The following is a 126,234-nucleotide window of genomic DNA, read 5'->3' as shown; positions in this document are numbered from 1 at the left end:
GGTGTCGAATGGACGTGACAGCCTCGAAGGCTATGAGCGTAGGTCGGCCCAAAATGGCGTTGTAGGCAGCGAAGCAGTCAATAACCACGAACTCAAGTAGTTTGGAGACTGTCCGAGGTCCTTCACCTAGGGTGATCACCAGCTCGATCGTCCTTATCGCTGCTGATCCTTCTCCCAAAAAACCATACAACATCATGGAGGTTGCCTTAAGCTCGGCGACAGTCAAGCCCATCTTCTCTAAGGTGGATCAGAATAGCAGGTTCACCGAACTTCCGTTGTCTATCAGTACCCTCCTCATTCTCCGGTTGGCGAGCTGGACTGCTACAACCAAGGGGTCATTGTGAGGGAACTGGACATGGCCTGCATCTTCCTCCGTAAAAATGATTGGTTGCCTCTCCAATCGTTGCTGCTTTGACTGACGTTGTTCCGGGACGAACTTCACTCCGTTATGAGCCTTTAGTTTGTTCACGTATCTCTTTTGGGCGCCTCTGCTCGTGCCAGCCATGTGCGGACCTCCAGAGATGGTGGATATCTCTCCTCCGACCACGGGTGGAGGGACATCCTGATCTACCCGAGACCCAGGCTGACTGGCTGGGGCTTCTGGAGCAGGTCAACTCGTCGTAACCCTGTTCCGTGAGTATTAAGCCAAGGGGCCGGCTCAGATGAGAGTCTCGATCTCATGTTTTAAATGCCTACAATCGTCGGTATTGTGGCCCACGTCGTTATGAAAACGGAAAAACTTGGAAGTATCTCTTTTTCCCTTGTGGTGCTTCAATGGCTCCGGCCTCTTCCAGGGGACTCGAGTAGAGTTGGCCAGGAAGATACTCTCCCTGGACTGGGTGAGCTCGGTATACGTCGTGAAAATGAGCTTAAACTTGTCTACGGACTTATTCTTCTTTTGGCCGTGCTGACTGTTTTCTCCATTTCCCTTTCTTTTGCCTCCACCGGGCTGGTTGTTCTGTATGACATTTTGGGTCGCTGCCACGACCTCCGTCCCTACTCCAGCGGGCTGATCGGGAACCTGGCTGGTTCCCGTAGCTGAGGCTTCGGCTTCCTCCAAGTTTATCCATTCTTGGGCCCTATTAAGGAATTCGTTAACCGAGCTGACTCTCTTCCTTTGTATATCCTTCCAGAGGTCTCCTCCGACAAGGATTCCGATTCTCATGGCCATGAGCTTGGAGCTATCATCCGCGTCTCTAGCCCGAGCAGCAACGTTCGCGAATCTGCTCAGATGGGCCTTCAGAGTTTCACCGGGCTGCTGTCTCACGTTTGCCAGGGAGTCGGCTTGGACACGGGCGACCTGGGAGGCTCGGAATGCCCTTTTGAAGTCAGCTGAGAAGGTCTTCCAGGAACTGATTGATTGTTTTTTACTTTGCTTGAGCCACTGCCTGGCTGGTCCGGTCAGCATGGAAGGGAAGATTAAGCATCGCAGCTCGGGGCCAATGTTATGGGCCATCATCAGGGTGTTGAACATCCCTAAATGGTCTGATGGGTCTCCGTCCCCATTGAATTTTGACAAGTGAGGCATACGGAAACCAGATGGGTATGCTGTCGTTGCTATATTGGGTGTGAAGAGTTCCATCTCGTCCCATGAATCATATTCATCTTTTTCTTTTTCTGACAGGAGCTTCCTCATCAGCTCCTCCATCTGAGTTAGGCGCTCGAGGGTTTGGTTCTGATGTCCTTGGTTATTCCGGAGTTGTTTAACAGCTCCGGATCCATTGTACATATTTGGTGGGTTATTGCCCCTCCTATCTTGAGATAGGTTATTTGGGACATTCCCTCTGTTACGTACTTCGGACAGAGCCCCCCCTGAGTGAGCCTGGCCATCTCCTCCTGCTCGGCCCCCTCTATGAGAGTTGAGGCGATCTCGCAGGTCGCCTCCCTGGGTGGTCTGGTGACTTTGTGCCGAACTTAAACGCTGACGCAGATCTCCCCCAGAGAGATCACTCCAGCGACTGCCGGTCCAGTGGCTCCTGCTTGATAGGCTTGGAGTCCGCCTTTGGTGGTGAGGATCTGAGCTTTCCCCTGGCGCCCTGCTATGCCGGGAAGGTCCAACTGATTGCGGGTTTCTCCTACTACTCCCATAGGCTGGGATGTCTCGGACGGGCCGAGGAGGAGATGGATATCTGATTGGAGAAGGAGGATGCCTGACTGGGGAGGCGATCCTAGTTCCGTCTGGACGGATCAAGTTTGGTGGGGGCCTTTCGGCCCTGCCAACCTGCTGGTCCCGCGCCGGGCGATCTGGACGAGGCGCAGGACGGTCGTCGGGGACGGGCTGACGTCGCGAGCCCTCCCCGGATCTCCTTCGGGAATTTCCTCGAGCTCCCCTAGGCGTTCTCGAGGATGGTTGGGAGCTAGGAGTCGACATCCTGACCAAAGGACTGTATTGCTGTTGTCCGACCCTAGGCATTTCCTCGAAGTTTGCCTCTCGACGGTGTGATGAAGGGGTGGAGTTGGCTGCTGGAAGTCTATCCGAACGGCTATGCCTGGACCGGTTACCCCGGCAAGACTTAGGAGCCTCGCCTTGCCTCTCTCCGGCGTTAACGCCGGTTGTGAGAGGGGGTAGTCGGGCCAGCATATCCTGGATTTGCTGACTAGCTGTTGCTAACTGACTCCTCAACTGAGCGTTCTCCATCTCCACCGCAGTATAATAACATGGGTTCGGATTAGGTGGCCGGGGCGCCGAACTACCAGTATCATCTTGGCCCGCCGGCTGTTTTCCTGGCCGCTGCTGGACTTCAGGAACTTGTTCACCAGGGATGGCAGTATGATGAGCCTCCTGCCCATCATGTTGATCTGTCTCGTTACCATGCCTGGACCGCGCAGTCACCATAGTTGGATGTTTGCGACAGCACTAATCGAACTTGCTCTCAATGAAAGCACCAAACTGTTGACGCAGTTCTTCGCCAACAGGTAATTAAAAGAAGAAGAGAAAGAGATTAGTGCTAATAATGAACCGAAATAGATATTTGATCTTAGCAAATGGAAAGGTGACTCAAGACACGGTTTTTAAGTGGTTCAAAGGTTAAAATCCTTCTACTCCACTAGTCAGTATTATTGCTCTATACTGGGTATTTAATTACAGGGCCTTTTTTACAATTGAGAGTCCAACCTCTATTGTAACGCCCTGGATAGCCAAGACCGTTACACCGTGTGTTTATAAAGTGCCAGACTTGCTAAACAAGTCATGTGAATAAAATCGTGTTGATAAAACTTATAAAGGAACTAGGGTTAAAAGCGTTTTGGTCTCAAAAGCCACATTCTCATTAAAAAATATCATCCGTTACATGGGATCCCAAAAATATTAAGTTCAAAGACCGTTTACAAAAGACTCAAGGTTTATTTACAACGATCGGCCATACTAAGGCAAAACCAGCAGTTAAGTGATCCCTGTTCTGGACCACTCCTCGACCGTGGCGGTCGTACCGCTGGCTATGTACATTCCACCTCGGAGCTCTCCACCTCAGACTTGGTCCAGCTTGCCCTTACCTTTACCTGCACCACGTAGCACCCGTGAGCCAAGGCCTAGCAAGAAAACACAACAACAGTAGAGCATGAACAATTAACAGACAAGTCAATAACTCACATTGCATCACATAAACTCAGATATATCATCAGCCAATATAATCAAGTATTCCACATACTAGGCATTTCAGTTCATAACATTCACAATTCACAAACGATAACCAGGGCTAGTGCCCTCAGGCTGCTCCCTCTGTTATCCTGATGTTCTTGGCTCCCAGTGGCCAATTCGCGCCCTGTGCGCTTAAATCATGTACGGTACTCTTAGACCGCTTTTACATGTCCCATGGCGTAGTACCAACAATGACACGATATAACTTTCGGGAGCACTTAGTCCCATCACAATCTTACAACCGGGTGCAGTTTTCTTACCTTCCAATTTACTAGTTTCCGATGCCACGAAGCCGCGAGCACGGTCCTTTACCCCGAGCCTGTCCAAAGACCTAGTCACAACACAAATGAAACACCCTTGTCACTAATCAATCCAAAACTACTTCCCGAAACCAATCCCACACTCACGGAATCCCCCAAATCCCTAAAATAATGCACCGAAGACATTCCCCGAACCCCCGGAGCAAAGGCTCTAAATTGAGAAATCCCATGTCCTGAAATTGGCCTAGCGCCGCGGCGCAGCCCAGTTTGAGCCGCGGCGCCCAGCAAGTCAGAGAACCTACTCTGCCCAGAAACAGCCTCGCGCCGCGGCGCTTCTTTGCGAGCCCAGAAATCTGGGTTTTTCCCCTGCGTTTTTCCCGAACCCAAATCACTCCAAACCATCCCAACCTTATACCTAAGCCCCAAAACCAACTCAAAACCCCAAATAGGCCATACCCCAACCTATAACCATCATAATCTAACTCAATTACACAATTATTCTCTGAATTCACACTTAAGTTTCAGACTCTAACACTTAAATGAAAACTTAAGAAAAGTACAAACCAGACCTCTAAATCCCTAAACCATAACTGCTACGAGATTGCAAACATGTTTAATACCCTTACCTCAATCAGAAATTCGACTTGAGCTTCCTCCAATCCAAGATTTAAGCTAAATTCCACCTTAACTGTAGAGTCCCAGAATTTACTTAGCTAGTTAGATAGTAGTAGTAGTAGTAGTAATAGCTAGTATTAGTTGTAGTATGTTTATAACTGTGGATTTTGGTTCAGACCGGGATTTAATTGGACACTCATAGTAACACTTATAGATTTTCTAAGTTTAACCTATAGTTTAAGAATATTAATTTTAACCTAAGGTTTGATTAATATGACTGATATCGATGGTGAATGGAGTCAAGGGGCCGAGCGTTATTTGATTCGAGGATGTAGTCTCATTTTAATTTTTATGGTTTTATATGTATTTTCCGCATTTTCTTATGTAATTCTTTTCATTTAAATCATGTTTTTTGTTTTTAAAGACAATGGGATCCCATATCCTTCTTAGTATTCTATTTTGTAAGTAACTCTTATTTTCACAAGTTACTCAATAAAATTATGGTATTTCCGCAAAATTGTAAGTTTTATGTATAGTTTCGTTAATGGTCCAAATAGTCTAGATTAATGGGTCATTACAGTTGGTATCAGAGAAACGGTTCCTTCGCATGAAGTTCTCCTCGATACACACACTCAAAGCTCCGAATCTAACCGCCAATGTAAGTGTTTATGTTTTAGTTGTTTTGATTATGTGTTTAGTTAACGTTTTAGCCCTTATGTTTTCAGTTAATAATAATTGTAAATTAGTTTATTTTTCGTTATTTATTTTATTTATTATCTTTTCATGTATGATTGTTTTAGTGAAAACCTTTTTCCAAATAAATACAATTGTTATTTTTGAATGACATGTATGAGTTTGATTTTTTCCGCAATCATAATAAGTAATAAATAAAATGAATAATGACTAAGTTCGGTGAGGGTGGATACAAATCAATGAACCAAGTTTCCTTATTGAGAGTTAGGGGGCCATAGTAGTGGGAACGATTTTACTGATCCCAGCCCTCCCTCAATATGGTTAACTTTGGAACAAAGATGAGTTTCGAGCCTGAGAATTTAGTCATATAGGATGATTAGAAACAGACTTAGTAAATTATAAAGATGGCTTATTTTTCTAAGTTTAGAAACAAACCCTAATCATAAAGAAGGCTTACATAATTTTTTCATAAGAAATCATAATTAATAGGTCTGAGATATGTTTGCTTAGATTAAGTTTTGCCTTAGAGACTATTAGGATAAGTTCTAACATGTTCTCGACTGTTAGAACTTTGTTGAAGATGTCGCTCAGAAGATTTGCTCGCACCAACGGAAACGCCTCCAACGCTGCTCCGGTCAACAATGAAGCCCCTCCAGTTCGTAGAAGGGGAGTGCGTGCTACTGCCAGCCGCAACGCGCCGCCGCCACCAGCTAATAACACTTCAGAGATCGCCAGACTGTGACAACAAGTGGAGGAATTACCGCAGCAACAACGACATCAGACTCAGACTCAGCCTCCACCTCAGCCGCAACCACTGCCTCAGTAGATGGCTCAAGTACCCCATCAAGTAGGTCCTTATGGGGCATGGCCAATGGAAAACTATGTGCCATACCCAGCTCAGCACATGGAGCCAATCTACGAGCGGTTTCGTAAGCAACACGCTCCAAACTTTGAAGGGACAACAGACCCCTTTGAAGCAAAAGAATGGCTCAGAAATGTAGAGCTGATCCTAGCGCATATGAATCTCGGCAACAAGGACCGCATATCCTATGTTTCGTCTATGCTTAAGAAGGATGCTAGAATATGGTGGGACATAGTTCAGTAGACTAACGATGTCACCACCATGATATGGACAACATTTGTGGAGCTGTTCCACAAGAAGTATTACAACTCGACAGTCATCATCGCTACAAGGGTCAAGGAGTTCGCTAGTTTGAAGTAGGGCAACTTAACGGTAGTAGAATATGCTCGGCAGTTCGACAGATTAGCCAAAATTTGCACCAAAGTTGGTTCCAACTGACTTTACGAGGGTGATCAAGTTCGTTAGAGGACTTAGACCAAAGATTGAATTAGGGGTTAAGCTAGCAAACCCAGGAAATACTACCTATGCCAATGTTCTAGAAACGATAATAGAAGTAGAAAGGATTCAGATGAATGTTCATAAGGAGAAGAGGGATTAAATGATGGTTCCAGACCAAAGTCTTTGCCTTGACCCAGGGAGGAGCCCATGCTAGTAACAAGCAGTTACAGGTCAGATTCCTATCCTCGATAGTATATGTTCTAATATCGCTTGATTCGGGAGCCACTCATTCCTATATCTCGTTAGGAATGATAGAAAAACTAGACAAACCTTGTGAAAGATTTAGGACTAGGTTTGCAACCAAGTTGCCTTCGGGCAAAGTAGTTCTATCATCACGAATTGTACGAGGTGTACCAATCAAGATTGAGGACAAGGAACTAGAAGGGGACCTGATAGAACTGGTGATCAAAGACTTCGACGTCATACTAGGCATGGATTGGCTAGCACGGCATGGCGCAACGATTGACTGCAGACGCAAGAAGGTAATGTTCGAGACTCCTGACGGCGAGAGACGATGCTTCATGGGACAAGCTTCAGGATTGCGCACCCCATTAGTGTCATCTCTCAAAGCTCAGAGAATGATGGAGAAAGGATGCCAAGCGTTCTTAGCCAGCATCGTGAATGTGGAGAAGGAGACATCACTTAAGGTTAGAGATGTTCGGGTTATACAAGAATTTCCAGAAGTTTTTCCCGATGACTTGCCAGGATTGCCACCAAATCGAGAAATAGACTTCACGATAGAATTAGTACCGAGCACCGAGCCTATCTCTAAAGCACCATACCGAATGGCACCTACGGAACTCAAGGAGTTAAAGACACAGCTACAAGAACTCTTAGACTTGGGTTTTATTAGGCCAAGCCATTCACCATGGGGAGCTCCGGTACTATTCGTGAAGAAGGACAGAAGTATGCAAATGTGCATAGACTACCGTGAGTTGAATAAAGTAACAATTAAGAACAAATACCCGCTACCTCGGATTGATGATTTGTTTGATCAACTCCGAGGCGCGACTGTATTCTCTAAGATCGATTTACGGTCCGGGTATCATCAGCTCAAGGTAAAGGGAGAAGATATTCCTAAGACAGCCTTTAGGACTCGTTATGGACACTACGAGTTCTTGGTTATGTCTTTTGGTCTTACTAACGCACCAGCCGCGTTTATGGATTTAATGAATAGGGTCTTCAAAGACTACTTGGATAAATTTGTCGTTGTGTTCATCGACGACATTTTAATTTACTCCAAGGATGAAGCGGAGCACGAGGAACACTTGAGGATGATTTTGACGCGATTGAAGGAGCACCAACTCTACGTGAAGTTCAAGAAATGCGAGTTTTGGCTCTCACAAGTGGCGTTCCTCGGGCACATCATATCGAAAGACGGAATTGCAGTAGATCCATCGAACGTATAGGCCGTGAAGGATTGGCCTAGACCAAAGAACGCGTCAGAAGTAAGAAGCTTCTTAGGGCTAGCAGGCTAGCAGGTTACTATAGAAAGTTTGTAGAGGGCTTTTCTAAGATAGCCACTCCACTCACCAACCTGACCCGGAAGCAACAAAAGTTTAACTGGAACGATAAGTGTGAAGAAAGCTTTCAGTTGCTTAAGGATAAGCTTTGCTCAACACCAGTACTTAGTGTCCCAACACCCAACGACAAGTTTGTTGTCTACTGTGATGCATCAAAGCTAGGATTGGGAAGCGTGCTGATGCAAAATGACAAAGTGATAGCCTATGCCTCACGTCAGTTAAAGGAGTATGAGCAACGCTATCCAACTCACGATATGGAGTTGGCAGCGGTGGTCTTTACGTTAAAAATCTGGCGCCATTATCTTTACGGAGAACAAGGCGAGATTTACACGGACCACAAAAGTTTAAAATACTTCTTTACGCAGAAGGAGCTCAACATGAGACAGCGCAGGTGGTTAGAGTTAGTAAAGGATTACGACTGGGAAATCCTATACCACCCAGGAAAGGAAAACGTAGTTGCCGATGCGCTTAGTAGGAAAAGTTATGGAAATTTAGCAGCTTTAGCCGGAATAGAAAAGCCGCTACAGCAGGAGCTGATCAGTGCCGGAATAGAAGTAGTTGTAGGCAAGCTGGCTAACTTGTCTATCCAGTCGAATCTGCTAGAAGATATACGGATTGGTCAGAAACATGATGACACATTAGCAACACCTATGGACGCAGTCAGAGAAGGCAAGACTGCAGATTTCTTAATATTTAGTCAAGGTTTATTGAGATATAAGGATCAGGTATGCGTGCCAAATGATTAGAAGATTAAGAGGACGATTCTGGAAGAAGCGCACAGCACCCCGTACTCAGTTCACCCAGGGTCTACCAAGATGTCTCATGACATCAAGGCAATCTATTGGTGGCTAGGGATGAAGAAGGACATAGCAGAATTTGTGTCCAAGTGTCTTATATGCCAGCAAGTGAAAGCAGAGCATCAGCGGCCTGCGGGCTTATTGCAACCACTTAGCGTACCAGAATAGAAGTGGGACAATATAGCTATGGACTTCGTGACAGGTTTACCACGAACAAGTAAGCAGCATGATTCGGCTTGGATAGTAATAGATAGATTAACCAAGTCAGTTCATTTCCTGTCTGTTAAGACTTCGTACACAGCAGATCTTTACGGAGACGTTTAAGTCCAAGAAATAGTACGACTGCATATAATCTCTAAGACAATAGTATTCGATAGAGGATCGATGTTTATATCGAGATCTGGGAGTGAGTATTTGCCGCTGATAGAATTCTCCTACAACAATAGCTACCAGTCAACGATCGGGATGGCACTTTATGAGCTGCTTTATGGAAGAAGGTGTCGATCGCCGTTGCATTATGACGAGGTAGGAGAAAGGCAACTACTTGGAACTGAAGCTGTTAGAGGAGCTCAGGATGTAGTAGCACTGATTAGAAAGCATATGCTCGCTGCTCAAAGCCGTTAGAAAAGTTATGCGGATGCCAAGCGGCGTGATGTGGAATTTAAAGTCGGAGATCAAGTCTTCTTAAGGATATCTCCTATGAAAGGTGTGAAGCGGTTTGGGAAGTAAGGCAAACTTAGTCCCCGATTTTTAGATCCTTTTGAGATATTGGACAAAGTGGGAGCAGTTGCATATAGATTAGCCCTACCGCCAGCTCTAGCAGATAGTCACAATGTGTTCCACATCTCGATGCTGCGTAGATATGTGTCAGACCCATCTCACGTCCTCAAATACGATATGATAGCACTCCAGAAAGACTTGAGTTACGAGGAACGACCGGTTAGCATCCTGGATAGAGGGATGAAGCAGTTATGGTCCAAGAGTATTCCAATAGTCAAAGTCCTATGGAGTAATAGTTCTGACCAAGAGGCAACGTGGGAGTTGGTGGATGACATGTTAGCCCGGTATCCGGAATTGTTTGATAAGTAAATTTCGGGGACGAAATTCTTTGTAGTAGGGGAGAATTGTAGAGTCCCAGAATTTACTTAGCTAGTTAGATAGTAGTAGTAGTAGTAGTAATAGCTAGTATTAGTTGTAGTATGTTTATAACTGTGGATTTTGGTTCAGACCGGGATTTAATTGGACACTCATAGTAACACTTGTAGATTTTCTAAGTTTAACCTATAGTTTAAGAATATTAATTTTAACCTAAGGTTTGATTAATATGACTGATATCGATGGTGAATGGAGTCAAGGGGCCGAGCGTTATTTGATTCGAGGATGTAGTCTCATTTTAATTTTTATGGTTTTATATGTATTTTCCGCATTTTCTTATGTAATTCTTTTCATTTAAATCATGTTTTTTGTTTTTAAAGACAATGGGATCCCATATCCTTCTTAGTATTCTATTTTGTAAGTAACTCTTATTTTCACAAGTTACTCAATAAAATTATGGTATTTCCGCAAAATTGTAAGTTTTATGTATAGTTTCGTTAATGGTCCAAATAGTCTAGATTAATGGGTCATTACATTAACAAACCAGCTGAATTCCATGCAAGACAAGCCATGGCTATCTTTTAATTCTTTCAAAAACCAAATTCAGAACTTAACAAAACAGGGACCAAGTCCTTACCTCAGTATAAACCTTGATATATGCTTGGTTCCACACCCTTAAGCCCTTTACTAGCCTCAAAGATCACAGTTCAACTCCTCCTCCACTTTGCTTTCTAGGTTCTTGATTCTCCCTTTCCTTCTTGATCTTTCTAGCCTTCCAAGTCTCAACTTCAATTATACTTAGCATAAAAGAATCGTGTATATCCTTTTCCCTCAGCCAAAGACATCTATACCACTGCCAAAAGACCATTTTAGCCCTCCTCAAATATCCCTTTCTAACTAAACCTCAAGGGCACACTTGTCCTTTTACTAACCTTACAATTCTACCACTTTCCAGCAAAACCTGTTACTCTCTATGGTTACCAACAGTTACACAAGTTACCAAATCACCAGTTACCATTATCTAGCTTTCTAGGACCGTCTCGGCACGTGCATCACATTGATACCACCACACCCACGCAGTAGAAATCACATAGCACAATTATCACGTAACATAATACACATAGTCATATAACATGCTTTAAATCATAACCATGCATCTAAATCATTAAAATCACACATAATCTCCATTACGCCCTCCAGGCGCACTAATCAAGGGCCTTAAGCCTTATTAGTGAATTTGGGTCGTTACATCTATTTACTCCCAGGGTCTCCATATTTATAGGAGAAGGCACCTGGGAGTTGGTAAGAAGGTCATCCCGTGACCCTCTTACCTATCGTATCAACTCTGTGACATTCATGATTAATTCCTAAACCTGACACATAAGTGTGGTCAAATCAGTAGGTAAGGAGATAATGGGCCGCACGGCCCAACCCAGTCGTGGGTGTCTGAATACGCACGTTCCTGCTGCGTGTCCGAGAAGTCAGGGGGATATCAGACACGTGATGTCTGATATATGCACGTTTACCTTGCGTGTGTAGACTTTACAAAAGGGTCATAGCCTCCCTATCTAGCTCGTACCACGAGCTGCATACTTGACTCGACCTTCGGCCTTCAGAGTCCTTCCCCCAGCCTTGGGCAATCTTGGCGAGCCCTTGGGGTCTTCCCGAGCTAAGGAGGTACGACCCCGAGACAGAAGCTCCGGTGTTGGGGTTGTTCATGAGGTAATCATGGTTAGGTCGCAGCTTGGCTTGCTAATCAGCCCGTAGGAAATCCAAGGCGTACAATAGTTTACCTCAAACTTTTATATTATATCATACACCAACTTCTCTATTTTTTCTCTACATCACTTAAATATTATATTTTTAAAAAAATATTTTATTCATTTGAAGAAATAAAATAATTAAATATAATAGAATCACACTCATATATATACAAAAGTTTATAAAAAAAATAAAATATTTATAGCTTGATATAAAGAAATACATATAGAGAAATACTATTTATTTACGTAAAAAAATGTAAGTTTACATCAGCCATTGGAAGACTATTTAACCATTTTGTTGACCCTGATTTTGGGCAACTGACACGGAGTCAAAATACGCTTGACGTGGATGAATGCGTTGAAAAGAACGTGATGAACACGATATTTTATAGTGGTTCGGCCCCAGGATCTAGTAATAACCTACGTCCACTTAGAATGTGAGATCCAAAGAAATGATCAAAGAACTAGGGTTCAATGAGTTTCACCAACCTCTGAAGAACAATACAATATGATTGATATGATAACACTAATCTCAAGCGATTTAGAAGTCAGAAAAAGAAAAAGCAGGCCCCTCTTTCCTGAGCCCTCTTCTTCTATTTATAAGCTCAGGGAAGATTTACATTGATTTGTTACAGATATTATTTCCTAAATAATCGAATACTCAGGAAATCATGGGAGAGAATTTCGGATTCCATCATAACTGCCTAAGATTTCCTCCGTGTGTTACTGCATACGACCAGACTGGTCGTATGAAAAGACCGATCGCATAATGCCGAATGTCTTCCTGGTCGATAGTCGAACACAGGTTTTGCCAGGTGTCAGCCACGTGCAATTAATTCCTGCCATGTCATTCACTTCTGATTTTTGGGATAACATTTGCCCCCCAAGTTTGTTTAGTGTGACTAGTAATAAAGAAACTTAAGGGAACAACCGTTCGTCTTCCCACGTCTGTCAGAGTCCCCGTGCATTTTCGAAAACCGTGTCATAATTATGTCTAATCAAGCCTTGTCGGTTTCCAAAAAGGCAATCTGACGGCTTGTCCACTTCCCCATGTTTCGAAAGTGGGAAGTGATGATTACCGCCTTTTAGCTGTCCCTTTGATCTCTTATAAATAGGCCTTTCTTCTCTTTCAAGAAATTTTTACCCACCAACTTTGCTAAAATCTTCAAGAACTCACACCAGTGTTTAGAGCTTCAAAAACCAGTCCGACGTCGTGCTGCAGGTCTTCCGACTCAAGTTCTCATCTTTCTCCGAATCCTCATTTTGCCCAGGTAAGAACTTTGTTCCTTAAGCTTTTTATTATGCCATGCATGCCGTTTTGGTGCTCTGTAATTTCTGTGTTCTTGAATAGGGCTTTAAGGGTTTCTTGGTATAAGCCATCTATTGCTAGGTAAAAATGCGTTTTTATGCTTTGCATAGATCAGGACTATAGTTTGATAATGAGGATCTCTGGTTTAGGACGTTAGGTTGACAAAAGATTCAACCTTTAAGCTAGGTGAAAAGACCAAAAAAAAATTTCCCGCCTTTCAGGAGTTGAAAAAGTTCTTCTTAGAAAACATTTTTCTTTCCTTTTTGTTTCTATCCGCTTTTAAACTACCCACGTTGAAGTTAGTGTAGGACGAGGATGCTGCTGGTTATTTAGGCACGAGCAACGTTATCCCAGCTTTTCCCACTACTTCGCGGATTGTGTCTTATCTCCTCCATTGTCTATTTGCAGTTCATATGCAAGACCCTTGGGGGGGAGAAAGACCTATCGAAGACGAACTCTTGGCCCAACTGCTCGAGGGCGAAGAAAATCGATCCACGCTGATTCCAGAAATTCCATTTTCACGCTCTAACCCAAATCCTCCACCAGCTCCTACCCAGAAAATGGCCAGAACAAAAACTAAGGCCAGAAAAAGACGCAACCCTTCTCCAAGTCAGCCTCCTGTTGATGCCCCCTCGACCAGTGGTCGAGGAGAATTCCCTCCTAAGACCGAAGTTTAGGCACGTGCCTGTCCTCACCATGCCGACCAGCTGGCCGTCGAGTGGCATGTGGTACCCCCAAGTACGGTGACAATTCGCATGATCAGCAACTATTTAAATAAGTACAATTTGACGGGGATAACACTAGTCAGACATTCCATCGACCAGCGAGCCAACCTGTCAGGGGGGGCTTATAGCGCCTGGTTGAGATACCACATCGAGGCGGGTGCTACCCTGCCTCTTCATACATTTTTCCAAGGGGTGGTAAACTACTTTGGGGTAGCCCCTTTTCAAATTACCCCGAACGGGTATAGGATAATGGTCGCGCTCTATATCCTTTATAAACTCAAGAAATGGCCAGCCCCTTCTCCTCACGAGGTCAATTATCTGTTTGATCTTAAGTCCAACCCCAACCAAGATGGTATGGGGTTTTTCCACTTTTGCCACCAGGAGACCGGACGCACCTTTCTGTCCGACACCACTCACATCTCCAACGTGGGGAAGTATCATCATGAGTACTTCCTTACGCCTGACATTGCCGCGGATAATCTGGCCTTCACTCGAGGAGGTAAGGAAAATAACGATCCTTAAAACAGTAGTTCCTGCGCTTTAAATCTTTCTTGTCGTAATACTCTACTGTTCCATTGTGTTCCAGGTCCATGGTTGCGCTCGACCCAAACTCCAGGAATGGAGTCGAGGGCCGCACTCTTAGCCAGTACGCCAAATGTTGCTAAGAGCATAAAAAACTTGATCAATGAGGCTAACCTTAGGTTGGCTGGCCTTAAGGGTTCCCAACCTGCGACCAGTGAACCCGCGGCAGGTGGTGTTCACGCTGATGAGGGGGCTGAGCGGGGACCCGAGCAGCAAACTCAAGCGCCTCCTAGAAGGAGGCCAACTGGGGTTACAATCAGGAAACCTGCTGTTCCCCATCGAGCAGCAGAACCTTTGGTCCCCAAGGGCAAGGGGAAACAAAAGGCTGTTGAGCCTACCGAACAGTCTGACGACTCGTCGAAAGTAAACGGTATATCATTCTCGTTTTTTAATAATCTACCAATTCCTTTCCATCTATTTGATGGGGACGGCAACTTTAGGAACGCCCCTTCTTTAAACTCAGATTTCTTCCAGGAATTAGGTAGTTTAGTAGATAATGTTACGACCAGTAGGTGTAGCTTGGGTATTTTACTTGTAATCCTTTCACTTTGATCTCTGCTCCTCGTGATCCTTTAATCTAACTGTTCGAATTGTTTTCTTTTGTGCAGGTATGGACTTTGATGACTTCTTTGAGCACTACCAAACCGCTGTTGCTGCCTCTGTCCCGAAGGACAGAAAAAGGGCTCGAGGAGAAAGCAGTAAGACCCCCTCAAAGAAGGATCGAACGGAGGACACTCCCGGCGCCGGCCCTTCTAAGGAGAACACGACACCTCCGCCTCCCACCGAACAGTCGTCGCCTGCGCCTGCGAATCCACAGCCCTCTTCTAGGGCCGCTGGTAGAGAGACTCTGGACAACTCGTCCGAAGGCTCCCTGTCCAGCCTCGTGGTTAGGTCGGCCAGGGAAAGAATCTACAAGCTCTCCAAGCACAGGCGCAGCCAGGCCGCCATCAATGAAACCGCCTCAAAGCCGGCCGACCAGATCATCAGCCGAGGGTTGAACGAAATAGTCAGCGTAAGTTCATTTCTGTTGTTTCATCCTTTATTTCGACTTCTATTCCTTACTTTTTCGGTTTTTGTTCAGGGACTGCTGTCTCTAACTGCTAGTTGGCGCTGCACTGGGGCACTGGTGCAAAACTTTGACTCCAGGCTTGCTCAGTCCAAGCAAGCACTTGAGGATGAGAAGAAAAAGCTGCTCGAAGAGAACATGGAGTTGGCTAAGCTGAACGAGCAACTATGCGAGGACCAAGCCGCTCTTACCCAGGAGCTTCAGGAGAGTCAAGAGGCCCAGAATAAATCCATCGACGAGCGGCACAAATGGAAGGAGAACTGCATACTCAACACGCAAGAGTGTAAACAGCTCACACTCGATTTGACCGCCAGCAGGGATGAGGTAAAGAAGCTTGCGGAATGGGTGCGCGAGCTCGAGGAGGACAGAGTTAAAACTCTGAAGAAGTACAAGGAAGCCACCTTCCTCTGCTTCTATGACTTCTGGAAGCACAATCGGGAGGCAGACATTAGCTATCTCTCCGAGCGGTTGCAAAGGACGTTGATGGCGCAGTGTGCTGCTCGGCTGGAGGCAGAAGAGAAAGCCAAGGCCCAAACTCCTGCTGCTGATGATGTGGCTGGCTAGAATGCTCCTAATCCAGAAGACCCTCCTGCCCCCCAGCAAAATTAATATTTATATTTTTTTTTTCAGTTTTTATGGCCCACGGGTCTTTTTGTAAAGACAATCTTTTTTCTTTTATTGTTGCGAGGGCAGCTCTTTTGCTTATGCTTGAACAATTACATCCGAGCAGTACTGCTCGCGGTGTAAAGGTTTTTTTTCCTTTTAATTTCATACTTACATCCGAGCACTAATGCTCGCGGTGTAAACGTTTGCCTCTGATATTATACTCTTTTATTATAATACCTGTTCGCATGACCGAACTTAGCATAGTACTTTGGTTTGCTTTTTTCAAAATATTTTTGAAAAATGCTCTAAGTACCGAAGCATGCTTTCACTTATTTTGTTCATGTGTTTACGTACCTCATGGTGGTACGCTTTGCTATCGATGTACCTTATATGCCCCCCAAGTGATCGAGGAGCTTTAGGTCCTTGGTCACTTGCCCTGACCACGACCTATGCGAACATTACTGCTCGTTGCAAAATTTAACACTTGTAATACAGCAAAACAACACACGTAATGAACAAATACTTGTAAAAATAAATTTACAAAAGTTGGCAAGAATGACTGGCTGCGCACAGTCCCTTATAATCTCGTATTAAAAATGGACTAAACATGTCTTTACGAGTATCTTAAAAAAGATCTTACATTTATAAGCGATTAGCCATACAATGTGGCTAACCCTTTTTGCAAAACTTGTAAAAAGTAGAATTTAATACAAGCCAGTCCTTTAAAAAGGACTGTTTACTGATAATACTTGCGCAGGTGTTCTCCATTCCAGTAGCGTGGAACGAGATCTCCGTTTAGGCGTGCAAGTTTATAGGTGCCCGGGTGAAGGACTTCTTCAATCTGGTAAGGTCCTTCCCAATTGGGTCCGAGCACTCTAGCAGTGGGGTCGCGGATATTCAAGAAAACTCGTCGTAGCACCAAGTCACCGACGTTGAATTTTCTTTCTTTTACTTTCAAGTTAAAGTACCGGGCGACCTTTTGCTGGTACGCAACGACTCGGAGTTGGGCTTTTTCTCGGATTTCGTCAATTGAGTCTAGGGACTCCATCATCAGTTGGCTGTTCTGGTCCTGGTCGTATGTTATGCGTCGATGTGAGGGGGGATCTAACTCGACAGGTAACATAGCCTCATATCCGTAAGCTAAGGAAAATGGGGTATGACCTGTCGCTGTTCGGTGAGACGTTCTATACGACCAGAGGACTTCAGGCAGCTGCTCTGGCCATGATCCTTTAGCGTCTTCAAGGTGTCCTTAAGAGTTTTATTCACAGCCTCGACCTTCCCGTTTGCTTGGGGATGCGCAACTGAAGAAAAGCTTTTAATAACTCCGTGCCTTTCACAGAAGTCGATGAATAAGTCACTGTCAAATCGGGTTCCGTTGTCTGAAATGATCTTTCGGGGCAAACCATACCGGCAAACAATGTTCTTGATGACGAAATCAAGAACTTTTTTTGTCGTTATGGTAGCGAGTGGTTCAGCTTCGGCCCATTTGGTGAAGTAGTCAACTGTCACAACTGCGTATTTCACTCCACCCTTTCCCGTTGGCAGGGATCCAATCAAATCTATCCCCCATACTGCAAAAGGCCACGAACTTTGCATCTGTTTCAACTCGTTTGGAGCTGCTCGTGGAATTTTGGAGAACCTTTGACATTTATCGCATCTTCGCACAAACTCCATTGAATCTTCATTCATAGTTGGCTAGAAGTAGCCTTGCCTTAGAATCTTTTTTGCCAAACTCTGCCCCCCAGCGTGATCTCCACAGAAGCCTTCATGCACCTCTTTCATTAGTTCCTTAGTTTTTTCTGGTGTAACGCACCTGAGTAGTGGCATGGAATATCCTCTTCAGTACATAACACCATCGACCAGTATGTACCTAGCGGCTTGCCTTTGCAGAGTTCTGGCCTTGTTTCTATCTGTTGGTAGTATACCGTTTGTCAGATACTCCAAGTAAGGCGCCATCCATGTATCCTCCATTCAGATTTCCATACTGGCTTCTATTGCTTGTATGCTTGGCTCGCTTAATCTTTCTACTGGCACAATGTTCAAAGTGTCAGCATCTTTTGCGCTTGCGAGTTTGGCTAAGGCATCTGCATTCGAATTCTGATCCTACGGTATTTTCTGGAGGGTATACTTCATGAATTGGGCTAGCAGATCTTTAGTTTTATTCAAGTAGGCCACCATTTTTAGTCCTCGTGCTTGATATTCCCCTAGAACTTGATTCACTACCAGCTGTGAGTCACTGTAAATATCAAGCGTCTTTATGCTCATGTCTTTTGCCATTCTCAACCCAGCGAGGAGTGCTTCGTATTCGGCTTCATTATTTGACGAGATGAAGTTGAACCTAATGACACAGTGAAATCAATGCCCTTCCGGCGTTATCAATATCACTCCTGCTCCTGCGTGGGATTCGTTGGACGACCCGTCCGTGAATAACTTCCACGGAGGAGCTTTCTCTTGAGGCCCAGGCACATTAGGCTATTTGCACTGTTCGCTGTCTGGGAGTTCGGTGAACTCTGCAATAAGATCAGCCAAGACTTGTCCTTTTACTGCTGCTCGCAGTGAATATGTGATATTGAACTGCCCTAGTTCAACCGCCCATTTTAATAATCGCCCAGCCGCCTCTAGTTTTTGGAGGACTTGCCAAAGGGGCTGGTCGGTTAATACTGTGATAGGATGGGCTTGGAAGTAAGGGCGCAGTTTCCTTGAGGCCAGGATTAAGTAGTATGCCAACCTTTCGAAGGGTGGATATCTTAGTTCTGCCCCGATCACCCTTTTGCTCACATAATAAACAGCTTTTTGTACGCCTTCTTCCTCTCGTACTAGTACTGCACTAGCAGCAACTTCAGTGATCGCCAGGTAAATGAACAAAGTTTCTCCTTCGATTGGCTTTGATAAAATGGGAGGCTGTGCCATGTGGGCTTTCAAGGCCTGGAAAGCTTGCTCGCAGTCTCCTGTCCATTCGAACTTCTTATTGCCCCTAAGTAGATTGAAAAAAGGGACGCACTTGTCTGTTGACTTCGAAATAAATCTACTTAGGGCTGCGATTCTCCCGGTTAAACTTTGTACATCTTTGATTTTTTCTGGCGATTTCATGTCGATCAGGGCTTTTATCTTGTCGGGGTTGGCCTCGATTCCTCTTGAATTTACAATGAAGCCCAAAAACTTCCCTGATCCAACTCCGAAGGAACATTTGAGAGGATTTAATTTCATCTAGTACTTGTTCAGTACATCAAAACATTCTTGTAAATCCTTCACATACCCTTCTGCCTTCTTAGACTTTACCAGCATGTCGTCCACGTATACCTCCATGTTTATCCCGATCAGCTCTTTAAACATGTGGTTGACTAGCCGCTGGTAAGTCGCACCTGCGTTTTTCAGTCCGAAGGGCATTACTTTATAACAGTATAAGCCCGTATCGGTCCGAAAGCTGGTGTGATCCTCGTCAGGGGGATGCATGCTAATTTGGTTGTAGCCTGAATATGCATCCATGAAAGAGAGGATCTTGTGTCCTGCAGTAGCATTGACCAACTGGTCGATTCTGGGGAGTGGGAAGCAGTCCTTTGGGCACGCCTTATTGAGGTTTGTAAAATCTACACAGGTTCGCCATTTGCCGTTAGGCTTGGGAACCAGCACTGGATTGGAGACCCACGATGGATAATACGCTACCCTGATGAACCCATTCTCCTTTAATCTTTCGACTTCTTCCTTTAAGGCTCTTGATCGATCTTTATCGAGCAGCCTTCTTTTTTGCTGCACGGGTGGAAAAGTCTTGTCTATATTCAGGACATGAGTGATAACTGCAGGGTCTATCCCAGCCATGTCTTTGTGCGACCAGGCAAAGACTTCCTGGTTCTTTCGCAAAAATTCCACTAGTGCATGCTTCGTGGTTGGTTCTAGGTTTTTCTCGACCTTCACGACTCTGGTCGGGTGTTTTTCGTCGAGTTGGACCTCTTCCAGGTCCTCGACGGGTCCAACGTTCTCTTCAAAATCCCCAAAGCGAGGATCTAGATCTCTATCCTCACTTTGGGCAACACCTTATTTGGTGACTTCATCACCGGATTGGGCTTGTGTATCAATTTCCATCTGCAACCTATCTGAGGTAGTGCTCTTTGACGTTCCCTTTTTCGCCTTCGTGACTGAGGCGTTATAGCACTCTCTGGCCTCCCTCTGGTTTCCCAACACGCGTCCTACCCCTGCGTCTGTCGGGAATTTCATGGCCAAGTGCCACATAGAGGTGACGGCCCGTAGATCGACCAGTATAGGTCTTCCAATGACGGCACTGTACGCCGAAGGACAATCAACTACTATAAAAGTAGCGAGTAACGTCTTGGTAGCAGGCGCTGTACCTGTCGTCACTGGCAGTCTGATTGATCCTGCGGGGGCGAGTCCCTCACCAGAGAAGCCGTATATTGTCTGGTTGCAGGGCTCCAGGTCCTTAACGGACAACTTCATGCGTTCCAGCGAAGACTTATACAGGATATTCACCGAACTTCCCGTATCGACCAGCACTCTCTTCACCATCATGTTGGCCATTTGGATATCCACGACCAGCGGATCGGAATGTGGGAACCGGACATGTTGGGCATCGCTATCAGAGAAGGTTATCTCACCCTCTTCTGATCGAGCCTTCTTTGGAGCGCGGTGATAAGGTCATTTTTGTATTAATATTTGTTAAGTTTTTCTATGCTTGGATGGTGTTATGATAGCATTTTTAATAGTTTTAACTAAGTTTCGTGATTCTACAACATATTTTCTACGTTGCGTTTTATGATGATAAATCTGACATTTTGATGGCAAGTGTAGTTAAAATAAAGTTTTAGGAGTATTCAAAGCTTTCGGGATTGAAATGTGGAAGTGGTGGCAACGTGGAAGCTTTGTAAGATCAAGAATTGAAGAATTTTGAGGTAGGTCGTGGCTCATAAAACTCAGGCCGCGGCACTTTAAATGGAAATTGCAATGTCAGAATTTTTTCTTCCAGACAGGCCGCTGCGCGAAAATTTCAGGGCGCTGCCTGAGGGACAGATTTAGGCACATATTTCGTTCTAGGCCGCGGCTCGCGACGTCGTTTTCAGATTTTTTATTTCTTTTTAATTAGAATTTAATTGAGACTATAAATAATTATTAGGGTTAATTTTAGATTAAGTTTTGATTACGGTTTAGAGAGAAAAGGAGACTCTGAAGGGGCTGGAAAGTAGACTACAACGCGACAACAATCTTGTTCATCCATCTAGTTTCTTTTCTTTCCTTAACCTCTATAATTTTAATTATAATTATGTTTGTGATTATGATTATAATTATGGAGTAGATTCTTTTTAGGTTAAGGGTTAATTCAAAACCCAAGACATAAATTCTTGATTATTGATAATGAATATTGTTCTTCAATTTCTCTCAATATTAGATTGTGTCTATTTTTCCAATTGAATGTTATGAATTTTGTGATTTCTTGTTAGGTGGCCAACTAATTAAGGTTTTACATTGTTCAATTGTCATCTTAGAATTACTACTCACCTAATAGTTTAGGATTCTAAGTGTGTGTGATAAATTGCAATTGATAGTTAAGTCAAAAGAATTGTTGATTGTGATGAAAAATAGAACCTAGGTTAAATGAATTATGCTTCATTAATTTATTTCCTAGATTAACTTGTTTCCATAGAACTTAATGCTTTATCTAAGTTAAATAGATTGTATGCTTCATAGATTTATTGCTTAGATAAAAGAGTTAATTATTGAGCACTTCGCCTTGATTACTTATAATAGGGAGACTGGGATAATTGATTGCTTCAGCGTTATCTGCGGGGTTAATAGTTTAATTGAGAAATTGGAATAATATTTATTATTAGTGATTAGGAATGATTGTTGAGGGTGGAGATTAACCTTTAACTGTTTCTTAATATCGTAATCCCAATCTTTATTTTGCTTTCTAGTTTATGTTATTTTAATTTTGAGTTAAAAATCAAAATCCCCTTTTAAGTTTTAGTGTTAATTATTGAATAATAAAGTGAACGATAGTCCTCGTGGGTTAGACCTGTGCTTGCTATTATACTGAAATAATTGGAAGTATTGAAAGAAAAATCATTGTTAAATTTGTGTGGTATACGACAGCCATCACGCAGTCCTCCACAGTCATCATCTCGATGTCCTGGTCGTGGCGCAGAGTTCGAGCGTATCGTTCTCTGGCCTTTCCGCTATTTCCCGCGAGGTGCGGGCCTCCACAAATGGTTAACAGTGTGCCAGTCACGGGGGCAGGCTGCAAAGGTGGCGAGCGTTGGCGTGTGGACGCTTGCTCGTTGCCACCTGGAGCTTCTCATTGGGAATTTCCCGAGGCTCGTACGTATCTTCTCAATTGTCCTTGTCTAATAAGGAACTCGATTTCATCCTTCAACTGGTTGCATTCGTTTGTGTCATGTCCGTAGTCGTTATGATAACGACAGAACTTGGTAGTGTCTCTTTTCGAAATATCCTTTTGAATGGGGGCAGGCTTCTTATAAGGCACACTGGAACTCGTGGCCTGATAAACCTCTCCCTGAGACTCAACAAGGGCACTGTAGTTCGTGAACTGAGGTTCATGACGGTTACCCTTGGCTCGTTTATTGTCGGAGGTGGAAGGCTCATTGTGTGGCCATTTTCCACCATTCTTGCCATTGCCGTGACCATTCTCGTTGCCTTTGCCGTTAGGTTTAGACCCATTGGCGGCTTTGGCGGGCTCGGCTGTTTTCTTATCCTTGCCTGAAGGCTTTCCATTGTCGGCTATGGCATCTTCGAGCTTGATGTAACGATCAGCCCGGTCCAAGAATTCCTGGGTAGTTATAACCCCATCCTTCCGGAGGCTTTTCCAGAGAGGGGTGCGATGCCTAACCCCCGCAGTTATGGCCATCATTTTGCCTTCGTCCCCCACTATTTTTGCTCCAGCTGTTGCTCGCATAAAGCACATGACCAGCTGTTGCACCGCCTGGTTGAGGGCATCTATCTGGGCTTGCACAGTGATAGGAATCGCTGTGGCCTCTATTGCTGGGGGGATGTTCTCGCCATGCCGCTCACGACGATCGTTGAGCACATCTCTCAAGTCCTCGTCTCTTCCTCGCTGCTCGCTAGCTCCGAGCCGGTTGAAGACGTTATTTTGCCTGGATTGCCCCCCAGCGTCCCGTCTGCCGGGTTGGTCATCCTAAGGTGGCTGATTCCTGTTTCCACCTCTTTCGTCATTCCTCCGACCGGCATTTCCTCTGCCGGAATCGGCCTCATCATAACCATTGCCATCTCTGAATCGCGATTGGCTATGACGGGATCGACTGTTTCCTCGATTTCCTTCCCGGGCTGAAACGTCCCGAGCGTTAGAGGGTGGCCTGCGTTGGTCGTTAGGTACCCGTGCATTATCATGCCGTGGGGGACCTCGGACCGCAGTGCCCAACTCTAAGTTCCTCCTGTTACCAGGAGGATGCTGTCCTCTGTTTGGAAGGTTCGGCTCGTCGCCCCTATGGCGTTTAGGACTACGAGGCTAATGCTCGGTCCTATTTTGCCTCTGATGCGGGGGATTGCTGCGACCAGCTTGGGATGGAGCCTGTGCCTCAAGGTCCAGTGGGACATCGTCATGAGGCACCTGAGGCTGCTCGGGACTTTGCGGGCTCGAGGGTTGGATAGGCGGGCTAGGATTGGGACCCCTGTGCGGTGGCCCATTCGCAGGTTGATCAGGGTGCGAGGCAGGTGCAGCCTGATTCCTAGCCAATTGCAAGGCTGCCTCGAGGGCTGCCATGGCTTCGCTCTGGTGACGGTTCATCTCCGGCTGCCTCTCACTTAACTCCGCGCGCTGCCGTTCAATCTCTTGTTGCTGCCGCGCCATGATTTCTGTAACGACCTAATTTGCTAATAAGGCTTGAAGCCTTAATTAGTGTGCCTGGAGGGCAATAATTGTTATACTGCATTAATTTATGTGAATTTAATGAATATGTGGTTAGTATGCATGTTTAGGTGAAATAAATATGCTTGCGGGCCCCGTTTGAATGTTAGGGGTAAATTGGTGATTTTGGCCCGTTGGGGGCATAAATGTGATAATTATATTTTGTGGTTTGTACCACGTGGGTGTGGTGGTATTAATGTGATGCACGTGCCGAGACGGTCCTAGCGAGCTAGATAACTCAATGGTCACAACGGGATTTTATACCCGGCTCGGAAGGAGCCTAGGGGTACTTTAGGAATTTCGTAAGTTGAATTGAGAACTAGTGGTTATAGTTATTGGTGATTGAGTAACCTGGGTAACCATTTGTAACTGCTTTGAGTAACAAGTTTAGATGGAAAATGGTAGAATTGAAATAGAAGTGAAAGGACTAGAGTGCCCTTGGAGGTTTAGTTAGGAAAGGATTATTAGGAGGGGTAATATGGTCATTTGGCAAGGGGTTTAGACAAAGTTTAGCTGGGATAAAGGGGTACACGGTTTAGCACTTGGTCATATTATGGGTTTTGTTAAAATTGAGAGAAGAAAAACTAGGGGAAGAAGAAGAAGAAGAAGAGGAGTAGAAGGAGTTGAAATTTTGAGACTTAGGAGAAGAAGCAAGGGAGCTTAGGGTTGGATTCTTCATTCAAGGTAAGTATTCTATGTAAATTTAAGGCTTGTTTCTGTTTTGGTTTGAGAAATTGAGGCATGAGTTAAGTTTTCAAGTCTTGTGTTGAGTTTGCTGAAATTAGAAATCAAAGGGTGGATTTTTGGGTGTGATTGTGTTTTGATCTTGATACTAGTGTTTATGGGTTGTTAGATGGTTCATTTGAAGTTTTAAATTGATCTTGGGGTTTAGGTATTTGTTTGGGATGATTTGGAGAGGTTGTAGCTCGGGAAAAACGCAAGAGAAAACCCAGAAATATGGGTTCGCGAAGGAGCATCGCGGCCCTATTCTTGGGCGCCGCGACGCGAGGTTGCTTCAGGAAATGGCCTAGCCGCTGGGCGCCGCGGCCCTTGAGGGGAGTGCCACGGCCCTAGGCCATTTTGACAGCCAAAAATTTGGGTTTTTAGGGCTTTTGCCCGGGGACACGGGGGATGGTTCCAATGTATTGTTTTAAGGAATTAGAGGTCCCGAGAGTACGGGATTGGTCCCGGGAAGTGGTTTTGGGTTTGGTTAGTATTAAAAGTGTTTTATGTGTGTTGTGACTAGGATTTCGGAGAGGCTCGTACTAGAGGACCGTGCTTGTGACCTTGGTGCATCGGAAAGCTCGGGATGCAGGTAAGAAAACTTTAGCACCCGAGAACAGGGCATGGGCCCATGGTGTTATTGCAGGGCATGGCCCTAGATTGTATTACGTGCTAATGTATAACTTTAAATGAATTATTATATGATTGAATGATTATTTCGAGATGTACTATATGTGTGATTATAATGAAATGAACGGCAAATGAGCCGAGAGCGGCAAAGGTGTCAAGAACGGAAAATGAGCCGAGAGCGGCAAAGGTGTCAAGAACGGAAAATGAGCCGAGAACGGCAAAGGTGCCAAGAACGGCAAATGAGCTGAGAACTGCAAGGGAGCCGCGAACGGCAGCGGGGCCGGGAGTAACACCTAGCACATGGAGTGTTTGTTTAGTCTAATGGACTACTTGGATTATCTGATAGATTGATTATATAATATGCATATGATATGTGTTGTTTGAGTTTTCTTGCTGGGCTTCGGCTCACGGGTGCTCTGTGTTGCAGGTAAGGGCAAAGATATATAGTCAACCAGCCATGAGTATGGAGAGCATGAAGCAACGCGTACATGTTTGGCCTGCCCGACTGCTTTGGTTGGGGGCATTTTCTAAATGGCTGTATGAACCTGTAATTTGATAGTCAATCAACTGTAAACTTATTTTAAGTTGTAAAACATTTTGCAAACCTTATTTTGGGATCCCAAATATTAGATACTTGAAGTTTTCAATGAAGTAAAGCATTTTCAAAAGATTACAGCCTTAACTTTTGCTTAGTCACACTTTTGTTTTAAAAACCTCGGTTAGCGAGTTAATTGCACAAAGTGTTTTTTTTAAAACTCACTTGGTAACGGCTCTAAGGAAGTAGGGTGTTACAACTTGGTATCAGAGCGAGCCAAGGTTTATTGGTTCTGGAGATCGACCGAACATGTACGCTCGCTGTCAGTGTCAAGCTCGACTCAGGGTTGGTTGGTATGAATGATTGATATGCTTGAACATATGTTTGAATGCCCTGTATGCCTGCTTATTTATATGGAGTATGATGAATGAGTTGACATATGCATGAGATACTGTTAGGGCTTGGCCCTTGACTATTGCATGTTGAGATTAAAGCGTGCTGAATAACATTATTATTGCATGTGGATGAATATTGGGATAATGGTTTGCATATTGAATGTATGTGGTTAATTGTCTAAATTGAATCCATATGTAATATCTGTTTATTGGCTTGTAAGAAGCATGATGAAATGTGAGTATACTTAGTTGTGATAAAAATTTGGTAGCTAAATGTATGGCATTGTGGATTTGGCCTAATATGTATGTGTGCATGATAACTGTGGTTATTTGGATCTAGTTGTGGATTGGTTCAGAGTGTGAACCACAGGGCTGTGGAATTTGGTCAGTCGTGACAGGTGAACACAAATTGGTTGTTCCTAGTTTGGTTAAGTGAACTTGACATTGTGTTGAAGGGGGGATTCTAGATAATAGTTGGAGTTAGAGATCTCCATTTATCCCTGAAAAGCAGCAGCAGTTGGTCACTAGTGTGTGAGTAAGCTGTGGAGTTTAATAGTTAAGATGGAACAGAAGAGCAGCGGACTTCTCTGGGAAAATAGCTGCTTTGTGTGCTTTAACAGTAAGGTTACCAGTGTCGGTTTATTGCGAGGGTATGGACAGATAAGGGTATTATATGAAAGGCTTAAAGGGTGTTATCCTCTGGTTTTGAGGAAAGTTCGGGTTGACAAAGAATTTTCAGTGGATGGGCAAAGTTAATTCCACCCTTAGTTATAAGAGGATGAGAGGCTATGACTAATGGGTTGTGTTAGGTATTGTGCTTGAGGAATGCCTGGAAATGGCACTCGGGTCGAGGCATTGGCATGATGGGCCGGAAAGAACTCAGATGATGAATTGATAGAAGAGGTTATAAAGACATGATCTGAACTGTGGAGAACGGGGGTCTTATAAGCTTGGTTTGGAATGATAAAGTAGCAACAGTGTAAATTTATGGGCTTTGTGAATTGGGTAATTCATTTCGAGAAATTGATATGGACGGATGCAGTTGGAAATGACGATGACACATTTAAGGATTTAAACTCTGGAATAGTCCAAAGTATTTGGGCTGCTCCAATGTATGTACTCATCATCTGTATGGGGACAGAGGAGAGGGCCATGTGGTTCGAAGAATGATGAATGATGTAAAGAGCATGAATGCTGCAGAGAAAGGGATGTGAAAGATAGTGCTTCTATTGATAGAATTCAGCAAGGACAGTGTAGCACCCACATTATTTTGATATATATAGCCAATAATCACATGATTGCATTGCATTACATATCATACAATATGTATAATTTGAGCATATGCATATTCTTATAAGTGTTCTCATGTATAAGTATAAAAGTTGTGTATGTGATGTCTATATGTATGCTCAATATTATTAACCTTGTGGCATTTGAGTTGTCTTTTATGGGTGTTTGATGTGCTCAAGATATAAGAAAGTATGAAAAATATGGACAAGGCATGGAATTAAGTGATGAAAGTGAGATATAGAAGGCAAAATAGGTTAAGTAGTGAAAAATAGTACAATGTCGATTACTAGTATTTCGGTGTAAAATTGAGTATTTATGGATTTACCAAATGTAATCGAGGTATGATTTAGGTCTCATTGATGATGTAAAAATGGTTTTAGAACCATTAGATCAATTCTTGATGGGAGGTATACATAATCAGTGGTATTGATACAAAGTCAAAACGAGCTTAGCATAAGTGCGCTACGCTCGATCGGGTAAGCATAACTATTGGGTATGAAGTCATATGGACCTAAGGTTTGGTGTGAGTGTTTTACACATAAGGATAATAGGCCTAGCAGATGATTAAGTCGAAATTATTGAAGTGATAAGGTTTTCATAAGTCAAAAGGTGAAATGATGAGATGAAAGGTGTCAACTTTTGACAATAAGGCTAAATCATTGAAAATAAGGAATTTTCATCAACCTTATCACTTTGCACGACCATTATTCTGAAAAACAGAGAGAAAAGAAAACCAAAAACCATTTCTTGGCTGGTTTGAAGAAATTCTAAGGAGATCCAAGTGAAATCAAAGCCAAAGAAGTAGATTAAGCTTAGTTCTAGCCTTTTTATGGTAAGTTCTTGTACTTGGAAGTTAAACTATGTTTTTGAATTTTTCTGAAAGCTTATATATGGTGTTTTATCCTTTTTAAGATATTTCTTGGGGTTTCCAAGTGGTTGGAGGTTTAGAAAAGCTTGAAGAGATTGTTTTCGCCGAAAAGTTGCTCGGTAAGTGAAATTTTGTGTTTTATGAGGTTTTTGGGGTTCTTGGAGTACAAGATGATTTTTGGTTATTTGATTGAGTTTATAAGAGAGTATATATGTTTATAAATGTTTTAATAGATGTGGAGACTCATTTAATTTGGATGATGATCTAGGAGATAAGAATTTTATCAAAATCGGTATATGATAACTTTATGATGAATCATGTTGGTATTTGGGATATATGGTTATGGCAGGTTAATTGATGTTGATTATTGGTGGATTTTGATATTTGAGGATAGCTAAAATTAAGGGGAAACTCTGTCAAAATTTCCCCAAATGTCTAAGATAAATCTAATGCTCGATCTAGGTGGTTTAAGGCGTTTTAGGCATGTTTTGGGTATGAAAGTTGATATGATGTTTTATGGGTATTTTTAAATGATAGTTCAATGTCTTACTGCCTTCATTGTGATGAGAAATCCATGCCATTGTCAGGATAAGCATATCAATACCTAAGACATCACTTGTTACACGGTGAAATATATTGTGGACAAAAGGTAAGTAAAGTACTCAACTGCAACACAAGAATTATGTGTTATGTGAAAGTATGCATTATATGAATATTTTGTGAGTAAGTGGTATTAACATATAGTGACACTTCATCATAAATTTGTATGCATGGCATAATAGTGATATGGTAAATTATTATATGATATAAGACCATGCATGATATTATGATGATTAATTATATGATGCCTTTGCAAGTTTTGTGCAACATAAAAGAAAGTTGTAATAAGAAGTTTAAGTTCAGTGCCACTGTTTTGAAAAGGCAAATGAAAGTGTTAATAAGTGTAAACGGAGGCCTATAGTAGGCTTATAGTGGCTGCCCAATAATTTGGGCTAGGTTTAGTGAACCAATTATATTGTTTGCCATATTTCCGTTTTTATTTCTCCTCCATATGAGTTATTGTTATATGTATTGACACCACAGTGTGTGGCCGCCTTAACTCTTGAGCCTGACGGGGCAACGATGGAATAATGTTTTTAATGTGCCCTACTGTGGTGAAGGCTAGCCGGAGGAGAACCCATGGGATTTTGTATTATATGTGTAACAAGCCCTGCAGGCATTGACCAATTCAAACAGTGTGCACAATATTAAGGGGCCCAAAATTTAAAAAGAAGTTGTATATGTCCATTGATATTGGGTAATCATTAGCATTGCATGCATTACTTTGCTTACTGAGCTTTAGGCTCACAGTTGTCTTGTGTTGCAGGTAGAGAAAGAAATATGTGAATGATATGAGGAGAACTGAAGCATGGTCCTGACCCTGATTTGTACATATGAACACATCGACCTTTTTGTGGGTTATTTCAGTTATCAGTGGGATGTTTGTAATAAAGTGTGAAGTTATGTTTTGAAAATAAATTGGGTTATTTAATACTTATGTATAATATGTTTGAGACACACTTTATGTTTAATGTAAATAATGTGAAATAAGTTTTCAAGTTTTAAAAAAAAAAAAAAAATGTCCAGACTTCTGCAGAAATAAATTATGATATAGTTTTAAAACGTAACACCTCAAATATGGTTTTTAACTAAAATAAGTGAGGGTGTTACAGACAGATTCTCAATTTTTGAGGTAGAAGGACCCCAGACAATGCTAGGGCACCTAATTTGTGATTGGAAAGAAGCCTGATTGAAAAGGTAGTTATCCAGATGGTGACAGGAACCAGGGAGGTTATTTGGTATGCACATGAGGGAGAGGGTGCCACCTGAGAGGATGTTGGGTGAGGGCACGGCTTCTATATGAAATGATTCGATATGTTAGGATGGATTTCCCATGGTGAGGGAACGGAAAAATAGAATGCCTCGCTACATTCGAAGTTCGAGGCTGATTCCTCGAGGATGAGTATTTAACTGAATGGTTTATGCGTTGGTCATGTAACGAACTGGAAGAACTCGGTGTTGAGAATGTTCCGAGAGGGAGTTAGACATAGAGAGTTTGCCTCAAGGGTGCTATACGAGAGGCTGAAGATAGTAATATTTATTGAGGAGGAATTTGAAACTTCTGGTAGATGAATTGGGATACAAGTAATCAATAAGTTCATAGTGATAACAACAGAGTTCGTCTTAAGGAAGCCTCAACATGAGTCATAGTGAGAGAGTTAATCAGTTAAGAGATAACCATGGATTATAGAGGATATCATCTGGAGTATGTTAATGAGACTGAATGGAAACTGAGTTGACCAATGGGAAAATTATATGGGTATATAAGGAAAGATTGGGGGTACTTCAAGGTCGAACTACAGATAGGATTGGTATCAAGAATGTTGAGAAAGATGGTATTGGTTGACAGAAAGAATTACTGAAGTAATCGAAGAAATTTGACCATTGGAGTAGCCAGAGCATTATACTGCGGGGATTGTTAGCATCGTCGGTTAAGAATAAAAAGTTTGATGTTGGGTACAAGATGGGACAATGTCTCCAGGAGTTGATCTATGACCTGGTTATTAACAGCTGGAAATTAAGGAAAGAGACATTTCAGGAATTTTTATTTTGTACTGAGTAAGGTGTGAGGAGTTGGTAACAAAGATTCTAGATTGGTTCAAGCTACAGGAGCACAGGTAAGTTCTTTAAGTGGAGAATACAAGAATGGTATAGGCAGGTCCCCTTCAAGTTCACGAGCAGTATGTGTGGATTTCTCCTAGATGAAAATGGAGAGCAAATGATTATTATGCTGAAGACGTTAGTACCCAGGAGGCAGGGTCACAGGTAAGGTTCTACGAAGTGTCAGTTTGGGTTTCGTTAGGAGTACTCAGAGTAGAGCTATAAGAAGAAAGGATAGGTATAAGAAGATTTGATCTGAAGCCACAAAGCTAATGAAGAATGTCTGAAGAATAGAAAGCATAACAGGACTGGTAAGCGCGTCATATATCACATAAGTACCTCCACGGACAACTACATCAGAGACGGGAGGAACAGTAAAACTTGAAGTAAGACAGAATGAATGGTGTTAAATCGGAGTTCAGGAGATAAGGTAGGAGTTGATTGGTACCTGGTGATGCAGATATATCGGTGTGTTATAGTTAAGTATAGAGGGATAGCCTATAGGACCTAATCCATGATGAGGATATGGAACTGTGGGGGTGCATCACAGGTTGGGCACGCCCAGGCTCAAATTGATGCGAGGATGGATCGAACCTTGCGGAAGTGAAAGAATGGAACATGGTTGATATACTTGGAATGTTAAGTTGACAGTTATGCACGGCATAAGGTACTTGAGTGTTGGTTATTAGGAAAAAAGATAACGTTGAGACCCAGATTTAGTGAAAAGTAATAGATGGGTGATTGGTGTTTGAAATCCTCGATTGTACGAGGGGAAATTTAATTGGAGGCGAAACTCCTAACTGGGAGGCGTGTGGCAGTCAAGGAATGACGCCATAAATTGTAATGGAGTGGACAAGGCAATGACTGAGATTGGCATAGCGTTAGTATGTAATGATAAACTGGTGAGTATCACTGATCTATGGAATCCAAAATGTTGGCTTTGGTTGAAACAGGGAAGAACCTGTCAAGGTGGTACAAGTTAGGATACCAGGATCGAATGAAGGATCCAATTAGAATTTGGCATATGAATGAGAATTCTGAATGGATATCATTCCACCTCCTAGGGTACGTTGTACCGGGAGGGTTGAGCGGGTGACATAATTTAGTGTTTTCTTTGGACACTGAGGGGTTAAGTGATGTGGTGGTCTATCGTAGGAATAGACCACACCTTGTGGCGTTGTAGCGCTACCCTACCTCCAGAAGAAGGTTTTGGGTATTTTTATTAGGGTTTTTTCTTGGGGGCTCGGGGGTCGATTCCACCACCCCGTTTGGTGGAATTCGGCTTCCTGAGGGCTCAGGATTGGTCCCGAGGTTAGGTTACAGAATTGAATGTTAATGAGGGTTCCATGTTACGTTTGTGACTAGGTGTACGCTAGGGCTCAGATGGGATCATGCTCGAGGATCATTTCTTTTAACCGAATTGCTCTGAATCAAAGGTAAGAATCTGCACTCGGTTATGTGATTGTGTTGGGACTAAGGGTTCCCTATATTTGTATGTGATGTCATGAGATGGTATTATGCCATGGGGAGATGTGATAAATGGCCTAAGAGTGCCGGAATCAATATTTGCGCACAGGGCGCGGCTCGGCCACTGGTAACTGAGGTTAAGTACATAATCACTGAGCTCGGCCTAAGCGAGCCGGAGTCAGTGGGATAATCAGAGGGTGCGGCCTAAGGGCGTCAACCCTGGATTTTGGTGTGATATGTTTATTATTGTTTAGACTGATGATTATGACGAGTTTGTTATCTGAATAACTGATTATTGGCTTGTAGGTTGGTATTGTTGTTTATGTGAGCAATATAAGGTTGTATATCTGATTGATGATTTGTGAATTATCTGTCTGTTGGTTGTTTCTTATGTTATGCATTATAGTTTTCTTACTGGACCTTGGCTCGCAGGTGCTACATGGTGCAGGTAAAGGCAAGGGCAAGGTGGACTAGTTTTGAGTTGGAGAGCTCTGGGGCTAAATGTACATAGTCAGCTGATCGGCCGCCACGGCCGAGGATTGGTGCAGGGATAAGAGAACCTAAAATGTCTATTTGCCCTTAGAGTGGCTAGTAGTTGTATATTTCCTGGAATTTTGTAAATTGTCCTTAAACTCTATTTATTTTGGGATCCCATGTATGAAATGTTTATTTAAATGAAATGTATCTTTTATGATCAAAATCTTTTAACTCTAGTTCAATTATAGCTTTAGTAACACGTTTCTAACTAAATGACTTGATTAGCAAGTCTTGCACCTTTATAAACACATAGTGTAACGGTCTTGGCTATCTAGGGCGTTACACTCTCACTGCCTCAATCTTACTTGGGTCAACCAGAATCCCTCCTTACTGACAATATGGCCCAGAAACGAGACTTGCGGTAACCAAAACTCACACTTGCTGAACTTAGCATATAACCTATGCTCTCTCAACCGATGCAATACCAGGCGTAAATGTTGCTCATGCTCTGTCTCTTACTGAGAGTACACCAATATGTCGTCAATGAACACAATCACAAATTTATCCAAATAATCCTTGAAGACCTTATTCATCATATCCATAAAGGTTGTTGGGCGTTGGTTAATCCAAAGGACATAACCAGGAATTCATAGTGTCCACATTTAACACCCCATGTCACTATGGTTGCTTCCTGGAATGACGACTTGCCCTGCAAACCAAAACGAGTCTTTCCAACGTGCTTTTTCCGGAAGTGTGGCCAACGGGGATGTCGGACCCCAAAAACAGGGGTGATTGTGACAGTCAGAATCCTGTGATCCATAGGGTGATTGTGACAGTCAGAATCCTGTGATCCATAGGGGGAAAGACCAGGTAAAGTTGTGCAATCCCACATCGCCTAAGGAAGGTCTAGTGTGATGATTCTGAGATTGTGTAGGTATGGGACTACATAGTTAAAGATGACTTAAATGGACTGATGGGTACTACCTATGCCAACAAGACGCATCTTCTTTTTGGTAGCCCATCACTTGAGAACTCCAAAGTTAAACGTGCTTAACCTGGAGTAGTCTCATGATGGGTGACCTCCTGGGAAGTTTTCCTAGGAAGCATGCGAGTGAGGAAAAAGCACACTAGAAAAACTCATTTTTGTTTTTTAGGGCCAGTCGTCATTCCAGGAAGCAGTCATAGTGACGTGGGGCGTTACCCTAAGGGGGGTCGATCGTATGTGCCATTACTATGTGAGAAGTAATAAGGCTTAGGGTCTTCAAGGATTATCTGGACAAGTTTGTGATCGTATTCATTGACGACATAGTGGTGTACTCCCAGTCAGAGACAGAGCACGAGCAGCATCTACGCCTGGTATTACAGTGGTTGAGAGAGCATAGGTTATATGCTAAGTTCAGAAAGTGTGAGTTTTGGCTACCTTAAGTAACATTTCTGGGTCATATTGTCAGTAAGGAGGGGATTCTAGTGGACCCAAGTAAGATTGAGGTGGTGAGAGATTGGCCCAGGGCGAGCAGTGTACCAAAGGTTAGGAGCATTTTGGGATTGGCAGGGTACTATCGGTGGTTCATCAAGGGATTCTCTAGAATAGCCACACCATTGACCGAACTGAGACATAAGAAGACTAAGTATGTATGGACAGACAGGTGTGAGAACATTTTCAAGGAGTTGAAGCAGCAACTGATCACCGCTCCAGTATTGAGTCTACCGTCAAACAATGAGAAGTTTGTAGTCTATTGTGATCCTTCTAGACCAGGTTTGGGGTGTGTACTGATGCAAGCCAGAAAGGTAATAGCCTATGCGCCGAGACAGTTGAAGGAGTATGAGCAGAGTATGTATGGTGGTGGTATTTGCACTAAAGGTTTGGAGACATTATTTATATGGCGAGAAGTGCAAATAATACACTGACCATAAGAGTTTGAAGTACTTGTTTACTTAGAAGGATCAAAATATGCACCAGAGGCATTGGCTGGAATTGGTAAAGGATTACGATTGTGATATTATATACCATCATGGGAAGGCTAATGTGGTGGCTGATGCGTTGAGTCGGAAGGGCCCAGGACAATTGTTCAGTTCGAGGTAGATATCAAATAAGTTAGCTGAAGAGATGACTACAGCAGGTATTGAGCTAGTAGTTGGATAGCTAGCCAATATCACTCTTCAGTCCACGCTCCTTGAAAGGATCAAGGAGGCACAGGGGGAGGATCCCCAGTTGAGAGAGCACAAAGAGGGCATCTTAGCCAGAGTGGCTAAAGACTTTTCTATTTCGAAAATGGGATTACTGAAGTACAAAGGTCAGATTTGCGTTCCGATGGATTCCGGTATCCGGCGAGAGATCTTAGATGAGTCTCATACCACTCCCTATTCTTTACATTCGGGTATGACGAAGATGTACCAAGATTTGAGAACTTTGTATTGGTGGTCGGGAATGAAGAGGGATGCGGTGGATTATGTGGCCAAGTGTTTGACTTGTCAATAAGTAAAGACTGAATATCAGAGGCCAACAGGGTTGTTGCAGCCTCTAGGGATTTCAGAGTGGAAATGGGAGGATATCACCATGGACTTCGTGGTTGGATTATCAAAGATTGTGGGACAACATGATTCGGTGTGGGTGATTGTGGGCAGGTATACCAAGTCAGACCACTTTTTGCCTATTAAGACAACTTATACTGTGGAGCAGTATGCTGAATTGTATGTGAAGGAAATTGTTCGACTTCATGGGGCTTCGAGGTCGATAGTATCCGACAGGGACCCCACCTTCACCTCCAAGTTTTGGGAGGAGCCTGTAGAAGGCTATGGGCACACAGTTGCGGTTTAGTACCACTTATCATCCTTAGACTGATGGACAGTCTAAGAGGACGATTCAGATATTGGATGATATGTTACGAGCCTGTGTGCTGGATTTTGAGGGATCTTGGAGTAAGTATCCCCCTCTGATTGAGTTTTCATATAATAATAGTTATCAGGCGACTTTCAGAGTGGCTTCGTATAAGATGTTATATGGGAGGAAGTGCAGATCACCCATCCATTGGGATGAGACGGGTGAGAGGAGGTATCTTGGTCCTGAGGTTGTTCAAAGGACCAATGAGGCAATTGACAAGATTAGAGCTCTAATGCCTCCCAGAGTTGGCAGAAGAGTTACTCAGACTTGAGACGTAGGAGCGTAGAGTTTCAGTTTGGGGACCATGTGTTTCTCAGAGTTTCTCCTTTGAGATGGGTGAAACGGTTTGGAGTAAGAGGCAAGTTGAGTCCTAGGTTCGTTGGCCCCTTTGAGATTTTGGAATGGGTTGGAGAGGTAGCTTACAGATTGGCAATGCCTCCAGCTCTATCAGGGGTTCACAATGTATTTCACGTATCCATGCTCCAGAAGTACGTATCAGATGCTACGCATGTGCTGAGTTATGAGAAGTTAGAGCTGGATCAGGATTTATCATACGAAGAGAAGTCGATTCTGATTCTAGACCGAAAGGATAAAGTCTTGCGGAGCAAGACCATCGCCTTAGTGAAAGTGTTGTGGAGGAACAACAAAGTGGAAGAGGCGACTTGGGAACTTGAGACAGATATGCGGGATCGATATCTCGAGTTATTCAGGTAATTTCAAGGATGAAATTTCTGTAAGGAGGGGATAGTTGTAGCGTCCCAAATTTTCTAATAAGGCTTAGAGCCTTGATTAGTGTGACGGGAGGGCAATAATTGATTTAATTATGTTAATATGTGAATTTAATTACTATGTGATTATAAATGCATGTTTAGGTGAATTAAATATGATGTGGGCCCCATCTAGTTAATAGGGGCGTATTTGTAATTTTAGCCCGTTGAGGGCATAACTGTGATATTTGTGTTTATTGTGATTGATACCACGAGTGAGTGGTGATATATTGGTGATGTGCGATTCGAGACGGCCCTAGGGAGTAGTTAGCTAAATAGTCACAACAGGGTCGAATACTTGGCTCAGGAGGAACCTAGGGGTATTTTGGGAACACAGTTGGTGTTCAGGATTTACTGGGTAACGGGTAGTAATTTAACAATTATTTAGACATGTCGGGATTGACACAGGAATTTATAGGAATACTCGAGGACTTAGCGAGATGTGGCATGTGACGAAGTTTCCCTTGGTGGCACTTGAGAATTTAGATAGGCTTAAGGGGGGTATTTTGGACTTTTGGCTAGGGGTGGGTTTAAACACTTAGGCAGCTGATGACTTGAGAAAATACTAGAATTAAGTGAAAGACAAAACAACAACTCTCAGCTCTCTCTCTCTCATTCGACTCTCACTCTCTCTCTATGGTGCTTGAGAATTTTGGTGAAACCTTGAGGATGATTTTAGGCTGAAGAACTGGAGGATTGTACTTGCTAAAGCTTAAGGGTTAGCTCAAGGTGAAGTTATCTGTAAGGTAAGGGTTGAATTTAAGTTGATTTTTGCTGAATTCTGTTGGGAATTTGATATTGCATGTGAGCTGAATTGCTGGTTTAATTTTGGCTAATTGGAAAGGTTATGAAGTGGTTTTTGGGATGATTAGGATGTTTAGGCTATAAGGATAAGGATTCTAGGCTTAATTCTAAGTTTGGTTGATGATTGGGTATGAATTTAGGGTTTAGGCTCGAGGAAAAATGCAGAAAAGAGGTTGGATTTTTGGGTTTGGGGGCTCGGGCTGCAGCCCTGTTCTTCAGGCACCGCGGCCCGTGTGTTCGAAGAGGCTAGAAAGCCCCTGTTTTACCTAGGCGCGTCGCGGCCCTGGAGGGCATGCCGCGACCCATGTCCTCCAATGAGGAGGGCCTTTCCTCTGACCAAGTAGCAGGCCACGACCCTAAAGGGCATGCCGAGACCCTAAATGGGGAAAAAAGGGGGGGAAATTAATGTTTTAAGGCTCGGGAAGAATTCTACTACCTGGTTTAGTGGAATTCAAGGTCCCGGAGGCTAGATTAATATTCTGAAGTTATTTATTGGATTAGAACTTGATGGATGGTTATTATGAATGCGTTGTGACTAGGTTTTCAACGAGGCTCGGGTTAGAGGATTGTGCTCGGGATCGCGGTATTCAGATTGCTTGGGACACAAGTAAGAAAATTGTTGAACCCATAGAGCAAGGCATGGCCCTATTGCTTGTATTGTCGAGCGCGACCCTAATGTTTATGTTTAGTATGTGTTTAAATATCTGTGAATATTATGTATATTTATGAATGAACGGTGAGGCCGAGAACGGCGAAGGCCGAGAACGGCGAGGGCCGAGAACGACGAAGGCCGAGAACAGCGAGGGCCGAGAACGGCGAAGGGCGAGAATGGTGAAGGCCGAGAACGGGGAAGGCCGAGAATGGCAAGAAGCCGAGTACGACAAGGGGTCGGGATCGGCTTTAAGCACACTTAGTGTAGGCCACTAGGGTGAGACCCTTTGAATGTTATGTTATATGTTATATGTTGAGTTTTCTTGTTGGGCTTCGGCTCACGAGTGCTCTATGGTGCAGGTAAGGGCAAAGGAAAGGTCGACCAACCATGAGTACGGAGAGCGTGGAGCGACGGGTACATGTTCAGCCTACCTAGCTACCACGGCCAGGGTTATTTTGGGGAAAATGTACTGTAATGATTGTTTTGTCGCTTAGGTCGACCTTAATTGAATTTTTGAGTTGTAATGTATTTTCTAATCAATATTTTGGGATCCCAACTTTATAACTTTCTAAGATTTCAACGAATGACCAAATTTTTAAACTACATGTCTTTAAACGAGTTTTATTTTAGCTTAGTCACACTTTTAACCTGTAGAGTCCAAGAACTTTACTTAGCTAATTGTTTAGTAGTATTATAGTATGTTTAGTGTTATCATTGTTACTTTGGATTTTTGGTTCAGACCAGGAGTTATTTGGACACTCATAGTAGTACTTATAGATTTTCTAAGTTTAACCTATAGTTTAAGAATATTAATTATAACCTAAGCTTTGATTAATGTGACTGATATTAAGGATTATATTATTATATTATAAGGTTTAGACATCAACCAATAGGATTTTAAGCACATGTTTTGAATGGTAATTAAGGATTAAGTATTTTTTTAGGATTAAATTAAATAAGGGTAAAAGTTTGAATGTATAGGGTCAGTCAGCAGCTTTGAGCACGTTGAGGGCTTAGTCAAGGCTGTTTACTCCATTCAAACTTAGCTAAAAATGTGTAAATTCGTGTTTAAATATTCAGCGTATGCCGATATATCGCAGCTATAGGGGGCGATATGTCGCAGCACGTAGATACGGAAAACACGAATCGATGCACGGTCGCCTCGGGAACAAAGGTCCAGGCGATATATCGCCTATAGGGGGCGATATATCGCCTCCACCAGCATGAATTCAAATACATTTGAATTCTTTTCCCTTCAGCCATTCAAACTCCTTCAACAGTCCAGCATCTTCTGAACGAGTCTTCAGCCTCTGCTGAACGATTATTCAAATGATTTTCACCTAAAAAGCCATTATTTTTATTCAAGTAAAATCAAGATATTTTCATTCCCAAACTCTATAAATAGGACCTAGTACCCAGCCATTATTCACCATTTGCTCTAAGTTCAGAGGCTGCTAGTGTTAAGTGAGTGTGAGAGTGTAAACACTTGGTTTGGGGAAAAACTATAAGCTTAAACATCATAAGCTTATCAAACACTTTGGGAAGTAAGTGAGTGCTATAGTATTTCGGTGGATGTTAGATTGATCTTGCAATCTTTGAGGTAAACCCAAAACTCTAGTTATTTTCTGTATTTTATGTTATTTCCTTTCTCAAAACCTTCTACTCAGTCCCCTAACCTTATTCTTATTTTGGTTAGGGAATCCAAGCTTTTAAGCATATAAGTTGGTAAGTATGTTTTCTATGGTTTAGTCTTTCCATCTCTTTCATTTCATCTCCTTTCTTTAGACTTACTCTTTTTTTTATGGTTTTAGGAGTGTTCCAACAATCCCAGCTCAGTCCATAATCTCGGTAACTTTGGTAAGGAAAATAGGCTAGAATCTACATGTTTATGATTATGCTATTTTATGTGTTATGTTTTCATATGTTATATGTTATTGATGTGTATGTTGTAGGCTTGGGCATATGCCTATTTGACTAACAAGACCCCAAAAGGATTGTGGGCATAAGCCTATTTAGCTGGTAGGACCCCACTAATCTCATGGGCATAAGCTTGTTTAGTCTATGGGACCCCAAGTAATAATGGCCATTATAATAAGTGAATTATGTGTTATGATATGTCTTTATGTTTTCTTATGAAATTATGTATATGACTATGTGTTAGGTTTTCCTTGCTGGGCATTAGGCTCACTCCTTTCTGTTTATGTGCAGGAAAATAAGTTTAGAGGCGGTAAGATTCGTGACGCTTGGAGGATGTGTATCGATGATGAATGGAGTCAAGGGGCCGAGCGTTATTCGATTCGAGGATATAGTCTCCTTTTATGTTTTTATGGTTTTTATGTGTATTTTCCGCATTATTATGTAATGTCTTTTATTTTAAATCATGTTTTGTTTTAAAAACAATGGGATCCCAAAATCCTTCTTAGTATTCTGTTTATTTGTAAATAACTCTTATTTTCAAGTTACTCAATAAATTATGGTATTTTCGTAAAAATGTAAGTTTTATGTATAGTTTCGATAATGGTCCAGTTAGTCTAGATTAGTGGGTCATTACATAACCTAAGACCTCGATTAGCGAGCTAATGGCACATTTTTAACTCACATAGTAGCGACTTTAAGGAAATAGGGCGTTACAACTTGGTATTAGAGCATGCCAAGGTTTATGGTTCCTAGAGATCGACCAAACATGTATGCTCGCTACCAGTGGCAATCTCGACTCAGGGTTGGTTGGTAATTAATGAATTATATGCTTAATTGCTTGTGTTAAGTGCCATGTTTGCCTGAATATATAGATAGAGGATGATGAATGTGTTATTATATATGCATGATGTTAGGGCATGGCCCCTTGATTGTTTTATGTTGTGTGTGACTGAAGGAAAAAACTCATTGCAGGATCTTTATTTATTTTCATGCAATTTACATATTATCAACACAAATATGCAAATTCCTAGAACATGCTCCTATGAAATTGATACAAATACAAAGTAAAGTAAAAACTTACATTACGCAGCGGAACTGGAACAACTCCTTCCTTCAATCTCTCTAACCCTTGATTCCTTTCTGTAGCAGAGTATTATGAAGAGATTGAACTAGATCAGCAACACAGTCTTCCTCACCAATCCTTTGATCAATCTAGAACTAGTGTGGGCTGGTTCTCAACACATGAGATAGAGATCTAGAAAAGAAGAAGAGAAAGTGGCTAAGAAAGGATTAGAGTGTCTAGGTTTTCACTTACCCAAATCAACTGAGACTGACTTGCTTCTAAAAACCCTAGATATCATATTCCTTATATAGGCAACTTAATGGGATTTATTTAAATTTAAATTAATTAAAAATAATAAACAAAACTAAAAGCCTTGGACTGCCATAAATGAACTTGGGCCCAATCTCTTTATTTTGAATTTAAATCCCAACTGGGCCTAAATTCAAAACCTTTTATTTATTTATTTTTTAATTAATTAATTAAATCCTTATTCAAATTAACTAATTATAATTTGAAACTTGATTTAATATTATTTATTTATATTGATACCAATTTATCAATATTAATAAATTTACCCAAATATTCTCTTTTATTCTCTAAATCTCATATCTCTGTAAATTTTCCAAAATTGACCTAGTCAACTTTAAAAATCCTAATTGATAATTAAATCAATTAATTGAGACATTCTAGATGATTTACTCAAAGGTGATGCGGGGACCATGGATCCATGAAATCAAGCTCCAACAAGTTACCGTGAATTTATTTACGAATAATTTCACTACCTTATTAATTCCTCGTGACTCCACTATAGACTCGGAATTGAACTCTTGAATTCATAGAACGTATTTTCAAAACCATAAATACGTTATCCATTGTTATAACCATTACAATCAGTCAATCCTCTATCGATGACTTACTAACGAGCTGGGTGCAAATTACCGTTTTACCCCTCATCAGTATTTTATCCTTAACTCCCACTAAGTTCCTTATAAATGATATTTCCGTTAACTTAATCACAGAAATGAGATCTCAATCATTTAACCTTTTGAACAAAACAATTAAGGAAATCATCTTTTCACTTCTCATACAGAAGTTATAGATTTCGTATCTATGAATAATACTCCCACTCAATTACACTAATAAATCTCCAAGATGTAAGTATAGGCTAGACCGTAGGGTAAGCTGGTAACGAACAAGTCAAAAGATTTAAATAATATAATTAGCAGAATATTATCACTCAGAATTAAGATCGGCTTAATATATGGTCAACGTTGTGACATTGATTAGATTTGATAACAACGATACTTATTTATCAATCAATAATCAATATCGGTCCTAGTCCGATGTAACTAAATACATCCGATCTTATCTACTTGGTCGATGCCTTGGACAAGACATCACACCCTGAATGTGTAAGTAGATCATATCGTAGATTGCCTAATCAGTGAAAATCCAATGCACTGATCTAATCTTAGGACTCGTTCTTTTGAACATATAATTACAACTATAATCCACTGTGACCTAGTCACTATAATTGTAACTATCCATATGTTCGGGATTTTATAAATGTTTGTATTATTTCAATAATCATGTAATAAAACAAGCAAGCAACATGGTTGTCAAACTAAATGATTTCTACTACTTTTATTGATAATATGAAATCATGCTACATGTCCGACATGGTTTTATAAGGGCATAAAACCCAACAGTGACTTGTGGACTTGCTGGTTATGATTGGTTGATGAAATTGGGAGGTGATTTTGGATGTTGTTATCATGTCTGATGTGCAGCATCATTGATTGCAGGCATATTGCAGTAATGCCTTAGCGATCAATCAGACTCCGCTGCAATAGGGTCGAGGATGACAACCAGGGTCAGGACCCTCCATCTGCCCCACCAAATTGGCAATAGTTATTTGCTGAGATGGAAGTTAGACTTCATCGAACAAAAGAAGAGCTTCAACAGTTGAGGCAGCATACCTTTTCTCAGGGCATTGGGTTATAGGTTCCACAGGCTATGGCACCAGTGCCAGCCCATCTTGCTATGGAAAATAGGTGGGAACCTTTGTATGAGAGGTTCAGGAAGCAACATCCTCCCACCTTCGAGGTGGCCCAGACCCACTACGGGCAGAGCAGTAGATGAACATGATTTCTTCCATCCTGGATTTCATGAGGGTGAAAGGGAATGAGATAGTAGCCTGCGCCAGCTACATGTTGAGAGAGGATGCCCACATCTGGTGGGATGTTGTGTCTCAGAGAAGGAATATTGCAGTCATGACCTGGGAAGAGTTCAGAAATATATTCAATGAGAAGTATTATAGTGTCGCAGTCTGAGCTGCAAAGGTTGATGAGTTTACAAACCTGACTCAGAACTGGATGACGGTTACTGAGTATGCTTTGAAGTTTGATCGGTTAGCGAAGTTCGCGCCAGATTCGGTGCCTACTAACATGACACGAAGAGATCGATTTGTGTGGGGATTGAATGTTATGATTGCCTGTGACACCAAGATAACTTTGGATCTGGGAACTACCACCTATACTCAGGTAGTGGAGAAGGCCCTTACAGCTGAGGGGGCTGAGGATCAGATATGGAGAGAGGGCACTACTAGGTGCGATGTTCGGAGGACGGTGCCTCCTTTTACTGGATCTAGCCGAGGTAGTGGCCCTAGTGAGCAGAAGAGAAAGGCCCCAAACTCTTTTGTTCCTCCTGGCTCGAATAGGAGGGCACGGGGTGCTTTCAATGCCCGTTAAGGTGGGGGAGACAACTGAAGAAGTTTCCCAGTGTGTCCTCAGTGCAGACGATGACATCAGGGAGAGTGCCGGATCAGGGCCTGCTTTTCTTGTGGAAGCATCAGTCATTTGAGGAAGGACTGCCCACAAGCTAAGAAGGAAGAGCCGAAATAGAGCGACAGTCTCACTCCTGCCAGAGTATTTACCTTGACCCAGACTGAGGCTGAGGCTAGCCCCTCAGTCGTGATAGGTCAGATTTCTAGTGCTGGTTCTTATTTTACTGCATTGATTGACTCAGGGGCTAATCTTTCATTTACTAGAGTGATAGATCAGCTGTGTAGGCCTAGTGATTTGTATGCTAGGGGATTTCAGACTTTTCTATCGACTAAGGAACTGGTAGTCTCTAGGAGATTGGTTAGAGCATTGCTAGTAGAGATAGACAACAGGGAGTTGTCCATGGATCTGATTGAGCTAACAATGGATGACTTTGATATGATCCTAGGGATGGAATGGTTATCGAAGTATGGGGCGATGATTGCCTGCAAGCGCAGGATGGTGACCTTTGAATCGGAAGGGGAGGTACCATTTATATTCGTGGGGACAGTGAGTGGACCGCGAGTACTTATGATTTCGGCACTGAAGGCTAGAGACCTAATGCAAGAGGGTTGCATAGGATTCCTAGCAAACATTGTCGATACTTCTAGAGTTGTTTCGGTTGGACCAGATGAAACCAGACTAGTATGTGAGTTTCTTGATTTGTTCCCCACAGACTTGCCTGGGTTTCCACAACACCGAGAGATCGAGTTCGTCATTAAATTGGCGCCAGGGGCAAAGCCAATATCTCAGACATCTTATAGAATGGCTCCGATAGAGTTGAAGAAATTGAAGATTCAGTTGCAGGAGTTACTGGATTTGAAATTCATCAGACCGGGGTGCTCCAGTGTTGTTCGTCAAGAAGAAGAATGGATCCTTAAGGATGTGTATTGACTACAAAGAGTTGAACAAGTTGACCATTAAGAACAAGTACCCACTACCTAGGATCGACGACTTGTTTGATCAGCTACAAGGGAAGACGGTGTTCCCTAAGATTGACCTTTGGTCAGGCTACCACCAGTAAAAAATTAAAGAGGAGGACATACCAAAGACCGCTTTTCGCACGAGGTATGGACACTATGAATTCCTTGTTATGTCCTTTGGATTAACCAACGCCCGAGCAGCCTTTATGGACTTGATTAATAGGGTCTTCAAGGATTATCTAGACAAGTTTGTGATCGTATTCATTGACGACATACTGGTGTACTCCCAGTCAGAGACAGAGCACGAGCAGCATCTATGCCTGGTATTACAGCGGTTGAGAGAGCATAGGTTATATGCTAAGTTCAGAAAGTGTGAGTTTTGACTACCCCAAGTGTAACGCCCTGGGTAGCCAAGACCATTACACTGAGTGTTTTATAAAGGTGCAAGGCTCACAAACTAAGTCATTTAGTTAAAAACGTGTCACTGAAACCATAATTGAACCAGGGTTAAACGATTTTGGTCATAAAAGATACATTTCATTTAAGTAAACATTTCGTACATGAGATCCCGAAAGAAATAGAGTTTAAAGGATAGTTTACAAAATTTACAACTACAAGCCACTCTAAGGCAAAATAGACATTTAAGGTTCTCCTGTCCCTGTCCATCACTCGGCTATGGCAGCCGAGCAATTGACTATGTACATTCCGCCTCTAAAGCTCTCCAAATTAGGGTTGGTTCAGCTTAAAGTTTGTTACTTTGATTCCGGTCATCTTCTCCAGCGATGGCGAAAAAACCTATGCTTCCCACATATCAAAATGACCACCTTGAAGAGTAGGTCGCGATAGTACCACTCTTGAGCCCAAAAGACTAGTAATGTGGTTGAATTTTTTTTAAAGTCGTAGAAAAGAGAGAGAAAGATGAGAGAATTAGTAAAAAAAAAAGGACAAACAACCCTATAGCCCCCTTCATTTGCCAAGTGTTGTCATTTACCCCCTATGTTTTGTATTTATATCCACTTGCCCCATTATTTACAAAATGAGTTATCATTTGCCCCATTTAATGTTAGACAACGGTAAAAAAAAAGATGATTTTCACATTTTTTTTAATAATTAAAAAAATAACTACAAATATATGTATGTTAATTTTTAATTGCATCAACCTTAAAGAAAGCTACCAATACATTTTTATATTTTTTTTCCATTTTTTCTTAGCTATAAATATGAGCATATATTTTATAAATTAATTAATATATATATGCTCATATATATATAATTAAAAAGATAATTAATGTATTTCCATGGTAGCAGCATCAAAAAGAGGCATACTAGTATACTTCTTCGGTGTTTTTGGTCCATGAACAATTTTTGGCGCAATTATTTTTATGACCATGTACATTGTAGTTATTTAAAGTATCCTACAAATTTTTGATATTTTTTGAATAATTTACAATGCGGAAAATAAAGTTCAAACATGCTATTTTCTACGCACATAAAAAAATTAGTCACACGTGCAACACTTTTTTTGAACCTTGTTTTCAGTACTATAAACTATTTAAAATTTTCTAAAAATTTCAAAGATGCTATAAATAATTATAATATACATGGTCATAAAATTATTTTACCAAAAACTATTCACAGGTCGAAAACGCGCTAGGGTGCATTAGTGCATCTATTTTTAATGCTCATGCAACATAATTTTTCTATATATATATATTAGTTGTCCATTTTTCCTTTTTCTTTTGCCCATTTTTTTTCTTTTCTTTATCCTATTTTTGTTTAGCAATATATATATATATATAAAAGTATATATACATAATTTAAGGGTGATATAATTAAAGAGTAATATATATATAGTTTCTTTCAAAAAAAAAAAAAAAGTTATTTTTTAATTATTAAAAAAAATCAAAGTGGGAAAATTGTATTTTTTGGTGGTAGACTAAAATGAAAATGGAGCAAATGATAATCATTTTATAAAATAATGAGGCATAGTACAAAACCTAATGAGAGAAGACAACTCTTAGCAAATGATGGGTTCTAAAGGTGATTTGTCCTTCAAAAAATGATCTCTAAAATTTCTTTATCTATTTTGGTAGTGGACTAAAATGAAAATTCAGCAAATAATAACCTGTTTTGTGAATAATGAGGCAAGTGGACACATTACAAAATATAAGGGTAAATGTTAACTCTTATCAAATGATGGGGCTAAATATTATTTGTCCTTAAAAAAATGATCTCTAAAATTTATTTGATTAGATCGTGGTAAAAAATATCCTTTATTACACAATGGTAAAAAAAAAAACTAAAAAATATAAAAAAAATGACATATTTGTAAATATAATGGTGATATTTGGTAGTACTTAAAAATTAAAAATATAAGTGTTGTTTGGTAATACTTAAAAAAATAATTTTTATTTAATTAACTAAAAATTTAACGATTAAACATAAAACAATGTTTGATAACTCTAATTTTATTTATTATTTTTCAAATTTTTAATTAAAATTTATTAAAATTTTAAAATAAAATTATTGGCTTTCAAAATTTTTTTAAACTGTTTTTACCTTTTTGTTCTTTTCATTTTCAAATCAACACCTCATTTTATATTATTAAATAAAAAAATAAAAATAAAAGTTATCAAACACATTTATTAATTTTTATTTTTTTTTGTAAAAATTTTAAAAACAAAAATTTTACCGACACAACTAATATTATAAGGTAATTTTGTAAATATAAATTTTCCAATAATATATCACTCCAATAATCCAGTCCCAGTCCTGGGTTTAAGTTAAAAATCCCTGTACGACGAAGAATAAATATTTCTATGTCGTTCTGGGTTTGAGGAAGAACATTTTCTCCTTCCCCCAGCTTTTACTGATATTCAGTTTTCAATTCTCGACGCTCTCACCTCCACTACAGCCAGTCGTCTCTCTCAGCCCTTTCGCACATCTATTTCGGCTATCCCCTTCAGCCGTAACTCTTTCTCTTCGTCTGTCTCATTCTCAGCCTCGGCAGTCATCTCAGTCTTGCCTCCTTTTCAGCCGTTAAAGCTCCTTTCGCGGGTGTGTTTCTTTTTATATGCTTATATATATATATATATATATATGTACGTATGTATGCTAGCAATTCGCAATTTTTTGACGGTCTTAGATTTTGGGTTGTGGTTTGCCTTTTATAATGTGGGTTGTCTCGGTATTGTTCTTGGTGCATTGGTTATTCTTATCAATCCAAGTATTTTGGATTCTTACCAGAGAACCCATTTGGCCTTAATTTGATTAACTAAGAATATTATGTGAAACCGAGACGAGAGTGTGAGAATTTTAGCCGTTGTATTTCAAACTTTTTGTTAGCCTTTTTGCTGTTGCCATGTTGTAAATCTTTTGGTCGAATGCACTCTTGCTGTTGCCATGTTTTAAATTTAATATTGTTTTCATCTAATCCTATGCGTCATGTTTTGCTATGCGTCATGTTTTGGTGGAATGCACTCATGAATCTAGTTTGTAGAGTTGTACTTTTTTATTCTTGACTACGTGACAGTTTTTTTTCTTTCTTTTTGCTAGAACTATATGACAGTTTGTTTACAAAGTGAATTCTACTTGTTTGATTGATGGGTACGCTATTCTAAGATGAATAATTTTTTTTTATATATATATATATATATAAACAAAACACCAACGTGTATGGATAAAATAAGTACTAAGATGTTCTATTTTTAACCCTAAAATCCATAAAGAAAGAAAGATTACTTCGGGGAATGCTACAAGGTGGCTTGGATGATTGTTGTGACTTGTGAGCTTTTGATTTTGTTTTTGTATATGAACTAATTAATAATATTTAGTTTCTTACTATCTATAAATTTACAATTATAGGTATAGAGTGACTAAATTATTATGAGATTTTGTAATAGAGATCACATGCATGTGCTCTTGTGTTAGTTATTTTGTTGGCTCTCTTTAAAGTCGTTTGTCTTATAAGTCAGTAAATATATGCGAAACGTTACTGATTGTTGCTTATGGATCATTTCTAATAATTAGTGATGAAACAATTAAAATAATTGGGTTTCTTCTACGCACAGTTAGTATCTTTATAAACATTTGACATCTATGTCACATATTCCTTTAAAGAGGAAGAACACTGTAAAATTTCCAAGTACATGTTATATTTAACATAACGATATTATGTTCCTAGTGCAGATTGAAAATTAGGAATGATTGAAATCAGTGAAATGCCCCTGATATTGATCGTTTTGCCACACAGTTCATTCTTATAGAGGTAAATTAATCTGTCTCACTCTCATGTGTTTTATTATTATTATTAAGGTAAAACATGCCATTTCTGTTGGAGGTATATTTAAGTGGTCTTTCAAACGAAATGAGTGATACTTATTTTGGTTGATTTCAGTGCAGCAAAGTTCCTTCCAACATAGGAAGATGGGGGAGAGATCTAAGAGCTTAGCATTGGTGGGGGCGGGTGTTCTTCTTGGCTCAGCTTCTACCTTGTTTTTTCTCAGACTTATTTCAAGGCAACTCCCATTCACTTCACTTCCTTTCTCATTCAATTTCTCAGTACCGATTCTCATTCTCTATTTACTTTTTTGTACCACCATCAAAAATCCAATTATTCTTGGAGATATTTCAAGGCAACTCCCATTCTTGGACATATTATCATTGTTTCCCATTCTACATTTACTTTTCTCTACCACCTTCAATATTGGATTGTGTGCCTCTTGATTTTGTCAAATTTTTTTTTTGTTATTTTTCAAATATTTTATGTTTATGTATACTTTCCTACATTTCTGCACGAGTCATAGCATGGCTTAGTTATGCCTTTATTTCCTGGCAGAATAAGAAATTTCAGTTCAGATTTCAGAAATCAGATTATCTTTTATAGCTTCCTGTTAAAACAGAGTGGAAGTTTTAGTGTTATGTATTTTTTTTGGTCGCTGCAATAATTGGTTAGTTAGAAGCTCCCAATGACCAAACTGTTTTGCTTTTATATTGTTACAGAAAGTTGGCAATTCAAACCAGCGAAAATGCAATTGAATTGAATTGTAAGTCAATCATCTCATATGACTTGGTTATATGACTAGCTGAAACAACCATGGTTGTTTTCTGTTAGTTATTTCAACTACAGATACATTATATTTTTTTATCTTGTATTTTGCTTCATAAAATATAGCTGTATTATTGATTCTTTTTTGCTTTTAAGGTAATTGGGTTCCTTTAGCAAATACTAAATGCCATGCAGTTGGTGAGGCTCCTAGTTATGGAATGGCTGGTGCAGAGTCTGCAGACATTCTAAGTGATGACATCGTGTCTGAACATTTGACCAGGTTTCTTTACAAGAAATTTCTTTATGAAGGTTTTCAATGGGGAAGCAATAAAAGTCATCTTTTAAATGTCATGTAATGTTACTCTTGTATACTTAGGAATATTCAGTTTCTTGGTCTTGAGTCTCAACACAAAGTTACTGGATCATATGTTGTGGTCATTGGCCTTGGAGGAGTGGGAAGTCATGCTGCATCTATGCTTTTGCGATCTGGAGTTGGCAGGCTCCTCCTTGTAGATTTTGACCAGGTACCTTTGGCATATAAATACTTGTTTGGTTTCTTTTCTCAACCAAATGTGGGGCTTAATGTGTGCAGTGTCAAAATGCAGAGTAAAATATATTTATACTAGTAACTTATACTAGTACACACATCACATGATTTTTCTTTCTTTCTTTTGTTTTTTTTTTTAAAACCAACAACATAATATATTTGTTCTAACTATTTAGTATGTATATAGGAAGAACGTTTGTTTTCTCATTGTTGTTTGTTATTGATATTTTAGTGATTTGATAAATTAAGATAGTCTTTGAAAGAATTCCTCACGCCATCAAATCAAATCATAGAAAATTACAAGAACTACCAAACATTCGAGAGGCACGGTACTTTGCCCAAGAGCAAAGCTCTATCAATTATAACCTTATTCTCTCTATAACCTTTGGCTTATAGTATATGAGCTAGACAATATATATAGTATTCCCCCTAAGTGCACCTGATATACTTATTAAAATCTTATTTGACAGATATTAGACTATTAATAGAAGACTAATTAATAACTAATTCTTTTTATTCCTTTTGGAAAAAGTAGACCTCAGATGGGGTCTTTCATTCCTATCGATACCCCCGCCCAAACTTTTACCTTTGTCCTCAAGAAATTGCTGTAGTAGTTGCTAGTAGGTTATAATCCTCCCAAGTAGCTTCAAATTCTGGAAGATCTTTCCATTTTATCAATACTTCCAACTTAGTGGCGGTCCTTGCATGATTCTGGTGTACATCCAACAATCTCTCAGGTGTAACTTGCATCTCCAAGTCTGCAGAAATGTGTGGGGAATTGTAGGGGCCAAAAGGTGCTGACCTAGGGTCCTTCTTAACTGAGACATATGGAACATTGGGTGTATGGAAGTAGTTGGAGGAAGGTCGAGCTTGTATGCCACTTTTCCCACTCGTTTGAGACTTAGTACTTGGAAAGGGACGAAATTCCTTGGCTGCCAACTTGGCATTTGTTCGTGTAGCCAAAGACTTTTTCTCTACAGGGTTGCAGCTTTAAAAACACTAAGTCAACCTCTTGAAATTCATCTTATCAACTTGGATCTTCATCGTGAAGGATGTTCATCGTGAAGTCATCTAGCATTTCATCTCGTCTCTAACGTGGCCTCTACTGCTAATACCACTGCTGTCCCATGTTCATAATGAATCAATTTTGGCGGATGTCTACCATATAGTGCTTTAAATGGGGTAATTTGTGTTGCTGAATGATAAATGGTGTTGCAGGAGTATTTCGCCCATGGTAGCCATGTTGCCTAAAGCTTCGACCTCTCACTAGTGAAGCATCGGAGATAGGTTTCTAAGCCTATGTTAAGAACCTCTGCTTGTCCATCTTTTTGGGGGTGGTATATGGTGCTATACTTGGGTGTAGTGCCTTGTAACTTAAGTAACTCCTTCCAAAAATTGCTGAGAATATCTCGGCTAGAAATTATTGACTTAGGTATGCCACATAGGTGCACTATTTCTTGCACGAATTTCTCAGCCACTTGGATGGCTATGTAAGGGTGTTGTAACCCCCCACAAAATGTGCATTTTTGGTTAATCAATCAATGACAACCATGAAGCTGTCACATTCTTTGGATTTTGGTAGACTATTAATGCAATCCATTGAAATATCTTCCCAAATTGCCGCTGGTATAGGAATGGGTTGAAGAAGTCTGATTGGGGTTTGAGCTTAATACTTGTTTCCTTGGCATGTGTCACATTGCCTAATAAATTCCCGCACCTCTTTCTCATACCTGCCCAATTAATCTTTGTAGCTAATCATTGATATGTTTTAGCCTCTCCGACATATTCCCAAATTGGTGATTCGTGAAAGGCAGCTAGGATTTTGAAGCCTTGTAATTACTCTTTTTTGGCATGACCAGTCGCTGTATATAGAAGAGCTTCCCTTTGGTTTAAAATGAAATCCCTCATGTTGCCTTCCATTTGTCAAAATATCATTTTTCAAATGCTGAATAAAGTCATATACTGCTGTAATTTGTCCCAAGAATGGCATTGTAGCACTGATAGATTCTTCATGCGAGATAAAGCATCGACAACCTTGTTGCTAGTACTAGTGCGGTACTAAATCTCAAATTGATATCCCATTAATTTGGACAACCATTTTCAATATTCTGCTCCAATCATCTTTTGTTCTTTGAAAAAATGCAAGCTTTTTGGGTAAGTTTTGAAGATGAATTTCTGCCCAAGTAAATAAGGTCTTCAATTCTGTATTGCTAACACAATCACCATGAGCTCTTTCTCGTAGATAGATTTCCTCCGGGCCTGTTCTCCTAAATGTTGGCTGAGGTAAGCAATGGGGTGCTGATTTTTGTAAAAGAACTGCTCCCAAACCAAACCCAGAAGCATCAAATTCTACTGTGAATGGCTTGGAAAAATCCGGTAGAGCAAGCACTGGAATGGGAGTCATTGTTGTCTTTAATGCTGCAAACCTTGTTGCTGCCTCTTTGTTCCAATTAAATTGGTCCTTCTTGAGTTGATGTGTTAATGGTGCTGTAATTCGACCATAGTCTCGTACGAATTTGCTGTAGTAGCCTGTCAACCCGAGGAACTCACACAACATTTTAATTGTTTTAGGCTTAGGCCACTCTTTCATTGCTTGCATTTTGGAAGGATCCGCATCTACTGCCATTGTTGACATTATGTGACCTAGGCAGGCTACTCGTGGTTGGCCAAACTCACATCTCTTAAAGTTCACCAATGATTGTTTGGTCTTCAAAACTTCTAGGATAGTTATAAGATGTTCCTTGTGCTATTCTGTGGTGTTGTAAACAAGAAACGCAAGAATATCATCAAAAAACACCAACAAATTTACGTAAGAAAGGTCTGAATACCTTGTTCGTAAGGGATTGAAATGCTGCCTGTACATTGGTGTGACCAAAAGGCATGACAAGGAATTCATAATGCCCATCACGTGTTTGAAATGCTGTTTTTGGCACATCCTCTACTTTTAATCGGAATTTGATGGTAGCCCAACCTTAAATCTAATTTGGAAAACACCTGAGCACCATGCAATTCATCAAGCAGTTCGTTAATCACAAGTATAGGGTATTTGCCATGTATAGTATCCTTTTCAGTATTATGGACCTTTTTAGGTGATAGGTAGGTGATAGACCACCTATCACATACGTGTACACAAGAGCAGAGAGGAAAGCAAGGGAGACACGTGGCTGAAATATTGTTAGGAGGGTTTTATTCTGTTAGATTTAGGTGCAGGGGGTATGGTGCACCTAAAGCAAATAGTAAATAAACATTGTATTGGGTGAAGGGATTTTCTTTATGCGTATTTTTTATGAATTGTATGAACTGAGGAGAGATTTCCTGGCTCTCGAATTCCAGGGGGAGATTTATATACAGTGAATATTATTTCTGGGTTTCCATATCTGTGTGTTGTTATTCTTTTTGCAGGAGTTTGCCTAACAAATTGGTACCAGAGCCCTTCTTCTAATGGGACCAAAAAAGGACGCACCTATGGAGGTCATCGAGGAGCGATTGGAAGATCTACAGTTGGGGTTTTGGTCGGAATTGATGGGGGTTCGATCTGATTTCCAGCACTTACCCCAAGAGATGGATACGTTGAAATCGGAATTTGCTTCAATGCAGAAGAAAATGGACTTCATGGTGGCTCAAATGACTCAGTTCTTCCAAGCAGCTGGGCAGCCCCGACCAGAGACGACTGCAGCTAGCATCGACAGACAGAGGAAGGCGGTAGAGGCAGAGAATTCGTCGGCGGCGGGACCAGGTACAAATGCTCCAGGTCCATCTTCCCATCCTCACTTCCACAGGTCCGATCAGTGGCCTTCGCCAGATCACCCACACGGTCGAGACTACCGGCCACCACGAATGGAGCTTCCGTTGTTCTCCGGCGACAATCCGGACGGCTGGATATTCATAGTTGAGCGTTTCTTTCTTCTGAACAGGATGTCAGAGGAACACATGCTAGAGGCGACAATCATTGGATTAGAGGGAGATGCTCTATCCTGGTTTCAATGGGAAAATCAAAGGAGGCCGATAACGTCCTGGATGGCGTTGAAGACATTATTGCTGTTAAGATTCCGCACAGTTCCAGTAGGTTCCACGGCGGAGGAGTGGTTGTCCGTGGTGCAGGAGACCACTGTCAAGGACTACCGCCTGAAATGGGAGACACTGGCATCTCGGGTCAGTGGGGTACCCGAACACATTTTGGAAGGGAGTTTTGTTAAGGGGCTGAAGGAAGAAATCAAAGGGCCCTTGCACATTTTGCAACCCGTGGGCCTAGCCCAGATAATGGAGACGGCCCAACGTATAGAGGAAGGGCAACAATTGTTGCTATCAAGCCCAAATGTTAAGGTACCAGCTGCTAAGCCCACCCCAGGAAACACATCCTTTCCACGATACCCTCCCTTCTTCTCGTCCAGGAGCTTGCCGCCAGCTACATCCTTTGGGTCATCTTCCACGGCGCCGTCGTCCACCACGGGGGCTAAGTTGTCCCCGCCGATCAAGCAACCACAAGTGCGCCGGCTGACAGAGGCCGAATACCAAGATAAAAGGGCTAGGGGAGTTTGTTTCAGGTGTGATAAAAAGTTTCATAGGGGCCATGAATGCGAGCAGAAGACGCTGCAAGTTATGTTAATCATGGACGAGGAAGACAGTTCGCCAAATCTGGAATCACCACCAGCAACTCCAGACTCATCCTCAGAAGACACCACAGAAGAAACGCTTGCAACATTATCTCTCAACTCCTTAGTAGGGATCTCTTCTGCCCATACCATGAAGTTGGCTGGGAAAATAGGGCAGCAACAGGTCACTGTGCTTATTGATAGTGGCGCGACACATAATTTTATATCGTCAGAAGTAGTTCGGGCAGCTAACATACCACTAACAGAGACAACCTGCTATGGCATATTGCTGGGAACCGGGAGTAAGGTGCGGGCTGAAGGAATTTGTTCCCAAGTTACACTGGATTTAGGAACCTTACAAGTAGTGACTGATTTTTTGCCACTTGATTTGGGGGGAGCAGATGTTATACTCGGCATAAAGTGGCTTGAAACGTTGGGAAATATGCAAGTAAATTGGCGAACAATGGTGATGCGGTTTGAGATAGCTGGAACGTTGGTCACATTGCAGGGAGACCCGACTCTCTGTAAATCACAGATTTCCCTCAAAGTAATGATCCGAACAGTCCAAAACGAGGGGCAAGGATATTGGGTGCAGCTGAGTTCTTTGGTTCAAGGGGACATAGAGCCGGCAGAGTTGGGTTCACAAGAAGAGGTGGCAGCAGTTTTGCAGAAACATGAAGAAGTTTTTAATATGCCAGCTGGATTACCACCCAAAAGAGTTCGGGAGCATGCGATTACACTGAAAGAAGGGGTCGGGCCGATTTCAGTTCGTCCTTACCGTTATGCCCAGGTCCAAAAGGATGAAATAGAGCGTTTAATGGCAGAAATGTTACAGTCAGGAATTGTACAGCCTAGTACTAGTCCCTTCTCCAGCCCGGTGTTACTAGTCAAGAAAAAGGATGGAAGTTGGAGGTTCTGTGTGGACTATCGTGCACTGAATAGGGAAACAATAGCTGATAAATTTCCTATTCCAGTTATAGATGAGCTCTTAGATGAACTACATGGGGCCACAGTGTTCTCGAAGTTAGACCTCAAGTCAGGTTATCATCAGATTCGAGTAGCAGCAAAGGATGTAGAGAAAACAGCTTTTAGGACTCATGAAGGGCATTATGAGTTCTTGGTCATGCCATTTGGTCTCACAAATGCCCCCGGGACGTTTCAGGCGCTTATGAATGAGGTGTTCCGTGATTTTTTAAGGAAATTTGTACTTGTTTTCTTTGATGACATTTTAGTTTACAGCCCCACCATGGAAGCCCACGTTGGCCACTTGGAGTTGGTACTTTCACGGCTTCGACAACACGAGTTGTATGCCAATAGGAAGAAGTGTTTGTTTGGACAGCCAAGGGTGGATTATCTTGGCCATGTTATTTCAGCGAACGGAGTCTCAGCCGACCCTAGTAAACTTAAAGTTATGCAAGAGTGGCCGATTCCGAAGTCACTTAAGGCGTTGAGGGGTTTTTTGGGGCTGACTGGGTATTATCGGAAGTTCGTAAAAGGGTATGGTGCCATTGCAAGACCCTTAACAGACCAACTACGCAAAGAGGCTTTTGGGTGGAATGCGGAAGCGCAAGAAGCCTTCGAAAAACTCAAGGCTGCCATGTGTTCAGTGCCCGTCTTAGCGCTGCCAGATTTTTCAGCCCCTTTTGTACTAGAGGCGGATGCGTCAGGAGCGGGTCTAGGGGCTGTATTAATGCAGCGACAACGGCCAATAGCTTATTACAGCCAGGTTTTGTCTCAACGGGCTCGCACTAAATCAGTCTATGAAAGGGAATTAATGGCGATAGTATTATCTATTCAAAAGTGGCGCCCATACTTATTAGGGAGGAAATTTTTGGTGCGAACGGATCAAAGAAGTCTGAAATTCTTATTAGAACAGCGGCTGGTTGCTTCGGAACATCAAAAATGGCTGACGAAATTGTTAGGATACGACTTCGACATTCAATACCGACCGGGTTTGGAAAACAAAGCAGCTGATGCTTTGTCTAGGGTGTCGCATGCGGGGGAGCTAGCTGCCATATCAATTCCGACAGTGCTGTCTATGGCAGATTTGAAAGCCCATGTGATGACTGACCCACAGTTGTCAAAGTTGATTAAAGAGGTCCAAGCGGGGCAAGCTAAGGAGGGGTATACTTATATTCACGGCTGTTTGAAGTACCAAGGCAGGTTGGTATTGCCTTCCTCCTCTCCATTTATTCCAATACTTTTACAAGAATATCATGGGAGTAACATTGGGGGACATTCGGGAGTCCTTAAGACACTTCAAAGGGTTGCTAGTGATCTGTATTGGCAGGGAATGAGGCGTGATATTCAGGAATTTGTTGCTGCATGTGCCATTTGTCAACAAAACAAGTACTTGGCTCAGTCTCCAGCCGGCTTATTGCAGCCCTTACCCATTCCAAATCAGATTTGGGAAGACATTTCCATGGACTTCATAGAGGGTCTTCCTCAATCCAATGGGTTTGACTCAATATTTGTTGTCGTAGATCGTTTGTCGAAGTATGGCCACTTTATTCCTCTTCGCCATCCATTCTCGGCTACTACTGTGGCTGCCATCTTTGTGCGCGAGATTGTTCGCCTTCATGGAATCCCACAATCCATTGTATCGGATCGTGACAAGATCTTTCTTAGTTTGTTTTGGAAGGAACTGTTTCGTTTGCAGGGCACAACTTTGAAGCACAGTTCAGCCTATCATCCACAGTCCGATGGGCAAACGGAGGTCGTAAATCGTTGTTTGGAGACCTATTTACGCTGTTTTGTAAGCTCCAAACCTAAGCAGTGGGCTAAGTGGCTTCCTTGGGCAGAATATTGGTACAATACTTCTTACCATTCTTCCGCTGGAATGACGCCTTTCAAAGCAGTGTATAACCGCGAACCGCCACCTTTGATTCGCTATGAACCAGCCCAAACCCGCGTCTCAGCTGTGGAGTACAATCTGCAATCTCGTGATGAGATCATTGAACTTCTTAAGGTGAATTTACAGCGTGCCCAGCAGAAGATGAAGAACCAGGCAGACCGCAAAAGGCGCGATTTACAGTTTGAAATAGGAGATTTGGTGTATGTGAAGCTTCGCCCGTACCGACAGAGATCTTTGGCCAAACGCAGAAATGAAAAGTTAGCTCCACGTTTCTTCGGCCCATTTCCAGTAGTAGCGAAGATTGGGGCAGCGGCTTACAAATTACAACTACCACCGGAGTCCAAAATACACCCAGTTTTTCACATTTCACTCCTACGGGCAGCTCTTGGACATCAACAAATGGCAACTGAACTTCCCAAGGATTTGACAGAAGAATTAGAGTGGATTTTAGAGCCCGAACAGGTCTTGGATGTGCGCCCAGGGACCCAAAAACAGCAGCCACAAGCTCTAATTAAGTGGGTTAACTTACCAGCATTTGAAGCCACTTGGGAAAACTTTGATGTCATCAAACAACAATTCCCCAGTTTTCACCTTGAGGACAAGGTGAGACTTTGGGCAGGGGGTATTGATAGACCACCTATCACATACGTGTACACAAGAGCAGAGAGGAAAGCAAGGGAGACACGTGGCTGAAATATTGTTAGGAGGGTTTTATTCTGTTAGATTTAGATGCAGGGGGTATGGTGCACCTAAAGCAAATAGTAAATAAACATTGTATTGGGTGAAGGGATTTTCTTTATGCGTATTTTTTATGAATTGTATGAACTGAGGAGAGATTTCCTGGCTCTCGAATTCCAGGGGGAGATTTATATACAGTGAATATTATTTCTGGGTTTCCATATCTGTGTGTTGTTATTCTTTTTGCAGGAGTTTGCCTAACAGTAGGGTCGGGAAAGTAGCCTACAGATTGGCATTATCACCCACAACAACCATTCACATTGTATTTCATGTGTCTCAACTCAGGAGGGCTGCAGGGACAGTAAACTCATCACCAACACTTCCTCGACAACTTCAGACCTAGAATTGTTAGTGGAACCTGAACGACTAGTGGATGTTCGCACTAGTTCACAACGAACGACAGGAGAGAAGTTCTTATCAAGTGAAGGAACCTACCAAATTTTGAATCAACTTGTATTTCTACATTATACGGAGGCAATTTCCATTATTTCACCTTGAGGACAAGGTGAAAGTTTGTGCGGTAGGTAATGATAGACCCCTAATGCGTTTTGCCTACTCTAGGAGGAGGGCCACTTAATTTGTCCCGGTGTAGTTCTTTTAATTGTCTAGGGGTAGTTCTTTTAATTGTCCAGGTGTAATTTTTCATTAACCTTGGTGGGCCTTCTTTTAATTTGGTTAAAGGGAGTTAGTACTGAAGTCTATAAATAACAAGCCTAGTTATGTTGAGGGTATTAGATTGTAAAGTTTTTCAGAGAGTTTTCTTAGTATAGACGAGTCCTATGATGTGGAGAGTTTCTTGAGCCTCTCAAATAGCTTAAGATCATTGTAACACTTTTATGGTATCAGTAAAGCTACTGCCTAGAGGTTTATACAGACCTTAAATTGTATCTGGTCTGTTGGACCCAAAAGAGGGTGTTTTAATATTTAAACTCGCAAGTGCACGAATCGTTTTGGAATATAATGTTCATGTAAGTACGAGGTCGAATCCATGGGAATTGACTAACATCAAAAGAAACTATTTCAAACAAAGTAAGAATATTCTAACCTAGTTCCAAATATTTGATGAGATTTTGTTTTAGAAAAATAAAAGACAAGTAATAAAAAGATTTAAGATTAAATAGAAAAATGGTATTCAAATGAGATATGTAAAATAAGATTATTAAGATATTAGAATCCACAAAATGCAAGTTCAATAGTATTTATAAATATATTGATTCCTAAGTTTAGATATAGTTGAAATAAATCACACTATATATTTTTTCAAAATATATTTTCTATTCAAGTACAAGTTACTTTAAAAAAGGTAGGATTTTTCTTCACTTATATAAGATATAATTTCTAAGCATTAGTTGTGTTACAACCTAATGAAACTACAAAAAATCAAAGAAATTATGTTTAGGCAAAATATGATACTTATGCTCTAAGAATTAGATGTGAACAATTTAATGAAAAATATTTAATCAAAGAATATCATATTTTTGCATAATGAAGAACTAAGTGTAATATGCTTTAACGATCAATAATAGATGAAAAATGCATATCTTTGATAGAAAAATCCATTAACAATGTTGCATTAATGGGAAATCAACATACAAAAAAAAAAATACTATCTAGTTACATTTTGCTTCATCATCTTAATAATCTTTGAAAAAGATTAGAAGCTCATAACTAGATTGAAATAAAAATTACAAATTAACATACTTGACATGTTCTTCAAAAGATGAAAATGGTAGAGAGAATAATGAAAAGAAGAGAGAAAAATATGAAGTGTGGAAGAGGTTGAAAAGATGAAGAAGAAGAGCTCCCCAAATGGTGTTACAAGACTCTATTTATTGGCAAAATATGGAAATTAAATAAATCAAATTAAAATAAATAAATTGATTAATTTAATTGTGTTGGGAAGTGGTAGGATAAATAGAATAAATGTAAGAGTATTGGAAATATGAAATGTTTGGTTGGGTGAAAGATTAGTGAAAAGCTAGGGTAAAAAATAAATTAGGGATGCTTACTTAGGTAAAAAAAAATAAGGAAGAGTGAATTGATATTTGAGTGAAAGGAAAAAATAACATTGGGAAGAAAAATGATTTTTAGCCATTTTGGTGGCTGTGTTCGGTTGCTTGGTCTAGGCATATGGTGTGGTGGGCCTGATTGGGCTGATGGTGCAGGCGGGTGATGTTGGCGGGCTGGGAAGCTTCAGATTGAGTCACGCTGGGAGGCTGAAGAAGCAGCTGCTTGGGCGCTGGGCCTTCTTTGCTGAAGGAAGGAAGGCAGCATGTGATTTAGTTGGCTGAAGTCTTCAGGCGTTGACAGCTGGCGTGGAGAATGTCACTGCTGGAAAGAAAGGAGCTGAAGGAGACGTGTTGGCTGGAGGGACACGGATTGGGCTCCTGGAGGCAGGCCCAATGGCTGGTGGAAGGGAATGGCTTTTGGGCCTTTGAAAAATGCCACAATCTTTTTGTCTTTCTCACAAAATTATCACTTTTCTTTTCTTTTCTCTTCTTTATTTTCAAGCATAAAAATTTCTTTACAAAATAAATATAAACTAAATCATAATAAAATATTTTCAATTATAAAATAAATCAAATTAATTCTTTGAAAATATTAATTATAACTTAATTTATATTTAACATTTAAGCTCAACATTATATCTTTTTATTCCTAACTTAACAATATTAATTTTAAATAATTTAAATTATAACATATTATAACAAAATGACTATAAAAACACACAAAAATCTATAAAATTAAAATAAACCTAATAAATTCAAAATTACTTAAAAACTTAATAAATCAATTAAAAACTCAAGAATTAAGCAACAATTAGCACATAAAAATTGGTAAAATAACTCTATTTTATAGAGTTATCAAGGTCACCCCTTTGTTCTTCATATGTATATACTCTACTACGTTAGCTACTAAGCCCACATCCAAAAATTGTCTTCCCATGACAAAAGCCTTTATAAAACCGTCTCACTCAAAGCTTCTCTTAATCTCATAGAGAGAACTTTTGAATTGATTTTATAAAGACTTGTAACCAAACTAATTAGTGTAAAATCTTTTATTTTATACGAGTTTGCCTTCTTAGGAATAAGACATGTACGTCTCATTTACATTCTTATTAGTCACACTTTTCTCCTCAAACTCAGCAAAGACTTTTATCAACTCTTGTCCCAACACCTCCCAATTCTCTTTGAAAAATGCCATTGTAAAGCCATCTGCTCCAGGGGCGTTATCTCCATTGCACTCAAAGACAGCCCTCCTCAAAAGGTCTTTCCAACCACACTGATATATATTTCCATTCAATCTCTCGAAACCCACAAAACCATTTTGGGCAGACTTGTATAGGAATTAATAGAATCCTACCACCTCTTCTTCTATCTCACTTTCTAATTCTAAAATAGTCCCATCATCTCTTTTAAATTTAGAAATGAAATTCTGTCTTTCTAGAGTTACCATCTCCATCTTTGGCTCATTGAAACTTAGATTTAATCCTCAATGAGCATTCCTCTTCTAAAATTATTTGCAAGCAGTCTCTGTTCTCTCTTAAAGAAATTGCATGTTTGACGACATCCATTCTTTCCATTTCTGCAAAACTCCATTGCTTCACCTTTTGTTTTAATAGATCAAGCTGCCTCATAAATTTATAATTGTAGAAATATCATTGTAAATACATTTTGTACAACTAATTTTATGTTGTAATTGACAGCTAAGTTTAGGTTGTATTTTTTCCTTATATTTTGTCTAGCTCTTTGTATTCAGCCTATATATAGAGGCCATACTATTCATCAATAAAATTAGATTAGAAGTATTATTCACAAAAACTACATGGCATCAGAGCATTAGTAGTCTAAAAATTAGAAAATCTTTCCAATTTTCCCCCCTTTTTCAGTAAAAATAAATTAGGGTTTTGCACTCTTGAGCTCAACCTTAGAAAATCATTTTAGGGCAATCCTCTATTCTCACCTCCTACACAAGAAGCTTCCTGCACCCCTGACCGGCAAAATCCTGAAGTTCGGCACTCAGTAGAGCCGCGCGTGAGCCTCATGCGCCACCTCCATCTTTGGCCCTTCTCCCATGTGCACGGAGCGTGTAGGCGCATGCGGGCCCGACAGCGAGTTTTTTCCGGCGACATCCTCCTCGACACTCCTTGCTGCATTTCCCTGGTGCTTCCACGATTTCTTCACAAAAATTCAATCTGATAAGTTTTTTTTTCTAGTCTTAGCCTCTATCTTTACTGAATAATGTTTTTTGTTCCAACCCCTCATAAGCTTATTCCAATCCAATTTTTTATTTATTTTAATTTCACTCTAAAGTTCTTATCAATGGCTGTTCCAGCCAACTCCTCTTCATCTAAAAGTCAATCTCAAAAATATCTATTTCTCCAATCAGTGGCTGCTACTCAACTTCTCCAATCAGCCAAGCCCACTTCTCAATCAGCTGCTCTTGTCACCAATTCCTCTCACAAAGTCATCCATTTTCGAGACTTGGAAGTCAGCCACTTCTCAAAGGACAAAATCGATGCAACTCCAACACCCCTTCAACCGAGGCAAATGTCAGCCTAATGTGTCATCAAGGTTCTACGTTTCACACATTTATTGCAACCTCCAACAAAGGTACTTGGATTGTTGATTCAGGGGCTTCCAACCACATGACGGGTGACTTACAAGTCTTCAGCACCTTCAAACCATGTGTTGAATCCAACAGTTAGAATTGCTGATGGTTCTCTCTCAAAAGTGATAGGGACTGGCTCTGTAACATTATCAGATGACCTCCTTTCATCTGTTCTATTTGTCCCTAAACTAAATTGCAATCTTCTTTTAATAAGCAAACTTACTCGAAATCTCAATTGTGTAACTAAATTCTATCCAAATCTCTGTGAATTTCAGGTTGAGGGCTCGAAGAAGGTGATTGGCAGTGCTGAAATGTATGATGGGCTCTATATTCTCAAGAATTTTCCTAAAAGTAAACAAGTTCACAAATCAAGTTGTGGTAACCATTCCAATTTAGATTCTGTTTTCAATTCTGTGTCTGTTTCGAATGAAAATCTCGTCATGTTGTGGCATTTTCGATTAGGACATCCAAATTTTGGTTATCTTGAAAAACCATTTCCTCAGTTATTTGTCCGCAAAAGACCAAAATTCTTTAATTGTGATGTCAACTTGCTAAACAAACTCGAAACTCTTATTAGTCTTCCTTACAAACCTTCACAAAAAATCTGAAACTGCTTCCATTTTTAAAATTTTCCATTTCATGATTTAAAATCAATTTCACTGAAAGATCCAAATCCTGAAAACTGATACTGGAAAGGAATATTTTAACTCCATTTTTGGTCCATACTTGTTAGATCAAGGTATTTTTCACATTAGTTCATGTGTTGATACTTTGCAACAAAATAGAGTGGCTGAGCAGAAAAACAAACATCTTCTTGAAGTTTCTAGATCTATCATGTTTTCAAATCATGTTCCTAAACAGTTTTGGGGGAAGCCTTACTCACAACCACCTATCTCATCAATCGTATGCCTAGCCGTGTACTACAATTCAAAGCCCTCTAAAATCTGTTACTTGCAACAATCGAGGTCAGCCTTCTCCGATCTTCCATTTAAAGTCTTCGGATGTACAACTTTTGTCGATGTTTATGATCTCAAAAGAACAAAACTGGATCCAAAGTCTCACAAGTGTCTTCATCGAGTATTCCAACACTCAAAAAGGGTACAAATATTACTCCCCAATTACAAAAAGGGTCTATAACACTATAGATGTCATATTTTTTGAACATCAATCTTTCTTTCCCAAATTGATATTCAGGGGGAGCATTCATAGGAATATCAACTATGGGAAACTCTTTAGGAACATCAAGCTGCATTTCCTCAACCCAATGTTGTGACACACAAACATCAAAGTGCTCAGTTTTTGCCTTGTTTGCCTATCTAACCAGTTTAATCAACTGGTCTTTCCTTGCATTCTTTTTTTATCCAACCAGATATCAGTCCAGAAAACACACCCAAGCTGTCCTCTATAGTCAATTCGACCTCACCTTCCTCCTCAGAAAATCCAAACATTCTTTCAAACTTTCCACCACCTCAAACTCAAGCACAATTTGATATAAGCAACAAAGAAATTCGTGTTTATAGCAGGAGAAAAGTTGGGAATATAGAGGTCAACATGCATGACAAGAACTGCTCAAACACTCATCTTAACCTCGAAAATCATGAAGGTAAGGATTATGTGACTCATGAGTTAATTTCTCCTACTATTGATGATCTCGACCTATCTAATGCTCATCGGAAGGGTGTTAGAACTTGTACCAATCACCCCATTTTGCTTATATGGGAAACTAACATCTATGTACCGAGCTTTTGTCTCTTCTTTTGATCTTATTCAGATTCCCACAGACATTTATGAAGCCTTGAAAGATCCTAAATGGGAGACTGCAATCGATGAAGAAATGAATGCTCTTGAGAAAACTGGTACTTGAGTTCTCACTGAGTTACCTCAAGGAAAGCCAACAGTTGGTTGCAAGTGGATTTTCATCATCAAATATAATTTAGATGGGAGTATCAACAGATTCAAGGCTCGATTAGTTGCCAAGGAATTCACTCAATCATATGATGTTGACTATTAGGAGACCTTTGCTCCCGTTGCCAAACTTAATATAGCAAGAGTTTCATTATCACTTATTGTAAATTATGATTGGCCTTTATATCAGTTGGATGTGAAGAATGCTTTTTTTGAATGGGGATCTCGAAGAAGTCTATGGAAATTCCACCAGGATGAAGAACCACTCCAGTGATCAAGTAGTGTGCAAACTTCTCAAATCTTTTTACGGCTTGAAACAGTTACCTCGGGCATGGTTTAACAAATTTGCAAAGTTAGTTGTCAAACATGGATATACTCAAAGTCAGGCTGATCATACTCTATTTTTCAAGTTCTTTTCAACAGGGAAGCTAGCAATTCTCATTGTCTATGTGGATGACATAATCTTAACTGGAGATGACTTAGGAGAAATTTCAGATCTTAAAAGACTTCTTGCCTCCAAATTTGAAATTATTGATCTAGGAACTCCCAAATACTTTCTTGGTATGGAAGTAGCCCGATCAAAAGAAGGAATTGTTATATCTCAGCAAAAGTACATCCTAGATCTTTTAAAGGAAACTGAAATGATTGGGAGCAAGTTGGTTGATACTCCCATGGATCCAAACTTGAAAGTTAATCGAAGAGAGGATTCAACTCCAGCAGAGAGAGGGAGCTATCAAAGATTAGGAGGAAAACTAATCTATCTCTCTCATATCAGACCTGATATCACCTTCCTTGTCAGCGTTGTTAGTCAACTTATGCACCGTCCTTGTGAGGAGCACTTGGAAGCAGCGTATCGTATTCTAAGGTATATGAAAATGACACCAGGTTTTGGGTTGCACTTCAGAAAACACAACAACCGAGACTTGGAAGTTTACACACTCTAGTTGGGCTGGAGAGCTGACCAATAGATGATCAACCAGTGGTTATTGCATCTATGTATGGGGTAATTTAGTTACTTGGCGTAGTAAAAAGCAGTTTTTGGTCTCAAGGAGTAGTGCAGAGTCAGAGTGCTTTGGCCTTAGGTATTTGTGAAGGGATGTGGATCAAAAGGCTCATGAATGAATTGAGGTTTGACTCTCCCGAATCCTTTAAAATGTACGGTGATAGTCAAGCTGCAATTAACATTGCTAAAAATCCGGTTCACCATGATAGAACTAAACATGTTGAAATAGACAAACACTTCATTTTTGAGAAGTTGAATTCAAAGATCATTGAGCTCAACTACATTCCTACAAAGAAATAGATTGCCAACATCCTAACAAAGGCCCTACCAGGAACAAGTTTTGAAGAATTTATTCCAAGCTGGGTTTGTATAACATATACAACTCAGCTTGAGTGGGAGTGTAGAAATATCATTGTAAATACATTCTGTACTGCTAATTTTATGTTGTAATTAATAGCTAAGTTTAGGTTCATTTTTTCCTTATATTTTGTCTAGCTCTTTGTATTCAGCCTATATATAGGCCATACTATTCATAGATAAAATTAGATTAGATATGTTATTCACAAAAACTACAATAACCTTCCCATCCTGACACAAGACTCCCATTCCACCATGTCTGAAAATCCTTTTGAAAAGCCTTCTGTTGTAACCAACTATTGTCAAATCTAAAAGGAGTGGGACACCAAATAGGTGGCAAAGTGTCAATGATCACTGGGCAATGATCAGAAATGGCTCTAACCTCCCAGGTTTGTCTCACAAATGAATACTTTTTTTACCACCATTGTGATAACAAGAATCAATCCAACCTGCTAGACATAAAATTTGTGTTTCGGTGTGCCATTTTTCAACATATATGTGTGTATATATACCGCCTTGTATTAATTAAAAGAAAATTACCAATTTTCAATATTGAAAATCACATCAAGCTTAGTAATTTTAAAAAAGAAAGATTAAATGTGAAGGAAAAAAAAATTCATAGTTGACAATTCACCTGCTATCATATATCAGATTAGTATACGAGTGTTGTTTCTTAAAATAATAAAATAAAAATGAAAAGGAAAAGAAAAAAATTATGATTAATGTGAAAAGCAATATGAATTCATAGTCCTTAACAACTTTGTTCATGAAAAGATGCATAATAAGAAAACGAATAAAAGTCCGAAATGGAAAAGTGCCACAATCCATAAATTTAGTTGTAGCTTAGTGTAAATGTATTGATTCTAAGATTAAACATTGGAGACTGCCTGTGCCTAGATAAGTACTAGTGTTACCTTGTAACTTTTAACTTTGTTTTTTCTTGAGCCTCGATTCTAATTTTCCTTTCTTTCTTTATGAACTAAAAATACATTTGTGATATCTAGCTGTTGATTTTATGTAAGGTATCTCTTTCATCATTAAATAGACATGCCCTTGCAACAAGATCAGATGTTGGTACTCCAAAAGCCCAGTGTCTCAAAGAGCATTTTTTGTCAATCTTTCCTGAATGCCATATAGAAGCCAAAGTCATGCTGTATGATTCAACATCTGAAGACGAAATTCTTTCCAGCAACCCTGATTTTGTTCTGGACTGCATCGATAACATTGACACAAAGGTAACTTTTGATTTTCTATCTTTTTATTGTTTACAAGGATTTGCAGAATAATTAAATTAATATTTGGAATCATGAATCATCTGAATAGAATAAATTCTCATATATAGAAAAGAAAAATAAAAGAATCATCTTTATTGAAATGTTACATAAAGACTTCTGTTTGCTCCGAGTCGTACCCTTAAAACCACCTAGGCCATCCATCTGGGTGCATTATATCTTGGCAACCGGCCAGCCATACCCAAGATACATTAAATTCCTGTAACATTTTGTTTTTTTTTTTTGTTTGTGAAAAAGAAACTTCTTTGCCGTAACATTCTGACCAAAAGATGCCAACGAATGGGTAGTGTATGGTTGCTGGTTTCAATACTATTTTTGCACAGAGCACACCAACCAGGGGAATTGTATAGGAAGCCTTTCCTATGCTGTATATTTTCTTGAGTATTAAGCTTTCCCAATGCCAACAACCCCCAAATTCTTTGACGGGATATTAGTTTTTCAAATAAAAGAAGAAGGTGCAAAGTGATTCAAACATTCCACCGTGTTCAGATGGGACATGAGATTTCCAAATTAAAGAGAAAGATGCAAAATAAATTATGGGGATCATGTTTGTAATATACCTTTGGATTAGTCTTTTTCTGAACATTTTGGTTTATCTAACGTGGACAATTTTTCTTCTAGTTTTGTACTCTTTTAGTATGTTTATATTGATTCTCATCTAAAGAAAAATGATTTGAGTTGCTCTATGAATTTTTACTTTCTTTGCGTGTCATATGTTTAGGTTGCACTTCTTGCAGCATGTGTGCGTAGGGGTTTGAAGGTCTTATCAGCAATGGGAGCTGGTGCTAGAGCTGATCCTACAAGAATACGTGTGGCTGATCTGAGAGAATCAACAAACGATCCATTATCTCGAGCTGTAATGTCTCTGCTATTTCTTTTTTTTTTCCCTCCTTGCTTAAATGTTTTTCTGCTTTTAATGAATTTACTATTTGGTTTTCAGAGATACGATAAGAGAGAACAGTGCACGTATCTAATATCTGTAAAAATTGATTTAATTTTATTTTTTGTTGTGCTGTCTTAAGTGGCTGTCTAGTACAAGGATAAGGATAAATGAGAGCTTCCTTTAAGTTTGTAAACTGAATTAGAGTGCAAGTTTTAAGAGGTTATTGCAGGTACCGAACAAAGTGGAAAAAATTGATAATATCGTCGGAGATATTCCAGAATTTTCAGGGTCCTGATATTGTTAAAAGCCTGATACTTTATTTGTCAATATGTCGGCGATATTTCTTACAATTTATCGCTGAAAATCGATATTTCTTACAAATCCTCGTTAATATTTTAACTTTCAGGTAAGACATCGTTTGAAGAAAAATTATAGGATTGAGGGTGGCATTCCTGTTGTGTTTTCTTTAGAGAAGCCTAAGGCAAAGCTTCTTCCATTCAAGAGACCAAGTGGAGAAGAAGAAAACCCATCAGATTATCAGGTTAAGACAGTTGTAAAGTTAAAGTACATTCTACTTTTTTCTAACTGTTAGTTTTCTATTTTAGCTACACACAAGAACTTTCTATCGTAATTACGTTGTTCTTGTTTTTGTGTTTTTTGGTGTTTACATGTCTCACCTTCTTAGTGTGTATTCATGTTCCTCTTGTATTTTCTTAACTAATTAATAAAAGTCGGTCTCTCTTCGAAAAAAAGAATGGGTATTACCCAGAACATATATAAAGTTCTTGGTTCATTGTTGTGATTCTACCTTGGTTTTTCGTGTTTGCTATCGTGTTTCTTTGCTGGAGAGCAAAGCGGAGGCTAACTCAGTGGTTGTATGTGATGTGGTTCCTGGGATGTCTAAAATCACAGACCATAAACTGACTGGTTAGAATTACTTGGCGTGGTGTAAAATTGTTTGGCCTTATCTACGAAGTATTGACAAAGATGACCATTTTTAACTGATGATCCTCCTAAAGCGAAAGATGATTCGAGGCAGACGTGGCTTAGGGAAGATGCTCGCTTGTTTCTTCAAATCCGAAATTATATTGGCAGTGAGGTAATTGGCTTGGTCAATCATTGTGAGTTGGTTATAGAATTAATGGATTATTTGGAGTTTTTGTATTCTGGAAAAGGCAATCTCTCTCGTATGTACGAGGTTTGCAAAACATTCTACTGTGTAGAGAAACAAGATCAGTCCCCTATCAACAACTTTATGGAATTTAAAAAGATGTATGAGGAGCTTAATATGTCACTGCCATTTAGTCCTGATGTGAAGGTTCCACAACGCCAGCGAGAGCAAATGACTATCATGAGCTTTCTAGCAGGACTCTCACCAGAATTTGATTCTACGAAGACACAAGTTCTTTCTGATTCTAATGTCTCTTCTTTACAAGATGTCTTTAGTCGTGTTCTTCGCACGAAAATTACTCCACCAGTTCCTATTAATAGTGCTTTGGTGAGTCATAATAATTATGTGCCTTGGGTATCTTCTTCTCAGAGTGGACACAAAGGAGGCAGTTCGCAAGGATTTAAAACTCGACAACTAGATTTTGGAGTCACTATTAATACTGTAAAAAGCCAGGCCACACCAAGTTTGAGTGTCGAAAGCTACAGTTTAAAAATCAGCAAAAACACTGCTAATGTTGCAAGTACTAGTGATGCCTCTGATAAATCGGTTCTTATTTCTGCTGATGAATTTGCCAAGTTCTCACGATATCAGAACTCACTCAAGTCGTCATCTCCTTTATCACTGCGCTTGCTGATTTAGGTAAATCTAATGCATGTCTTATTTCCGAATCCTCCAAATGGGTCATTGATTCTGGTGTCACAGATCACATGACACGTAATTCTAGTCTCTTTTCAACTTTTCATTCTCACACTTCCACTTCTACTGTTACTTTAGCTGATGGATTACCATCTTGTGTGTGTAGATCTGACACTATTAATCCTACACCTTTGCTTTGTCATTTGTCTTACATTTACCAAGTCTGTCCTTCAATTTTCTCTCTGTCACTCAACTCACTCGTAATCTTAATTATTGCATCTCATTCTTTCCCGATTATTGTTTATTTCATGATCTTATGATGAAGAAGATTATTAGTAAAGAACGAGTTTGGCGGCCTCTATGTTCTTGACATACCACCACCAACTTCAATTGCTTGTTCGAGTGTCACTTCCGCTTTTGAGGCTCATTGTCGTTTGAAAAATGAGTAAGAGGTCGAAGTGACCTCCTCTCAATAATATTGAAAACCCTCACTTATGGCAGAGGAATACCGTAGTAACATAGGGAAAAAAGAAAACAAAAGTTATGACCACAAATGCACCCACTCCCTACGAAGATCCAAAAAGAACACACCCTCAAATTCTTCGTTCTATACATCCAAGTGGTAACCCAGAACCTGATTTTATCCCAAAGATTGTCCACTGAAGAAAAGGACTTGTCAAAAGTCCTTGAATTTCTCTCCAACCAAATAGCCCAAAATGTAGCGAGGACGGTACACTGCCATAAACGCGTCACCCTCTTTCCTCCCTCCAAATGAGAGAGAAACAATTGCGCACAGGAGGAAGGCATACACCAATTGACCCCGAATTCTTGTAAAACTTTATTCCAAACAATACCGGCGTACGAGCACCGAAGAAACAAATGGCCCACTGACTCGCTATTGTTATTACAGTTAGCACACCGATTTGGCGACAAGGAATGGAAAGGTCTCCTCCTCTGCAAATTTTCATGGACACTTAACTTGTCAAGGAATAATAACCATCCAAACACTATAATTTTGTAGGGGACACCACTTTTCCATAACCTCCTCGCCCACGGCCACTCTGGCCCTAGCTGATCATAGGCTAAGCTGTGAAAGGCCGATTGGCAACTGAAAACCCCGCTACTGTCTGGTTTCCAGATCCTTTTATCTTCCAAAATTTCCGGCAGATGCACATCCTTAATCAAATCTAACATCTCAATCAAGCTAGGAATCTCCTTGTCGAATAAATTCTTTCTAAATTGGAAATCCCAGCCGAGACCTTCGTAGCTAATACCACCATCAACCACTAACAAGTCTCTGATCGAAACATTCACTGCCTTGGACACCCTGAATAAATCATTGAACCGTGAGCTCAGGCAACATTCACCAATCCACTTATCCTCCCAGAAGCGAATCCTGTCACCCCTCCCCACTTTGAAAAAGACCCTACGCTTGTACTCCTCATACAACAAAGAAATGTCTCTCCACGGACCACGAACTGAAAATCTACTCCCCACGTTTGTATCCCAGAAGCCAGCATCTTCACCATACCTACTGCTGACCACCTTGTGCCATAAAGAATTCTTTTCCAATGGAAACCGCCACAACCACTTCATAAGAAAAGCCTTATTCCCCAAAACCAAATTCCCAATCCCCAAGCCTCCGTGACTACGAGAATTGCAAACATCGACCCAGGAGACCAAATGATCGGCACCTGACTTGTCCGCACCTTCCCAAAAGAAATCGCGCATCAGTTTCTCAATAGTCATCGCCACATTCTTAGGGATACAAAAAACCGACAGGTAGTACACGGGAATGGAAGATAGAACAGATTGAATAAGAGTCAGCCTCCCACCTCTAGACAGAAACGCACTCTTCCAGGAATCCAACCGATTAGCACATTTAGAAATCACCGGGTCCCTGAACCCTTTGGATCGTGGGGAAGCCCCCAAAGGAAGCCCCAAGTACTGAATAGGCCATTCACTCACTTCACACCCAATCTCACTAGCTTTCTGATCCACCAGCTCTTTCTGCAAATTAATCCCCAGAAGCTGACATTTCTGCAAATTGATAGATAACCCAGAAACTCCACTGAAGACCTTTAGAATGTCCAAGAGAACCACCAGGGACTCCTCATCATTTGCGAAGAAAATCGTATCGTCTGCAAATTGAAGGTGGCTCACATCCACTTTATCCTTGCCCACTGAGAAACCTCTTAGAGTCGAGGCACTTTTAGCTTTATCTACCATTCTACCTAAAACATCCGCTATCAAAGTGAACAAGAATGGAGACAAAGAGTCCCCCTGGCGAATACTCCTATAACCTTTAAACTTTCCTCTCGGACGCCCATTTACAAAGACAGAGTAAGAAGTGGAGGATAAACACCCATGCATCCACCTCCTCCAAACTTCACCAAAACCCTTCCTTTCCAAAACTAACTCCAAGAAACCCCAGTCCACACAATCATAAGCTTTAGTGAAGTCTATTTTAAACACCCAACCTTTTCTTCCTTTGCTTCTATATTCCTCCACTGCCTCATTTGCAATCAGAACTGTGTCCAAGATCTGCCTCCCCTCGACAAAAGCACCTTGATTTTCCGCAATTGTGTCTGAAAGAACTCCTCGAAGTCTATAAGCCAACACCTTTGAAATAACTTTGTACAGACTAGTGACTAGACTGATAGGCCTGTAGTCCCTTACCTGACAGCTACTCAATTTCTTCGGAATCAGGCAAATGAAAGTTTCATTGATCCTTTTGTGGATAACACCATCCTTTAAAAAATCATGAAATACATCCATCAAATCCTTTTTCATTACCTCCCAATTGTTCTGATAAACAGCAATGGAAAACCCATCTGGCCCCAGGGCTTTAGAGCCATCACACGAAAAAACCGCTTGTCTAATCTTGTCTTCAGCAAAAGGACGCTCAAGGAAAGAAGCCATAACCGACGAAATTGGAGACCAGGAAATCCTGTCCACCCCCACCCAATCTCTCGACACTGCCGAATACAAAGATGAATAAAAACCCACAATAGCCCTTTCAATATCGGGGTCTTTATCCCAAATAGTTCCATCCTCTTCCTCAAGCCTAGAAATGAAATTCCTTGCTTTCTGAGCACTAAGAATGCTATGGAAAAGTTTGGAATTAGCATCCCCTTCCTTTGCCCATCGACACTTAACCTTAAACCACACACTTCTTTCTTCTTCAAAAACAATTTGCTGCCAATCCTCCTTCACCTTTGATCGTTCCAAAAGAAGATTCTCATTCCAAGAGCCCCCTTCCTCCAATCTATCAAACTCAAACAGTCTTCTTTCCAAGAAATGTTTCCGCATTTTCCTCTCCCCAAAGACATGACGACTCCACTTCCTAATATGACCAAGACTAGAATCTAGTTTTGACATAAATTTCATGCCCGACCCCCCTTGCCCCTTAGCTTAACCCCACCACTTCTGGAAAAGAGGAGAGAAATCCTTGTGCTCCAACCAAGCATTATCAAATCTGAAAGGAGAAGGGCCCCAAGACGGAGGATTAGAGTCCAACACTACCGGACTATGATCAGAAACTACCCGAACCCAAACCTCGTGCCAAATGAAATGATAAAATTCCGACCACGAAGGAGAGTGAAAAAACCTGTCCAGCCTACAGCAAATTGGCTTATGTCTGAAGTATGACCATGTATAACAACCATTTTGAAGCTTTGGATCAACCAATTTTAATTCTCTAATCAAAGCGTCGAACATCTTCATGCTCCTAGTATTAGAATTGCTATTCAACTTCTCCTCAATTCTTCTAACCACATTGAAATCTCCCCCAACACACCAATTATCTCCACAAATAGCACTCAACCCAGCCAATTCATCCCAAAAACTGTCTCTGCTACCATAGACTACAGGACCGTAAACACCTGAGAACCACCAGGGACCCTTCCCCTCAGCCTCCAAGCGAATTGAAACTGAGAAATCCCCGACTAAAGAATCAATTATAGAGACGCACCTCGTATCCCAAACTACCAATGTGCCTCCCGAACGGCCTAATGGATGCTGATAAATCCAGGCTTTAAACCTAGATCTCCAAATGTTTCCAATAAAACTCCTATCAACGGAGCTCCTTTTTACCTCTTGAAGGACAATAATGTCTGGGTTTACTTTACAGATCAATTCCTTAATTGCTTTCCGTTTGCCCTTATTGCCACAACCTCTCACGTTCCAAGTAAGCATCCTCATAACTTGTAACTGTGCCCCAAGCCCCTCTTTTTCCTGTTTCCATAGTTAACATTGAAGCTCAGCTTGCGTAATTCCCGGTAACTTTTCTGAGATAGACTGACGGAGTCTCCTAAACTTTCCCCTCCCAAAGCAAAATGGATCACCGATATACCCAAAGAATCCATAGACTTAAGAAGTCTAGAGGACTCACTCAACTTCTCCTCTTCCTTGCTCCTAATATTGTCGATAGAGGCTGGCCTCTCCTGCGAATTACCTCCCTCTGACGACCCTTCTACGCACGCAGTCCCGTGAACTTCCTCAACCTGAGTGCTTTCTTCATTCCTTCCTCCATCCCACAGGTATCTCACCTGCTCAACACAATCCTCTTTGTCATTCATTTCGCTGTCTCCAATCTCATCCACATATTCATCTTCTGAACTGTCTGAATCAAGCTCCTCATCGATTGGAAAACTAAATCCTCCTCTTCTACTACAGTTTCAAAAGAAGGCTCCCCCCTATCTTGATCTTCTATAAAATACTTACTTTCTACGCCACCGTTATTTTGCCTGCGAGAATACACTTTCAATCCAGCCATGTTATCTTATAACTCTGACTCCTTCTCCTCAAACTTCTCCAGCAGTACACTCTGCTTTGTATTGAGCTTCCTTCGCACCGAAACATCCCAATAAATGATATTCCCTTGTGAAAAATTGCCACGTTGCTTAGGAGAAAATCCTTTTGAATAGGGCAGCTTAGCTATTGATTCTGTATAACCCAAACCGTGGCCCAAAACCTTTAAAAGACTTATTGGATTGAAGAGAGCCCATGGCTTGACTATGAAATTAAATAAACAAGGCCCATTTTCCAAATTAATTTGAATCCGGCCCAAAGAAAGTGCTGAGACAACCCAACCTTTATCCTTAAAATGCCACGTGTAAGAGTCATTTTGAACCACCTTTTTGAAATTGATGCACGTGCTTGCCATCCCTCTAAAATTAATAGATAAGTCTGATTTTATTCTATTAAATATTCTCCTTAATGGCAGACATGAGTTACGTGAAGCAACGGAAAACTCATCAATGTTGACCGTGTTTGGCGCCGACCCTCTCCTTGCTGTCTGCAACTTCCGATCAGTCATGGCCACCATGGCGCCGCCTTCCATCTCCTCAACTACCCCACACGTCTCTTCGTTCTCAACGTTGGTCCCCTGCTGCTTCTCCGAACCACCTCCTTCATCGGGACCCGAGCCACACCTAGACTTCCTGGGCGTTTTCCTCACCCAGAATTTCCGGACCGGAAAAAGCTTCTTCCCTCGAGCTTTAACCAGATGCAAGGAAAGCTGATTTCCATCATACGGCAAAGAGATCAAGCTTGGAATAAAACCCGAAGCATCCCCCTTCACTTTAATATAGGCACAGAATAGATTCTTCCTTTCCAGAGTGTGCTTGTCTATAGCTAATAGCCCTCCACAGAGTGAGCCGATCACCTTGAAAACATGGTGGTTCCATATATTCAACGGAATACCTTCAATACCAATCCAATCATGTTTACAAGAAATTTTCCATTTCTCCATTTGATTTCTCCAACTCCATATTGCAAAGGAGACTGCAGACACTCCAGGAATAGTAACCGAGCCAGTGGAGATCAGCCTTTCCTTCTCTCTCTCATTTGCACACCAGATTAGAGCCATGTCGTCTGAGAAATACGAAACACATAACTTTTTCCCCCACCATCTTTGGACTCCCTCATGAACAGCCGACCAAGGGCACCAACTGTCCCTTCTGAACATGAAAACAGCCAAACTCCAATCGAAACAGGCCTCATCCCCTGTTAACAAAGAGTGGCAATCCTTAAATAACACATTATTCGGTTTGACTGCCCCTTCCTTCTCATCCATGATCACCTCCTTGGGGTTTCCTTTAACGATAGAAGCCCAAGAGACTTTTCTATCCACCTTCCTTCCGAGATCTCCTTGTGAATCAAAGCCCTTCTTAACCAAGTGCCTCAGGCGTCTAGTCCTTTTCATCCCTGAGCAAAGTCCTCCTCCGGAATGATGATCAAATTGAAAGCACTGTTTTTGAGTACGAAAATCTTCAAAAAAATTCCTCTAACGTTTTGAAAACATTCCAGCCACACCCTCATGGAATAATCCCTGAAAGTTCTCCTCCGATGCACCTTAAGGTCAGCAATAGCGTCGATCAACCACACTACTTCTTCTAACAGCCACCTAGAAGTGTCTAAAGATAGTGAAATCTCATAACTTGATAGCCTTGTCCTCTCACAGATCCTTACTGAGCCGCCATCCTTAGAAAGGGTCAGCATGAACACCTTGAAGGCTGTACGAAAGCTCCAATACCTCTGACCAGAAGACACGATGGGATCCCCCGAACCAGAATTTTGTCCAACTCCAGTGGGAAAATGGACATATTTCTTCCCATAACCAGTGGGGTTATGGTGCGCATTAGACCTGGACATACACTCTCTCTCTCACTACACTCTCTCTCTCACTAAGTGTTTTATTTTTCTACCTTAATTTATCATTACACCTTTTGCTTTGTTTACAAGATTTATGAGTCAACAGGAGTGAACAGATCTTGCATCACTATGCAGATTGAGGCTCATTGTCGTTTGGGTCGTCCATCTCCTCTCTTGCTCAAGAAACTTTGTCCGTAATATAGTAAGGTGTCTTCATTAGAGTGCGAGTCATATCAATTTGCTAAACACGATCGTCTTAGTTCGAGTCATCGAGTCAATAAACGTGCCCGTATTCCTTTTCAATTAGTTCATTATGATTTTTGGGGTCCTTTTATTTTGTTTAAACCTAGATTCAGTTATTTTGTTACTATTGTGGATGATTATTCTTGTGTAACTTGGTAATATTTAATGAAAAATCATTCCGAGTTGTTTTTTGTATTTTCTGTTGAGATTAAAATTCAATTTAATGTTTCTATTTGTACTTTACGAAGTGATAATGCCAAAGAATATACATCTGATTTATTTCACATGTATGGCTTTTAATGACATACTTCATGAAATTTCTTGCGTTGATATTGCATTCCAAAATGGTGTAGCAGAACGTATAAACAAACATCTTCTTGAAACTGCATGAGCTCTCTTATTTCAAATGCATGTTCTTAAACATTTTTGGGCCAATGCCATTTCTACGTGTTTTCTTATCAACCGCATGCCATTTTTTGCTCTTAATGGTGAGATACCATTTAAAGTTCTTTTTCCCAGTAAGTCATTGTTTTCTGTTGATCCTAGGATATTTGGCAGTACTTGTTTTGCTTAAGATGTTCGTCCACATATCACCAAATTAGATCCCAAGTCATTGAAGTATGTATTCCTTGATTATTCTCGTCTTCAGAAAGGGTATAGGTGATACTGTCTCAATCTTAACAAATATCTTGTCTCAATTGATGTTACCTTCATGGAAAACACACCTTTTCGTCTTTCTCTATTTATTCTCATTAGGGGTAGTATGATGATTTGTTGGTATATTCTATCACATCCTCTGCCCCTATCTCGGAACCAACTCCTCCCAAGCCTCCTATTATTCTAGTCTATTCCAGGCGTCCACCTTCTGATTCATGTCCTGCACCTGTTCCTTCGTCATCAGATCCAGTCCCGAGTGATGATCTTCCTATTGCTTTGCGCAAAGGTAAACGTCAGTGTGTTTATCATATTTCTTTCTTTGTTTCATATAATGGCTTGTCATCTTCCTTGTTCTTTTATTTCTTCCCTTGATTCTGTCTCTATTCCTAAAACTGTTTGTCAAGCTATATCTCATCCTGGTTGGCATAATGCAATGATAGAGGAGATGAATGCTTAAGATGACAATGATACTTGGAACTTGGTGGATTAACCTTTAGGGAAACGAGCTTATAGGATGCAAATGGGTGTTCGCAGTTAAGGTCAATCCGGATGGGTCAGTTGATCGATTGAAAGCCCGTCTCGTCGCTAAAGGCTATGCCCAAACCTATGGGGTGGACTATTATGATACTTTTTCCCATGTTGCCAAATTGATATCTGTTCGGTTGTTTATTTTGATGGGGGCTACTCATAATTGGCCTTTGCATCAACTTGATATCAAAAATGTTTTTTTTTCACGGTGATCTTCAGAAGGTGTATATGGAGCAACCTCCCGGGTTTGTTGCTCAGGGGGAGTTTGGAAAAGTTTGTCATCTTCGAAAATCTCTGTATGGTTTGAAACAGAGTCCTCTTTCTTGGTTTGAGAAATTTGGTCGGGCTATTGAAAATTTTGGTGTGATGAAAAGTAAGTCTGACCATTTTGTGTTCTACAAACGAACAGAAGCCGGTATCATTTTATTAGTTGTGTATGTGGATGATATTGTTATTACTGGAAGTGATTATGAGAATCTCCTCTCTCAAGTCTTTCCTTCATATTCAGTTTCACACGAAGGACTTGGGGATGCTAAAATATTTCTTGGGTGTTGAAGTCACGGGTAAAGAATATATCTTTCTGTCTTAGAGAAAATATGTTTTTGACTTATTAACTGAGACAGGAAAATTGGGAACAAAGCTTTGTAGTGCTCCAATGACTCCAAACATTCACCATACAGGAGATGAAGAACTATATGAAGATCCTGAGATATATGGAAGGTTGGTTGGAAAGCTGAATTACCTTATTGTGACTCGTCCAGATATTGCATATTCGGTTAGTGTTGTCAAGTTTATGTCATCCCCAACAATTTATCATTGGGTAGTGTTGGAGCAAATTTTATGTTACTTGAAAGGAGCACCTGGACGTGGTATTTTATAGGGATTATTGCGGCATAAGTACCCAATGTTTGGGTTTTGTACGCGGCATAGACCCAATGTTTATTTTTAGTGGCAATAGTACCCAAAGTCAGTAAAAGTGTAATTCCGTCAGTCTCCTCCGTTAGGTCTGTTAATGAGCTGATTAGGCAGACACGTGTCACGTTTTTATTGGTCCAAATCATAATTATTTTGTAAAATATTATTGAGCTGGACCAATCACAGAGTGACACGTGTTGGTCCAGTCATCACGAAACGGAGACCTAACGGAGGAGGCTGACGGAATTACACTTTTACTGACTTTGGGCACTATTGCCACTAAAAATAAACATTGGGTCTATGCCGCGTACAAAACCCAAACATTGGGTACTTATGCCGCAAATATCCCTATTTTATATCAAAATCATGCGCACACTCATATTGAATGTTTTTCAGATGCAGATTGAGCAAGATCCAAAATGAGTAGAAGATCCACTTTAAGTTATTGTGTTTTTGTTGGAGGAAATTTGGTTTCATGGAAGAGTAAGAAGCAGAATGTTGTATCAAGATCCAATGCAAAGTCAGAATATAGAGCTATGACACAGTCTGTGTGTGAGATAATGTGGATATGTCAGTCTTGACTGAAGTAGGTTTTAAAAATTCAGTACTTACGAAATTGTGGTGTGATAACCAAGCTGCCCTTCATATTACATCTAATTCTGTATTTCACTAGCGAACTAAGCATATCGAAATTGCTTGTTATTTTGTTCGGGAGAAAATTCAGTGAGGTTTGATTTTTACAGGATATCTGAAGGCTGGTGAACAATTAGGAGACATCTTCACGAAAGCTTTGAATGAGGCTCAGGTTGATTATCTATGTAACAAGCTGGGCATGATTAATATCAATGCTCCAACTTGAGGGGAGTGTTAAAATATATATATATATATATTAATGGTAAATTAGCTATCAATTAGGATTAATTGTTTCCTATATTTTTCTAGTTTCCTTCCTATATTCTCCTAGTTTCTTAGAATAACTTCTTTAGCTTGTATATAAATACATGTTATTTTTCCAATAAAATACAAGTAAATACAATTAACAATATGGAAGAGTGCTCATCATGTAACAAGTATATTTCTCTTGTAACAAGTTGTTGACGGTTAGAAAAAAAATAAGGTATTAATGTTTGATCTTTGGGATTCCTAGGAATAGGAATCTATTCCTATTTCTGTGATTAATGTAGTTATTCCTGTATATCCTATATATATCTTTAGGCTTAGGTTGTATAAAGTGTATCAGATAATAGAAATATAGCAAGAAAGTTGGTTTTTTCTCACCATTTCCACATGGTATCAAAACTGTAAGGCTCGATTTCGACCACCCTCTGTTTTTTTTTTTCCTCCATTTTTTTCCGGCAGTTGTCCCTCCTTCCAGTCGCAAACCAGTCCGGCGACACTCCAGGCACTTTGGTGAAGTCGTTTGGCACCTGCTCCAGACCGGCAATCCCTTCAGTCGCTCTACTCCGACGCTCAACCTCCAGTCAATCCACTCCGGCGTCTCGGCTAGTCCAATCTGGCGGCAGACCAGTCTAGCGGCGCTACACTCGGCCCCCGTAGCCCTCAGAAGCTCTCGGCCAGCCCTCAGAAGCTCTCCTCAGCTCGGCTCTCTCCCTCACAGCCACCAATCTCACTGAGATGTCGAACAATGATGAAGTTACCTCTTAGACTGTTGGGCCTCACTCAACCCAGCCCAATGAAGGTAACCCTAACCCCAACTCAGCCCACACTCAGACCCACTACACTCAGCCTAGTGGGTCTATGGGCTCTCTTTATAGCCTTGACAGTGGTTCACTTAATATTACAGCCCATAAACTTGATGGCAAAATTTATTTACAATGGGGCCAATCTGTCAAACTTGTCATTTGTGGTCGTGGTAAACTAGCATACATTACTGGTGATCTCCCTGCATCTCTTTCCAATAATCCTACATACAAGGTATGACAAGCTGAAAATTCTATTGTACTTGCATGGATAATTAATTCAATGGACTCAAAAATCAACCGCAGATATCTATTCTTTAAGACTGCTAAGGAGGTGTGGGACGCTGCCCGAAAAATGTATTCTGACCTCGGTAACGCCTCTCAAATTTTCGAAATCCGTACCAAGCTTAAAGAAATAAAGCAAGGTAATAAAACTGTTACGCAATATTTTTTTGACTTGCAAGACTTGTGGCAGGAGCTCGATTTGTATCTGGATACCACACTACTATGTGCTAACTGCACTACAATCGAGCGGCAGCAGTTAGAGAAAGAATGAGTTTTTGAATTTCTTACGGGGTTAAACAGTATTCTTGATGAAGGTAGAGGTCGTCTGGTGGGTCGTGCCCCATTTCCTGACACTGAATAAGCCTTCTCTAAGGTTAGACGTGAAGAAGCACGTCGTCGTGTCATGCTCACTACTCCTAACCTGCAACCCATTGAAAGCTCAGCTCTCATATCAAAATTTGGCCCCCCACCACATGGCAGATCCACCCCTGACCCTCGACCTAATCGTAAGGGTGATCGACCTTGGTGTGATCACTGCCAATGTCATGGTCATACTCGATCTACTTGTTGAGTAATCCATGGTAAACCACCCAATTGGACCCCTCGCTGCCAAAATGAAAGAAAGGCCTATCAAACTCAAACTGAGAGTACCAATGATCAGAATAGTGCTGATACCCCTTCATTTAGTAAGGAACAACTTGCCCACCTATACACTCTTTTGAGTCGATCATCCATGAACCCCAATTCCAGTCCCGAGACTCATAGTGCCTCTGATGCACACTTTGGTAATTTTTCTTCCACCTCCAACACACCATGGATCATCGATTCAGGCGCCACTGATCACATGACAGGTTTACCACATTTGTTTGATACTTATTCTCCGTGTTCCACTAAATCTAGTGTCACAATTGCAAACGACACCCATTCTCCTATTGTTGGAATAAGCACTATTAAATTATCTGCTGACCTCATTCTTAAATCAGTACTTTGTTCCTTCTTTGTAGCTTCGCTAAATTCGTGTCAAATTCTTGTCAATTTCAGGATCTATCATTGAGGATGATTGGCTGTAATAACCCGAATTTTTTTTTATTATTTATTGTGTTTTATGTAAACATTATTCTGTGAATTAATTTTTTTTTTGAAGAGTATGAATAATAATTAAAATAATATTTGGTGAATATTATTTCAATTAAAGAAATGTGAGTTGATCCCTTTAGACCATAGTGTGGGGATTTAGATGTGAAATAAATCTAAAGATGGACATTTTGCTCAAAGAGTTTATAATTATTTTAGACTATGAATTTGTGACTTTTTCCCTAAGAGTCTATGATTAACACAAGAAGAATTTTATGGGATTAAAGTGGTCATTTTATGTTGAAAGGATTCACATAAAATCATAAACATAAATTTAGGCTAAAGTCACATTTTGGTATTTAGACTTTAGTTTTTATTCAATTATTTTTTAGCTATAGTTTAATGCATTTTCTGAACAAATGCATAGGATTGGCTGGTGGGAATTTTTTTTTAATATTCAAGGCAGTTATTAGAGGTTAGAAGGGTGGGAATTAGAATCACTTTCTTCCTTATCTCTTTCAGCCATTGTCGAACTTGAGAGAAGAAACTGAGATATAGGAGAAAGAGAACATTGTGTTCTTATAGTGCACGACCATTTTGGGTCCAAGAAGGAGAAGTCAAGGTGAGTTTTTCTTTGGTTTTTCTTTGGGTTACAGGCTTTAGACACATCCTTAGAGCCTCTGTTTTGATTGTGGAAGAAAGCAAGAGAAAGAAGGGGGTGTTATAGGGAGTTCAGTACAATAATAGTCAAAAGAAAAACGTAAGTCCGAACATACCTTTGCGTTGATTTTTCTCTTAGATTCTGAGTACCAAATTCATGTAAAATGATTTTGTTGTGTTCATAGCGTTGTGTACTAAGTTGAGGAGAAGAAGAAACCCCCATGAACCGGCCACACTAAGAGGTACAAATTCATAGATTTCCTTCGTAGTTTACGGTTCCGATTTTATATTTTCATTTCCTAGGATGGCTATGAATTTGTGGGGCATTTTATATGGATTTAATCTGTGTTTTGGGACTAGAAACCGTCATTAAGGGGTTAGAAATGATTTAATATGATAAGGCTTGAAGTTTGTGATGTTTTGGTGATGGGTGATGAATGGTAGATGCGGACATGGAAGTTGGCTCCATGGTTGACGTGGAAGAAGAGTTAAGGTCGGTGGTGGTGACGGGTTGGTTGTGGTGGCCGAGAAGATGGTTGTGGTGGTGTAGGGGAGAAGCCATGATTGCCCTGTTGTTGAACCATGGGTTTGAGCAAGGCGTGAGAGAGAGGGGCTGAAGGTGTGTGTGAAGATGGTGACCATTGGTGGTCACGTGTGCATGTAGTTGGGTGCATGTGTTCAACTGGTTACAAATGGTTACGAATTTGTAACCAAATGGGACAAAATGTGGTATTTGGTCCCAAAACTTTAGAAAGTTACTGCAAGACTTGGGATTAGGTACTTTAAGACCAAAAATCTGATTATTGAGAATTAAGGATAAAAATTCTCTAGTTAATTGTCCAAGTGTAATAATTTACAAGCTAGGCTCGGGAATTATTATGTAAGCTTCAAGAAAAATTCTAAGTTCAGGAATTAGTTTCAAAGTTTAGATTTGATAACTTAGAACCTACAAAATATTTTCAAGAACTTGGAAAATATTTTGGGAAGTACAATATTACCAATTTTAAGTCTCAAGATCAAGAAGTGGCTCGGGGCTCGTGTTTTGGACTCGGGCATCAGAAAATGGAATTTTAAGAAATAATTGGAGTTTTGACTTGAAATTTCGGACATGGTCTAGGATAAAATTATTATTGGAAATAATAATTTTCTAAGTTGAGTTCAGTATTTTGAGAGGGGTATAATGGTCATTTAACCCCAAGGGCTCGGGTTTGGGCCAGGGTCGGGAATTTCAGTTTTATATTTTTAAATTTCCTTATTTATATTTAAAATCTTAGTAATGCATAAACTAAGACGTATTGTCCCAATATGATTATAAGGTCTAAACGCGATCGGAAATACTCACAAAGACATAATTCACGAAAGCTAAGGACAAGAGGTAAGGAAGTATACACCAAGAGCAACTTAGCTTGTTGTGATTCTAGTGAATTGTTTGCATGTTTGTATACTGCTGGTTAAATTATAGTTGCTATATATATGCGTGATTATATGGCTGGATGCGCATGATAGTATCCATTTATCGGGTTTGAATGTGCTTAGTGCAGTAAAGTTATCATGAATGCATGTGCAATGTTTGTGACTGTCAAGGGAAACCTTGTGAGGGTGGACCCCATGCAGCCGTGTAGTGGGGTTAGCCGTCCAGTCAGTAAAGTCATCGAGTTTTAGCGGAGTTTACCCCTTTGGCACGGGAGGTGAGTATTCTCTGGGCCGCGGAGGCCACCCGGGGATCATGACCCCACAGATAACTCGATGGCTTAGTACAAAGCCTTGTGAGGGCGGATTCCCCATGCAGCCGTACAGTGGGGTTATCTGCCAAGTCAGTAAAGTCATCGTGTTTTAGCGGAGTGTACCCCTTTGGTACGGGAGGTGAGTATTCTCTGGGCCGTGGAGGCCACACTGGGATTTAAACCCCACAGATAACACGATGGCTCAGTTATATGTTTTCAGTATGTTACGCAACACTTTGACTTATGTGATTATGCTAGACGTGTTGCTCAGTTTTCAGTTTCTAGATATGCATTTCTGTTATGCAAAGTTTGTTTTGGATAGTAGAGTAATAAGTTGTAGCTAGCTTCCTTACTGAGCGTTATAGCTCATCAGTTACTGTGTGTGTAGGTAAGGGCAAAGCTTAAGGAGCAATGCAATAAGCTGGAGGGGATTCTGTCTGACGTATGCATACTGTGAAACAACCGACCTGCAGGGTTGTTAGGGTTCTCTTAAGTTTTCCGCTAAGTCTAGTATCAGTTTTATCAATTTCATGTTTATCAGTTCTACTTAAAGAAGGCCCTATGGCTACAGACTATTTCTTAAGTTACGTTTAAACTACATTTTGTTTTTAAAACTATGAGATCCCATCCAAATACTATTTTATATCAAAGTACTCCAATGTAAAATTTTCTAAAGTTTACTCTAAAGTTTTAGTTTTTAACGTCCGATTTTTACCAAAGTTGACCGTAAGGGTCCAGTTGACCCTGGATAGTCATAGTCGTGTTCGGTGGGTCTAGTTAAGAAAAGTCGGGTCGTTACATTGGCAGTGCTAGGGTTCGTAACGGACTTTATTTCTTTGAAAGACAACATCCAGTTAACGAGCTCTCTTCTCTACTACGTTTGGGTTCAAGTTTGTTTCTAATTCTTGTTCAGGTTCATTGTTTGTTTCAAACTCTGTTTCAAAAACAATTATGTTATGGCATTGTCGACTTGGGCATCCAAGTTCTTTGTATTTAAAACACTTATTCCCATCTTTATTTGTAAATAAGAATATAACTGATTTTCATTGTGATATTTGTCAATTTGTCAAGCACACACGTATTTCGTTCCCTAACAAAATATATACACTTTCCAACCCATTCTCTCTGATTTATAGTGACATATGGGGATCTTCCAAGGTCAATACTTCTCATGATAAGCGATGGTTTATCTCTTTTGTTGATGATCACACACATCTCACTTGGGTCTATCTTCTTAAAAGTAAGTCTGAAACATGTCAAATTTTTCAGAACTTTCATCAAATGATCCAAATACAGTACCAAACATCTATAAGAATACTTCGTACCGACAATGGTACTGAATATTTCAATACCACTCTTGGTCCCTATCTTCTCAAAAATGGGATTGTCCATCAAAGCTCGTGTGTTGATACTCTGCAACAGAATGGAGTTGCTGAACGTAAAAATCGCCATCTCTTAGAAGTAGCTCGCGCTCTTATGTTCACTATACATGTCCCTAAACATCTTTGGGGCGACGCTATCCATACCGCTACTTATCACATTAATCGCCTCCCTAGTCAACCCCTTCAGTTCAAAACACCATATTCTAATCTTCAATCTCTATATCCTCACATCTCTACAAATACTCTACCAGTTAAAATATTTGGTTGCACTGCTTTTGTGCATGTTCACTCCCACCATCAGAGTAAATTTGATCCTAGAGCCATTAAGACTGTGTTTTTGGGTTACTCTCCTACCAAAAATGGTTATTGGTGTTATTGTTCGATCACCAAAAAACATTAATCTCATGTGACGTCACCTTTTTCGAGGATACTCCTTACTTCACTCCCACATCGCTTCAGGGGGAGCCCAACCATCACCAGCAAGAAACTCAATGGTCGTGGGGGTTAGGGTTACCCTTAACAACTCTTTCCATTTTCCTTCTTCCACTCCACTTTCTTCTGAACCAGATATCCAGACTTTCCCTCCTGAACAAGGAAATCCAACTATCTCTCCAGAAAATCCACCAACCTCTCCTAAAAACACTGAACCAGAAGGACATCCTCAAGACCAAAACGTACGGAAAGAGATTCGGGTGTATTCCAGGAGAGAAAGAAATAAACAAGTTATGAATCCTCAGCACAGTCAAACGTCCAATCCGGTGATGGAACCACTTCCCTCAAAAGATCCAGGTATTCTCCCATCTAACAAACAGTCAGATCTAGATATTCCTATTGCATTAAGGAAAGGAACCAGATCATGTACCCAACACCCCATTTCAAAGTTCATTTCTTACTCAAAATTGTCATCTCCATTTAAAGCTTTCACCTCGAATCTATCAAATGTTGTGTCGAAGAAGCACTTGATTCTCCCCAGTGGAAAGCAGCAGTGCTTGAAGAAATAAGAGCACTTAAACATAATGGAACATGGAAATTAGTGGAGTTACCACTAGATAAGAAGGTAATAGGATGCAAATGGGTGTTCACCGTCAAATTCAATGCAAATGGATCTATAGAGAGGTATAAAGCTCGGTTAGTTCCCAAGAGGTTTACTCAAACCTATGGAATTGACTACACGGAAACATTCGCTCCAGTTGCCAAATTCAACACTATCAGAGTTCTACTTTCACTAGCTGTTAACATGGATTGGGAATTACATCAACTTAATGTAAAGAATACGTTCTTGAATGGGGAACTTGAAGAAGAAGTGTATATGAGTTAGCCTCCGGGATTTGAAGAATCTCTCAAGACAACCACAGTCTGCAAACTGAAAAAATCACTCTATGGCTTGAAACAATCTCCCCGAGCATGGTTCAATCGTTTCCTGAAAGTTGTCAAAGGGCTTGGATACATACAAGGCCATACTGATCACACTCTCTTTGTCAAACACTTAGGAAGTGGAAAAATTGCGGTACTAATCGTATATGTTGATGACATAATTATCACCTGTAATCACATTGAGGAGATAAACTCAATCAAAGAAATGTTGACAAAGGAGTTCGAAGTCAAAGATCTCGGTGCTCTCAAATATTTTCTGGGTATGGAATTTGCTAGAAGTAAAAAAGGTATTTCCGTGTCCCAGAGAAAATACACTCTAGTTCTTCTAAAGGAGATAGGAATGCTCGGAAGCAGGCCCAGCAAAACTCCAATTGAGCTCGGAGACAAAAGGAAAATGTTCGAAGGAAGTCCAGTTGACAAGGGGAAGTACCAACAACTGGTAGGAAAACTCATCTACCTCTCACATACTAGACTCGACATTGCTTTTGCAGTGAGTCTAGTCAGTCAATACATGCATGATCCGTGTCAGGGACATCTCAATGCAGTGTATAGAATTTTGAGATATCTCAAGCAAACACCAGGATAGGGCCTCTTTTTCAGGAAGACAACTGAGAGGAAGGTTGAAGTGTTCATAGATGCAGATTGGGCTGGTTCAGTTGATGATAGAAAGTCTGCATCTGGATATTGCACAATGGTATGAGGGAATGTAACCACATGATGAAGTAAAAAGCAAACTGTGATTGCAAGAAGTAGTACAGAAGCAGAGTATAGAGACATGGCTCATGGAGTGTGTGAAGCTATATGGATCAAATGTCTACTAGAAGAATTGAAGATTGAATATGAAGCCCCTATTCAGCTCTACTGTGACAACCAATCTCCTATCAGCATTGCACATAACCCTATACATCATGACTAAACCAAACACGTGGAAGTTGACCGTCACTTCATCAAAGAAAAAATTGATGGAGGAGTTATCAGCATTAGATATGTGCATACTAATCAAGAACTTGCTGATATTCTCACAAAGGGACTATCTGAACAAACATTTGATTTTCTTGTAAACAAGCTTGAACTCATCAATATCTATAGTCCAGCTTGAGAGGGAGTGTTGACGGTTAGAAAAAAAATTAGGGTATTAATGTTTGATCTTTGGGATTCCTAGGAATAGGAATCGATTCCTATTTCTGTGATTAATGTAGTTATTCCTGTATATCCTATATGTATCTCTAGTCCTAGGTTGTATAAAGTGTATCAGATAGTAAGTGTCCATGGTAATTTGCAGAGGAGAAGACCTTTTCATTACTTGTCGCCAAATTGGTGTGTTTGCTATAAAGACGAGAGTGAGTCAATTGGTCATTTGTTTCTACAGTGTTCTTTCTCAAGGGCTCTGTGGGGTAAAGTGTTAAATGAGTTCGGAGTCTCTTGGTGTATGCCTTCCTCTTGTGCGCAATTGTTCCTGTCTCAGTTAGAGGGAGGAAAGAGGATGGCGCGCTTATGGTAGAGTACCGTCCTGTCAACTTTTTGGGTTATTTGGTTGGAGAGAAATAGTGGAGTCTTCTTGTTCCGTCGACTCTCTTTGGGATAAAATCAGGTTCTGGGTTGTTACGTGGGTGTATAGATCGAAAGGTTTTGAGGGTGTTTTCTTTTTGGACCTATGCAGGGAGTGGGTGTATTTGTGGTCGTAATTTTTTGGGTCAGGTCTTTCCCTGTCCTTTGATTCTTTCTATTCCTTTGTTACCACGGTATTCCTCCGCCATAAGTGAGGGTTTACAATGTTATTGAGAGGAGGTCTATTTGGACCTCTATCTCCTTTTTTTTTAAAAAAAAGATAGTAGAAATACAGCAAGTTGTTTTTTTCTCACCATTTCCACACAAGTAAATACTGTAAGCTCTGCATTCATCTCAAACACTATATTTCTGTATCTTAATAAGAGAAGATTACTCTTGACCATCCAAAATGATTGTCATATTACTCTGTTTAATAGTCAGATATAAAACTCATATTACAATGCACATAGTATCTATTTCTTATGCTCTTAAAGTACCATACGATCCCTATCCACTATCCACTATCCACTATCCTAGTTGTACAATGAAAAACACAAGTGACAAACGCATGTTTGGTAACTCTATTTTTTTTATAAAAAAAAAAGGCTTAGATGACAAACATGAACAATATAGGTGACAAAATTAAATTTGTTGTCAATTTTCTACTACATTCTTTCTAGCTAATGGTGGTTTTTTTTTTTAATATTATGGTATTTATTGCTGTTTTATTGTTGTTAAGTTCTTCTGTGGTTGACTTTGTAAGGCATAATTGTATTTCAGATAGTACCAGGTTTTAGGGTTCGTATCATACCTGTACTGGGGACCATCCCTGCTATTTTTGGACAAGTGATGGCCTCCTATGTTGTCACACAGTTGGCAGGGTTGCAAATTCATACAGAACCTGTGGTAAGTTTGGATTTGGATCATTATATAACCCTTCACCAACGTCTTATTGAGCATGAAGAGTCATTATATGGCACTGCCAAGCTAGTCCAGGTATGAAAGTCCACATAATATATCTTTTGGTTTCACGTCCACCTTTTCATAAGTTTTCTGTTTACCCTAGAGAATTATAATCTATGCCCGTTTTCTTTTTCTTGATAAGTAACAAGAATTATTATTTAGGAAAGTAGAGATTTACAAAACATATATTGCATGATATATGTCCTTTGTCGGATAGACTATGCAATTACAGTTTTTTTTTAATCCCTAGTGGTACGTCAAATAAAATGTTAGGCACCCAAAGGGTAACATAGGAATAAATTTTTTGTGGAGTGTGAAAGAATTTCTAGAACCAGTGAGTTATATTTTGTACTAAAAGAGTGTAGGTAGTTTTGGAGAAGCATAAAAGACTTTCTAGAAACAATGAGTATATTTAAATAGTGTAAGAGAGATTGAAGGGATTAGGTATTTGTATGAAATTGGATTAGGAGCTACTGCTCTTGAGAGAGGGGTGGTCTCTCGAAAACCACAATTTATGTGTTGTGTGTGAATTTACTTGCAAAACTAGTAGTATGGAGCGGTGGGATAAGTATCTAAATTCCTTTCTCTTTAAACCAAATTTCCATTTTTTAATCTTGTCCCAATTAACTTCTGTATCTTCTCTTAAAATTAAGAATAAAACAACACACCTCAATTCGTAACAACGCTTGTATTCTTTTTCTTTTTTTTGCTTGCACATATTTATAAGTATCATTCTTACAGGTAGATGTTGATGAAGTGATGTATGTCACAAAAGAATTATGGCACGGAAGGAGTGCAAGAGAACCACTTCCTAAAGATGTGGGGCGTGGAATGTGGCGCTCTGTCAATGAGTTAATGCTTGTGAGGTATGATGCTTTTCATCATGGATCAATAAGGTCATGCTTGTCGGTTAGTTGAAAATTAGATATACTGGAGGTAATTCACATTATTTATATGCTCTTAAGAAAAAATGGAAAATGTTGCTTGGGGAGGGGAACTGGGTGATTGGTTTTGATTACTTTGCTTGGTTTGTTTAACTATGTGATCAAAATCAAAGACAACTGTTCTTGTTTTAATAAGAAATGATAGTTTATAATTAATAATAATAAGAGCTTGCAAAAACAAATGAAACAGAACATTCCCTCAGAAAAAGCATGTGAACAACCATAAAAGTCAATCTAGCTTATTACGTCCCATATTCTTACCAGATCAGAACAAGAAAAATTATTGATCTCAGCAGTTTTCATCCGTATTGGCAGCTAAAATTGAACTAATTTTCAAATTTCTTCCTTTGAAGATGCCAAATCTTCAAATATCCATTATTTTTTTTTCACCCTTAACAAATCAGAATATATTGCCAACACAGCAGCATTCCACCATACTTCCCTCTTTCCACTACAGACCATAGCTACTTGAACATTAAAGAGATCAACACAAGTCCTTGGACTCACCCATCATAAATTAAATTCTGCCAAAATTTTCCACCATAACTTATGAACAGTTAAAATGAAGTTCAACGTGGTCCTCAGAAATTTTGCACATAGCACACTATCCCAAAGAAATAGCTTTATAAGGTCTTCACCTTTGTAGCATTCCAAAAATTCCCTACCACCATCTGAAAAGAAATAAAATTTTCAGTCGCATTCAAATTTCACATAAACTCTAAACTAGCAAAACTATAACCATATCCCGCTAACAGAGGAGCACAGAAGAAACTCCCAACAACCCAACGTCTCCATCAGCTCCTATATTTCTTTTCATTAAATTGTCTTCCTAAATGAAAATTCCTGTTGGTAAAATTCAAGTTTCCAACATGTCCACCCAAAATCTGAAATCTAGTGGCAAATGCCTCCTTACCTCTCCGTACATCCTCCCAAATCTGATGTGAATTTCGTCAAAGTTTATTTTATTTAGATATCTAGTTTATATTTCAAATAAAGGATAGAGAGAATCTAGGTGTTATTCTAGCTCATTCTCAGTTAGGATACTTTAAGATATTTTGTTTAGTTAGTTTGGATTTCAATTTCTAGAACTAATATGATCAGTTCGGCTAGACTCCTTATCATTCAAATAATCTAATCTAATTATTCATAGTTCATTAAAATCTACAATCAGTAACATCTGAGGCTGGATTCCAAGGAAATCTCTCATGGATCTAAAGGATAGAATTACGTGATTTTTGCTCCCCATTAAAGGGCATCTTTAATCGGCTACTGTCAGACTTGTAGACTCGAGAGAGGAATAAGGATGGCACGTGGTTAGGTTTTGAAGATTTTAAAAAATCCACGTGCCCCAAGTTGAAATACCAGATTGGTCTTTTTAAGAGTAGATTGGGCTGGGCCTTGAAATTAGAGAATGGGTTCTGTTCACTTAAAGTGGTCTTTCACTCTTTTAGGGCTCTCTTCAATTCAAATTACTTTGGAAGGAGATGGGCTTCGGGGGATTGAGAATGACCAATTATCTAAAGGCTATTCAGAGTTCTATTTGGGTTGGTTGCCCCAAAGACCGTGAGGCCTTTTGCAAAGGTAAGGGTTATTTCTGGAATGATATGAGGGGTAAGCCTCCTAGAAAATGCTGCGTTTCACTCCCAAATTTAGGAGAGGAGTCGAACCCAGAGGAAACAGCTACAAGTCTAAAAGTGTATTGCCGAAAGCCAAATACTCCATGTGCCAAAAGTACGTTTCTTTTGGAGGAAAATGGAAGAGGAGGATCTTATCTTTCCTTTGGTAGAAGGCCAATCTGAACCGTGCAGTTCTGAAGAGGAGGATGGGGACATTGATTCCGAAATCGACAGGGAGGAAGTGGAAGACATTGTGGTGCATGCTAGAAGGTTGTGGGATGAAAATGAGGTGGAATGGACTGAGGCTTGCGACAAGCCCGGAACAGGGAAGGAGGATATTGGTGTAGAGGAAAATATTAATAAAGAGGTACGCAAGCCAGATGACTCATCTAGGCTACTTAAGGTCATGGACTCTTTGGGTATTACATGTAGGAAATAATGTTTTATTATTATTATACGGTATCCCTTTTAGAATGGGAAACCAAGCTATATAAAATATTTAGTCTCTATATTTAGCTAGTTATAGGCTGATTTATTTTTTACTAGAATTTTTGTAATTATGTTGGAATATTTTGTATTCATTACTGTAAAATATGGTGAATGAATTGTATCTTTATTCAATAGAATAGTATGTATTTATATACAAAATTAGAGAGACTAAATAGGAAACTAACTAAATACAATTAACTCTAATTTCTACAACTAACATACAGCTAATACAACTAATATATTCTAACACTCCCCCTCAAGCTGGAGCATAAATATTAATCATGCTTAGCTTGTTACAAAGATAATCAACCCGCACCCCATTCAAAGCCTTTGTAAAAATATCTCATAATTGTTCTCCAGTCTTCACATATCCTGTGCTTAGTTCGCTCGTGGAACACAGGATTTGAGGCAATATGAAGAGTAGCTTGATTCACACCACAATTTTGCTGGAACTGAAGTCGTAAACCCGAATTCAGTCAAAAGCTGATAAATTCATACTATCTCACACATAGACTGTGCCATAGCTCTATATTCTGATTCTGCAGTGGATCTAGACACAACATTTTGCTTCTTACTCTTCCAAGAGATTAGATTGCCCCCAACAAAGACACAATAACCTGAAGTGGATCGTCTATCTACCTTGGAGCCTGCCCAATCTGCATCAGAGAAACACTCAATCTGGGTGTGTTCATGATCCTTGTAAACAATACCTCGTTCTGGTGCTCCTTTCAAGTAACACAAAATTTGCTCTAATGCTGCCCAATGATGAATTGTTGGAGAAGACATAAACTGACTAACAACATTAACGGAGAATGCAATATCTGGACGAGTCACAGTTAGATAATTCAACTTTCCAACCAATCTGCGATATTTCTTAGGATCTTCAAATGGTTTCCCATCACGTGTAAGATGCACAACTGGATTCATTGGAGTACTACAAGGTTTTGCTCCCAATTTTCCTGTCTCAATTAACAAATCAAGTACATACTTTCTTTGAGACAGAAAAATACCTTTTTTACTCCGAGTAACTTCAACTCCCAAGAAATACTTGAGCACCCCTAAATCGTTCGTGTGAAACTGGGTATGAATGAAAGATTTAAGGGATGAGATGCCTCCAGTATCATTTCCAGTAATAACGATGTCATCAACATACACAACTAACAAAATGATACCAGCAGTTGATCTTTTATAGAACACAGAATGATTTGACTTACTTTTCAAGAAACCAAATTTCTCAACAGCCTGACTAAATTTACCAAACCAAGCATGAGGACTTTGCTTCAACCCATATAAAGATTTGCGAAGACGACAAACTCGCCCTAACTCCCCTTGAGCAACAAACCCAGGAGGTTGCTCCATATACACTTCTTCCTCAAGATCCCCATGAAGAAAATCATTTTTAATATCAAGCTGATGCAAAGGCCAATGATGAGTAGCTGCCATGGAAATGAACAGTCGAACAGATGTGAGTTTAGCAACAGGAGAAAGTATCACATAGTCCACTCCATGGGTTTGAGCATAACCCTTGGCAACAAGACAGGCCTTTAAGCGAGCAATTGTTCCATCTGGATTGACTTTAATCGTAAATACCCATTTGCACCCTATGACCCGTTTGCCTGAAGGTAAATTAACCAAGTCCCAAGTACCATTCGCAACTAAAGCATTCATCTCTTCTATCATTGCAGCAAGCCAACCAGGATGAGACATGGCTTCCCGAACAGTTTTAGGAATAGTGATAGAATCAAGAGAAGCAATAAAAGAGCAAGAAGAAGAGGACAGATGATTATAAGAAACAAAAGAAGAAATAGGATATGTACATTGACGTTTACCTTTACGTAGTGCAATGGGAAGATCATTGTTGAGTTCCGAATCTGATGACGAAGATGCAGGTGCAGGACATGAAACGGGAGGTGGAGGAGGTAGACGCTTGGAGTACACTATAATAGGAGGCTTAGGAGGTGGTGGAGGTGTAGGCATTGCGGGAGCTATGACCGAGGTAGGTGAAGGAACAAGAGACTCGTCAGAACATGTATCAGGCGCAGAGGATGTGACAGAATATACCAACAAATCATCATCCTCTCCCTGACGAGTAGGAGTAGGTGAAGATGAAAAATAAGGTGTATTTTTCACAAAAGTAACATCAATAGACACAAGATATTTGTTAAAATCAGGACAATAACACCTGTACCCTTTTCTGAAGACGAGAATAACCAAGAAATACACACTTTAATGACTTAGGATCTAATTTGGTGACATGTAGATGGACATCTCGAGCAAAACAAACACTGCCAAATACCCGAGGAGCAACTGGAAACAATGACTTACCAGGAAAAAGAATTTTAAATGGGATCTCACCATTAAGTACTGAGGATGGCATGCGATTAATAAGAAAGCAAGCTGTGGAAACTGCATCGGCCCAAAAAAGTTTAGGAACTTTCATTTGAAACAAGAGGGCACGTGCAGTTTCAAGAAGATGTCTGTTTTTACGTTCTGCTACACCATTTTGGGGTGCAGTATCAACGCAAGAAGTTTCATAAAGCATGCCATTAGAGATCATATAAGATTGAAATTGAGCAGATGTGTATTCCTTGGCATTATCACTTCGCAAAGTACGAACAGGCACATTAAATTGATTTTGAATCTCAGCACAAAAAGCACAAAATATAGAAAACAACTCCGAACAATTTTTCATTAAATATAACCAAGTTACACGAGAATAATCATCCACAAAAGTAGCAAAATACCTGAATCTAGGTTTTGACAAAATAGGAGGACCCCAAACATCAGAATGAATTAACTCAAAAGGAATACTAGCACGTTTATTGACTCTAGGACTCAAACTAACACGATGATGTTTGGCAAACTGACATGACTCACAATCTAATGAAGACACCTTACTATATTGGGGACAAAGCTTCTTGAGCAAAGGAAGGGATGGATGGCCCAAACGACAATGAGCCTCAAAAGCGGAAGCGACACTCGGACAAGCAATAGGAGTTGAGGACAGTGGATCAAGAACATACAGGCCGCCAGATTCATGTCCTTTACCAATAATCTTCTTCGTCATAAGATGTTGAAATAAACAATGATCGGGAAAGAAAGAGATGCAACAATTCAAATTACGAGTGAGTTGACTAACAGAAAGCAAATTAAAGGATAAAGTGGGTAAATGTAAGATTGATGACAAAGTAAGCAAAGGTGTAGGAGTAACAGTGCTAGATCCAAGAACAGAAGATGGTGATCCATCAGCTAAGGTAACAGAAGAAGTGGGACTATAAGACTGAAGAGTGGAAAAGAAACTAGAATTACCTGTCATGTGATCTGTGGCACCAGAATCAATGACCCACTATGCAAATAAATAGAGTGATTCTTGGTACCTTGAGAACTTGGAAAATTCATCCACAGAAATAATGACCGATTTATCAGGTACATCACTAGTGCTTGCAACATTAGCATAGTGTTTTTGCTGATTTTTAAACTGTAGCTTCTTACACTCGAACTTGGTATGGCCTGGTTTCTTACAATAGTTGCACATAATGCTCCCGGATTCCAGTGTTCGATTGTCAGGCCTTTGGGGATTGCCTCCTTTGGAACCACTTGGAGTAGAGTTTCCCTATGGTGCATGATTATTATGACCAACCAAAACACTATTAAGAGAAACAGATGGAGTAGTTTCTGTACGAAGAACACGGCTAAAGACATTTTGTAAAGAGGAGACATCAGACCCAGAAAGAACCTGTGACTTTGCAGAGTCAAAGTCAGATGAGAGTCCTGCTAGAAAGCTCTAATACCATGTAAAATATGGTGAATGAATTGTATCTTTATTCAATAGAATAGTATGTATTTATATACAAAATTAGAGAGACTAAATAGGAAACTAACTAAATACAATTAACTCTAATTTCTACAACTAATATATTTTAAAAATTACCAAAAATCCTCGTTCTCAGTACAGTGCCTATATAAAGGCATAGCTCTCATTCAATAAAATATACTAGTCTAATTTCCACATGGTATCAGTGCCATCCCTCTAAACCTAAATATTTCGAATTTTTTTTTTCAGCCTTCTTTTCCTCATGACTTCTCTACCTGATGCTACCCTTCCAAAACAAACCGCTCCCACTGTTTCCATCACCTTTGCTGATACTTCAGTCGATTCTTCTATCATCAAAGCTACCTTCGATGCCTCTCCCACATCATTTGATCATCAAAACTCCCTCCAAATCACTATCCATAAATTGAATGGCCAGAATATTCTGCAATGGTCCCAATCTGTGAAGATGTATCTCTGTGGTCGTGGTCGTGGTCGCTTGGGGTATCTCACTGGTGCTATTGCTACTCCTGCTGCTACCGATCCTTCCTATGCCAAATGGGAATCTGAAAACTCCCTCATCATGACTTGGCTCAGCAACTCCATGGAGGTTGATATTGGTGAGACCTATTTATTCCTTTCTACTACTCGTGAGGTGTGGGAAACAATTCAGGAGGCCTTCTCGAATTTGGACAGTTCGACTCAAGTCTTTGAACTCAAATCAAGGCTTCGGGACCAGCGACAAAATTCTCTTACGGTAACTCAATATTATGGTATCCTTTATAATCTATGGCAAGAGATAGACCTTTTTTACGTTCCTGAATGGAAATTTTCTGTTGATGCTTCTTTTTATAAAAAAATGCTTGATCGAGAGAGACTTTTTGATTTTCTACATGGCCTGAACCGAGACCTTGATGAGGTGTGTGGTCGTCTCTTGGGAAAAAATCCTCTTCCTAGCATTTGAGAGGCTTTTGCTGAGGTTCGAAGGGAGGAGAGCAGAAAAAGAGTCATATGATGGGACCTCCAATTGCTATTGAAAATGACCAATCTGCTCTTGCTGCCTGGCGCTATAATGATGGTGATGACCCTCGTGGGAATCGTCGTGCATGCCCCTAGTGTTCCCACTGTAATAAGGTTGGTCATACCAAGGAGAAGTGTTGGGTCATTCATGGTGCTGAAGCCTCGTTCCTCAACTCGTTCCAATTTCGACAGCCAAGCCTTGACTGCTGCACCACCCGAGCCCTTTTCATTTACTCCAGCTCAGATTACTCAACTCCATCAGCTTTTGAACATTGCTTCCGCATCTGATCCGTCATCCTCCTCCACTCCAGGTACTTCTGCTGCCTTCAATGTTCAAAATTCTGCTTGGATTGTGGATTCAGGGGCCTCGGATCACATGATTGGTGAGTCCAATCAGTTCACCACTTACACACCATGCCCAGGTACTCAATAAATTAAAATTGTTGATGGTTCCCTCTCTTCTGTGGCTGGTAAATGGTCTATTCAGTTATTACCTTCTATTGTCCTTCGTGATGTTCTTCATGTTCCCAACTTATCTTGTAATCTTCTTTCTGTCAGTAAAATTACCCATGATCAGCAGTGTTTCGCCTCTTTCTCACCACTTTGCTATACTTTTCAAGATGTCCTCGAGGAAGGCGATTGGGAATGCGAAGGCATGTAGTGGGCTGTATTACTTTGATCAATTTCCTCCTGCTCAAGTGAATTTAGCTTTTGTTTCTGGTTTTTCTTCTAGTGACAATGATATTATGCAATGGCATTATAGGCTAGGCCACCCTAGTTTTTCATATTTAAAATATTTATATCCTAAGTTGTTTCGAAATAAAAACTTGAGTTTATTTAAATGTGAAATTTGTCAATTTGCTAAGCATACACATGTTATTTTTCGCCCTATACCCTACAAATCAACACAACCTCTTACTATGGGGATCTTCTTGAATAACAAATACAACAAATACAAGATGGTTTATCACTTTTATTGATGATCACACGTGTTAGTTGGGTGTTTCTCCTTAAAAATAAATCTGATGCTGCCATGACATTTAAAATTTTTCACTCTATGATTAAAACCCAATTCAATGCAAATCTTCAGGTCTTACACACAGATAATGGAACTGAATATTTTAACTCAATCTTGGGTGATTACCTTCTCTCTCATTGCATAGTTCACAAAAGCTCATGTGGAGGCACACCCCAACAAAATGGGATTGCTGAACGCAAAAATAGGCATCTATTGGAAATTGCTAGGGCCCTCATGTTTACAAATTCTGTCCCAAAACAATTCTGGGGGTGAGGCTATCCTTACTGCTGCCTATCTCATCAATAGAATGCCATCTCGAGTGTTAACATATCACACTCCACTCTATGCTTAAAATATATCCACATACACTACTTGTTTCTAAACTTCCCTTAAAAACATTTGGATGTATCTCTTATGTTCATGTCCTTGGCCTAAATCATTAAGTTTGATCCCCGAGCCCTCAGGTGCATTTTTTTGGACTACTCTTCTACCAAAAAAGGGTACAAGTGCTACCATCCCTCTACTCGTCATATGTACGTCTCCTTAGACGTTACATTCAATGAAGAGCAACCATGTGGATATATTTTAATTTGCTCCTGTCACCAAATTAAACACAGTAAGGGTTCTCCTATCAATTGTTGCCAATCTTGATTGACCCTTACAACAACTAGACATAAAAAATGCTTTCCTTAATGGACATTTGGAAGAAGAAGTGTTCATGAAAATTCCTCCAGGGTTCAAAGGAAGATATGGAACAGAGAGTGTCTGTCATCTGAAAAAATCTCTCTATGTCTAAAGCAATCCCCAAGGGTGTGGATTGAAAGATTTAATCAGGTGATAAGAAAACATGAATATAAACAGGCTCAGTCGGATTACATCTTGTTATTCAAACACTCACAAGAGGGTAATGTTACTAACCTCGACATGATAATAACATGCGATGATTGTTGCGAACAAGAAAGACTGAAAGGTGTACTAGCCCAAGAGTTTGAAGTAAAAGATCTTGAACCGATGAAGTACTTTCTCGAAATGGAGGTTGCAAGAACGAAACAAGGTATTTCAGTATCTCAAAAGAAAATATATTCTGGATCTTCTCAAAGCAACTGGAATGAGTGGTTGTAAACCAGTGGCAACACCGATTGAATCGAAAGGCAAGTACAAATAGGTGACAAAAGAAAACACAATTGACAAAGGGATGTATCAACGACTAGTAGGCAAACTGATCTATCTATCTCACACGAGATTTGACATTGCGTTTGCTGTGAGCTTAGTTAGTCAATATATGCATAATCCTTTAGAAGAACACTTGGAAGCTGTGTACAGAATCCTGCGCTATTTGAAGAAAACATCAGAGAGTGGATTATTGTGGCTGATAGCTTATGTGGCATAGAGTTTGTTAGGAGGGTTGGGGTTGTATGGAAGTAAGGTACATGGCTTATAGTGAGGTAGGCGTGAGTGAGGGAATAAGTGTGAGTAGAGTGTAGTAGAGGGTGTGGAGAAAGTAGTAGCTGTAACCAGCTTTTGGGAGAGATCCTGGCTCTCGAATTCCAGGCAATCCAATACAGAGCAGATTTCTTTGTCTATTTCTATTTTGGCTACAGTTTTTTAACCATTTTGTGCATGAATTTCTGTCATGGTTTTGGGAAGTGTGCAAGTCTTTCTAGAAATATTGAGTATATATAAATAGTGCAAGAGTGATGGAACTCTTGTATGAATTTGGATTAGGAGCTGTTGCTCTTGAGGAGAGAGGTGGTCTCTCGGATACCACCAAGTGTTATACAGCAGTGAACAGATGACTCTCATTGCATGGTCAAAGGCATTTGTTCATTAAGGATGACAGAGGAGTTAAGCCTAAATTTTGTCCTATAATATCAAAGAATGTAATACAAAATTCCAAACTTTTCGAGACAGTTTGGTATCTCCCCAAAGAGTAATATACCGTGCAAGAATGATAGAAGGGGGGATTATCTATTCTTAGGAGCTGTTGCCCTTGAGGAGAGAGGTGGTCTCTCGACTACCACCAAGTTTGTTATACAGTAGTGAGCAGATGACTTTCATTGCACGGTCAAAGGCATTTGTTCATATTAAGGATTACAGAGGATTTAAGCCTAAATTTTGTCCTATATTAATATCAAAGAATGTAATACAAAATTCTAAACTTTTCGAGACAGTTTGGTATCTCCCCAGAAAGTAATTTACTTTCTTTCACAAATAAATTCTTATCTCACACCCTCTAAGAAGATAGGACTAGACTTTATATAGACCCAACCCCTAACTAAAATAAATAACAGAATTCTAACTAGAAATACAACTAGCCAATAGGAACATAAGATATTACTGCTCAACAATAACACTCTACTAACTTGTGACCTATTCTTGCATCTGAGTATGTTGGGCATGTTAAGCATATTTGAGGTCTAACACTATGGCACTCAGAAAAGGTGTCCGGACCTGCACCGCTCATCCTATTTGTAATTTTGTATCATATGATCGGTTATCTTCATCCTACAAGGCTTTTGTTTCTACACTTGATGCTGTACAGGTGTCTAACTTTATACATGTGGCTCTAAAAGATCCAGAATGGAAGAAAACATTAAATGTGGGAATTAATGAATTAGTTAAGAATGGTACATGGTCTAACACAGATCTTCCTCCTGAGAAAAGACCAGTGGGTTGTAAATGGGTTTTCACGAACAAACATAAAGCATATGGTAGTATTGAAAGGTTCAAAACTCGTCTTGTTGCGAAAGGATTCACTCAATCTTACGGGATAGATTATCAGGAAATCTTTGCTCCAGTCACAAAACTTAACATTGTCTGAATCCTATTTTACTTTTGTACTTTCATTCTTCTACTGTGATGAAGATTTCAGATTCATATTTTAGTCAAGAAAATACCTTAATAAGAAGAATTTCCTATCAACAAACAATCCCTATAATCAGGGGATATAAACAGAAATTACAACTCATGAGATATTGGAAGCAACTGATTCAAATCTCTTATTTAAATAAGATGATATCTTACATAAAATATCCTAAAAGTTAGTAATTACAAATTTGAATTCCACCATAACCCCTTAGAATAGATTTATATACAAGATTTAAATGGAAGTGTGATTTCAGGATGTTTAAATCCTAATTTCTTTATTCAAAATGGAATATGACATTAGATAAAATAAATCTAATCCCTATAAATTAGGAATCAGATTACATTGTTCATATCTTATTAGTGTATGCAGTACGGATCTACACTGAGATTCTTGGAATTTTTCTGATTCTTTTACTTTTCTAGGTGGGATAGAGGAAAACCTGCATCTGTCTCCAATTTAGTTCTTTTGAAATTTAAAGAAGTAAGTGTTTGATGCCAACATCCTGCTAAATTAGTTTTGAATTTGTTTGATGCATATTAATTCTAATATTCTGTGTATATCTTTGTACCTTGATTTGTCGATCCAAATTCTTGTTTATTCTTTTTTGTTTTCCTAAATTATTATTTGAAGAGTTGAGATAATTTCATATTTAGCTAGGCTTTTTACCGTTATTATTTGGATGTGTCCTACAATATCAAGTCAATCCACTTATGATGTGTTGAATATTTCAACAATTAGGATATTATTAGTGTTTTATTTAGTTAGATTTCAATTTGAGTAAGAGAGGGCCTGATCATAAAATCAGATTATCCTAGACTTTTAGGAACTAAAAATCAGCAACTGCTTTTAGGAAACAAATTTCTTCCTTGTTCCATATATTTGAATTAGTTTATTTTGATTTAATTAAGAGTTTTACTCCTCAAAATATTCACAAGGTATTAGAGCTATCCCTAAATATTCTCTCAACATGAAAAAATACGGTATGGCTACTAAAAAGCAAAACTCTTCATCAGGAGGTGACTCCACTCCAGTCCAGAGGTATCGTCGGGACCTGCTTCCATCATTCATGGAGGATTTGAAACTGCCTCTGTAGTCACCGGTCACAAGTTCAATGACAACTTTCTTCAATGGTCTCAATCAGTGATGTTATTCATATGCAGAAAAGGCAAAGATCAATATCACTGGAGAGATTGCTATTCCTGTGAAAGATGATCCCAAATTTAAAGCATGGAAAACTGAGAACCATATGGTTATGTCATGGTTGATTAGTACCATTAATGATATTGGTGAAATTTTTCTCCTATTTGCCACGACCAAGGAAATATGGGACGCAGTTAGAGATTCATACTCTAGTTTTAAATATTCTTCAGAATTATTCGAAATAGAGGTTGTGTTACATGATCTACGTCAGTAGGACACATCTGTCACTCAATATCTTAGTACTCACTATGATGATACTGCTTTATGTAAGAAAATCCAGGAGCAAAACTGAATTTTTTAATTCATTTTAGGTCTTAACAAGAACTTGGATGAAGTCAGGCAGAGTTATGAGCATTAAGCTAAGCCACTTCTGAATATTCGTGAGGCTTTTTCTGAGGTCCGTCGTGAAGAAAGCAGAAAGAAGATCATGATGGGTTCCCAAAATCCCACCTCAAACCTCAAATCATCTGCTTTTGCTGCCCGTGGACACTCCTACAACAATAATAAAGACAGTAGGTAGCGTAGAGGACAGCCATGGCGTGATCACTGTCGCAAACATGGACATGTAAAGGATACTTGTTGGAAACTACATGGAAATCTTCTGGATTGGAAGCCTTCTCGACCAAGATATGATAGAGTTAATCAAGGCAACACTGAAGAACAGCCGAGTCCTGTGTCATCTCCTTTCACCAAAGAACAACTAGAGGTCCTACAACAACTCATGGACCAATCCAGTGTGATATCACTACCAAATCCTACTAGCTCTATAATAGGAATGTTAGCTCTCAAAGGTAATACTTCAGCAGCTTTTATAGTAAAAAAAAGAATTTCGAAGCCATTGATTCTCAAATCTAGACCATCAGATTACATGTCAAGAGATCCTACTATTTTTTGAGTATAAAAATCAGTAATGAGAAGCATACAGTCTGAATAGCAATGGCACCTTGTCAAAAGTTGAGTGTACAGGTTCAGTCACAATAACCAAGGACCTAACTCTACACTTAGTTTTATATGTGCCTAATTTGGATTGTAACTTACTCTCTATAAGTTTACTCGTGATCATAAATGTGTGACTAAGTTTTCCTCAACGAATAATGCCATGACTCTAACAGATAGGTGCCAAGAACTGAATGAAAGTATTTTTTTGGCGTTGTTTGTTTTAAGAATCTGAATTTTGGTTTGAGATTGAGTTTATATCAGTCATGAGTCAGATTTGCAACTTGCATTAATCCTCTCAGGTACGGGAAATACTAATCACAACAAAATCAATCTTATATTTGATTATTAAGACCAGCCTATCCCTTTGAGAAATGGATTTTGTATTTGTTCTGATCATCCTATTGGAAATTTTGTTTCTTAAGAAGAGTTGTCACCTTCCTATCAGACTTTTGTTGTAGCTTAATGAGATACGAATTCCCAACGCTACCCTGGAAGCTTTATCCAACCCTAAATGGAAGAAAGCTATGAATGACAAAGTAAGGGCAGTGTTTGAATGTGATGGGGACAAAGCACCAGGTCCAGATGGCTTCTCAATGGCAGTATACCAGAGGAATTGGGATATTTTAAAAGGGGATGTGATGAGGGCGTTTACAAGGTTTTCAGAAGATGGTATTATCCAAAGGAATTTGAACGAGACATACATTTGCCTTATTCCCAAAAAATGAATAGCTGTAAGATAAAGGATTATAGGCCGATAAGCCTAACTACAAGCTTGTACAAGATAATTTCCAAAGTACTGGCTATCAGGCTTCGAGGGGTATTGGATGACACTATTTCTGAAACTCAGTCTGCCTTTGTGGAAAATAGACAGATTTTAGACTCGGTCTTGGTGGCAAACGAGGCGGTGGAGGAATATAGAAGCAAAGGACTAAGTGGTATAGTTTTCAAAATAGACTTTGAGAAAGCTTATGACTATGTTGATTGGGAATTTTTAGACATGGTGCTAGCAAAGAAAGGATTTGGTCATAATTGGAGGAAGTGGATAAAAGGCTGTGTATCCTCAACATCCTTCTCTATATTTATAAATGGAAGACCGAGAAGAAAGATCTATGGGGAAAGGGGGCTAAGGCAAGGGGACTCGTTATCACCTCTTCTATTCATTTTGCTAGTGGATGTACTTGGTAGGATGGTAGACAAAGCCATTGACTCCTCTTTGTATAATGGTTTTCTTGTGGGGAGGGAAAAGGTATCGGTAAGTCATCTACAATTTGCAGATGATACGATATTCTTCATTAAAGACGAAGGTTCAGTCCAAAAGTTACTTGATATTCTAAGGACTTTCTGTTCTGCATCCGGGATGAAAATCAACATGAGTAAAAGTCAAATCTTGGGTCTGAACATGGTGGAGGAGGTGGTTGATTCTTTGGCGAGGTCGGTAGGGTGTGAAGTGGGTCAGTGGCCCTTGAAGTATTTAGGGGTGCCTTAGGGGGGAATCCTAATAAACAAGCGTTCTGGGAACCGGTTGTAGCAAAATTTGCGAAAAGATTAGATGGTTGGAGGGGCGCATACTTGTCTCGAGGGGGTAGACTAACTATTATTCAATCTGTGTTATCATCCCTACCAACTTACTTCCTTTCATTGTTTAGAGCACCCAAAACTATGATCATCGCCCTTGAAAAGATGATGAGGGATTTCCTTTGGGAAGGGGGTGATCTGGGTGGGGGTGAGCATCTGGTGGCTTGGGAAAAGGTGTGTAAACCTCTTTTTCTAGGAGGGGGTATTGGGCAGTTGGAAGCAAGAAATAAGGCTTTTTTGATGAAGTGGCTGTGGCGATTCCCGTTGGAAGACAAGACCCTTTGGTATAAGGTGATAAAAAGTAGATATGGGAGAGCTGATAACTTCTGGGATACGAAAAGAGGGGATTCTCTGTCGTTTAGAGGACCATGGAAGAGTATTGCGGCAATGTATGATGCATTCCTGACTAGGGTTCGCTTCAAGGTTGGTAAGGGGAATAGAATCAGATTTTGGGAGGATGCTTGGGTGGGTGATGAAGCCTTTATGAGACTATTTCCTGATCTTATGCAGATCTCTAATGGGAGACAAAAGAGTGTAAAAGAAATGGCGGGTGGGGGAGAAGGCTTCTCAAGATCTAACTCTGGATGAGACTTTCAGTTCAGAAGACAATTGAGAGAGTGGGAGGCCCCCCATTTAGTAGGTCTGCTTCAGCTTCTTGAACAGAATCCAATTCTTGATGTGGTGGATGACTCTAGAATTTGGTCTCCTGGGACTAATGGTATTTTCTCTTGTAAAAGTGCCTTTCAAAGTTTAGTCTCATACCAGTATAATTCACAAGGAAATTGGGCTAAGTTGTTGTGGAAAGGTTGCGCTCCATCTAGAATCAAAGTGTTTGGTTGGCTGTTAGCTTTGCAAAAAGTAAACGTTCAGGAGGTAATGCAAAAGAGAAGGCCTTTCCAGGTGTTGTCTCCGGGCTGGTGTGTCTGCTGCAAGAATGCTGATGAATCTCTGTCACACCTATTTCTTAAGTGTCCTTTTAGCCAAGGTCTATCGAATAGATTACTGAGAGAATTTGGTTTAAGCTGGTGCATGCCAAAGAAATGTGCTGAGCTTTTGTCTTGCAAGATAGCTGGGGGGAAGAGGTCTGCTAGATTATGGACAGCTACAGTATTGGCTATCCTTTGGGCAATATGGCTAGAAAGGAATGGCAAAATTTTTGACAATATAGAAAAGAAGAGTGTAGAGGTGTGGGATAAAGTTAAATTTTGGGTTGCAACATGGGTCTATAGGACAAAATACTTTAAAGATTTTTCATTTCAAGATCTCCATAGAGACTGGGGCTGTATTTTATCCTACGATATTGACCATGATTAGAATCTGATCTGATTTATAACTTGTACTTATGTTCTAGGTATTGGTTTTTCTATGTAATGACCCACAGTTCTCCTCCGCCTTAAGTGAGGGTTTCTAATGAAATTGGGGGTCAATTGACCTTGTCTCTTTTTCAAAAAAAATAAAGCAAGTGCCTTGGTAAAAAAAATGGCACTTGGACTATCACAGATTTGCCTCATGGAAAAAGACCAGTGGGATCCAAGTGGGTTTTCATGATTAAACACAAAGTCGATGACAGTATATAGATGGATTGAAAGCTTGTCTAGTTGCTAATGGATTTGCCCAGTCTATCCAACTACTAGGAAACTTTATCTCAGGTAGCAAAATTCAATACTCTTCAAGTTTTGTTTTCACTTGCTGTAAATCGCGATTGGCCTCTACATCAGCTTGATGTTAAAGATGCATTTCTGAATGGTGATCTTGAAGAAGTTTCTTTGGAAATCCCTTGAGGTCTTGAAGATTCTTTAACCATAATAAAGTGTGCAGACTAAGAAAATCCTTGTATGGACTTAAGTCTTCCGAGCGTTTGATAAGTTTTCTAAATCAATGATTTAAATTGGCTACACTCGATGTCATGCAGATCACACACTATTTGTTAAGTTTTCTCCATAAACTAAAATAGCATTTTGATTGTTCATGTTGATGATATATCTTGACATGAGGAAGAACTATTGAGATTAAAAAGATCCTTATCAAAGGAATTTGAGATTAAAGATCTTGGGTATCTAAGATAGTTTCTTGGGATGGAAGTTGCACTATCTAGGAAATGTATTTGTCTTTCAACATAAGTATCTATCAGACTTGCTTAAAGAAATAGGAATGCTCGGATGTAAATCCACATCAACTCCAATGGACTCGAACAAAAAGGTTGGCTTTGGGAATGATAGCACCCCCGTAGAAAGGGGGAGATACCACAGGTTAGTGGATTGTCTTATTTATCTATCACACTGTAGACCAGACATTGGTTTTGTTGTTAGTGTGGTATGAACAACCCAACAGAAGATCACATAGAGGCTGTTACAATAATCTTAAGGTATCTTGAGATGGCACTTGGATTAACAACTGAGTGTAAGAACAAGACATACACCATCAAATACCAAATTCTTTGAACAACTTGGGCAACTTCTGAATTAATGTGCACTCCATAAATAAATTACATTCCCCATTTGACTTGCAACATACAACAACATCCTGGAGACAACGATAAGCTGTAAATTCTCATGAACACTTGACTTTCCCAAAGCCAGTAGCCAACCAAACACTTTTACTCTATATGGAGCATGACTTTTCCGTAGTGTTTTCGCCGATTTCTCTTCAGGAGTCAAAGAAACTGAACTAAGACTTATTATGGACAGCTCCCATTTGTTTGTCTTCTTTTCATTTATTTTTTGTTTTATTAAACAAAAGGTCGAATCATATGTTTCTATATTGAAACAGATTTTATAATGGGATTCAATTTTTTATTTATTTTATTTTCAAAAGCCATTTGATGAGTACTGACATTTTTGGTATTCACTTAAGAACTTGTTAAACAAAGATAAAATATATCTTTAGAAAATTTTGGATACACATTTGTACAAGTGAAATAATCAGATATTGTTAATTTCTGCATGGTTTTTCCTCCCATTTCCTTGCAATTTAGTCTTTTGGTTCCTTTGTTTCTATTATTTCTCATCTGTAAAATAATACTGTTTGAGCACTAATGCATTGTTACAAGAAACTTCTACGATAAAATTTTTTCTACATCATATTGGTAACCAGCTGAAAGATTATAATTTGAAAGGGATCCTTCCAAAATACTGCTCTTCTGTTTGTGTGTGCCTTGAAAAGTGAGCTCAGCTCTTGTATTTTTAATTTTATAAGTAGTGATTCTTGGTTTACAACTTTGCGCTTCTTTGCTGTTAAGTAGACTGATACATGTTTTCAGGTGGATGAACACGAATCAAAGACTCTTGATTACATCAAAGAAAACGAGCCAGAGTTTTTCAATAGAGTCTCAGCTGTGCTGAAGCAAGCCGAAGTAGACTTTGGTTTGCAACTTCAGTGAATTGTATTCGGTTTCTCTTTTGCTTCTAGTATCAATAGATTACTGGTGCCATAGACTCATGTCTTTTTTTTTTTTTTGTCATAATTTATTTTCCGTGTATTCCATTGTACCTATTATTCATTTTCAGTAATTTTTTTTCTCTTCGCTTAAAATATCATATAATGCTTGTGTGGAAAAAAATGATTTTTTTCCTTAATACAATCAGGAGAGACCATTTCTACCAAATGAAGCGAAGGTTTTACCTCTTTCCCAATGCTCATCTAAACATTGTTGTCATCTCATGGCAGATGGAGTTGCTTTGTGTTAACTTGGGAATAGGATAGAATTAGGCTTAGTTTTTTTCTAAGGTTTTATTATCTTTTATATATATATATATTTAGTTCGTTGTGGTATTTTTCAAGTTGTTATATGTTACATGTATTTTTCAGTTTTTTTTTTTTTTTTTTTTATATTTTTAGTTAGTTTATTCTTCGAACAAAGATTAAGTTTGGTAGATTTTGATAGGATAAATTTAGGTTCCTGTTTAGGCTTAGTTTTTTAAAGTTTTATTATTATTTTTTATATTTTTAGTTCTTTTTAGGTGGTTGTGGCATTTTTCATGTTATATGTTTCATGAATATTTGAAAAATATTTCAAAATTTAATATTATTTTCAATCAAGAGAAAAAAAAAGTGTAATTATTTATTTGAATTGATTGGAGAAAATTTAAAAAGAATTCAAACTTAATTTGTTAGAAAAAAATTAGATATTCTGAATCTGAGATAATTTTGGTATTTTAATCATATCTTTCTACTCACAAATCAGATTTGCAAGTTCTTGATGGCATTAGAAAGTTTATTCAAATCTCTACAAAGTGTATAATTTACAAAGTCAAATTCAAACGTTTATTAGGTAATATTTGACCTACAAGTGATATGATACATTCTAGAGATATGACATTTGAAATTTAAGTGAAGATATTTTGGAGCATAATCAAGTGATAAATGGAAAAATCTAGAAAATTCCTTTTATAATCTTATCACTATAACCAGAATGCTTTATATTATTTTAGCGGATTTTTTCTTTTCTATTATATTTTATGGATTCTAATATGTTTATGATTTACTTTGTGATTGTGAACTAAATTTTTATTTTAGGGTTACGTTGTAACGACCTAAATTCACTAATAAGGCTTAAGGGCTTTGATTAGCGTGCTGGGAGGGCATAAATAGTTTGTGTGATTTAATGATTAAATGCATGATTATATGATTATGTGGATATGAGAAATACATGTTTATGAGGATTATATATGTATGTGGGCCCTGTTTAGCTTATAAGGACATATTTGTAATTTTAGTCCATTGAGGGCATAAATGTGATTATAGGTAATAAATTGTTGATACCACATTATTATGTGGATATATTTGCAGAACATGGCTTGAGACAGTCCTAATGAGTGGATTGGCGAAATAGTCACGGCGGGGATTTAGACCCGACTCGGGGGAGCCTGGGGGTATTTTTAAGAATTTAGAAAATATATCGGGGTTTACTAGACATTGGATAAATAATTGGAAGTTAATTGGAGGACGAGATTAATTGATAAATGTTAGGAACACTTGAGGAATTAGCGGGAATTGGAAGCAAATGACTATTATACCCTTAGATGGATTAAAGTATTAAGTGTTGTGTGGGAGGGCAAAATGGTCTTTTGGGTTAAGTGATATATTCAGACTTGGGAAAATAGAGAGAACTAGAAGCTAAAGGAAAGCTCTCAGCTCTCTCTCTCTCTCTCTCTCATCTCTCACGTACTTCCTCTCTCTCACTCTCCCTTGATGAAATATGAAGCTAAGGAATAGAGGGGCATAAGCTAGACTTTGGGCTTGTGATTTTTGAAGGAATTGGAGAGGAATCAAGCTAGGAATTGGAGCTGGAAAATAGAGGAGAATTCAAGGAAATAAGTTGAATTGGTGCAAGGATTCTGCTAGGGATGTAAATGGGGCGGGTCTGCCCCGCCCCGCTTCCGCCCCGCCCCGCCCCGCCCCGATTAGTTTCTTGGAGCGGGGCGGGTCGCCCCGCCCCAGCTTAATCGGGGCGGGTCTGCCCCTCCCCATTTGCCCCATTTAACCTTTTTTTTTATTTTTAAGAAACATTAAATTATAATTTTAGAATTTTCCCTACGCCTAAATATTATTTTTTATTGTAATATTTATATTTTACACTTGGTATCAATTACACCATCAAATATTATATTTTGTTTTTTTATTTTAACATTTACAAAATAAATACAAGAATAAGGATGAATTATATAAAACATATTTTTCAATATTTATAATTCTTTTTAGTCTATATAGAATTAAAAATATTCTAAACCACATATAAAATGTCAATTTTACGTACTATGTATATAAGTAGCATGAGAGAATTAAATTAGAGTATAAAAAAAAAAAAAAATTGAGGCGGGGCGGCCCTGCCCTGTTTAAATTCATAGCGGGGCCCCGCCTCGAATTCCACCCCGTTTTTACTTGGGCAAAGATGCCCCGTCGGGTCGCCCCCCCCCCCCCCCCCCCCCCCCCCCCCCGCCCCGCTCCGCCGCCCCATTTTGCCATCCCTAGATTCTGCTGGGAAGTTGGGTGATGCGTGTCGTATTGCGTACCAAATTTAACAAATATTTTATTTACTCTAAAACCAATTATTTAGTATAACGGCAAATAGAGGTCGAACCCAAGGGAACTATATTCAGTTTATTATTCACAAAAGCTTAACAAAGTTAAATTGGAAAGAGGGGTTTTGGAAAGTAAAAGTAAAAGCAAGAATTATAAAAACAATTAATAGCAAGAAGAGATTAACAACGATTTTAAAGACAGTTAAGAATTATTCTCCACCTCAGACAATCATGCATGAATATTATTCCGATTCCCAATTAAACTATTAACCCTGTAGATAACGCTTAAGCAGTCAATTATCCCAATCTCCCTATCACAATCAATTACGGCTAAGCGCTCAATAATCAATTCTTTTTACCAAACAACAAACCTATTAAGCATACGATTCATTCAATTTGGGAAAAGCATTAACAACAGTGGAGATAGGTTAATCTAGGCAATAAATCAATGAAGCATTTAATTCATTTAACCTAGGTTCTATTCTTCATCACAATCAACAATGTTTTTGACCACATCATCAATTGCAATTTATCACAAACACTTAGAATCCTAAACTATTAGGTGAATAGAAATTCTAAGATGACAGTAAAATAATGCAAGCCCTAATTAGTTGTACACCCTAACAAGGAATCACAATATTTCATACAATAGGCATAGAAAGAATAGAAGCAATTTAACATTATGGAAATCAAGAACAATATTCACATCTCAAATCAAACATTCATGTCTGGGTTTTGAATAACCCTTAACCTAAAAGAAACTTAGCCAACAATCATGATTAAAAACATAACCAGAATCAACGAATAAAAGAGTTTAGAGAAGAAGAAAACTATTGAAAAGGTTGACTGCGATCCTCCTTCTTCTCCTCCGCTCTCCCTGTGTTCCTCTCTCTAAAATCGTGTATATATCTCTCCTCACGAATATGACCTAATCCCCCTTTTATTTTCCGTCTAAAAATTAAGAAAAATCGAATTTGGATTTGAATTTTAACGCGTGCCGCGGCAGCCATATTTCCTTGCCGCGGCACGAGGCTTCAGATATGCGATATGGGCTTTGCGTGCCGCGGTATGCAACTTTCCTTGCCGCGGCACGAGACTCTCTGTTTCTCTTGTAGCGGCAGGAACTTTTCTCTGTAGCGGCAAGGACCTTTCTGATTTCCCTCGTAGCGGCAGGGACTTTTCCCTGTAGCGGCAAGCTCTCAGATTTCTGTACTTTTGTTCTTTTCTCGATTTTTCTCCTCTTTAACACTTTACTCCAATGGTTAGAATCCTACAAAATCATCATTCAACCAAAAATCATCAAAAATATACAATTATCCTTAAAAATAATAATTTAGATTAAATGAATCAAATTAACAAAACGATTCTAACTATCCCCAAACACACTACTTATGAACACAAAATCTGATAAGTAGAAAGGTAAACTTTATACAAAAATATACTTATCATTGGGCTACAATTTGAGGTAAGAACCTTGATTTAATCTCTATGTTTTGCTTGGTTGGTTTAGGTAGAATTTTGATTTCTTGAGTGTGAAGTGAGTGATGAATTAGGTTGAGTTTGCGAGGTGATAAGAGTTGAAGGATTTGGATAGTGATGTTGATATTGTAGCTAAGGTTTAGATGATTAAAAATGTGTAATTAAGTCTTGAATTTGTGGCTGGTTTAGTGTTAAATTGGGGGGAGGGGAATTGATAGGGAAAATTCTGGGTTCAATTGGGTGTTCTTGGCTGAGAAGGAGGAGGAAAACCCATATTTTTTGGGTTCGAAGGGGGCGCGTGATACGAACCCACCAACATTGTGATGAAACCCGACACCAAATATGGAACAACCACCAAGAACATACGAGATTGGAATGGAACCGCGACCCAATGCTTAGCCAAGCACGAACCTTGGTATGAGGAAGACGCCACAAATGGGGATGGAATCCGTTTGATAAGTCAGGATGAACGCCACAAGGAATCTCCTTGATAAGTTCAAAAGTTTCTTCAAGAACTCAAGAAGAAATAAACTCACAATTTCATTCAACATAATCTGATTTTTTCCAAATGTTTTCAAGGCCTTATATAGCCGAAAATTACATCAATACAAGCCCATTTGTCTTCCTAAAAACCGAAATATTAAAGACAAGCCTTTTGTCTTCCTAATGAAACCGAAAAATAAAGACAACCCTTTGTCTTCCTAATTAAAACCGAAAATTAAAGACAAAAAAGACTCTTGGACTCACACAAGTCAAGTGTTTGACTTATCACAAAATAAACAAAGACTAAAAAACGTGATTAAAAATAAAAAGACTCATTACAAGAAGCTAAATATTGATCAAGCTCCTAAACTGGTGTCCTCATCATTCCTCCCCTCTTGGCTTGGATCAACTGGAACTTGACTTGGATTTTGAGTCTTGGTGTCCTCATCAGCGCGTTGCGACCTAGCTTGGGGCGCTGCAGCGCGTGTGGCCATTTTGGCCTGGGGATGCCTCTGACTTGGGGGCGCACCGCGACTCACTAGGCCAAGTCGCGGCCTGCCTCCCCTTTTGGCTGGGGTGCTTGCTCTCTGACTTGGGGGCAAGTCGCGACTCGCCCGAGGAATTTAGTCCTAGAATTGTTTCTAGAATTGGCAAGGCTCGGGGGTTCGAACCTAGGCGCTCGGGACAATTTCTACTACCCAGTTTAGTAGAAATTGAAGGCCCGGAGGCTAGTTTCTGTCGTCTAGATATTTTATCTTGATTGGAAGTTAACAGATACCCATTGGCCCTAGTGGCTAGGTTTATCGCCAAGGCTAGAGGCTAAGGATCGTGCTCGGAATCATTTCGTTCGCTCCACTCAGACTTAAAGGTAAGAAAAATGCACCCTTTGTGTGCATGTGTTGGGACTGAGATTCCCTAGGATTTAATACAAATGTTGTTTGATTATTATATGCCATGAGAGCATGAAACAAACGGCCTAAGAGTGCCAGGATTGATATTTGCGCATAGGACGCAGCTCGGCCACTGAGAGTTGAGGTCAGCTAAATAATCACTGAGCTCGGCTGTAACGCCCTGAGTAGCTTGTAACGCCCTACTACCTTAGAGCCGTTACATAGTGAGTTTAAAAATAGAAATCGTGCTTTTGACTGACTCTAAGTGGTTTCTAAAACCAAAAGTGTGAATAAATCAGAATTTAAGGCTGTACTCTTTGAAAATGTTTAGTTCCATTGAAAACGTTAAGTATCTAACATCTGAGATCCCAAAATAAGGTTTACAAAATATTTACAACTCAAAAAATAGATTTACACCGGGATAACTATCAAAAGAATGGGTTAATACAACCATTTACAAAATGCCCCCAACCAAAGCAGTCGGGCAGGCTGAACATGTACGCGCTGCTCCCACGCTCTCCATACTCATGGCCGGTTGACTGACTCCTTGCTTTTACCTGCCACACGGAGCACCCGTGAGCCGAAGCCCAGCAAGAAAACCCAAATAGCACATAACATATGCAGATAATATCACTGGCATAATTCACTGATAAATAGGAAATCATTAATTAAACAAGCACGGCCATGCCGCCCCAGAGGCCTTACCAAAGCTTGGGGGTCTCGGTCATTACCGTAGGATAACTCATGTATCCCTTGGGTCCCACCCTCGCTATAGCATCCCATGTGCTGAGCGTTACTTCCGGCCCCGCTGCCGTACCCGGCCTACGCCGCTCTCGGCCTTAGCCGTTCATTCCATTACAATCACACATATAACACATTCAGAAATAACCATTCAAACATACAATAATTTATCTAAGATTACACATTCGCACACAACACAATCTAGGGCTGCGCCCTGCAATCACACAGTGGGCCTATGCCCTATTCTCAGGTGTTACGGTTTTCTTACCTGTATTCCGTGCTTTCCGATGCACCACGATCACGAGCACGGTCCACTAGTACGAGCCTCCCGAAATCCTAGTCACAACACACAAAAGACACTTTTAATACCAACCAAGCCCAAGACCACTTCCCGGGACCAATCCCGCACTCCCGGGACCTCTAAATCCATAAAACAAAGCATCGGAACCATCCCCCGTGTCCCCGGGCAAAACCCCTAAAAATCCAACATTTGGGCTGCCAAAATGGCCTAGGGCCGCGGCACACCCATCAAGGGCCGCGGCGCCCAGAGCCCATGCCCCCATCCTGAAGCCTCCTCGCGCTGCGGCGCCCAAGAACAGGGCCGCGGCGCTCCATCGCGAACCCAGATTTTCTGGGTTTTTCCTGCATTTTTCCCGAGTTTTAACCTCTCCAAATCACCCCAAACCAATACCTAAACCCCAAAACTCCAATCCAAACCTCATATGAACAATCTAACACCCCATAAACACTAGAATCAAATCAAAACATTAACACACTCAAGATCCACTCCTTTGATTTCAAATTTCAGCAACTAACCCAAAACTCAACCATGCTTAGCTTAGGCATTTAAATTCCTTAATTCAAAACAAAAACCCAACTTAAATATGTATAAAACCCTTACCTCAAATAAAGAATCCACACAAAGTCCTTGATCTCCTCCTAGACTCCCACTTCTCCTTCTCTTCTTCTTCTTCTTCTTGCTTGCCCTAGCCTTTCTCTCCTCTTCTTTTCCTTCTCTTCTAACTTTATCAAGACACTAAATGATCCAATGCCCAAACCGTATACCCCATATACCCAGCTGAAACTTGCCTATTTGTCTTGCCAAAAGACCAATTTACCCCTTACTAATAATCCCTCCTTAGCTAAACCTTCAAGGGCACTTAAGTCTTTACAATTTCATTTCAATTCTACCACTTTCTATCTTAAAACTTGTTACCCATAGCAGTTACAAACGGTTACCCAGGTTACCCAATTACCAATAACTAACCACTCATTCTCAACTCAACTTATAAGATTCCCAAAGTACCCCTAGGCTTCTCCCGAGCCGGGTACAACATCCCGTTGTGACTTTAGACTAAATGGCTCACTAGGACCATCTCGATGCGTGCATCCTGATAAAAACACCACCTCACATGGCACAATTCACGTAGTACAATTATCACAGTTATGCCCTATCATGGCCAGATTACAATCATGCTCATTATAAGACAATCAGGTCTACATGCATACTAATTCACATAGTCATGCATCTCAAATAATCAATTAGTCATATAACGTGCATTAAATGATAATCATGCATAAAACTCAATAGAAACACACACCAAATCCCATCATGCCCTCCAGGCACACTACTCCAGGCCCTTAAGCCTTAATACTGAATTTGGGGTCGTTACATAGCTAAAACCCTAAAAGCTCATATTCCCCTTTCTTGAATTTAGCCTAGTGCTACGGCACAGCCCCATGGGGCCGCGGCGCCCAGATGGGTCCCCATCTCTTGATTCAACATGCTAAATACCTGGTTAATTGCCTTATGAATAATTTGTTTGTCTGTATTGTTTGTGCTATGCTATTTGGTTTATGCTATACCAAGGATCGACGACTTGTTTGATCAACTGTAGGGAAAGACGGTGTTCTCGAAGATTGATTTTTGATCTGGTTATCACCAACTGAGGATCAAGGATGAAGATATTGTTGGGGTTTTATGCCCTAATTAAAGCATAATTTCTTTGTTATCTTATTTTACTATCAAAAAAAATAATAGAAATCATTTTTTTTTACTTGGTCAATCACTTTGCTTACATGTTTTATTTTCATGATTATTTGTTTAATATAAACTTCTATTAAATCCTGAGCATATAGTTAATCGTATTTATAGTGACTTAATTAATCACAGTGGAATATAAATATGATTATATGTTCAAAATAAGTTAGTTCTAAGATTAATGAGTGCACAGGATTTACACTGACTTTCCAATCTACAATATGATCTACTTACACATTACAGTGTTATGTTCTTTCCAGAACATTAGCAAAGTAGATAAGATCAGATGTATTTGTTACATCGGACAGGACTGATATTGACAGTTGATAAGATAAGTAAACATACTGTTATTATCTATTCTAGTCATATCATATAGTTGACCATAAGTCAATTCAATCTCAATTATGAGTGATTAGTATTTCTAACTGATTTATTATTTGAGCTCTTTGACCTGTTCATTAATAGCTTACCCTACGGACTAGCCCATACTTACATCTTGGGAACTCGGTAGTATAATTGAATGTGAGTGTTAATCATAGATATGAACATCTATAGCTTCTGATGAAGAAGTGAAACGATGGTTTCCTTTTAGTTTGGTTCATGGTATTAAATGATAGAGATCTAATTTCAGTAATTAAATTAGTTTATTGAAATATCATTTACAAGGAACTAAGTGTTTTAAGGATAAAACACAATGATGGTAAAACGATATTTTAGTCCCATCTCATTGTAGACCGTCTATAGAGGATTGAGTGACAATTATGGTTGTAATAATGGATAATTAATAACGTATCTATATTTGTTATAGAGCATTCTATGAATTCAAGAGTGCAATTCCGAGTCTTTCGTGGAGTCACGAGGAATTAATAAGTTAGTATTTATGATAATTTGTTGGAGCTTGATTTCATAGGGCCATGGTACCCATTGTACCTTGGATAAAATCATCTAGATAGTCTCAATTAATTGATTTAATTATCAATTAGTATTATCAAAGTTGACCAGGTCAATTTTGTATAGTTTAACAAAGTTATGTAATTTAGAGAAGAAAAGAGAAATTATGTCAGAAATTAGTTACTCAACTCTACCAACTTCGTTCTGGGGACATGCAATTGAAACCGCGAACGACATTCTCAATGTCGTGTCATCTAAATCAATCCCCAAAACACATTTAGAACGCTGGAATGGTCGTGAACCTAGTTTACGCCATTATAGAATCTGGGGGTGTCCCGCCCACGTCTGGAGGAAAAAGGAAGGAAAGCTAGAACCGTGAACTGAAGTTTGCATGTTTGTTGGCTATCCTAAAGGTACTCAAGGTGGACTTTTCTATAGTCATTCAAAAAAGAAAGTGTTTACTTCTACGAATGCTACTTTTCTAGAAAATGACTCTCCAAAACTTCAAACCACACAGCAAAGTAGTCTTAGAGGAAATGGTTAAAAAATTGACTCCAACCAATGTTCCATCGCCATCAACGCGAGTTGATGATGAAATTCCCACTCTTCATGTCTAACCGACGCATTTAAATGAAAAAAGTATCACTATTCTTGAGCAAATAATCACGGAGCCTCGTCGTAGTGGGAGGGTTTCTAGGAACCCAATTCGCTATGGTTTGGATGGTGAAACCAATATGGTTGTTGGTGACACTAGTGATGATGATCCATTGTAACGACCCAAAATTACTAATAAGGCTTAAGGGCCTTGCTTAGTGTGCCGGGAGGGCATAATTGGAGGTTAAGAGAATTAATGGTAGAAAGCATGAATATGGGTTGGATAAGTAATGCGGGCCCTGTTTGGCTGGTAAGGGCTTAATCGTAATTTTGGCCGTTAGGGCATAAATGTGAATGTGTGTAATAAATTGTTGAGACCACATTATTATGTGGGTAGAGTGATAAATATATATACATGTGCAGGTGTGTGCATTTGTAACTGTCGGCACGAGGCGATCCTAGGGAGCAGGTAGCGGGAAAAGTCACAACGGGGACTTAATAGTTGACTTTGGATAAGTCAGGGATATTATAGGTATCGGGTGTTTATTTAGACTACCGGGTTACGAAAATAAATATATGGAGATATATTTGAGGTTAGAAAGTCTAGGCGGGAATATTGGGGAATTTTACTGTTTTGGCCTCGAGGACGGTTCCGGCACCCCGAGCCTTGGGAATTAACTTAGCAGATAAGATAAACTTAAGGAAACCCTTAGAGGAAAATAAACCGACTCTTTTCAGCTCTATACTCTACTCTCTCTCTCTCTCTTAAGGAAAAACAAGGCAAAGGAACAATAAAATCTAAAGGGAAACAAGCTGGGAATTTCTGGAAATTGAGGCTGGATCTTTGGGGCTTAGTTCAAGAATCATCCAAGGAATAGAATCAACACCAAGGTAAGCTATAAGTGTGTTTATGGTAGTTAAATTCTGTGATTATGCTGGGTTTTGAAGTGATTGTGGATTTTGACATTTAAGGGTTGAATTGAGGCTTGGAGCTTGGGAGTTAGCTCAGTTTTATTTGGGGGATTGATCCTGCAACAAAGGTGAGTTTGGAATTAAGGTTTTAATGTTTGAATTTCTGAGATTTTCTTATTGGTTTTGAAGTTCTTGGGTGTGAGAGTTTCATAAATTAAAATGAGGTGTTGAGGGGTTTTAGCCTAGATTTCTGCTGGGTTTTACTGATTGGAAGCATGCTAGAGTGTTGGGATAATTGAGTTGTGTTAATGGGATTGTTTATAATGGGTTTGGATGAGGTTTTGGATGTTAGAAATGGGGGAAATTCTGGGTTCGAAGGGAAGGATTGCGGCTCTGTTCTAGAGCGCTGCGACCCTAGCTTGAAGATGAGCCAGGGAGGCTCGGCCAGGGGCAAGCGCCGTGATGCCCAAGGCAAGGGCCGCGGCGCGTGTCTTCTTCCAGGAAGGGCTTAGGTTCTATTTTGGTGCAGGGCCGCGGCTAGGCTTCAAGGGCCGCATCCCTTAGATGTATACTTGAACATTTGGAGTTTTAAAACATGGGAATCATACCTAAAGTGCTCGGGATCGATTTCACCACCGTGCTTGGTGGGATTTGCTTTCCCGGAAGCTAGTTTTGTACTCGAAAACCTATATGTGAATATTAATGGAATCCATTATCTTGGTTGTGACTAGGTAATAAGCTAGGGCTCGGGAATGGATCGTGCTCGGGGGTCGTCCTTTCTAATTAAAGCACTTGGAATCAAGGTAAGAAAACTGCACCTGTGTATGTGGATAGGATGGGACTAAGTGTTCCCTATATTTGAATGTATTGTTATGTGATCATAATAAACCATGTGAATATGTTGGGACTAAGAGTTCCCTGTAATCGTATGAATGTCATAAGGTGGTATTATGCCACGAGGACATGTGGTAACGGCCTAAGGGTGCCGAAATCCACACTTGCGCATATGGCGCGGCTCGGACACTGGTATCCGAGGATAGCTTATTAATCACTGAGCTCGGTTAAGCTGGCCGGAGTCAGTGGGCATGTCACTGGAGTTGGCCTAAGCGAGCCAAAGGAAGTGAGTTAAACAGGGGGTGCGGCCTGCGGGCATTAACCCTAGTTATTGCTTGATATGTGTTTATTGTGGATTATTGTCTGTGACTTAATGAGTATCTGGAGCTGGATTAATGGTTATTGATCAGTGTGTTGCCTTGAGTGAATTTATGGCTCGATGGAGCCGAATAGTACTTTGTGGTTATTGGACTATGCTTTGTGAACTGTTAGCTGTTAATACTGTTATGTTATGATATTATGTTTTCTTGCTGGGCTTCGGCTCACGGGTGCTACATGGTGCTGGTAAGGCAAGTTGGCCATGGGTTGGAGAGCTCTGGGGGCGAGGTGTACATTGTCAGCTGCTCGGCCACCACGGTCGATGATTTGTACAGGAACGGGAACCTAAACTATGTATTTTTCCATTAGGGTGGCTTGGTTGTTTATTTGTTAACAAGAATTTTATATTTACGTTATTTAAACCTTGTTTTGGGATCCCATGTATCAACACATGTATTTTAGTGAAATTTAATCATTTATAACCAAAATTATTTTAAACCTAGCTTATTATGCCATTAGTTACACATTATGATTTAAATGACTTGATTAGCAAGTCTTGCACTACTTCAACACACACAGTGTAACGGTCTTGGTTATCCAGGGCGTTACTCCATTTAATCATCCATTGATTTAAATAGGCAATGACTAGCCATGAAAAAGACCTATGGCTCAAAGCCTGAAATAGGAAATGGAGTCCATGTACTCAAATTCCATCTAGGATCTTGTGGAAGCACCTAGTGACTTTAGGGCCATTGGGTGCAAGTGGATCTACAAGAAGAAATGAGTTTTTGATGGAAATATTGAGACTTATAAAGCTCGATTAGTGGCAAAGGTTATACCCAAAGAGAAGGAGTGGACTATGAGAAATTTTTTAGTCTGGTAGCCATGCTCAAATCCATTCGCATCCTCCTATCCATAGTAGCCACTCTCGACTATAAGATATGGCAAATGGACGTCAAGACAACTTTTCTTAATGGAAAGCTTGACGAAGTCATTTATATGGATCAACCAGAAGGATTTAAAGTAGTTGGACAAAAAGGAATCGTTTGCAAGTTGAATAGGTCCATTTATGGACTTAAGCAAGCTTCTCGTTCCTGGAATCTTAGGTTTAATGAAATAATCAAAACCTATGACTTTGAACAAAATATTGATGAATCCTGTGTTTACCAACTGAAGGCAAATCAAATAGTGGTATTCATCGTTCTTTATATAGATGATATCTTACTCATTGGAAACAATGTTAAGAAATTATCAGATGTGAAGAATTGGCTAAGCACTCAATTCCAAATGAAGGATTTGGGTGAAGCAAGTTATGTTCTAGGTATTCAGATCATTAGGGATTGAAAAGGACAAGCTCTTAGCTCTATCTCAAGCAGCTTACATAGATAAAGTGCTTGAACGTTTCTCAAAGACAAATTCCAAGAAAGGACGTTTACCGTCTCGCCATGGAATTCATCTTTCAAATAAGCAGTCTCCCCAGACTCCTGAAGAGGAAGATGCAATGAGAAAAGTTCCTTATGCATCTGCAGTTGGAAGTCTGATGTATGTCATGTTGTGTACTAGACCATATATCTGCTATGCAGTGGGAGTAGTGAGCAGTATCAGTCAAACCCAGGATCGGAACATTGGATAGAAGTTAAGCATATCTTGAAGTATTTAAGGCGGACTAGGGATTATATGTAAGTCTACAAGGGTGGTGTTCTGAACCTTGGTGTTTACTCTTGGGGGTGGAGCTATGATATGGAGAAGCGTAAAACAGTCTGCAATCTCAGATTCCACCATGGAGTCCGAGTACATAGTTGCGTTAGAAGCAGCTAAAGAAATAGTCTGGCTAAAGAAGTTCTATTCGGATCTTGGTGTTATTCCCGAAATGGATAAATCACTTGTGTTGTTTTGTGACAATATAGGAGCGATAGCCAACTCGAAAGAACCTCGTAGTCACAAGAGGAGTAAGCATATAGAAACAAAATAGTACATAATTCGAGAATATGTGGTCAGGGGAGATGTGAAGTGGAAGATCCTGCGTTTCGGGTATCTTGAAACGACTTGGGTTGAGATTTTTTTCCCCGAGTTAAGAATATTATTTTAAATAATATTATATTTGTTTGGAAATTATTTCTATGAGTTATTGCAAGACAAATTATGAATTTTGTGATTAAAAGTCAAGATAAGACTTTCGGTCTTAGACCGACACAAAAACCCTGATCGAGTAAAAATCTCGAAAAATAAAATGAAAAACTATGGCAAATATATTTTGGGCATAAAATACATTCATAAAAATTAAAGTTTGGTCAAAAATAATAAACCTAAAGGATAATGGAAATTTTATGGCATTTTGTATTAAATGCTTAATTTTACCGAAATGGGGAATTTTATTCCATGAATGGACCTTATGTTAAATTTTATTGTGTGATTAATTAAATTAAATGTGAGAGACATCTAATTTAATTATTATGTGTTAATTTTTGTTTTTAAAACTTAATAAGGGTGAAAAAGGTTATAGGAAGTCAAATTGGATTTTTCTTCTTAGGAAATATTTATTAACCATAAATAACACAGAGCATGATCACATATTCAGCAGTCCATAACATTCACATAATCAGTAACTAATAACCAGTAAATCCACAAAGTAATACTCGGACATTTAGCATATCATATTCACCAATTAACAACAACAACCAAATCATACAATAACTAGGGACGACGCCCTTAGGTTGCACCCTCTGTTTACCCCACTGACTCCAGTCTGCTTAAACCGAGCTCAATGAATATTAAGCAGTCCTCAACTACTAGTGGCTGAGCCGCGCCCTGTGCGCCAATATAGATTCTGGCACTCTTAGGTCGTTTATCTCGTGTTCACATGGTGTAATACCATCGTACAATAATGCATGTAAACATAGGTAACCCTTAGTCCCATCATAAACTCACAACCGGGTGCAGTTTTCTTACCTTTAATTCCAAGTGTTCTGATTATGAGAGATGAACCTTGAGCACGATCCCTTTCCCGAGCCCTAGCGTACACCTAGTCACAACCAAGATAAGGGATTCCATCAATAATAATTGTATAAAGGTTTCTAGACCAAGTTCTAGCCTTCGAAACATCGAATTCCACCAAGCACGGTAGTGGAATCGATCCCGAGCACCCTAGGTTAGGTTCCCACACCTAAAACCTCCTAAAGGCCAAAAATGCCCTTAAGAGCCGCGGCCCTAAGCCCTCTATGCTGCAGCCCACCTCCATCCAGAGGCCCAGCCTCACCAAACAGCAGACACGGGCCGCAGCCCAGCACTCCCCATGCTGTGGCCCGCCCTTCTTCCTCAGCTCCCACCTGTTCTAGAGGGCCGCGACACACCAAGAACAGAGCTGCGACCCGACCCCTTCGAACCCAGAAAAATCACCATTTCTAGCAGCCGAACCTCACTCAATCCAACCCAAAACCATCCCAATGACACAAATTAATTATCACAAACACTCTAACATATTCCCATCAGCAAAACCCAACAAAAACCTAACTTAGAAACTCATCAAAATCCCACTTCAATACTTGAAATCCAAAAGCTTATAAACCTCTTAGAACAGACTGAAATTCCTATAATTCAGATGCTAAACTATAATTAAAAGCTTACCTTTACTGAAGAACAAATCCCCCAAGTAGATGCTGATCTAATTCCCAAGCCCTTAACCTCAAAATCCCTCCTTAGCTTCCAAATTCAGCTTGAGAAAGAGAGAGAAAGAAAGTGATAAGCTGAGAGAAGGAAAGGGTCGGTTTGTCCAAGTTCTACTGTTTTCCTTAGGTTTGTTTTATCTACCTGTAGAGTCCAAGAACTTTACTTAGCTAAGTTAGATAGTAGTATAAAAGTAGTAATAGTATTATCTTTTTTACTGTGGATTTTTGGTTTAGATCGGGATTTATTTGGACACTCATAGTAGTACCTGTAGATTTTCTAAGTTTAACCTATAGTTTAAGAATATTAATTTTAACCTAAGGTTTGATTAATATGACTGATATTGAGGGTAATATTTATTATATTACAAGGTTTAGATAAGAACCAATTAGATAATAGCACATGTTATGTATGGGTTTATTAATGATTAAGTATTTTAAGGATTAAATTTATTAAGGTTAAAATTTTAATACCCTAAGGTCAGTCAGCAGCTTTGAAAACGTTAGAGGACTTAGTCAAGGCTGTTTACTCAATTTAAATTAAGCTAAAAATGTGTAATTTCGTGTTTAAATAATCAGCGTATGCCGGTATATCGCAGCTATAGGGGGCGATATATTGCAGCACGAAGATACGAAAAACACGAAACGTTGCACGATTGCCTCGGGCATACTGGCCCAGGCGATATATCGCCTACAGGGGGCGATATATCGCCCCTCTCAGCATATTTTGAAAGTTTTCAAAAACGTTCTCCATTCAAACCTTCAACCTCTTGATGAGTCCAACATCTTTTTGAACGAGTCTTCAGCCTTTGCTGAACGATAATTCAAATTATTTTCACTAAAAAGCCATTATTTTTATTCAAGTTAAATGAGATCTTTCATTCCTAAACTCTATAAATAGGACCTAGTACCCAGCCATTTATTCATCTATTACTCTAAGTTCAGAGGCTGCAAGTTGCTAGGTGAGTGTGAGAGTGTAAACACTTGGGTTGGGAATCATAAGCTTGATCATCATAAGCTTATCAAACACTTGGGAAGTAAGGTTTTATAGCATTTCGGTTCAAGGTTTAGATTGGTCTTACAAGTCCTCAAGGTATTTCCACACTCAAGTTCATTGGTATTATTTTATTTAAGTTCTCATAGTCTTCTACTCAGCCTTCTAACCTTATTCTTTATTTTGGTTAGGAAATCTAAGAACTTGCACATAAGTTTTTGGTAAGTATATTCTCAATGGTATAGTCCTCCCATTCCTTTCATTTCTTTTCTTCAAAGTACTCATTCTGTTACAAATGGATTTTAGGAGTGTTCCAAAGTCCCAACTCTGTCCTCATATCCCGGTAATTTTGGTAAGGAAAATAGGATAGAATTTATATGTTATATGTTTTTATATGTTATCTTATGATTTTATGTTATGAAATATGTTATGTTAAGTATGTTTGTAGGCTTGGGCATATGACTTGCTTAGCTAGCAAGACCCCACTAATCTAATGGGCATATGACTTGTTTAGTCTATGGGACCCCAAGTAATAATGGGCCATTATAGTATGTATGTGATGTAAGTGTTATGTTATGATTTTATGTTTTTTTATGAAATTTATGTATATGGACTATGTGTTAGATTTTCCTTGCTGGGCGTTAGGCTCACTTCTTTTTGTTTATATGTGCAGGAAAATAGTCTTAGTGGCGGAAAAAGTTCTTGGAAGCTTGGA

At 39.8% G+C, this 126,234-nt stretch overlaps 1 protein-coding gene and 1 long non-coding RNA gene across 8 annotated transcripts; both read left to right on the top strand.

The window, feature by feature from the left end:
- The first annotated feature begins 27,979 nt into the window (after positions 1 to 27,979).
- Positions 27,980 to 29,990, top strand: LOC133816380 (uncharacterized). Of its 2 annotated transcripts, none has more exons than XR_009885198.1 (4): positions 27,980 to 28,324; positions 28,405 to 28,479; positions 28,948 to 29,009; positions 29,727 to 29,990. It is a non-coding gene; the product is annotated as an uncharacterized LOC133816380 (long non-coding RNA). The 2 variants fall into 2 exon arrangements; XR_009885199.1 differs by lacking the exon at positions 29,727 to 29,990 and adding an exon at positions 29,444 to 29,720.
- A 17,618-nt stretch (positions 29,991 to 47,608) lies between these two features.
- Positions 47,609 to 109,284, top strand: LOC133818655 (tRNA threonylcarbamoyladenosine dehydratase). 6 transcript variants are annotated; one of them, XM_062251667.1, is made up of 13 exons: positions 47,610 to 47,890; positions 49,022 to 49,100; positions 49,230 to 49,350; positions 49,835 to 49,878; positions 50,037 to 50,160; positions 50,257 to 50,404; positions 67,510 to 67,722; positions 68,501 to 68,635; positions 69,069 to 69,203; positions 89,997 to 90,122; positions 90,921 to 91,045; positions 102,369 to 102,426; positions 108,920 to 109,284. In XM_062251667.1, the coding sequence occupies exons 3-13, from the start codon at positions 49,259 to 49,261 to the stop codon at positions 109,037 to 109,039; spliced, it is 1,320 nt and encodes a 439-aa protein (XP_062107651.1). In that variant the 5' UTR covers positions 47,610 to 47,890; positions 49,022 to 49,100; positions 49,230 to 49,258; the 3' UTR covers positions 109,040 to 109,284. The 6 variants fall into 6 exon arrangements, with proteins under 6 accessions (XP_062107652.1, XP_062107651.1, XP_062107649.1 ...); XM_062251665.1 differs by having other exon boundaries at positions 47,611 to 47,890; positions 49,235 to 49,350; positions 89,997 to 90,212; XM_062251666.1 differs by having other exon boundaries at positions 47,611 to 47,890; positions 50,076 to 50,160; positions 89,997 to 90,212.
- The last annotated feature ends 16,950 nt before the right edge of the window (positions 109,285 to 126,234 follow it).

The sequence above is a fragment of the Humulus lupulus genome, chromosome 2 (genome assembly GCF_963169125.1).
Source record: "Humulus lupulus chromosome 2, drHumLupu1.1, whole genome shotgun sequence".
In the NCBI taxonomy this organism is placed as follows: domain Eukaryota; kingdom Viridiplantae; phylum Streptophyta; class Magnoliopsida; order Rosales; family Cannabaceae; genus Humulus; species Humulus lupulus.
The sequence above is the reverse complement of the archived record's forward strand: the minus strand, read 5'-3'. Positions and strand labels throughout refer to the sequence as shown.

Coding starts and splice junctions, on each gene's coding strand:
- LOC133818655 (XM_062251665.1), top strand. CDS start 49,259: ATGGGGGAGAGATCTAAGAGCTTAGCATTGGTGGGGGCGGGTGTTCTT. Junction 49,879..50,036: donor AAATGCAATTGAATTGAATT/GTAAGTCAATCA, acceptor TTTGCTTTTAAG/GTAATTGGGTTCCTTTAGCA. Junction 67,723..68,500: donor TCGATAACATTGACACAAAG/GTAACTTTTGAT, acceptor TCATATGTTTAG/GTTGCACTTCTTGCAGCATG.